The 143,601-nt window shown below is 41.3% G+C and overlaps 11 protein-coding genes across 17 annotated transcripts; 8 read left to right on the top strand and 3 right to left on the bottom strand.

Moving 5' to 3' along the window:
* Window positions 1–1,638: 1,638 nt before the first annotated feature.
* On the top strand, window positions 1,639–13,114 carry RB195_017996 (uncharacterized protein; the record flags this gene model as incomplete). The annotated part of the gene is made up of 16 exons (XM_064185222.1): window positions 1,639–1,740; window positions 2,083–2,156; window positions 6,216–6,267; window positions 8,064–8,234; window positions 8,291–8,386; window positions 8,936–9,070; window positions 9,788–9,877; window positions 9,989–10,126; window positions 10,195–10,328; window positions 10,383–10,534; window positions 11,482–11,535; window positions 12,244–12,345; window positions 12,625–12,681; window positions 12,820–12,861; window positions 12,915–12,994; window positions 13,064–13,114. 16 exons carry the CDS (start codon window positions 1,639–1,641, stop codon window positions 13,112–13,114), a joined length of 1,530 nt encoding a protein of 509 aa, XP_064041103.1.
* Window positions 13,115–14,414: 1,300 nt separating this feature from the next.
* Window positions 14,415–18,951, bottom strand: RB195_017995 (uncharacterized protein; the record flags this gene model as incomplete). Its single annotated transcript, XM_064185221.1, has 13 exons — window positions 14,415–14,512; window positions 14,575–14,725; window positions 14,780–14,901; window positions 14,957–15,011; window positions 15,100–15,234; window positions 16,098–16,221; window positions 16,459–16,538; window positions 16,598–16,704; window positions 16,765–16,915; window positions 17,351–17,483; window positions 17,600–17,698; window positions 17,759–17,868; window positions 18,802–18,951. 13 exons carry the CDS (start codon window positions 18,949–18,951, stop codon window positions 14,415–14,417), a joined length of 1,515 nt encoding a protein of 504 aa, XP_064041102.1.
* A 6,540-nt stretch (window positions 18,952–25,491) lies between these two features.
* On the top strand, window positions 25,492–32,247 carry RB195_017994 (uncharacterized protein; the record flags this gene model as incomplete). Of its 2 annotated transcripts, XM_064185220.1 has the most annotated exons (18): window positions 25,492–25,558; window positions 25,936–26,066; window positions 26,161–26,307; window positions 26,585–26,695; window positions 26,755–26,898; window positions 27,024–27,254; window positions 27,324–27,518; window positions 27,622–27,720; window positions 27,987–28,154; window positions 28,240–28,326; window positions 28,387–28,417; window positions 28,481–28,527; window positions 28,597–28,763; window positions 29,171–29,255; window positions 29,327–29,449; window positions 29,506–29,631; window positions 30,453–30,571; window positions 32,094–32,247. In XM_064185220.1, 18 exons carry the CDS (start codon window positions 25,492–25,494, stop codon window positions 32,245–32,247), a joined length of 2,232 nt encoding a protein of 743 aa, XP_064041101.1. The 2 variants fall into 2 exon arrangements, with proteins under 2 accessions (XP_064041101.1, XP_013296456.2); XM_013441002.2 differs by having other exon boundaries at window positions 28,387–28,527.
* A 682-nt stretch (window positions 32,248–32,929) lies between these two features.
* Window positions 32,930–33,219, top strand: RB195_017993 (uncharacterized protein; the record flags this gene model as incomplete). Its single annotated transcript, XM_064185219.1, has 2 exons — window positions 32,930–33,088; window positions 33,142–33,219. 2 exons carry the CDS (start codon window positions 32,930–32,932, stop codon window positions 33,217–33,219), a joined length of 237 nt encoding a protein of 78 aa, XP_064041100.1.
* A 4,680-nt stretch (window positions 33,220–37,899) lies between these two features.
* RB195_017992 (uncharacterized protein) lies at window positions 37,900–43,823 on the top strand (the record flags this gene model as incomplete). 2 transcript variants are annotated; one of them, XM_013441004.2, is made up of 18 exons in its annotated part: window positions 37,900–38,390; window positions 39,516–39,637; window positions 39,799–39,992; window positions 40,048–40,227; window positions 40,323–40,475; window positions 40,528–40,685; window positions 40,743–40,901; window positions 40,997–41,069; window positions 41,129–41,254; window positions 41,333–41,475; window positions 41,904–42,058; window positions 42,135–42,259; window positions 42,319–42,453; window positions 42,591–42,686; window positions 42,804–42,896; window positions 43,257–43,354; window positions 43,562–43,647; window positions 43,711–43,823. In XM_013441004.2, 18 exons carry the CDS (start codon window positions 37,900–37,902, stop codon window positions 43,821–43,823), a joined length of 2,700 nt encoding a protein of 899 aa, XP_013296458.2. The 2 variants fall into 2 exon arrangements, with proteins under 2 accessions (XP_013296458.2, XP_064041099.1); XM_064185218.1 differs by having other exon boundaries at window positions 37,945–38,390.
* An 8,253-nt stretch (window positions 43,824–52,076) lies between these two features.
* Window positions 52,077–53,850, top strand: RB195_017991 (uncharacterized protein; the record flags this gene model as incomplete). Its single annotated transcript, XM_064185217.1, has 3 exons — window positions 52,077–52,242; window positions 52,936–53,300; window positions 53,455–53,850. 3 exons carry the CDS (start codon window positions 52,077–52,079, stop codon window positions 53,848–53,850), a joined length of 927 nt encoding a protein of 308 aa, XP_064041098.1.
* A 4,721-nt stretch (window positions 53,851–58,571) lies between these two features.
* RB195_017990 (uncharacterized protein) lies at window positions 58,572–86,216 on the bottom strand (the record flags this gene model as incomplete). Of its 2 annotated transcripts, none has more annotated exons than XM_064185215.1 (19): window positions 58,572–58,655; window positions 58,770–58,884; window positions 58,935–59,052; window positions 60,181–60,353; window positions 60,416–60,509; window positions 61,879–61,978; window positions 64,065–64,202; window positions 64,260–64,365; window positions 66,591–66,727; window positions 66,787–66,976; window positions 68,512–68,660; window positions 68,874–68,956; window positions 69,567–69,610; window positions 69,847–69,971; window positions 74,099–74,206; window positions 74,290–74,417; window positions 80,936–81,008; window positions 81,719–81,834; window positions 86,186–86,216. In XM_064185215.1, the coding sequence occupies 19 exons, from the start codon at window positions 86,214–86,216 to the stop codon at window positions 58,572–58,574; spliced, it is 2,112 nt and encodes a 703-aa protein (XP_064041096.1). The 2 variants fall into 2 exon arrangements, with proteins under 2 accessions (XP_064041096.1, XP_064041097.1); XM_064185216.1 differs by lacking the exon at window positions 86,186–86,216 and adding an exon at window positions 82,331–82,400.
* An 11,401-nt stretch (window positions 86,217–97,617) lies between these two features.
* Window positions 97,618–97,941, bottom strand: RB195_017989 (uncharacterized protein; the record flags this gene model as incomplete). Its single annotated transcript, XM_064185214.1, has 1 exon — window positions 97,618–97,941. The coding sequence occupies one exon, from the start codon at window positions 97,939–97,941 to the stop codon at window positions 97,618–97,620; it is 324 nt and encodes a 107-aa protein (XP_064041095.1).
* Window positions 97,942–102,103: 4,162 nt separating this feature from the next.
* RB195_017988 (uncharacterized protein) lies at window positions 102,104–103,895 on the top strand (the record flags this gene model as incomplete). Its single annotated transcript, XM_064185213.1, has 6 exons — window positions 102,104–102,182; window positions 102,258–102,298; window positions 102,371–102,415; window positions 102,480–102,534; window positions 103,672–103,805; window positions 103,866–103,895. 6 exons carry the CDS (start codon window positions 102,104–102,106, stop codon window positions 103,893–103,895), a joined length of 384 nt encoding a protein of 127 aa, XP_064041094.1.
* Window positions 103,896–111,552: 7,657 nt separating this feature from the next.
* On the top strand, window positions 111,553–125,806 carry RB195_017987 (uncharacterized protein; the record flags this gene model as incomplete). 4 transcript variants are annotated; one of them, XM_064185211.1, is made up of 24 exons in its annotated part: window positions 111,553–111,592; window positions 112,510–112,614; window positions 112,670–112,852; window positions 117,145–117,201; window positions 117,258–117,331; window positions 117,400–117,489; window positions 117,557–117,626; window positions 117,858–117,967; window positions 118,025–118,128; window positions 118,355–118,529; window positions 118,601–118,725; window positions 120,209–120,299; window positions 120,401–120,474; window positions 120,574–120,649; window positions 120,843–120,952; window positions 121,034–121,133; window positions 121,284–121,364; window positions 122,611–122,676; window positions 123,676–123,788; window positions 124,375–124,470; window positions 124,965–124,977; window positions 125,037–125,067; window positions 125,148–125,305; window positions 125,651–125,806. In XM_064185211.1, 24 exons carry the CDS (start codon window positions 111,553–111,555, stop codon window positions 125,804–125,806), a joined length of 2,298 nt encoding a protein of 765 aa, XP_064041091.1. The 4 variants fall into 4 exon arrangements, with proteins under 4 accessions (XP_064041091.1, XP_064041090.1, XP_064041093.1 ...); XM_064185212.1 differs by lacking the exon at window positions 112,510–112,614; XM_064185210.1 differs by lacking the exons at window positions 125,037–125,067; window positions 125,148–125,305; window positions 125,651–125,806 and adding an exon at window positions 124,597–124,645 and having other exon boundaries at window positions 124,965–125,000.
* A 720-nt stretch (window positions 125,807–126,526) lies between these two features.
* On the top strand, window positions 126,527–127,324 carry RB195_017986 (uncharacterized protein; the record flags this gene model as incomplete). The annotated part of the gene is made up of 5 exons (XM_064185208.1): window positions 126,527–126,608; window positions 126,668–126,742; window positions 126,872–126,909; window positions 126,967–127,087; window positions 127,197–127,324. 5 exons carry the CDS (start codon window positions 126,527–126,529, stop codon window positions 127,322–127,324), a joined length of 444 nt encoding a protein of 147 aa, XP_064041089.1.
* Window positions 127,325–143,601: the final 16,277 nt, after the last annotated feature.

Raw genomic sequence — 143,601 nt, 5'->3', positions numbered from 1 at the left:
CAGTAAAATCGCTGCGTATCGAGGCCATTGTGTGTTCTTAATTCCCCGAAAGGCAGGTGTCATCCCACTTGCCATGTGCTATTCGAGATTCACCATTTTACCACGCTCCTTTGCAGAGCTCATTTTCTTTTTACGCGCTGACTGTTATTTTAGAGCAAGCCATACATGCAAATAGCGCATCGGAGAAACTTAGGTTTACTACCATTAACGTCATTTGGAAAATACTAATGCAAAGCACCAATATTTGAATCAGGTCCATACCGTGATCCATGAACCACCTATGATGATCCTAGAAAGAAAAAAAAATAGGGAAATGACGGAAAGATATTGGAAGTTTAGAAACAGCTCTGCATAAAACTGAATATATAATGTAACTCAGTAAAATTGGGAAATCTCTTTCAAGCTGAACAACCTTCATTGACGAAATTTCTTTTGCATTGAGTATTGAAGAGTTATGCACCTGATTAGGCGTTATTTTCAAACATTATTGTTTTTGGAGTACCTACAGTTTCTATTAGATTACATTTTTCGGCAGCTAAAGGATAATCCTGATTTCTATCACTAGAAATTATAATTAGGTTATTTTCTGTGCGTTTACAACGCATGCATACTGCTATACAATGCCAATATACCTGCATTAGGGACTCAGCAGCTTGAACGCTTACACATAGAGGAAGAAACCAAAAGGAGAGCAGATAGAGAACTAGTTCTGATCAGAAAAAAAAAACAAAAACGTATGAGAAGAGTTTGAAAACATAGATTATCTTGGAATCGTAGTACATTTCAGGCTTTAAGTGATTACAATCGATTTCGTTGCAGATGAAGGCAAATGCAATTGGAAGTACATGAAAGATAGTTTTAAGTACTTCCAAAACACCAAGTGAGTCTGAGGTCTGAGCGATTGACTGCAGTCTCCTTGGCTTCCTTAACCGTCACGGCCCCCTGCGGAGGGCGAGGTTCGATGAAAAACTGAGAATTAATTACTAATCTCATTCAAATTTAAGTGACCTTCACAATAGTTTATGTGGGAATGCGATATTCGATTTCATTCGCAGAAAAACTTCGTTCCATCAAGTCTCGACCTCACACCTTGCACAGAGGGACACGCCTAATTCCCTAAGGTGCACTTGCTACTTCTAAATTGAAATAGAAGATATTTGAAGGCAGCGTTCTGCAAAGCCAGACAAAGAATTCTCTCCGGCACAAGGTAGGGCTGCTTCGTTTTTCTGTCAGCAAGCACACGAAACACTCCGTACAACTCGCGGAATCCGAGGATTAGTTGCATCAAAGGTCTCACTTTACAAAACGATGCAACCTTTGCACTCACTGGTGTGAATAAATGAAAATTGCTCCCTTGGATCTTGTGCGCTAGTGAGAAGAACTCGATATAGAGAAGGCCGCTTCCACCTTTCGTTGTTCAAACAGAAACTTCAGCTTTTGTTTAGACAGATGTTAAGTGCATTTTTACAGGTATGGTTACTCTTCTAACAGCAACCTGCTTTTGAGTGATGAAAATATGTGAACTAGTAAACTTGGAAAGTGGAAGTAAACTTGACCTCTTTCTTCTATCCTTATCGTGTGTTTTGTTTCCTTTCAGACCCACTGCGAGTATCTCTCATTATTTCATGAGAGCACTACATGATTAGTCGTATAAATTACGGTCCACGGCTGGAATGCTTCTCAGTATCGTGTCTTCATGAAGTAAAACATCAACGCGACGACGACCGTCACTTTGAACAGGTAAGGATGTAGTCCTTGATTGTCTTGCTGAGTACGTACTAGAGATGTCGCTGAACTTGCAAAGCTTCAGGGTAATCAACAGTCAGGCCGAAACTGTTTTGTGGTGCAAGATCGCGTAGGCTTTTATTCACCGAGCGGGGGTTCTCAAACAGTTGTAGGTGATACGGACCGTATTTTTGCTAGAACATGGCTATAATTCCGAGGTTAGGGTTAGGGTTAGAAGTTTATCCTGCCAAATAGAAGTCTGCTACAAGGAATCGTAGAAGGCTCAATGGGGTGCTGCACTACGATTTCTAGTTTCTGAGATGGACGGTGTAAAAGTAGAGACAAACAACGTTTCAGGAGAACTGTGCGCAATCCTCGTATGGAAACACACTGATCAGCGAAAGTGGTGGATCTAGAAGTGATTTCGAGGAGTAAGCCATCTTAAGACTGTTTTTCCAGCGATGAGCAGGAATGCTTATGGGAATGCTTGGGGTCACAACAGCATTCACAGGATGGGGTCTCTACCTCTAGGCCTTTCTACAGTCGGCGTCAAGTTTTTTCAAATGGGCTAGCCGAAGATGTTCTTAGATGTGAACGTTAAATGGGCAGCGAACCCGTGCACGCCTTCGCCACGGGCTCGTCGCATTAGTCCGTCTTCGCCGCCTATAAGTCCAAATATACAGTGGTACACGCAAAAACTCGACACCAAACGCACCTTGGAAAAACAGCGTTTTGCGATGTCTCACTTACAACCATATCAAACTAACCAATCCACTTCACGTGGTTCCCCCCATTCTATAGGTGTAAATTGTTGTCTCGTTAGATAAACTGGCCCTTCAACTCCTGAAACCCCAATTTTCTGCCACTTTCTGGATTATAATTTGTGGGTATTGTTTGACATTTTCCCGTAGTACTTCTTTTTTTGTTGAGACTGACTACGCAGGAAAAAGTATGTTAGTCTTTAGACAGCAGTTTAGTGCATGTTAGGTTAAATTTTTTAGTAACCTTGAAATGGAGAAAAGAGAGGGTCGGCTTTTCACTTCGATGACGATATTTTTCAATTTTTCCAATGTTGGAGTAAAGTCCACTTCAAACAACGAGAATCAGAAGAGAAGTTCACTACGTCACAATCTTAACAAATCATCACAGTAAATGTATGCAAACTATAATGGAAGTTAATTATGACTCAAAAAAAAATGCTCAGAAGCTTATCTGTTACTGTAAAGAACCTATCAGCGAAAATTCTCATCGACGCTATATACCTTCGGAGAAAATGCAGAGCTCTGCTGCCCTCCTCAACGATGGTAAACACAAGCAGCGGTATCCTTTTGAGATAAGTCAACGAATGCCTGCAGAAATGACTTCCTTTGAGAAGTACAGGTCCTACGATATTTTTGCTGCGGTAGCGATAGTTAGATGTTGCAGGTCGAATAAGATATTGTCTGTACTAATCTGAGGAAAACACTTGAATAAGATTTCCTCTTCCTCTCTAAAACTGCTTGCAAGTAGAACATCTAATGGTAGAATATGATGAACGTTTCTCAACGCTTCACCTCGAGGGGGAAATATCTACCATGCTATACCATGCTATTTAATGATGAGCTTATTCTGTCACATAAAACTTCATAATAATAATATATCTACCAGACTGAACGTCCTGCTAACACCGGACTTAAAACTTTTTCTGGTGCAGGCTTCGCTTGCCTTGAGCTAATAATGCAAACTTAAAGCAGAAGCAGTTCACGCAAGTTTATGTCATAGAATTAAAATGACACTTTCTCAAGCGAAGATTATTTCGCTCTTTTATAGAAACAACGCACTGGTGGAAGATCTCATCTACGTTTTCCTTCTTGTAGTCATTTTGCTACAAGTGGGTAAATACTCTACATTTAGAGAATATTTAAACTTGATTTTACATCTATATTCCTCTGATACAGCTCAGAACCATATTTCGAAGTATTAGACAAAATTTTCGTTTTTCTACTAAACAACCTGAACCCCGTCGTCGTACAAATGGAGAAAAAGGTGCTATGTCAGATCACATAAACTCTGACTACTACTTACGCACCTGTCTATATGCATGTACTCAATCTGTGAAAAAGTAGTAGAAGTAAAAAAGTAAAAAGTAAAACATAGTGAAAGCGGATAGACATACGGAATCGTACATTACGTTGTATCCAGTTGTCACGGTCGTAAATAGATTGGCAATGTCTCCTTTACTCTATCACAAAACCGCTTCGGATTATGGGACCCTGTTGATGGGTAGTTACGCAATTGATTACAATTTTTGGCGTCGACGCACCAATCCGCTGCCATGGAATCACTCTCAGCGTATTCTGGTGCGGACGGTCCAATTCAACATCACGGGAGTCGGCCACGTCCCACGGCGCTGAAATGACGCACCCTCGCCAAAAACAGTGGAATGTAGTGAAAATAACCACTACATCGAATATGAACAGTTATGCTACTGCATATCTTCGCTCAACAATTCCAAGCGAATTTGCTAGAAGGAGAAACTCTGGGTCATTTCATTTCATGTTCGAGACTACTGTAAGCGTAGTGTTACGTAATAATGTACTCTCCCCACTCGTTCTGTCCATTCGCCTGTTTGTGACTTCATCGTGTTTATCATACTTTTCCTTCAGAAATTCTATACGCGCATGCAGACAACTCCCTGAATAGTATTTGGCAGTTCACCTAATGTAATGTATCGGCCTTATCTTTATCAGAATGATAGACTGAAGGCGAGCGAAGTGAGCACCACAAAAAGTCTTAAGTTCGGAGTTAGCCGAACGTTCAAGGTATATATATTTCGGAAACAAAACAATGCAGTTAGCTTTTCTGGACATCGAAGCCGCTTTTGACTCTCCTCATCGGGCTCAAGGTGGTGCGCGCCGATGGATTACCAGGGAAGTTTGTTTGCCTCTTCCATTACATGAACCAACGAACAACGGCTGCAGTTCGAACACGACCCGGTTGTACATCATCGTTTGAATTCGTGAGTGGAGTGAGACAAGGGGCAGTGGCAGGACCGTTCCTGTTCAACATTGCCATCGATGACCTGCGAAAAAAGTCGACCAGTGTCTTACTGACATCCTCAGCACTATCGAGTGCGCCGCAGGAGCGTTGTGAAACTTTTGCTGGCACCACTCGATGTCAGTCTGCGATGTCTCCACCTTAGTTCCAACTGTTGCCTTCGCCACCAAGTTTCGAGCGCGCACACAAATGCCCCTCAACTACACTCGTGATTCATGTCGACTCGACTATACACTTTAAAGGCAGCATACCATAATAATGCATACAGGAATCTGAGGTGGTGCGAATTTCAGGTGGAGCATCCGTATACGAGGTCGTAGATTAAGGAGACGGGGGTAGTTCCGCTCATCTCTCCCTGCATCGCTGCAAACAGCCGCCTCCAGAATGCTGTTTTGTACGACGCCATCTATTGCAACGCTTCACCCCTTGCGCCGCCTCCGCCCTGCGATTCGTCGAAAATTAGTTCGGAGTGCACCGACAGGCAGAGAGGGACGCTACGCGTGCAAGGGTGGCGCACTGCAATAGAAGGCATAGTACACAACAGCATTCAGGGGCCGGCTGCTTGCAGTGATTCAGGAAGGGATGAGCGGAACCACCTCGGTCTCCACGATCTACCCCGTATACGGATACTCCACCTGAAATCCGTACCACCCCAGATTCGTGGTATGTTGCCTTCAAAAAAAGCCTAGAAGTGGCGTAAACAAGAAAAATGTTCTGTTTTCTTGCTGCTACTTTGTGCTGTGTACAGAGTGGACACTAAAGTGTACGATACAACTGAGCTCCAAAAGGTTGGCAAAACTATTCACCAGAATTGGAATTTAATCGGAACTTCAGTCGGAACTCGAAAGTCGGAAATGCTCGCTCACTTCGACTCACTGGTGCCATATTTTTGGTACACAGGGATTGAAAAGCAGCCGGTCCGTTAAGCACATGTTATATACCATATAATCGATTGAGACCTCGTTCCAATGAAATGAGTGTCTAGCCTAAAAATATGGGTGTTTGAAAAAAAAGAGAAAATTTCATTGAGGATTTTCTTTTCCATGCAATAGTTGTGATAAGCACATACAGCCTGCAGAGTTTGGCTGAAGTTTCTTGGAGATTGTGGGCTAAAAATTGCGGGTTGGATCTGTTCTTCTCAGCTCATATCCATATATGCTGAGTTTTCGAAGTATGGAAGCAATGCGTTTTTCGTGGAACTTCTAACGTTTTGTTCTCACCGGATATAAATTGTAACAATATTACTAGTTAAAAAGTTACTAGTTGTTAAACACTTGATGTCTGGAATGGATTTAGATACAAGGGAGGAGTAGCGAAATCAGCTGAATACTTAAACTGTCTGAATCAACCAGACACAAAATGTCTTCCATTACCTATAGAAAACCTTTCGAAACCTTGACCATCTCACTTTAAGGTAATACATAGAGATGCAATATTTCCACATTTTGTTTCAGGAGCGACCAAAACAAAAGTACAACGGAGGAATATATGAGTACATTGAGATCGGTGAGTTGAAAAGCCCAGAGAAGTGAACTAGATGATATGAGCGCGTCGATTTGTGGAACAAAGAGCGAAGATGTGGCCGAGTGCCAAAACAGTGAATGGTTATGTTCTGCGATGGTAGTGTCGTTAATTGCAACCAGATGTGTTGATTATTAGAGAAGGCCTAGCGGCGGAAGTTCTCTCAATACTTGGCTACGAATCATCGCAATCCCATCATTGCTCTCACTCACTCCGCAAACAAATTTTCGAAAGATTTGCTATTATTGTATTGTTTCACCCCTCCTCGGCAAAATCAATCACATATCGGCAATGATCCATGAAGCACCCTTCAGCGCCAAGTTCACAACCGTTTAGTACCCCTAAGACAGTGAAGGAGCAAAGTTATAGAACAGGCCTCATGTATTTGTGCAGCATCATTCGAATTGCGATTTACGTATTGCAACATCCAGAAACTGCAGACTGATGTGAGAAACGAGTACAACATCTGATAGAATGAGTGTGATTCTAATGGATCAACAAATTTCACAGATGTACCGCAGCAAACCAAAACATTTCTCATCGACAGTTCAACACCATTAGTGTTACAAAGTGTAGGCATTGCCAGTAGAACAACTTTCAAAGTCGTTTAATAGTATTGTGAGGCAAATTTGAGGGGTTAGTACCCAGAAATATTTGGATCTCTTTTGAAAAAGCTTCTTATTGAAAATGCTGCTGAATGCGATCTCAGAGAGGCACGACAAGAAGACGTAGTCTAGCATACGTATACACACAAAACAAACGCGTGTAATATGTTTAACCCGTAGACCGCTAAAGTAGCAACTCATCTAGCATCTAACTAGAACTAAGTATGGATAGCGAAGCGCTCATGCTGGTGCCCTTTTTCAGACTCATTCGGAGTGATGGAGGTCCCATAACGGGGCCCTCCATCTCCTTTTAGAGTGCAATCGAATAAGCAATTACAGTATCATTCAGGTCATTTTAAGAAGAGTGTGCATAACATGCATGAGAATTTTAACACCACAAATTTGTAAAACTTTGCAATTCTTCAGGTCCACAATTGCTAGGAGGCGCTTGAAGAAGTTTTTAAACACACATAGAATGTACATATACGGGGTCCATGAGTATGAGCTGCGGAAGCAGCGCGACCCCGCATTCCCCAGATTTTTTTCTTCTCAATCTCTTGCGCTCGAAAGCAACACATACCAGATTAGAACCAACACGGCGAAGTTGAACGATATTCCTCCCAATCACTCACTCAACAGCTCTTTTCGCTACACTGAGTGTATTAGCCTTGTCTTGTACTTCAACAAGAGCTTCGTATATCTTCCCTTTTTCTGGAATCTTTTCATAGTAGCAGATTTCTAATGCTTGCAGCTGAAGTACTTATTTTCTGTTCCTTGGGAATGAATTCCCGAATCTTCACTTTTCATCTATCCGGGATTTGTGCATCAATCCTTCCTACTCTGGTGAATTTATTATAACTTCATAACTGCGACTCCAGAAGCGTTGGAGAAGTTGAAAACAGTTGCAAAAAAAGGAGCTGCAGCCGATGAAACTGCCCTGAGACGATTTATTTTTCGTTTATTTCATTGTTCTATTTTAAATTAAAATTGTTGCATCTGTTTCATTTTTGGATCTGCATAAAAAAACCACCAAAAGAATAACAGGAAACACCGCCAGTATCTCTTGCTACAGTATTCATTGTTTCCCCTGGAGCTCGCTTAACTAGGGTCTGAAAAAACGCTGAGGAGACGGCCAAATTTATTTTTATAAAAGGTGCAACTCATACTTAAATTTAGGAAGCTCCTAGAGAAGTCCGAATGCTACGACCGTTATACGCACAAGTTAGTCACGCAACGGAGTTAGCAGCTCTTTTGTCTCGATCGCGTATGAATTTGGTAAGCATGATCGTGGATGCACACTCTCTGCTCGATTCAATTGACGAGATGATGAAGCTGACCAAAGAGGAAGTGAGTGCGAGAATGTCGTAAGTCCCAGCTGCTTTCGTTCTATTCTTTGCACACAGATAATGACAACGCTCAAAACTATCGAGAACCGTATCATATCGGAGGATAACCATAATACAGATCATATGACAAATGTTTATGAAACTCTACAACCGGTAGGAGCTCGTTTCGATCGAGGGAAGCTTGAAGGCAGCATACCACGAAGTTGGCGATATTGCGATCTCTTCACGAAAACAGAGTAGTGTTAGGGATGTAGATCACGAATGTGAATTCGATCACCCCTAATTTCTCCTAACCGTCCTGAAAAACGACGTGGGAAGCACTGTTCGTGTTCGAATTTTTCTACGAGCCACTTTGCAGCACGACCCATCCGTAAACATCCTTCAGCAGCTTCATCTTTTTTTACTTGAATAGACTGTTAAGGGAACCTCATTTGCTTTCGTCTGCTCTTTCGCACGCGGCTCGGGCACCGCGGTGGCTCGACGTTGGAAAATCCGAACACGAGGGCCCGCTCGCACGCCGTTTTCCATGACGATTGGAGGGAATTGTGCGTCATCACGCTAATACTCGTGATCTTTGACCAAGACTGTACGTTTTCTTGGAGAGATCCTAACATCGTCAATTTTCGTATTATGCTGCCTTTAAAAAAGAACCCCTAAAGCTACTACACTGGTCCTCCCAAAACTTAGTTTCTGCTTACGCAGGTGCTTCAAAAATATGCAGCTCTACGAGAACTTCGTGCAAGTTTCACACCTATTATGAAAAAGGTGCCGAGAAATGATACGACTACAAATTGCCTCAGAACCAACGTTAAAACTGTCAAACAGATTACATCAAAGGTGGGCTGCGTAACATATTTCCATTTCAGGGAAAACTGATGTTGATTGTAGTGCAACGATGCGGTAACCCCTAGAGCATAGGTCTTATCATGAAAGCAGAACATCCTAAAGTTCGGTCACTAATGACTGGTATAAGTTTAAGACAAATTAAAAATTCATACTGTGTTGAACACAGTCTACTCACACTAAAGCGCGAGCTCTACCTTTCTTTATTTGTACGGAGAGCTCTTGTGCTCTTTTGCATGGGAAAACGCACTTACTGCAGTTTGCACAATTTCTCCGTATGACCTGCTTTTCCTGTGCGGAGCACTACGCTATGTAGTTGGAGCCGTCAGTCAATGATCCACTAAGACCGTTGTTGCGGGGACAATTCCCAGAACGTTTAGTTCTTGCGTGAAACCTGGTTGTGGGTTTTTTTTTCTGGGAACTTTTCGAACCTACACACACCAGCACAGTATTATTCGTCCAGTATTGTTTTATCGGAAGATTCTTCACAATGCTAAATTCGTCTTCGCTAATACACACGTTCATTTATTTGAGCGAAATAGTGAGTTTTTCGCATTCATTAACAGGCAGACTAATGTATTCGGTGGCGACTGTGTTCACGCGCACATGCGCACGCATATCTTAGATTTATCTCAATGTTCCTTTTTCTGGTTTACCTCAATATGTAAAATCTACGTCATTCAAACACGACTATCAAATGCACTTTTTCAGCTGAATGACCTCGATGTGCTTCGTAGCAGCCTAGAAAAACATACTAGATTGGATAAAACAGCAGTGGAAATGAGTGTTTTAGTTGCTGAGGTTGGAAGCTGCGAGTCTCCCACTTCTTTGGATTTCTTTTTTTTCCTCAGTTCAGTTTTGTTTCTCCTAATTATCTCAACTGCTCTGAAATAAGCTCTGAAAATAATTCAGATAGTGACAGCATTATCTTTACTTCGCAACTCGTTCGACACAATTGACAAATTTCTCTGTCGGTCCGAGGAATGGCAGAACTTGAGATCAACGATGGACCTTCAGACACATGGAATTGAGAAGTTTTTCGTGGATCAGGTTTAACTTCTTCCGCTCAGGAGTAGAAACTTCTTTGAAATAGAAAGAAAGATCTCATTTCATTTTAGTGCCCGCCACAATCTCTAAGCGACTACCTCAAAAGAAACTGTCCAACGAGCTCCATTTCACCGGCTTTCACCATCTCGAGTAGAAGTTTGAAGAACACTTCTACAGATCTGCGTTCTAATTCCAATGACATACGGTAGTTGATTACGCTGTGTTCGCCTTCACTGATAGGTCCAAGTGTGAGCTTCAGGTTAGAGCCATGGACGTCAGCCAGTGCACTGACAACAATAAGAACAAGTTGTGTGAGTTCGTCCGAGGTACTTAGTGCAAAGATCACCTCTGATATCATGCGGAGCTACGAAGCGAGGGACAGTGATAGTGGAGAAGTTTTCGTGGACAACGGTGAGCTTTCGGTCCCTGTGTACCAAAAATACGGCACCAGTGAGTCGAAGTGAGCGACCACTTCCGACTTTCGAGTTCCGACTGAAGTTCTGATTGGATTCGAGTTTCTCATGAGTAGTTTTGCCAACCTTTTTTAGCTCAGTTGTATCGCACACTTTAGCGTCCACTCTGTATACAGCACAAAGTAGCAGCAACAAAACAGAACATTTTTCTTGTTTACGCCACTTCTAGGCTTTTTTTGAAGGCAACATACCACGAATCTGGGGTGGTACGGATTTCAGGTAGAGTATTCGTATACTGGATCGTAGATTAAGGAGAGGGGGGGTGATTCCGTCCCGTGCATTCCGCGTGCACAAGGCTGGCGCGCTCCAGTCGAACTCCTTGTAGAAAATAGTGCGCCAGAACGCCCGAAACCGTATCCTCCGGGCCGTTTTTCACGGCAATTAGGAAGACATGGACGGAATCACCCTCCTGTCCATCATCTACAACCCCGTATACGAATACTCCACCTGAAATCCGTACCACCTCAGATTCGTGGGGTGATGCCTTTAAGGTGTCATATGAGCACCTCGTGTGTTTTTTCTTGGCTTATATTTTATACTGCTAAGATGCACTTTTCTGCGATTAGTTCAAGTATCAAATATTATTTAAATCATAATTCTTCCAGTTCTGTCTTCATTCAGTCGTCTAACCTAAAAATGCAGATAATTCAGAAATCGAAGGAGAAAAGCTTGAGAGTTTAACTTGTTGTAGTTGAGCCAAAACGACATCTGCCTGCTGCAGTTGGCCGCGCTCGATGCCGCGTGCTGCGATCCGGGTGGATTGGTCGCCTGCTGTGCTCATCTCTCCGGCCTGAGCGGAGCTAGCGATGCCCTCGACTCGACGCTTTTATGTTATAATTCATTTAAATTGAGTTATGTTTTTCTAGCAAAAAATCTTATTTCTAGCTCTTGACAAAAACCTGCAACTCCGCTCCCGGTCTTTGAAAAGAAGCGAAATTGGTGAGTTTAAACCATGACGGACGAGGTGTGGGTTTTCTTAACCACTGTGAGTGATAGTTCTTAGAAGTAGAAGCGAAGAAGAATTAGATATAGAATAAACCCACGATAGAGATTCGGATAGATCGCGTTATAGACAGCATACCGCGGAACGTTGGGAACCCACCACGAATGGATAGTACAATTCCAGCAGTAGATCTCGGTCGATGGCTAAGCGCATGATCACGCTCAACTCCTATCAGGATTCCAGAAAAAAGTGCATGAAATAGTCTTTTTTGCTCTCGTCTCGACAACGATGCGGCTTATTACGGGTAATAGGACAGGGACAAAACTTGATGGCTTTGGAAACTTCCGCTGCTCATTTGAGTTGGATAAGTTAGATCGCGGACGGTTGACGACTGTGTTCTCTTACATAATAAGTTGTATTGTTACGAGAGGAAGTCGCAAAGGGTTGCTGTGCACGCTTCTTTTTCTGGATTACCAGAAGGGTTGAAAGTAATCACGATCATAGTTTAACCATCTCGTGGAGTGCATTCCCTCAACTAACAATTCCTAGTGAGATCCTAACAACGTAACTTCACAGTGCGGTGTCCATGGTGGTCACTCGTTCAGTGTCTCATTATGAAGAACCTTAAAGCACTAATCACTTGGAATAAGTTGAGCAGGACTTTTTAGCTTATTCTTCCCATTTCACTTATTTTTCTTTTAAAGGAGATTCCAATGCTGAAACGCTCAGTGACTATTCTTCTTTTGAAGAAGCGGAACTTCTTCCAACAAATCCAGTAATACTCGAGAACAATGTTCATAGCGGAGGTAAACCGATGCTCTTTTCGCACTAACAAGCGGTTTATTTTTGTGTAAAAAGCGCAAGAACCGAATGCGTTCAGCGCGTGTGAGCGCTCTGCGTCTCCGATAAGGAGGGGTCGGGGGTTCGCAGAGGAGGGTGCATAGCAGGCAGGTGAAGATGAAGATGTGCTGCCGTAGTTACGTCGCGCTCACCTGATTGAACACATTCGGCGACTGTGGATTGAAACCTTCATCTCAAATTCCGTACATGTACCCATCGAACTTTCACTATTATTTCAATCTTAGAAGGGATCCCCAAATTATCCAATTCTTCTGAAGATGTACATACGGCTATAGAATGTGGTAGGTGTGTTATTCACCTCTACTTTTTTCCATAGATTTTAAAATTTTCTTAATTCTTTAATCAAAACCCTCTTCCTTCTTTGACCGATTGTATCGGCATTGAAGTAATGTTTATGAGAGAGTAGCTTATAATTATAGAGCATCCGAGAACTAAAAGCCACGGCTATGTTTCTGCTACAGGTGAGCTCTGATCTCACCGTTCTGTCTCGAAACTCTTAATGCTCAAATTTCAGTTCAGTCCATTAATACTACTTTGGATGAATTCTTAGATGTTTTATTAAACACTGCTGTTGCTCGCACTCCGTTTTCAAGTGTTGGTCACATATCTGGATTTGTTTATTTAGTTAATAGTTTATCCAAAGTCTGAATTTGGCTCCTTAAGGAATTTCTTAGCGATTGTGAAGATTCTCAAATCACATCCGAGGCAGCATAGGTGAACAGACGTGCAGTGCTCATTACGTAATTCTTCTGATTTACAATTATTCCGTAATCCTTTACGAAACCTAGAGCATGCATGCGCTCGAGGGATCGATCCATTAATGTTCTTGTGAATAAAAATCTTTTGATAACGTATCGTTTGCAAAAGAAGAAGTGACTTTCAAAACACACCGCTTAGATGTGAACAGACCTTGTAAGGTGTCGGATTATAGTTACAGGCAGCATACCCACGAATCTGACGTGGTGAGGGAAGCCGGGGGATGGGGAAGGTGGGGGTGGAGTTGCAGATTGTGGCTTCCGAGTTGTTCGGCTTACTTCTCCCTGATCCCTCCTCTCTTAAAAAACGATGTGGAAGACGCCGTTTTTACGTCGATTTCGGTTGCAACGCACCACCCCTGTGCGCACGCCTGCGGTCGAAGATTAATGAGTTCTCTTCACTGACCTATTCAAGTAAAACCAATGAATGCGTTGCTGAAGGGACCGGAATGTGTACATGAGTGAATTTCCTAACGTACCTCTTTGAAAATAAAGTGGTTCCTACTGCGTTCTTCACGTAGGGATGAGCCGTCCCGGACACTGCTCTCCCTCTCTCTTCCTGCCTATTCACTCACCACGTCAGATTCGTGGTATGCTGCCTTTAAGCTATTACTGTCGCTACTTATAATCGGTATTATCAGTAGTTGCATATATGTAGTTATTCAAAAGAAACATTGTGATAGTGTAGCACATGGCATAACTGGTCGGACAGTTTTGATTCATGGCCAAAATTACGTTACGTTTTTACGTTTTTGACCGATATGATATGGTCTGCTGACTGTGAGCGTGAATTCTCCGCCCACAGCCTTTTGTCAAAAATTCAATTTTTGATCGAACTGTATGAACGATGAAAAATAAAGCGCACCGCCTTGAACGGTTCCATTGGAGGTTTGTCCTCGGGTTCGACTTCAATTCAAAACCTTTCGAGGTTTACGGACACATATTGCCCAGTACAATGATTTACATCGGGCAGCCGTCGTGTCAAGTCACCGTTTTTCCTTCCAGGGGAGACCTGATTCCAATTTATCGGCTCTGGAGGGGTAAAGAGCTTAGCTGGCGCTGCGGTGGTTTCAATCTATTGGTGTAGTCAGAGCCGAACCTCTTACTGACTGTGTTATATACAAGCCCTACGGGATTTGTTCCGTATTCCTGCAATCAAAGACGTTGCTCGAGCACATTTCCATCTCTCAACTGTTCTGTGCCGCTTTAAAATTTGTTTCAATCTTGTCAGAACTAAAAAATTGTTATTGTGAAGTGTATCACTGAATGGCGAATTCAAATAGTTGTTCACAAGAACGCGTCAAACATTGGCCAGCCATGAGCTCGCGATCGCAGATCATCGTCGATTTCCTCTTTCCTGTAAAAACAGAAGCTATTATCTATTATCATGACGTGACACGCACATAACCGGATAAATACCTTCCACAAAGTCCGTAAATTCCCGTACGAAGAACAAGCAAATAGGTGCACTATGTGCGAAGGCTTCAACGCTAGATCGTTCAGTCCACGTCATTTGTTCCAATAGGAACTGCTCCGAAGGATCGCTACTTGGCACGGAGTAGTCATACATCTAAAGATCACCGTTCATGTGAAGAAGGTTGAAGAGTCGGTGTGATGTTCAAACTTTGATATAAGCTGCGATAGCCTCATCGCAACTTTTCTTCTGTTCTATGTTCAAATCCGGAAACCATTCCCGAGTTCGGACTGCACGAGTTCGTTTCGTTTCTTCGTATAATTCACGCATGCCTGTGATGGAGCAAAGTGGAGGGATCTCAAAAGCTACTGACGTTTCAAAGCCTACCTTTTCCAAGGAAGTATGTTGGGGGAAGCTTGTATTCTGGAAGGTCGTGCTTCTGCTAAAACAACGATTACGTTAGCGCAGAAGACGACGGCTGTTCACTCTGACTGGATTTTTAACTAGTGTTAATCAGGAATCATTCTGACCTGATTTGCCTGCAGCTTTTCAAGCCACTCTTGTAACAGTGGATATCGTGATGAGTGATGGACAATATTATTCCACATAGTTTCTTTGAAAGCAGGTGAAAGTCGACCGAGATTCAGGTTTGGAAGGGGAAGACCCTAAAACATGACGTCGCTAAGTTTCAAAATAAGTATATGTGCATTTATTGTAACTCTCGCAATAGTGTCAGCAAGTAGCAGAAATCCTGTGGATGGGGAAGGTATCAAGTAAAGCTCGAGTTGAAAGCTCGCCCTTCCGTGCAATCTAAAAGACCGATGAATGCGCACGACCGGATGAGTGCGGCGCTTCTGTTGTACCTCAACCTCATTCTCTGCCTGACATCCACTCCTTCCCTCATTCCTCTCCAGTCGAAAGTCTCGACAGCCGGTTAAGCATATTCCGCGCCGACTATGTTCATTTCTCTTCGCCCATCTACACAAAACACAATTATTTTCCTCTGCAAGATAAAGGAGCGAAGAACGCCTAGATTTCTTTTTCGAAACGTTTACTGCCATTCGGAATGGTAAAATGACTTGCGGAGACCAGCCGATGCGATTTGTTCTTTTGCGTACGGAATTTTCGGAAAATTATCAGACGTGCGCTAGATAGAAATCCAATTTCAAAGTGGAGTCGTGTAGGCACATCTAAACCGCTTTACCATTCATCAAATCACCCACAATTGATGATCCAACGTCACGTTTAACATTGGCTTTTTTTTTGTCCGGGGAAGAATGAGAGAACTTGCTGAATTTCTGCCGTTTCTGGAGAAATATTATATTTAATTTTATGATTAATTAACTTAGTATGTATGTGTTGATATTTAACATTTATTTCTTTTTTAGTATTTGATGTTTGGGAAATATCTTGTGAACTCTAGAAACCCCGTGGAATTGTTAGCAGACAGCTATGTCTGAGGACTTGTGGTGAGCAGCACAGTGTGGTTTCTCACCCCGCTTTTCTAGTTGGTTTTTGTTTTCCTCACCTGCAACCCTCGAACCATCATCGATGCGGCTTCAGTATAGTTAGTCGGGTAGTAGCCTCCTTCCAGCACAGCAACAATTCGATTTGGGCATATCTCATTGAGTAAGCGAACCATGTGACCATACCTGAAGAATCTGGCACTGCTCTTCTGGAAAAGTATAGTCGTGTCTTGACCCGGATGATCACAGTGCATCTTCGATTAGGACAGGGCGAGGCAAAGACAAAACGCATGCCAAGCTGAGAAGGTATGTGCGTTACCGCAACCCCGTCGTGATCTCTCAGTGCGACACACTCGGCGCCGACTTTCAATCGAATATACGCTGCGGGTTCCGGACAATATTAATGTGGTGAGCTGATCTTACCCATGGGCCTTCACTCCTTGCCCTTTTTCCCTTTGTAGATCATAGTAGCCGGAGTCAAAGCCAGCAGAGACGAGGACAAGCTGAAACATTTCTTTCCTTTAGGCAGAGGGCACATAACAATCTGGTAATATTTCGAAACCTGTGGTTTCCACGTCCGCAGCATAGGCAACAGAATGTGGTGGAAAGCGCTCACGAAATCACATTCGGTATTCATCGCTCCATTTAAGGGGAACATGAGAGTATTTTCTGTAGAGATTGTCACAAGATTTCGTAAGGCATTGAGAAATGACTGCTTTTTCTGCTCACTGTATTCCGTGTTGTAGTCAAACTCGGAGCTGTACGGCCAGAATGATCCGTGGTGAAAGGCATGGAATGAGGTGAAGTGAAATTGTGGATCTCCTCTCAAGCAGTAATGGGTCCCATTGCCCGCATGATAGTCAAAGTCCACCACAGCCACCTATAAACGAAAAGGTTTTGAGAATCTTCAGAAAAAAAGACAACATTCTAGAGAGCAACACATCTTTATTCGCGCGGAACTTTATTTCTTTTGCACAAATACAATGGTCCGGCGAAAATCATCTGATACATTTTGTTATTGGGTCCAAACGTCTTCCTTTCGAAGGACCTCTCTCTTAAATTGCTCGAAAGTTACTGGTAGCGTATCACTACAACGTATCACTGCATCATTTGACTGGGTTCGCGCCCAAGAGCAAGATGATCGAAGATCGCACAGACGTTACTCTAAGCTCGTAGAATCGCAGTGTAGGCAGAACTAGCGAATCCCCCAACTCTCATAACTACATACATTGCGGTCACTCAATTTTCGGCGTTTATCATTGACCTATCGCGGTCATGCATATGTTAAGCCGTCAAGGCGACTATATTGGCATACCTTTTTAATCCCAAGATGTTCGGTAGCGAATTTGGCCGCGATGGCAACATTGTTGAAAACACAGTACCCCTGTGGGGTTTTCGCGAAAGCGTGATGTCCAGGTGGACGAACAATCGCGAACGAGTTTCCGACTCTGTAACAGATTTCTTTGTGGGTATACATATGTATAAGAACTTAAATACTTCCAGAAGAAGTTTCGCAGCCCGATTGTCTCCTATTAGTCAACAAAATGCAATCTACAGTACCCACCTGCCCTCAATGTTCGCTTTTACTAGCTCTATCGTTCCACCAGCAGCAACACGAGCTACTTCGGCACTTTTTGAGCAGAGCCAGAGAATTTCTTTGTCTCTAAATACAACACTTTGCCAGGCACACACAAATCTGATAGAGGAAGGCCACTTTGCGTACTTGCAGTACTCCTCACACTCTTCATCAGTTTTGAGTTCCTCTAGTTCCCGAACGAGATCACCTGGGTGATTGAGCATGAGTTCAGCATCTGTGGCTTTTCGGGCCTCTACCTCAACTCAAACTTTATTAGTAATGGGGAACACTGAGTAAAACACTTCTGATAGACCTCCAAAGCAGAAATTCGGGGTCACAAATCTCCTCTCTTCCCTCGTTCTCTTTCTTAACTACGAATATTGTAAATGTATGCCTGTGTCTGTAACATTCTGTGCCAAATGGGCACCAAACCAGAATTTTACCACTATTCTCGAAACAGGAACCAAGAGTAGTGGTTCTTTTTGCTGGAAACGGATTTTTTTTTGATTGTGTACTACTTTCTTAAGCTGAACCAAGATTGTTATTGATCTTTATTCTGGCTAACGTTTCGGCGTCGTCGCCTTCTTCAGAGCCTGGAAAAATCAAAGACACGTGTAATCTACTCTCTCAAACGCCTCGTCATCCCACAAGATATGATTTAGCAAACAGATTATTTAAAACGTCAGTAAGGCAGACCAGCGCTCACCTTGATAGCCACGAAATCGTGATGTTAGCGGACCACCAGTTGTGAGAGTTGCGCCGCTAGTATTAACTAGTAACGATGCCCCCGCCTCTGACCCCGTAGGTCAAAACCCGCAAACTCCTGATATGGCGCCAGCTCGTTGGTCACAGCGATGCATTCTTCTTTACGATTTTAGGATTTTTTTTGGCACATGAGAAGTACACCCTTGATTCATACTGTATCATGTTTTACTATTTTCATAGCTACACGTAGTTCTTCAGAACTAAAACACCATAAAAGTCTTGTATATTATACACTTTGAAAAGAACATAAAGCCATATGAACAATCAATCTTCGGTAAGCCAGTTCAGTGGATCATGATTCCATGAAATGTGAGAAAGCGATGCAATAAATTAGTGTGCAATTATAATTTGCGCCTGGAAAGTTTTCCAGACTGAACTTCAACTTTTCTCGTCTACTTGGTTTCACAGAACCTAGCCCGTTTTACCTTCATGGCTCCTTTCAATAGTCCATCCTGTTGCAAGCGATTGTAGATGCGTAACATCCGTTCAGGGCGCTCTTGCATTGTGTCATCGTATCCGCATTTGTGCTCTAGCATACGCTCATCATAGACGAAGCCAAATGGAAGACCGCTCATCCTGAAATTCTGAGTGAACTTGTACATTCTGAGGGAGCTAGTACATGAACGCCTCAAATCTGTTTGTTTCGAGTTTTCGTACTAAGTTGCATTGAGTGATTTGCAATTCACTGTAAGAGTCCTCGACCAGAATGGATCGGTTTTCAGAGATGGGAACGGCGGCTTTGTTTGGACAACTTCATATACGGATATGAGGCTGCAAAACCAGATATTCCAGTTCCGTCTTCAATTCATTTCATTCTACTGCTATAATAAAAAGGAGCTCATCAAAGTTTTCGAATTATCCTCAGAATCAAATAGTTACCTAGAGGAGAGTAGTGGTATACTTTTTTGCTTGTTTCTCATTACCCCTATGTTCCACTTGCACTCGTTACTGAACGTATTTAGCCGAGCTGAACCAATGTGTCCGAGGAAAAAAAACTGTCGTCGCTCTTCGAAACAGCTCGAACGATGGCTCAAATTCGCTATTAGAGCATCATGCGCGCGTCGTGTCAGCTCGATTGAACGCGGTCGGTGGTGACTCTAGAAGGTCCAAGAGATACTGTTCTTGGAACCAGAGCGTAGTATCGGAATGAAGACTCCGTATCACTTCCACCAAAAACTTGAGGGTGATTCTACGGAGTGAGCGCGAATAATTATTAATCAACAGTCACCGTTCAGTACATGGACCCTTGAAAACCACAATCTTCTATTAACTTCCAAAATTGTCTGCGACATTGGCTATAGCTCATTCGTCATTCAAGAAAGAGAAGAGAAGCAAGAGGAATCGAAATCGAGATTTGCCAAATCTCGGTGAGGGAAGCAAAATGTAAGAGGAAACTGCAGTCATATTCTAAGGAAAGCATCACCTGGAACGTAGACACGAACCTATTCCCTCTGTAGGTCAAGAATCAGTCGAAATGGTCAAAAAAAATTCCCCGAATCATATTTTTACTGATCTCACCAAAAATGAAGAATCCAAAGTTACGTAATGCAGTTTGCTTACCCGATTTGTGAGTCGCAGAGGGTTAACACACAGATATGTAAGCAGAGCGTGGAAATAGTACGCGGGTGATTCGGATCTAACATAGAACACCTCGCGATTATACACTGATCTCTAATCTCCTGACTCTGTCGTTGTGGCGTGTGCTCTTGGACGACGTCGAACGTGTTCTTCCGGACCAACGCGATTCTCTTACAGAAGAAAACTTGGGGCTAAGAACGGCATTAATCCTCTGCCTGTCTGTCTGATCATCTACGAAATCTGATAGGCCAATTTTTGTCGCCCACTCATTCCCCCTTGCCCCCGCCGATGAACGAAGAACACCAGCCCCGTTTGCCGTTGAACACGTCAGCCACCTTCTGTGTTTTGCTCTTTTACAGAAGCAAACCCATTAATGTTTGCGAAAAATAGACCACTCTTGGAAAGGTTTCAATTCCTCCAGATTTTTCTGTATGGGGCCACAAAAATATTACGTTGAATGATAAATCGTGAGTTTTTTTTTTAAATTCTAAAATACATACAGAAATAGAAGGCGAGATATTCTTTTCTTTTTGAAAAATGGTTTCTGCTTTACAAAGAACTACGTTTTGATGTTTCAATTGTATTGATTTCATATTTTATTTTTAAATATACTCGATGAAATAGAATTGAATGTGAAACAAAACCGAGCATTTTGACCACTTTATTTTTTGCACCTAGTCGAAGTACTAAACCCGCAAAAAGGGATCGCTGATATGTGTTGTGTATGGAGAACATCGAACAGGGAAAGGACCGAAAACACATAAAAGAAGAGCATAACATTGAAGAATTTATTGAACGGTGGAGGATAATTGTTTGCCGGTAAGAACAGCGACGAGGGCGGTTTTGCCTACTAATCTGCTGTTATTTTTTCCAATTCGGAATAGAAAAAAAAAGATTTTTCCTGTTCAGTATGAGTTTCCGTCGGTGTGTTATTTCTACATTTGACCTTCAATAAACGCCAGAATGACAGTGATTTAGTATGCTTCTTGAAACCGCATACGAGATTTTTATCTTTGGTCTCGGCTAACCGTTAAGCAAACTTGGCTTTTTCAGAGCCTGAAAGGATGAGATGGGAAGCGATTTTTCCGGGCAGACACCCTGTCTACTTAACAAGAAAAATTCTAAGTCCACTTCGGATGGTATCTGATGTCTCTTAGAGGTCAAATTCCCCTTTTTCAAAGACGGAGAAAGCAGAGCGGGTGATACTTTCAAGTTTTCACCTTCATCATACTCTGAACAAATTCAAGGACCATTGACCCTATTATCAAGGTGGAATCAAATGCAAAGAGCAAAAAGAATTGAGAATGCTCTCTTCTGTTTCCGTCTGACACTGTGCAAAGGTCTGAAAGTACAGAAATCCAAAAAAAGATCAAAACACCAATGCTTTTGTAGAGCGATAATTCCTCTGTCAAATTGAGTGGGAAACTTTGCCAATCCCCTTTTATTTTTTGAACATGGATTTTTAAATTTAGAAAAACGCTCACAACCCATTTTCCAAGTCATTAGGATCCAAAAATTCTGGATAATTAGAGAACACGCGGAAGAAAAGAAAGTTATGAGCGCTTCTTAGGGTGAGACGAATCGTAATTTATTGGTGAATGATGTTCTCGATATTTACGAGTGAATCGAAACATTGCTTCTAATAGAATGCGGTGAGAATGCAGAGAGTGTCTTTGTCGAGTATGTCAGTTACTTATATTGAAATCTGTTGACAGCGCACATAAATAAGAACAAGTTTAGCATTGATGAGGTTTTGCAGTTGACTGAGTTCGACAGGAACACAACAAAATTAGCTGAAACGTCCGGTGGTTGCATACTATATAACTCAAGTTTGTTATGGATCTATGGGTCGGACAAAAACTATAGATCTCCCGCAAAATTCCACCTTAGACAAATACTTGTTCATATCTTATCAGCGCAGCCTGCAGCACCGCTGATAGACGATATTTTTGTGCTTCGTCCGAAGGTCAACAGGGAACGTTGGAAATTTTCAAAAACTACCTCTCATAGGCAACACACAAATATAAAAAACCATTTTTATTTCAACAAATATTACGTTAAGGAATAAGCTGCTTTTCAACTAAAATGCAGGTGAAAAAATGAAGGTATCCCGAAATCTCAAACGTTATTCGAAGAAGAAATCCTCACTACACGAAATTTCTTCATCCTAACATTCAACTTTAATTGATTCTTTTTCTTTTTCTGGACCATTAAAGTGGAGTGCGAAGTAGACACTCTGAAGCGTATTCGACACCTTTTGTTCCTTCATTTAATCCACAAGACAAGACCGCTGAAGTTGAGATTGGTGTTGTATTCAAATGAAAAGGGAACAGTGCTTAGGAAAAACAAGCTTGCCGTTTGTCTTCACCATTTTAAATTTGGATTTTTGACCTCAAAAACGACGTAGCGGTGGACTCAATTGTCAAAGGTTGGGGAAACATTTATTTTCTCTAGTTTTTTCCCCCCGGAAACAGACAGTCTACTATGACTTCACTACTGTTCTTTCCTAACAGCTTTCCCACATTAATCCTATTTCTCTGTCTCCTATTGATTTTTTCTTATTTTTTAAAGTCGTTTTCGTTCTTTTTTTGTCTTTTTCTTTTATTTCACGTCTCACCAATGTTATTTGATGCAAAACATAAATCTAATAAGCACCTCCAGCGGCCTTACCGTTCCAACCTGATTAATTGCAAAAAAAAGCAAATGCTGTGGAAAATGTTCCATTTGTCCAATTGACACTCCAACTGAACGATTTGAGGGAACAATAAATAATAGAATTCAGAAAAGAAGCTGAACAATGCAGTCTTGTAGAATAACGATTTCCCTTTCGAAAGATGTATGATATTTTTCTATTACTTTTGGTTTTTATTCATTTTTATGTTCATTTTTCACTACGAATAAGGAAGCACACACTTCTTCCTCAACTTAATAGCCAACTGGAGAGAGAACGTTAAGTTCATCTTCCTCCTAGTAATTTAAAATATTTCAAAAATTGTGAGGAAAAACAATGAAAAAGGCAAAGGCAACACAGGGGGGAGGTGGAGCAACCGTAACCGTGGTCACCCGTTCGAATGACAAGATAAAAAAAAAAACAAACTTGGGCTTCGTTATCTTTTGGGAGTAAAGAGTCCGTCTATAGGATAATTTCACTATTATTTAACGTATAGAAAAAAAAAACAAGAAAATAAAAACAGATTCATTTTGTCATTTAGATGGGTGTAGGGTATGAACTGAAGCTTTCGTCAGGATTCATAAAGGATATTTCGTATTTCTGCTACTATCCTTTAAGAAAACTATATCTTGAAGCTCACCTACTAAAGGAAGGAAACCAACATCGAAAATCCCCACTGCATTCCTAAAGCGGAGTACGGACTAGATTCAGCAGAGAAAATTGTTTTGTAGCCGAATAAAGTAAGGTGGTTTATCGAAAGTATTGTTAGGATAAAAGCGCATTGCATACTGCTCCTGTAATCTCAAGTCGTTGAATGGCCGTTAGCCATCCCTTTTAACCTGTGGCAAAGAATTGTTTGTGGTTTTTTCGTTCAAATATCTGTTTTAAATCGTAAGAAAAAAAACTGGACTAGCCAGCTAGGATCCTTCTCATGACTCTATTTGTCAAAAATGTTTTGAAACAAAATAACACAAAAATTAATATCAAATAAATTAAATAAAAATGAATTCGCCGTCAAAATAACCACAATCTCTTGTTATTTGGACCACTTCAGCGATTGATATCACCTTCTCAGAAAACCGTATTCAAAGATTCGATACACCGCTGAGAACGAGACTATTCCATAATTTTGTTCTATTTCTGGGCGATTACCCAAAGGGAAGCTTCAGAGTTTTCTGTCCTCCATGCGAATTCACACTTTAAACAGTAAACCACACTAGAATCGTTCTAGAAAAAGCTTCATTAGAAGCCAAAAGGCAATGTATCCTTCATTTTTATCTCACGAAAGTTGTTTTTGTTTTACTACTGATGGAATGATGTTTGAATTGGATTTTGGCGGAGGTATGCTGGATTATGTTTGAAAAATCCTGCAAAAACATCGCACGGTGGGTGGAACTAAATTTTCAGCAGTTCGAAATGTCCTGCTGCATCTCCACATTACTGAGAAGTACTTACAGAAAGTCTAAATCGCCTATTCTTTTCTCCTCCCTCCGTATTTCTCAGCTCGTGTAACGAACTACATTGGAATCGTATTCTAGTGCTGCGGCTTCAATAGTAGCGTAACTCGAATCTCTCCGAAGGTACAAAAAGCACAGAATTTTCCAGACAACCTTATGAATAGGTTGTCTGGGAAATTATTGAATCTTCCTATCTTTATCCTTAGATCTGGTACACCTTCAAGGATCAGACTGGCCCCTGAAGGTGTACCGGATCAGCGAAATATACATGTCTCAGTTGAAAAGCTCATCTAGGTGAGTTTTTATGATTTGCCTTCTGTAAACATAATTTGTTCGATGATTTTTTTTTACTTCTAGAATATTTCTTGCATTATTTTCTCCCTCTTGTTTTTTTATAGCAGTGAACCACCTCTCTCACTGTTCTCTTTAGTCGGTGTTTATCGTTTTAGCTAATGGTTGTGAATTAGTTACAAAATGTTTTTTCTTTCATTCCTCTGTTTTACTGATGTATTATTACTGAGATGAAGTGTAGTGAAGCAAAAACTCACTTCTGTCTTCAATTCGACATATTTAAGATTTTTAGGGGTGTTTCGAATACGTCCAAGGACGACTCACTTCGGAGAAGATGCGGATAAGTCGTTAGGCCAGAACATCCACCTGCCGGTTAAGTCAAGCAAGTCAAAGCAGTCAGATGTTCCACTCCTAAACGCGGTGCACTTCTTTTGCGCTGTCGATATTTTTTAACCTTAAAAAGAAAATTTAAGCACTGTATTACGTTTGCCCTTTTGCTGGTGTTTCTTTCTCCATCGGTCCTTGATACGTCTACATGTTATCTTCGGATACAAAGTTCATGTTCTACGCTTCACATTGTTTCACGTGACCCCTTCGAACGTTCGTATGTCTCTCCTGTTGACTCTCAAACTTGTAGCGCTTCAAAACAGGAATTCTTTGACTTGGGATGCATGACATAACACTTGTTCAGTCCCCTTCGTGGTTAACTAATCTAACTAAGTGGAAACAAATAAATGAACTACCAGCAACTTTAAAACATTTCTCGGTCTCTCCCTGCAATCTCAAGGAGAGAGTCATCCGAACGCGAGCGCAGCCGACTTAAAGGACTCCTTCAGAGCTCGGAGCTGCGTCCCGCAACGAACGTTGTGTTGACGGGCGGCCATGGTCTCACCGTTCGTTTGATGTTAATCAATCGATGGGCCGCCGTAATCGAGGTGAGATTAGTTGATTATTGATGAGGATTGGTCCAAGGTTTATTCTGGGTATTAGGGATTCCTTCGAGCATTTCTTATTTTGATTTCGTCACTGGGGTCCTCGATTTTTGGGTGAAACACCAAGTTCAGTGTACCATTTTCAGGATAGTCAGTGGATGTGGTTGCTGATCCATCGTTTATTTCATGGTATTGAATGGTGAGATGAATCTTGGCAGACCTGATCGATCTTTATGCGATGATTACATGTTCGGTATGTTCTAATCAAACTCATGTTGAATCCTAAAAATTCATCTTCGAGCCAAATTAAACGTATTTTTCTGTCTAGTTCCGGACAATTGTTTCATTTTCTTTGGTTTTGATTAGAGTGTTTCGAAGTCAATGAGGACTTCGATTTTGCAAGGAAAGGAAAAGGGGGTTTCTCCCAGTTGTGATTTTTCAAATTTGTTTCTTCATGGAAATGAACTGGATAAGTGAGATTTATGAATTTCCATAGCGAATAAGACGAATGGTTGGATGAGTTCTTACGAATTTAGTGTGTTTCTTAGGAAAACCTGGCATATTCATTCTTCTAGATGCTACTTTCATTTATTACTTATTTGTTTCTGTTACTTGAAATTATTTGTTCAGGTTGTATTCGGGATGATGACGAAAACGCTTGTGAGGGTGTAACAGATGAAATTGATGCTATTAATGACGAGACATTCGGAGATGATGTTCAGGGCTCAATTAACAGCGAGCTAGAAGATTATGCAGCTCAGGTGGGTCCCCATTCTTCCCATTTCTATTTCAACGTTCAATTTCACATGCACTACTCTAATTTATGTTTCATTTGTAATTCTATCTTTAATGCAGACGGCCTTTCTACGGCTTGACGATGGAGCCCCTTGGGATGCTCCGGGCTGCTCGAAAGCTCCGGCACCTGATGCTTCAAATGTCCCGATTCCCGACTTTGACATTTTTGGGAATTCGTCGTTTTCAACATTCGGTAGTGAAACAATGGTTGGTTCTTCTTTTTACAACATTGCTACTTTTAAATGTTTTCAACAAATTTATTGGTGAGAATGTGCGCACTGATAAATTGCTCTGTACTTTTTCGTTTGTTTTTGTTGTCTGCGACTCAGCTTGAAAAATTGCTGAGACGGTATTTCCTATTTATTCGTTTACATATGACTGAATGAAATGTGCTAAAGTTCTCTTTCTCACGAAGTCGAGGTTACAGGAGCACTTTTCAAACAAATCAGAAATCCATTTTCGTCTTAACAAATGACCTCTTTAGGCCAAGCTGGATTCGTTGTGGAACCAACGATCGCACAACCTTTACGAGCTTTGGGAGGAACAGAAAGGCGCTACCACTTCTCAAAAAACTGTAAACTCGACGCAACAAGCGGTGAGAGTAATATTCTGCATTCTAATATTCTCTTATTTTTCATTTTCTTTTCGTTTCAGAGCGATATTTCTTCGAATAGTTTCAATACCGCGTCGAATGCGTATTCCACACTGAGTCGGGTCCCACATACGGTTGTTTCTGCTTCGAGTCCTTTCGTACAACCACGTCCTTCTGTTTTGCCGCCAATGCCTCGGTGTTCCACGGTGTGTTCGTATTTCGTTTTGTTACAATGTGAAATCAACAATATTTCAATAGCTAAGAACTTTCATTTTACCTTACTTGTTTTCCATCGAACCTTGGACTTTTCACTTGTGACTATCCATTTCAGTTGGAGGATTTGGAACGAAAACATCTGCCAAATGTTCAATCTATCACTGGCATTTGTCCCGTTAATAATGTGAAATCCACCGTTGTGAACGCTACTGATCTGGAGCGTCGATTTCTTGAAGAAGCAACAGCTGTGTCGCCATCTATTAGGACTCAAGTATCTCACTGCATGCCACAACAAACGTCTTTTACTTCTTTGCCTTCACCCCAAGGTCAAACTCATCCTGGACTGGTAAGCCTGTTATCTTTGGCGACTGTTCAGTCACACATGGAACTAGTGATTCAAAACAAATCATTTCAGGCACCCAGTATCCCTCCTAATTTTGGAAATATTCCGCCGCCTATACCACTACCGCCATTTCTTCCCCCATTACATCCTTTAATGCTACCCCTTGTACCGATCTGGCTTGAACATCTCACTGGCCGAACACCATGTCTTCCGCCGGGTTGTCCGCCTATTCCACCTCTTCTTCGAGTCGTATTCGATACTGTGAAGGTATCTATGCTTAAAATTTCGGCTATCTTATGTTTCTGTTCAAACAGTATAACTGTTAAACGATTTTTGAGAAAGTTAGGCTACTTTCGCTGATTGCTTATAGGATCCTGTTCTAATTATGGAGATGCTTAGAGCGCCGCCTGGTGCCCCTCCTCCTCCACCCCTCCCTTTTCCGAGTCAAGGATTCGATCGTCGAACACCAGTAAGTGCATTTCTTGAATTTTTTGTTTCTCATTTTCTGTTCAAGAAACTTGCTCTTTGATTGATAACTTCTCTAAAATGTACATAAATCTTAATTATAATATGTAATATAGACCATCTTTTATGTAGTGACTCTTCTCATTGATTCAATCTGGAAACCGAATCATATGGGTTTTTGTTGACTCTTTGCCCTCTTTGAAATAATTACAAAGTCGAATTCTACGCTTCAATTTTGATGTATTCTCGTTTGCTATTGCTTATTTTTAGTGGCAGAGAAAAGCGCCGGGTATGCCATCTGGGCGCACTATAGAAGATCTTGCATTCGATCAGTTTGCTGGCTACATGTCCTGCAAGGAAAGGGAATGGCTTGTAAAGATTCAAATACTGCAATGTCAAGGAACAGGAGTGCCATATGAGGATGACTACTACTACACAGTGAGATTTTGTCCATTTTTAATGTGCTCACAATTATTCTTCGGGATGTTTCTACTCCTAAAGCATTTTATTCATGGAATTGCAGATGTGGAGGGAGAAGCAAATAGCACTAGGTTGGAAGCCGAAACAAATCGGTACGGTGCAAGAAGTGGCTGCAGACAAAGGGACGAAAGTATGGCTCCATGTAGTGTAATGAATTTTAGTAAAATATTGTAATAGGAAGTGTTTTCAGGACCACGAACAACGAAGACGACGTATTAATGGTTCTCGATATGACTCACCGAAGGAGCCAAAAGAAATCGTCCCTTTGAATGTTAAATTTGCAGGTTCACTTGGATTACCATCTAAGTCGTCTACAAACAACCCAAGACATGTATGTCTTTAAGGTCGTTCTGTTTCCACTTCGTTTCCTTACATGTTCGGCTCATCAGCAACGTTTCAGCTCATTAGCGTCGAACACGGTGTCGAGAATACGGAAGATGATGCTGCACAACGTGCCGGAAAACAAAGGAAACTTAGGACGCTACTGCTACGACTGGAATCTGCTCTCACTCTTCTGATTGAATGTCAGGATAGGCGTATGAAAATGCGTACTCCTGGACGAAACAAGTGAGTGACCGTACTCATCTGTGCTCCTTGTTTTACTTTTTTCGGGGTTGCCTTGCGGCGCTTTTCTTCTTTGGGATATACCACATCTTCGATTAACCATATGCTGTCTCACATGTCTTCAGTAGTCGCTAGTTTGAAAAGTAGCTGCTCCTTTTTGCATTCTAAAAATCACCTTTTAAGGGTAGCATGACACGAGATTGACGATGTGGGATATCTGTGGGACAATATAGAGTTCGGATTGCAGATCACGAGTATGAGCGTGATCACGTTCAAATGCCCCTAATGCCGCTTTCCACGAACTTTTTCGGGAATGATCAGGGGGAATTAGTCGTGACAGCACTCATTTTCGTAATCTAGAATCCAACGCAGTTAATTTCGTGATATGTTGCATCTAACTTTCTTTTCAGCGAAGCACTGGTATCGGAAATTTCTCTTCGCGTCGATACTGTGTTCAGGGAGCTTATGACAGAAGATCTAGTTAAGATTCTTCAAGTGCGTTGTCACATCCTCTCGTAGAGATTATTTTGTTTTCTTTTCATTTTTACTCTCACTTTCCATTTCAGCTTGGCAAAGGGCGTTCTGTTGTTGCACGCACTATTACTGTTGGGTGCCCGAAAGATGTTGTTCGCACAGTTATGGCATTGTTCTCGGTCATGAGTTCGTGTCCCAAAAAGTACCTTGAAGAAGTATGTTCATACTTTTCAATTGCTTATTGTTATAACATGATTTTGAAGCTTTGCAGATCGACAGTGACCTTGTTCCATCGATATTCGATGGTTTGATGACGCTGACTAGGGAACAGCTCATGACTCTTTCTTCAACGCTGTGTGTGGACTCTATTAAAGAAAATCTTTTGCAGAAAAACATGGTGAGATTTTTCCTCTTCTGTCGATTTTGGCATCGTGAGGTGCTCACAAATGTTCCCCGTTGCTATTTTCTGTAGCTTCAGAGCACCAAAAATATCCTTGCTACAGGCTCAGTGTTCGTGTGTATGGGGAGGGTTGTTAGCAGCGGGTGTGGTTATTTCTTTTTACAACCGAATGGATGTGTATCCGGGACATTTTTCTTTCTCCACAAAGATTATTTGTTCGCTTCTGAAAGTCGTAGTAAACACTTAGGTTCTAGAAGATCAGTATTTTCTCTTCAAATTAGCGCTATTTAGTTCGTTTTATTTGTAATAGAATCCCCGTTTCTCTGAAGTAATTGTTATAGTTATATAACAAAATATTCACAGGCTACACATCGTATAACACATCTAGAAGTTTCATACTGTCAACTTTTTGTTGCATCCTAAACTTTTGGAAGAGATTAACTTTTATAACACTTTTCCGTACTCTTTTCTTAGTTTTCCTTCAACAGTGAGATCGTTGGACAAATAAGATGTGTTCTTTCTAATGTACGTAGCCTTTGACACTAAACATATGCATGGATCAACAAAAACAAACTTTTTGATATCTGTGATAGTTTTCTTATTAAAGCGAATAGTATGTCAATAGCACATTTTTAAAACAGCAATAGCATAAACATCGTTACGCCCAAAGATCCAATTTTATGAAAATGTTTCTGGTTCACAGAAAGCGATGAAAAAAAACACTTTTTTTGTGCAACCAGCACGATACATTTATCTACCCCTAGAAGATCTCACGTGACAGCAACACATTTACTATCTTGAAGCTGTAGCTATTTCAGTTCTGTCGTGATGCTTTCCTGACGCTGTTGTTCGCTTGCGCCAAACGTAAAGCGATTTCGCAAAGCATTGTACGTTGGTTGTGCAATCCACCGGAAGAAATAGACTTCGTCAATGGATGGTACGTGTTTTTTTCGATCAGTTTATATTTGGTTGCTAATTTATTCTCATTTAATTGTTCTCCTTTTAAAATCTGTGGGGTTTTTCTTATTAACCACCTTCTTCTCATTCCCCATTCTCTCGTTAATTCCGTTCTGACTATTATTGACAACTAAACTGATTTCGAAACGTTGATACTCGGTAGTTCTTAGAGGGCATACAAGGGATGTTGGCACGAATTTTTGGAAAAAATTTATGAAGTATGGTTGTTAGTTCTTCTTTCTTTCTTAATCTACGCGATTTCCTGTTGAAAGGGCAATAATAGTATAATTTTTTAACGAAATAATTTTTCCTTTTTTCTTTTTTTTCGCGAAAGTTCTTCCTCAGTCTTTGGTACTGCTTAGAATCGAAATTTGCCATGAATAATGATCAGTTCTTGAAGAAGTTGTGTTTACAATGAAAATAATTGACCAACTATTGCTTGAAATCTCATGTTTGTTAGACGAATTTGTGTTCATAAGTTTTCATTGCATTTGTAGTTAGTTCTTCGCGATGGTAGATTTTTTTGCTTTGTAGCTTAATATAAATTGTTTTCTGTTTAGAAGAAAATGAAACGTTAGGGCACTATGTGTTTCAAATTTTACTGGACGACTGACAAGTCATAAGTTTCGTTCTCAGGAATGAGAAAGCTTCGGAAAAGTCAGGTCTCGGTTGTGGACAGAGAATAGAGCGGTTGCATTCTAATAGTCAATCTACAAGTTTCTCCTCTTCTTGTTCTTAGGACGAGCTTGCCATATGAAAGAACCTGCTCGTAGTCTCCATTTCCAGCCAATACATGCTTGGAGAATTTTGATCAGTAGATTGCATAATTCGACAGAAAAATCCAAGCAAATTGACAGCATCTGAAAGGAAACCCTAGCTCCAAGTTGCGTTGGCGCAGTCCCAATGTAGGTTATAAGTTTTGCGAAGGATGGTAGGTACATTCAGACTTATAAAGATATAATGATTAGTACTTTTCGTAGCAGTTACTGAGATGTATCGTTCTAACAAATATTATTCATTGTGTTTCACACAAAATCTTCGTATACATCCGCCTCATCGTCTCAGTCGAACTCGCTTACAGGAGAAAAAAATGCGCACTTGCTCCTGTATGTCCTTAGATCTACCGTCTTTCATTCATACGTCCGGTAGTCGGGACCTCTTCATTTTTGGACGGATGGCGAAGGGATCCTCATCACTTTCGCCGCACCCCATGAGCTAGACCCCCTTCACCTGTGGAGGGTCCGGCTCCTCCCAATGCACCTGTGCTTTCACTTGCGAGGAACAACATCCTGTTACTTCTGCAATATGTTTGACTTGCTGTATCTTCGATTTAAAATGTCAGAATTTCTACATATACCGGATAATTTTGGCTCAATCTTAAGTTCATCATCATTTTCATCTGCAAGCTTGAAATGAACTTGACATAGTTACCGATATTTTCTTTGCAATATATTTATACTTATATACGATATTTTTCTACAACCTGAAGTGTTTCCTTAAAGGTCATCCATGTTGTCGAGATGGCGCGAGCTTTTACCACGCTTGATGGACTCGGATGTGCAGATGTTGGCGGATTGGTTACTTCTTCTTTGCAGTGATGCCCACTTCAACTCACTCGCCAAATTACTTGCGAATTGTCTTCTTGCGTGTAAATAAGCTTACTAGAATATGTAGATGTTTCGATATGAATCAAACCGTATTTTGTGAGTTTGCCTGTCGGGGTGCAGTTTCCTTCACCTTTTGTGCCGTTTTTTATGCTACCATCTAATCATAACGCAGCGTTCACTAGTCCGCAACATTATGTGCGCAAAAACGAGTGAGGAGACTGTACATTTCCGTCTTTCCTGTCGAGCCGACTGCTTCGTTCTCATTTTGTAGGGTGCTCAATGTTTGAATGTTTCAAGTTCTAATAACTTTTGTAGTCTAAGTCATTACTAATACACTGATGGTATTGTCGCATTATTTGTTTGGAGTATTTTCCCAGATCGATTCAGATGTTGCCTGGCCTTTAAAGACGTTGTGGTTGGCCTTTGAAAGGTGCACTCACACTTATATCTCTTACAAACCGGTTAATTTTGTTTTTCTCTCACAAACTAGTGTTGACATCTTTTTGATGACATCACTGTGATTAAAATAGTATGGGCGCATGATTAGCGCTTTATTTTGTTCATGTGACTTGAAGTCGGATTAACCCATTTCTCTGGAAGTGTTATAAATATTGAAGCAGCTGTAGGTCGAGCACTTCTGATGGTTTCGTGGTACCTCGTCATCTTCGGTTTACGAATGTTTTGCATCTTTTCATGTTACCTCATGTTTTATCATATTTGTGAAGGTAGAAATGGCAGACGCAGTCCGAGGATTCTGGCAACAAATTGTTGCTACGAAACGGTTATATCTCAACCCACATGAACACTTCGGTCGTGCCAATATTTGTCGTGCTGCACTAGCCAGTTATGTGGGAATATATTTCCTCTTCAGATGGAATCAAAAAAGAAAGGTAGGTGTTTTCGACGGTTCACGCCGAATTCTGCGCAAAGCCCATGTTTTCAGGCTGCAAATCTCCGAGCTCTGCAGGCAGCAGAACGTAAAAATGTGCTAAATGATGCATTGGTCCGTTCAGCACATTAGACGGAATATTAGTGATAGCAAAAATGTTCGTTTTAAATTTAGTTGCGATGATCGAAGTAAACATTTCATAGAACAGTACTGTTTGCTCAGTTGTGTCACTAGTCATGCAGAGCTTTAGAATGATCCTGATTTTTTTTTTGTATCGACGTCTACTTGTGCGGTTTCCATCATCTGGGGAGAAAGTGCTGCGTTATAGTCGCAATTACTAGTCTTTTATTGAGAAGAGCACAATGAAGTAAATAGTGGTAGAAGTCTCAGCCGGAGAGAAAAGGTTGTGGGTAAACTATGTTACGCCAGTGAATTGCTGGACTCGACGATATCGGAGGGAGTAACTGTTGCTTTCTAGGTTTTTGAACTAACATTTTTTACTTCTCTTCCTTCGATTTGCATATCAGGTTCTTGTAGCGACATTTGTATTTTCCTTGATATCAGTTCACTTAACCGTCCAAAAGGTGTTATTCGAACTCTTTTCCAAACGTGAGCACTCGTTCTCACTTTTGTTTTAAAGTAGTTAGTCCTATTCAGTTCGTCCTCATCTTCCAGTTCGTGGGTTCCTGTATAAGGGATCACTGGGAGAAACTAGCCAACTGAAGACAGACAACAGCAGAAGCATACAAGTACAGTTCTAAGGACGTAGTCACTAACTTAGGCAGCAAGGTGCTCATTAAAAAAGGATGAAAAGAGTGTAAAAGTGAGCATTTTGCTTTCTAAACTACATTTTGTACCAACCATTTGATTGCCTTTTGCATTTGTATCTCTTACTTGATCTCTTATCTTTTGTTTCCTCATGTTCCATATTATTTCTTGTACGAAGGCAAGTTCCCATCAATATTTTGAATTACTACAGTGTGGATTTTCAAAGGAAGAGATTTGCATTTATAACATACACAAGCGAAACGGAACCATGAATGTACCATTGACGTCATCCGCGATAGTCGCCTTGGTCCAATTTCAAATGAGGATATCCCAGCAGAACAACTTCCTGCGCTCTCATGATTCTCCCTATGGAGGTGTAAGGGTCCTTGACGAGCTGCAAACAAACCCTAAGACCCATTCCGATCCCAAAAATCAAATAACCTTAACGAAATTCATTCGATTCTCTATCGAAGGTTAATTCGATGAGAACAAGTACGGGTGGGCACTATGCAGTTACCTGATCGGCGAAGGGCACTAGCCCCTTCGTGCGAGGGTCATAGGGCGACACCCATGGAGAAGGATTTAAGCATAGGAAGGAGGACGAAATATTCCTTTCTTATGTTCCTGTCTTCATTCTAAAACTTTAACCATAGGTTTATTGTGCTCAGATGTGAACTCATTTTATAGGGATTTACTGTGGAATGAAGGGAAAAGGAGAATGAAGTCGACAGAATTTAGCAATCTTGAAGAGACATCTGATGCCTCTATGAAATTAGGAATTTGTACATATCAGCGAGTTTTTTTCTAACTCGTAATATTCAAGTATTGAAGAGCTTCGGTAATCTAGAAGACGTGAAAAATGTTTAAACATAATGACTTTGAAAGCATTGTAACTTTCCCCAGTCAGAGAGTATACTTAAAGGCAGTATACCACGAGGGGTGGTACGGATTTCAGGTGGAGTATCCATTTGCGGGGTCGTAGATTATAAAGGTTCCGCTCATCTCTCACTGAATCACTGCAAGCAGCCGGTCCCTGAATGCTGTTTTGTACGATGCCTTCTACTGCAGCGCGCCACCCTTGCACGCGTAGCGTCCCTTTCTGCCTATCGGTGCAATCCGAATTGATGTTCGACAATTCTCAGGGCAGAGGCGGCGCAAGAGGTGGAGTGTTGCAATAGATGGCGTGGTACAAAACAGCATTCTGGAGGCGGCTGTTTGAAGTGATTCAGGGAGAGATGAGCGGAACTATCCCGTTCTCTATAATCTACGAGCCCATTTACGGATACCCCATCTGAAATCCACACCACCTCAGATCGGTGGTATGCTGCCTTTAAATCTCAGCAGGATATTTTTAGTACATTCTTGTTAATGCAGTAAGTAGTAGTGCATTTGTTCAATTCCAAGTGCGAAGACCTCGTTTCTATGTGCTACGCCTGCCTAGTAAGCTTATTAACACGCAAGAAGAGAATCCGCAGATAATTTAACGAATGAGTTGAAGTTGCATCTGCATGCTTCATTCCATGTCGGATCTAGCCGAGCTGTGCCTTTCGCTGATGGACTAGTCGCGAAGTACCCACCCGCGAAGGATGCGATTCACTGTAGGGCATTCCAGCGGCTGACGATGTTGATCGCTTCTCGGCATTTCGGCTAAAATCGAAGTTTAGTCTCTGTTCTTATCGAATTAACCTTCATCAGAGATTCGAATGAATCTTCTCAAAGTTATTTGATGTTTGGAACCGCGTGAGATTATTCCGTTCTCGGAATATAATGATGCACAATGTTCAGCGAACATGTTGTAGCCTCCTTGTCGGATCATGTGGCAAGGAGGCGGCCTATTTCTATTTCTTTCTGTAGGTAGCTGCAATTTCTGTGTGCTCTTCGCGTCATTTCCTAGTAAATTTTGCCCACTGAACCATCTACTGATTTCATTGGGTTTGATACACTATTATCTTGAGCCGCCCTACCTCACGTGCACAAAGGTTGTGGGCTGATCCACGACGAACTGCGAGCAAGACTTGCTCGCACTTCGTCGCAGATCAGCCCCAGTGTTGCACTGCTACACAGATCGGTCCACCTTCATATCGAGGATCATGAAAGCGCAGCAAGTTGTTCTGATTGGGTTATTCTCAAGGGGGTCCCTCCATGCTAGCGTGGAAACTCTTTCTTTGCCGATTCATATTGCATTCCCGCAAGATATTGCCAAGAAGTCGCATTCGTACTAAAACTAATATGAGAGGTGGCAAAACAGGTAAGAGAGAGGTCAGATAAGGGGTTAGATTGTGTACCAGACAGATACGAACTACAGTGTAACGAATGGTACAGAATGAAGCTTAGAAGGTGAATTGCTTATTTTTACGGCGTTGTTTTAGATCTACATAACTCCTAACTACCGCACTTTGTTGCAGTTCTTTTGGACACTACTTAGATTTGTATCGATGTATTGAGATAAAAGATCTAGGGATAAATTGCTAGTGGTTTAGATGGCTCAAGGCAGTGTTGAACCAGCGACCGCGCAGTGCAGCGGAACTTCTTAGCACTGCGCTACACCCACCCACGCTACATATCGAAATATGAATTATATTTATTCGAAGGAAGTTTCTAGGATTTCTAACGAGTTGGTATAGGATTTGTTCCGTGTTCTCTAACTGGTTAATTCGTGGTGCTGCTTATGTCCAATGTACTCTATCTCCCATTCTCCTGCATCAGTCGAAGACACACGCGTTTGACGTCGACTATGCGTGTCCTCACTCGAATAGGAATATGTATTGAAGCGAAACAACAATTTTTTCAAGAACTGGAAGGCAACGTATCACAATTTCGATGTGGTGCGGAAACGATAGCGAAAGCCTAGAGTTCCGTCTGTATATTACCGAAACCACCGTGATTCCGCAAATCATCGTGAACAACGGCGTGGAAAACGTCGTTCTTTCTCGCAAAATCAGTTGCAAAGCGCCACCCCTGAGCACGCGTCGGGTCCACGAGCGAGGCGTCGAGGTTTGATGAGGTCTCCTCCGCAGGTTATTCGAGTTAAACCAACGAATAGGCTGCTGACGGGATGGCATGCACAAGGCTACGGATTTCTAACTTGCCTCATGGGAGCTGAATCGATTCTCACGAATTTTTTTTTACGATGACTAGGGAAAAGTGAACAGAACCACGCCATTTTCCGCAACCTACAATCCGAATTCACGGCTTTCGCTTTGGTTTCCGCACCACGTCAAAACCGTGATACGCTGCCTTTAAAAACATCATCCCACGAATCTGAGGTGGTACCGATTTCAGGTGGAGTATTCGTATACGGGATCGTAAATTATAGAGAGGTGGGTGATTCCGTTCATTTCTTGCTAATTGGCGTTAAAAAAGGCCCGGGAGATGCGGCGTGTGTGCACCTGGCGCGCTTCGATCGAACTCGTAGGAAATAGCGCGCCGCAATGCTCGAAGCCGTGTCTTCCTGGTCGTTTTTTTACGGCAGTTAGGAAGAAATGGACAGAATCGCTACCCTCTCCTTAATCTACGATCTACCTATACGAATACTCCACCTGAAATCCGCACCACCTCAGATTCGTGGGGTGATGCCTTTAAGCACTGTATTTCAGTCGCCGACTGGATATATTAGGGTGTTTGGAAAGTATCTGCCGAAAACTTCGCAGTAGCGCGGGTTTTTTGAGATGTTCTGGAAGCTCCTCTTCTAAATATATTATGTAAGGACACTGCCGCTTGTATACAGATAACATATCCGGCTCCCTCTTCCTTGCCTATTTCATCCTATAATGGCCGAACATTCCACCCATATTCGACGCGTACTCCTTTACGAGTTCGAATCTGGCCACCCCACTGCTTAAGCCCATCGAAACCTAAGTCAAGTATTCGGAACTGAAGCCCTTTCTGAGCAGTCTGTGCGCCTGGTTCCAGCACTTTAAAGCCAGGAACAAGTAACTCGAAGATGAGCCTCGCTCTGATCAACTGACTGCAATATCGTTCGACGAACTGAAGAATCTGGCGGAGCAGCATCCATATGAAGGTGTGCGGTACATCTTTATATGGATGCTGCTCCGCACCCTCAAACGTGCGTGGTGCGCTGGCGATGAAATGCCGGATCCTTTTGTGAAAGGTGAAATCCATGACAAGAAGCTCATACTGAGCGTCTGGTGGAGAGTTCATGGAATCTACCGTTTCCAACTGCTGCCGGACAACACGACAGTTACTGCCGAAGTCTACTCCGCTCAACTGCAAAGACTAGCCGACAAGATCCACAAGGAGCACCTGAAGCTCGACAACGTTCGCCTGCTGCGCGATAACGCGCGCCCTCACATCGCGAAGAAGACCTCCCATAAAATTGTGGAGCTCGGATGGGAAGTTCTATCATACCCCTCATATAGTCCGGCCTTACCCCGAGCGACTACCACCTCTTCCGATCGCTTCAGCATCACCTGGAAGAGAAGCGCTACGATGATCGTGACCACCTCGAAAATGACCTTCCGGCTTTCTTCGCCTCCAAGTCGCCGAAGTTCTATGCCAAAGGAATCCGTGATCTTGTGAGACGTTGTCAGAAGGTTGTCGATGTTGATGGAAATTATTTCGTCAAATAATAAAATGTTGTTGCTGTATTTTGGCAGATATTTTATTATTATTTTAGGTCTGAATATTTCCGAACACCCTGATATTTCGTCGCTGCGCCCTGACGTCTACAAAATTCTCACTGATTGATTGACTATGATTTAGTGTCGTGGAAATAGTGAAGTATGATTGGAGTTAGTAATAATCACTGAATACAAAATGCACGCAAAGTTCTCTATACAATTTATCTCTGACCGGAGAAAAATCCAAAAACGAAGATTATGTCAAAAAATCAACGACTTTGAGGATGTTAGCATCAATTACATAATGTGTATAATGTTGTTACTGGATTATTTTAGGTCTGAATATTCCAAAAAGGTAAATTGTGTTAGAATTCATGTAGATATTTGCAACTGGCTTCAAGACCACCGAAACAGTTGACAGCAGCGCGTGAGGCCCAGTCGTCAGCGCCGCGATGACTGTCGTTACATACTTTAGAGAGTAGTTTGGGAAAAGGGGCTTCCAAGCTGAACCGAATGCCATCTACGTTTCTGGTCCCATGAGAAAGATAGGAGTTCCAGAACTACCGTAGCGTATCTACTGAATGTAAAGTGTGTAGCGCTAATCAATCCGCTTGGGATGCGCCATCCTGTCCAATTTCAACTCAGAATCGTTTGAGTTCTACCAACGCATTTATAGCCTGTGCATTGACCTGTGGAGGCGAGCCAATGTGGCAGCCATCGGCCGCGGACTACCAAGTGTGCTGACAATGAAATAAGAAAGTGAATTTAAATGAGCAGGCAGTCCAACAACAAAACATTGACGAATTGTGCTCACAAATGCGGTGAAATTAACTCCGCAATCACTCGCGTCATCCGCCTACTGTGTACCCGAAGGTCTGCAATTTCATGTCAATCTTCTCAATTTTAACGCGGTGCTACACACATTTCCATTTGCTACTTTCGATCTACTAACCTTGCAGGTGTTTTCTTCTGGGGATTCGTTGTTGCATATTTTATGTTCTAGTGATTTCCTGTGGAAGTACTTGACGACTTTGCACTTACGTTTTCGTCTGAGGAGGCTTTCCTTAGTTTCAGTTTTAGGGGAGACAGCAGAACTGCTCAAGTTCGTAGAAAAATGGTTGAAATGGATGTCAATAAGGAAAATGAAGAAGAACCCAGCTTCTCCGATCCCGAGGATTATGTTGATGACATCGCTGATGAAGGTAAGCGAATATCTTATTTTCCGAGGAAGAGATGTGGTTTTTCATCCATGCTTGATGTTTTGTGATCAGTTCAGTGAAATCATCACCTTGAAAGGATTTCTAAAGTGCACTAGTAAGGTGTAGTCATACTGTCTAGGTCTCTAGCTTAGTATCTTTTTAAGAGTTGGTGATGGACGTTTTGCGTCAGCAACCCTCCCGAGATGAGTACGAAGAGTCGTGTTTACTTATTTTTGGAATCCCTGTAGTTGGGCCGGAAAGAGTTGGAAAACTCCGCACAGTGCTAACGAAGGTGTTCACAAATGTAGAACCTGACCACAAGGCACATTTCCCACTCACTGAGGACGGAGGAAGCAAGGTTTGTTTCCTTTATCCTTATTTTCTGCTTGGTCATCATACCGCTCTATGTCCAGGGATGCGTTTTTATTGAGTTCCCGGACAAAATCAAAGCTGAATATGCGAAGGGAGTTCTTAATGGGTACAAGTTGGACAAAAATCATGTGTTCTCTGCCCTACTTTTCAACGAGGCTCGACACTTCCAAAGGCCACAGGAGAATTGGCAACCGCCCAAACCTACTCCGTACAATGATGTGGTGCGTCACGTCGTCATGTTTTATTTTGTTTAGAAAACAAGTGTGAAGTTGCCTCTAGCATTACTTTCTCAACTGAAAAATTGCATTTTATTAAGGGAGATTTGTGGTGGTGGATGCAACATCCGCGATGCCGAGACCAGTTTGCTGTGCAGTACGAAAAGGATGGTGTTCCAACGGTCGCATGCTACTGGCATATAAAGGGTCATGATCCCGAAATCGCTGGTGACCCTGGAAAAGCTGAACGTCCGGTAAGCAATCTTACTAATTTCGATCGATATAAGAGATTGTATATTGTCTCAGTCGTGGACGGACACTGTATTCAAATGGTCTCCTCATGGTTCGTATTTAACCACAATCCACAAGCGAGGTGTTGCTCTCTGGGGAGGACCGGAGTTTTCGCGAGTTCAACGTTTTGCACACGATAACGTGCAGTTCATCGATTTTTCACCTTGTGAAACGTTAGATGTTGCTTTCATCTCCCTTATTACACATTGTTCTACATTGTTATTCTCTAGTTATTTGGTGACCTATGCCGAAACTGCTGAAAAAAACCACTGGGGTGACGACGAAAACTGCTTGCGGATCTGGGATGTCGTCACAGGCGAAATGCTCAAGGGATTTTCTCTCTACGCTCTCACAAATCGAGATCAACTTCCGTGCTGGCCTTTCTTCCAGTAAGTTGAAAAATCGCATTGTGTCAAATATTGGTGGAAAAGTACTCCTTTTAAGCCGATAGTTGGCTCATACGTGTTTATTGAATTGCTTCTAGGTGGTCATTTGACGAGAAATATTTTGCCTGCCTTAAAGCTCCTGAGAAGGATAAACTAGAAAAGGAGAAGAAAGTGAGAGCTATCCACACCTTTTCTCCGTATTCCGTTCCTGACGGTGTTATCCTTTTCAGATCAATGGGATATCTGTGTTTGAAACTGAGACCTTCAAGTTGGTGGATCGCCGTCATATAATAGTTGAGAATATCAAGACTTTTTCATGGAGTCCTACTGCGAATATAATCTCGTATTATGCTGAGGTATTTTATTTTTATTTATATATTTATATTTTAATCCATTGTGCAATTGTTTTGAATTATATGTCCGTTTGGTTTTAGTGCACTGACTCACTTCCTGCTGAATTTGGTCTTGTGCAAATGCCAAACCAGCAGCGATTGAGATCTGGTCGCATCTATAACGTCGCTGATGCACAGATGTTCTGGCAGAAGAGTGGGCAGCGTCTTGCAGTTTATACGATGAGGTGAACTTTTTAGGTTTTGAAGAAGGTTGAAGCAGCTTTTTTAACGTTCTATCAGGAAGTGTTAGAACTGCTTCTATTTTTCTTTCTATTTGGACAGTGTTATCTGTTTAACTTGGTGAATATGTGCGACAACTACTGTTCTGGTTTTTTGAAAATTATTGTTGAAAATGTATCGCACACGACCGCAAATGCTTAAAAGACCTGCAAAAGCTATTTTTAATCCTGGAAGAGTGTGACCTTAGTGGGCCTGAACCTCCCATTCTCCCTGTGTCTATTTCCATTCTTTTGCTTTTAATCTTAGATGTTGTGGTACAGCAAGCTATCATATTTATAACAAAGATAGAAATTGCTTCAAAAACGTCAGATAAACTTGCCAGTTTTTGTACCATCTTTTTGTTTTTGCATGTACTCGTTTGAATTTGTTCCAGATACTCCAAGAAGCAGATGAAGGAAGGTGGTGAAGTTAAGTACGTTGGTGGATGTACGTATCACATAGAAATTTTCGAAATTGATAAGAAGGACGTTTCTCTAATGAATTTGCCTCTCCCTGAACCGTTCATAAATTTCGGTTGGCAACCTTATGGTAAGCAGTGGAGCCATAATTCATCCGATTTTGAGAGACGTTGTTCTATAAACACACTACTTTTGTTTTTTTTTAGGAGAAAAATTCTGCGTATTAACTGGAAATCAAGCGAAAGCAACCCCGTTGGTCTATAGAATTGAAGCGAACAGCCACGCGCCGAAATTGATGAGCAAGCTTGATGCTGGTGTTCAATTCAATGAGGTAATTTAGTAGTATTTTTGGGTCATCTTATATTTTTCCTTAAAAACCATACGATTTAGGTGTCCTGGGCTCCTGCCGGGGGATGGTTGGCTGTTTTAGCGAAACGATCTACTGGTGGAAACGTTATGTTCGTTGATACCACTCTTCAAGAGGCGAAGCGTACCAACGTTGTTGAGCATCCAGGTTTCAACAAGGTTACTGATACTTCCTTTCTTATCGACTGCTTTTATACTCCATCGTCGTTGCTGTGTTGCAGCAGTTCAAGTCACTAGCTCTATGAAGATCATCAAAAGATAGTTTTAATGTTGTCGTTACGATGTGTTGCTTTCAGTGTTACTGGGATCCGACAGGTCGTTACTTCGTTACGTGCTCCACTCTGGGCGGGCGAATGGGAGCTGATTTAGGTTTCCGACTATACACTTTCCAGGTTCGTCTAAATATTTCTCGAATTAATGTATGCACTCATCTGTCCAGTAGTTGTCAAGTTGTTCTTGATTTGGGGAAGTAATTCTGTAAACTTGCAGGTTTGATGTAGCCTTTTTAGGGACGTGAACTCTGTCGGAAAGGTCTAGAAAGGCTATCTCAATTTAAATGGCGCCCACGACCACCCGTAAAACTCAGCGATCAAAAGTTGAAGGTTTCTTCGTTTCTCCTTTTGTGTGGGCTGTTACCTTTTTATAGTGAACAGTAAGAGGTAAAGTAGATGTGAAGAGGCACACGTGGTAGAACGAATCTTGTAGAAGTTAGGTTAGTCTTAACTTCTGCTGTTGGCATTGAATAGGATCATATATTGCCAGCCCTTTTCCGTTTAGTTTCTTATTATGAGTTACGTTATAGGTGTTTGAGCTCTTCTTCATTTGCTTTCGTTATATTGTTGCAGAAGAATGAAGAAAGCTTTATTAAGAATAGTAATTTCTTTAAAATGGTAACCGTAATGGTTGTGTCAGCATGATTCTTACCACAGGTGTACTCGTCGAAGAAGAGTAGTTTTCTTCAGGAAATCAAGAACAACCTTAAGAAGACAGCGGTTCGATTCGAGCGTGAAGATAATGAGGAGAAGAACCGAGCGAGCCAAGAAGTTGTGGAAAAGAGACGGTACGTATTCAGTTTTGGTTATCATTATAAACAAGAGAATTATCGAAATGTATCAGCGCCTATGACAGAAATAACCGACGTTTTCACTACGAATTTCGAATTTAATGCTTGTGCGGATAGCATATCAGCTTCAAGAATTTTACATCTATCTATTTGTTGCGAATTTTTGAGCACAAACTTCTATTACAACAGATAAATCCGTTCCAGAAAGATAATGGCAGCGTTTGATGTAATCCGTCAGAAAAACCTCAAGAAAATTGCTGCTCAAAAAGACCTCAGGATTTCTCTTCGAGGTACTTATTGTTGTGAAATTTGAGATCCATAGTTATCTGCTAGTATTTTGTATTTCATTCTAGGTGGTGTGGACACGGACAACATGAAAGCGGACGAACTGGTTGAGGAACAAATTATGGTTGCTCTAGATACTCAGAAAACACTAGCACCCCTTGGAGAAGAAGAGCTGGATTAAATTGGACATCCCTTCCTCCATTTGTTTCTCCTCAAATGTCAGCGCGCAATTTTGTGGGAATTTCACGTCCGATGAGTTTCTCCTTGCTTCTCTTACTCTTCAGCAGCTTGGTGTATTCGTTATCAACTTTTAGGAGCTCACCGAACCTAGCCGAATTAGTCGGTCACTATGATTTTTGTATGCCTTACTGGCGCCGGTTTTATCTGTTTTGGTTTCGGTTACTTATGTTGACCACTATGTTTGGTTTCCTACTCAGTTTTCTTGTTGATGGTAGGAGACCCATAGTCTTCACGGCGGGCTTTTGGTTGTTCTTTAGAATTGTTTTCATAGCTCTTTTATCAACTAAAAGATGAATATTTTCTGTTTTTATTTTTTTCTGGCTTTCATAGTTCTCTCAGACCCTCAATGCATAGTCAACTCCCTTGAATGGCACTTTGTTCATATGCGTTGCAAGGTAAAGTGTGCGATGTGCATACAATTTCTCTGGATTATGTTACTAGAAAGAGCAGTAGGGTTCTAGTGTGAGAAACATGGCCATTCCACATTCTCACCCGAATAATTATTTTTGCAGCATTATGTGAGTAGTGGGTACGTGAATCATCACCAAGTCACTATTACTTATGACCTGTGAACATTCCCTAAGGCACTATATAATGAACACTTACGTTTTGATACATTTTCCCGATTGTTTGAACTAATATCGAGAATTCCATAGTTCTGGTACTTGAAATTTATATTATTTGAATGTACGATGTGGTTTCTGGCATCGATGCTTTGTTCTTCTTTCAGTTGTTCGGCAAATATTGGTGACGAGGAAACAGATGAGCCAACATGAAATTACGAACATCGCTATATTTTCGCATCACGAATATTCCCCTGTAAATTCCAACTAAGAGTGTTATTGAGATTATGATTGTACTTCTCTTGGCTGCTGTTAAGCCGTTCACCTTCGTCGCAACTTGTGATAGAAGGAACAAGTGAGATTTATCCCTCTCAGATTTCCTGTCACAAAACATCGCGCGAAATAAAGAAGAGACAAAAAGTGGTAACCGTCAACCATTATTTCAGTTATGGACAATTATGATGTTTTGTATTGATATTTTAGTTGAGTAGGTATTGAACTCCTTTTCTCGGTTTAGTCCGACAAAAAACGTAACGGTATATTATGTAGAACCAACAAGTAAGATAAAGGCAGTATCACAATTCTGACGCACTACTTAAGGTATCCTAATTAATGTATGCCCATTATAGTCAAAACAAAGAACGACACGAAACTAAGTGCGGCTGGCGTGTACGAATAATTGCGAATACAGTTGATAAAGAAGAAAATTCCAATGAGATCTACAGTTTCTGTCACCTGAACTAGGTGAAGAAACGCAACGACCAAAAATATCGTACATGCTCTCACTCGATTGTACTTTTTGTTCTCCATATGCAAGAGCATACATACACAAAATTGGTACACCACCTCGGCGAGAGGTTCGAGGGGAGCAAAATATTGGTAACCTGCAGAAATTAATTGAATTATTTCGTCCTCCCATCCTACTTCGCCAGAAATTTAGGTGACTGCAGGATGCGTTGGCTTAGTCGATTCGTTGCAAAAGCTCTGGCAAAAGCACTTGCTGATCAAGGCAGATCACTGTACGACCTAAACCGAACATAGGCCATACATAGGCAAACAAAACCATCGTTCGATGAGTTATATTCTGTAGTAAATCCCCAGCGAATATAGAATTATATTCGCTGGGGGTTTACTACATCTCCAGATTTTACGACTGAACAAATTTCATGCTGGAATAATATGTGCTTTTATGCAAACTTAATTTGCAGATTATGCAAAAAAAAAGTTGCCGAAGCGTCTTCATTAGTACAAGCAACTCCAGCACTTCTTCGTTACAAATGCTATCCTAATCCTAAGTCACATATTTTATAAGGCAGAAAATACAGTTATTATACTATTTATTTGTTGTTAACACCATTAACAGCTAATTTTAGTTTATAAAATAAAAGAATGGAAATTTGGAACAACTTCTAGAAAATGAAGAAATTAATTTTCCATTTCCACGTCACTGTCCTATCTCTGAAACTTTGTAATGTAATATTTTGTAGTGTATATAATTAAAAATATTTAGCTTAATCTAATATTTTGCAACGCATCTAATTGATTAATATTATTGATATTATCATTATATATAATAACGAGCTTCGTGTGTGTGTGTGTGTGTGTGTGTGTGTGTGTGTGTGTGTGTGTGTGTGTGTGTGTGTGTGTGTGTGTGTGTGTGTGTGTGTGTGTGTGTGTGTGTGTGTGTGTGTGTGTGTGTGTGTGTGTGTGTGTGTGTGTGTGTGTGTGTGTGTGTGTGTGTGTGTGTGTGTGTGTGTGTGTGTGTGTGTGTGTGTGTGTGTGTGTGTGTGTGTGTGTGTGTGTGTGTGTGTGTGTGTGTGTGTGTGTGTGTGTGTGTGTGTGTGTGTGTGTGTGTGTGTGTGTGTGTGTGTGTGTGTGTGTGTGTGTGTGTGTGTGTGTGTGTGTGTGTGTGTGTGTGTGTGTGTGTGTGTGTGTGTGTGTGTGTGTGTGTGTGTGTGTGTGTGTGTGTGTGTGTGTGTGTGTGTGTGTGTGTGTGTGTGTGTGTGTGTGTGTGTGTGTGTGTGTGTGTGTGTGTGTGTGTGTGTGTGTGTGTGTGTGTGTGTGTGTGTGTGTGTGTGTGTGTGTGTGTGTGTGTGTGTGTGTGTGTGTGTGTGTGTGTGTGTGTGTGTGTGTGTGTGTGTGTGTGTGTGTGTGTGTGTGTGTGTGTGTGTGCGTGTGTGTGTGTGTGTGTGTGTGTGTGTGTGTGTGTGTGTGTGTGTGTGTGTGTGTGTGTGTGTGTGTGTGTGTGTGTGTGTGTGTGTGTGTGTGTGTGTGTGTGTGTGTGTGTGTGTGTGTGTGTGTGTGTGTGTGTGTGTGTGTGTGTGTGTGTGTGTGTGTGTGTGTGTGTGTGTGTGTGTGTGTGTGTGTGTGTGTGTGTGTGTGTGTGTGTGTGTGTGTGTGTGTGTGTGTGTGTGTGTGTGTGTGTGTGTGTGTGTGTGTGTGTGTGTGTGTGTGTGTGTCTTTCTGTCTGTCACGAAATTCGAAAAAGGGGATGCGACGGGTCCACCCGGCGTCGGATAGGTGCGCTACGGTCATATAGCTATAAAATGGGTTGCGACAGGTCCTGCGGTGTCGGATTGGTGCGCCGGCGCCAGTTACCCATAGAAGGGGTGCGACGGGTCCACCGGCGGCAGATACCTGTGGAAGGGGGTGCGACGGGTCCACCGGCGCCAGTTAGCCATAATATGGGGTGCGACGGGTCCTCCGGCGGTAGATACCCGTAGAAGGGGTGCGACTGGTTCACCGGCGCCAAGATACCTGTGGAAGGGGGTGCGACGGGTCCACTGGCGCCTGATACTTGTAGAAGGGGTGCGACGGGTCCACTGGCGCCAGATAGCCATTATATGGAGTGCGACGGGTCCACCCGCGCCAAATAGCCATTATATGGGGTGCGACGGGTCCACCGGCGCCAGATACCTGTAGAAGGGGACCGTTTCAAAGCCGTGGCCACGGGCGCTTTGCTTTACACCCTGTATGACTCCTCCGTGTGTTCATTTCCTTCTTCGTTCGGCTCAAGTTGGTAGCATGCCGCTCTCAGAAAGTGGAAACACGCATGCAAACGGGTGCTTAAATAGTAGCGAGATGTTTATGTGGTCTGACGTGGAACGTTATCTTTATCAGTAAGATGATGTCCTTCACGTCATTTTATGCCGAAACATCATTCTTTGATAACTGTTTATAGAAAACAGGAGAAAAACCCATATTTCGCGTGATACTTTTAAATTTTGTCTATAATATATTGATAAGGAGTGTTTGAAGCTGAACTTCGAATGTACTCCAAATGTGGAACTGACGCGTTTAGAAAGAATACTATGAAACATTTCGCTTATAGTTATAATATAAAAAAAGGAAGAAAGATTGTTGGAGTCCAATTTCATAGAACTAAAACACTAGTATTAATTTTCGTTGATTAGTGAAGGCGAGCGAAGCAAACAATACAGAAAGTCTGAAGTCCGGCTTTAGCCGGACCCTCAGACTGGTTATTAATATTTTGTCATTATTATCATGCTATGTTCCATTCACCTACTGCTCCACTGCACACTCGTTTACGATCATCTCTCTTACGAAGCACCCCCTCTTTGGGAGGGTAAAAACACGATTTGGCACATCAGCGGGCCCCTGGAAGTCCTTGTAAGGCGGCACGCGCGTTCAAACGAAGTCTGAGTTTACCTTCTCGCTACGAATTTGTCAACCCAAGAGTTAACCAGACCTATTCCTTTATTTTATTGTTTATTTATATTTTTGGAAGCAGTCACCCATATGCGTTCGAGGCTTGCCATAGCAAGTATCACAAAACTCGCTAGTCTCGCGTCTTTTTTGCTTTTGTTTTCTATTTGAACATACGACACAGTCTTTTTCTTCCCTTTCCGTAATACGTGAAATAAAAAAAAAGAAGCAAAATGTGAAGATACAGTGCAGAAAACCGCAGTAACAACGAATTTTATTATTTTTATCTGGAGGTGCTGAAATAAACCAAACATACTCTTGCTGAAATAAGGCAAACATGCCGCTACGGCGGCAGTGGATTTAAAGTGCATATTTTCTATGTCGTACGTGCGACGGCAACAGGATTAGGAGCAGAAGGAGCCGTGATACTCGAATTTAATTAAAGGCATCACCCCACAAATTTGGCGTGGTATGGATTTTCGTTGGAGTGTACCTATATGGGGTAGCAGATTATGAATACTAGGGTGGTTCCGCTCATTTTTCCCTGCATAGCTGTAAAAAGACGGCTCCGGAATGCGGTTCTCTATGACATCTTCTACTGCAAAGCGCCGACCTTGCGCCCCGCACCCGCCTGCAATTTGTCGAAAATCCATTCCACTCCTCAACAGGCAATTCATTTCATCCGGTTCGTAGGGTGAAAGTAGAATTGAACAAGCCAAGGATAAAAATTCTTTGAGAATCCTGACTTTGAGTGCAGATCTTTGCGGGATGCATTCGTAGACGTTCGACGAAATCCCTGAACCATATTTGACCAGTAACAAGTTATGACGATTGAACGCCTGTTATAGACGGCGGCGTATCACGAACTTGAACATGTTGATGTCTTCGTAAGCAGTTATAGAATTCGGGGTGTAGATTGCGAGTATTAGCGTAGCCCCACCCATTTCCTCCTAATCGTCCTGTTCACGTTTTCATTCGTCAGACGCGAATTCCTACTACCGCTGTATAACCAAGCCTACCTAAAATATCTCGTTTGGGTAGTCGAACCATTCCATTGTGCAGATGTCGTGTTGCTCGCCATACTGTCGCACCGTACTTCGCGCAAGCGAAACATCGAAGTGGTGTGGAGCAAAGCTTTGAAGACAACATTCGAACAAATGGACGATGACATGTTCAACAGTTCTGAAACAGGTGGTTATTGTGAACGAGGCGGGACGAAGAAGAGGCAGAACCTCGAAGGAGAATAGAGCTCTTTTTTTGTAAAGAGTGGAAATGAGCGAAACTTGGCTATTGAGTATAACCGAAGATGCTGATTACAAATATATTAGATTGAAAATTGGTTGTGTCATGAGCGTTTTATTGAAAGCGAAAAATACAAATGGACGTTAAGTGTATTTCTGAAGCTTATATAACATTCCACCACGGATCTCCTTCATTAGAGGGAACGCAACCGGTTAGTCGCGAGGCTACGTGGCGCGTCCCCAGGTGGGGGATGAGGGGCTAATCACAGACTAAAAGCCACCTTGTACCTGCCAAGAGACGCAGATGGATGCAGGGGATGGACTCCCTGTTTCTGCTGTGCCAGGATCGGCTCATACTACTACCGTATCCCGCACGTCGGTCCGGCCAGAAGCCTGCAATCAAGTGACTGGGAGATGCAAAGGAGGCAGTTTGGAGTAGCCTTCAAAAAATAATCTCCAGCTATCCACTCCGGGACAGCGCGACGTTCTCTCAAAACTCTCCGGACTAGAGGTTTGCAACCTGCCCATGGGTTTCAACTTTTTATGTAAAATACAGTAATAGAAAAGAATTTCCTGATTTCGGAAGAAAGCCTTGTACGAAAGCGCCAGGAAAGACAGGGTTGCAGGAGTTATGTAAGCTACCGAAACGGAAAAGGACTAAGATGTACTTAAAACGCCCGGACGCTTGCATCGGATGCGGTCATTGAAGATCTGATAATCTGGCAAGCCAAGAACCGATACCAGCATGTCCAGTCCTATACACGCTAGTCAAAACTCGCAAACTCTCTGAAAATGGTCTCGCTTCGAACAATCAACGTGACGTTAAAGTGAGACCTATCATGAGTGGTATCGCGGTCCCCACAGATAGAATTTCCTGGCTGCTCAACATAATCCTAAATCAGCTGCTGTCCCTGTCCATGTGGACACCGACAGACCCTTCTATACAATGTCCTAAGCATTGGTTCTAACAACTTCTTAAAACATCTTCGCAGCACCTCGTTTGAGCGTGAATGTGTAATAGAGTCCTTCGACGTTTCATCACTCTATACGAACGTTTCAAACGATGTAGCGATGCAAAGTGTTCACAAACTGCTCACGCAGCGCCAGACTTCATTGAACAAGAATGGATTGAGCATTAGGCAGATAATCACAGATAATGACAAATGAATGCCTGAATTGCTCTATTTTCCGGTGGTCGGGACAGTACTACCGACAACTTAGAGGTCCCAGCTATGGGACAAAGGCTAGCACCCACTCTCGCCATTGTTTTCATGTCCAAGATCGAAAAGCCTATAATAGACCGCAAACCACTGCAACCATTGGTTACATGGATGATTGTTGCCTGGTCTGCTCAACACAAACAGAATTAGACACGCGCTTCAAGCTTCTCAACCAGCAGTGTCCGCACATTAAGTTCACAACGGAGAGACCGATAGACAACTGGCTGGCTTTCTTGGATGTGTGCATTTATTTGCAGAATGGGATATGGAAGACTGCGTGGCACCCAGTAGCAAAACACATCTTAATCCACCGCATTTCAGCGCATCTCAGCCAAATGAAAAGAACTGTTGTAGTTAACATGTACAGGACGGCGACAAGAGTGGCATCGAGTAGCCAGAAGAAGACATGGTCTGTAAATCTGGCTCGTAAAGTGGCTATATCCAATTGGTACTCATCTGGAGATGGTGCTATTCGACAAGCGAGACATCCCTCTCGAAGATAAAAAAAATCCACAAATTTTATAAAATTCTATAAATCTGGCTCATAAAGTGGCTATATCCAACCTATAGCGCTTTATGAGCCAGATATATATATATATATATATATATATTGATCTTCGAGTCTACCTCACATATCTGATAATGTGAGCAGAGCGGTACGGACCTGTCTTCGAAAGAGGGTTTGAAGAATGAAGTGAGGGTTGTGGAAATACCTCCATGGAACCTCAAGGGTCAACTGGTACGGGTGCGTGTAAAGGGGGTCCCGGCGGAATTTTGAGCATGCCCCAGTCATGCCTCGTCAGAGCAATTAGTGATGGTGCGTGTCCTATAGAGATTCACTTTCGTTAGCACCTAAATAGCTGACTCTGCTTACCTACCGCTAATCATACGCTGCATCACCGGCTAGGGTATAATTCACTATCCACTAAGTTGTTTTGGAGAATCAGACACATTCACTACAATTTTGTCACGTGAGGTGATCTCAATTTAGTAATCGTACCAGAAGCAAGAGAAAACCTCACGTGAAATATGAGATAAGGATGTATCTAATAGCTTCAAATTACGTGCATAAAAATTTTCGTTAGAACGGAACATTTCAGGTTTCAAAAGTAACGGTAATGAGAATTATCGTTATCCTGTAACTCCCAAGCTTTTTTTGTAGCCTAATACATTTCTGGACAGAGGGACCTTCTGTATCTTCTTGGAACTTCTTGGAACTTACAGGAAGAAAAAGAGTTCAAATTTCGTAAGATTTCTAGACTTTCTGAAGCTGATGTAAAGACAAACTCACTCCCTTTCTTTATTAGAACACTATTCAAAATCCCATGTACTTCTATCTAACACTATTATTCTTTGACTTATTCGGTAATTTCGACAGCTCATACCACTCTTCTTTGCATATTTTCTTGTAACTCGGCAGTTTTCTGCGTTTCAGTGGCTAGAAGAACATCTAAGTCGGTTGTCTGCGTCTTCATGAACGACTGGAGCGTGACCTCTTCGAGGTATGCTCGCGTATCCGCCGGCATATCCACTGGGCACGTTATGTCTCGGAGGCATTCGCGGAGAATCCGCCGGGACCCTCTTTACCGTTCTCCAACTGATACGTAATCGTGCGCATGATTGGCCCTGCACAACTCCCAGCTGCGTGGCTTGTCCTCACGGCAGAAAGGGTGATTGCATGGTATCAGGGGTGATATATCGTATCACGTGCAGGTTGTGCGGTGACGATTATATAGGATAAAAGGGAGGTCCACTGTGTATTAGGGTCAACGAGCATTTAGATGGACTCGCAAAATCTAAACTCTCTACCCCGCTCGGAGCAGACCGTAGAATATGTCATCCAAACTCCGAAGTAGAGGTAGAAGTTAGTATACTATCCTACAGGTCCGAGATCACTGCATGCAGAACACTAGAGGGATTTTGGATCACCGCCAAAAGTCCAAAAATGAACATGATGGACGAGTGCATTGGGATCACAAACAAACTATCCCCATATCAGGACCTATGCAGGTTTTGATCTGCGAGGCGGGCCGTGGGGTCCTTACAAAAAATCCTTGTGACTCATATTTGTGGTACGTGGTGGTCTGTTGCGTAACCAGATCTAATGAATGAGGTAAGCACTAGCTGATGTGCTGCTGTTTTAGTTCATCTATTGGTGACGTAGTTGTTTCTTGTTTTGTTTGTTTTAGTTTTCTGTAAGGTGATGTGGCGCTTGAGATTCACAGATAGCTTTGATTTTTTTCCAGGCTCTGACGAAGGTGATAACGCCGAAACGTTAGCTGTTGTTTAATAAGGGAAGATCAATACCAAACTTGGCTACAGCTCAAGAAAGTCAATTAAAAACTACGTTTCAACATGTCAAGATTCAAAGACAGTCGAACATGGACAAGGCAGAAAGTTCAAGTACGACGTCATCGGAGATGAGACGAGGCGACGCCACCCACTGAACGCCGTGTATGACACGGGAGAGGAACTGTTCTTAGGAACATGCGGCAGTAGAGGGGTTTGCGGAGTTGGTGTCTTCGTCAACACGAATACGGCAGTAAACATCGACTCTTTCGAACAAATTACAACCCGAATCGTACGTTTACGGAGGAGAAGATGTGGTTCAACACCAGCTTTGAAAATCTTCGTCGTTTACGCCCCAACATCAAGCTACGAAGAAGAAGTCAAAGATTTCTATATGAACCTGAAAAAGTTCTACAGAGAAGATCATACCTTCTGCAAGGTCATAATTGGTGATTTTAACGGCAAAATTGGCCCTAGAAGAACGCCTATAGAACTTCACATCGGAACCCACAGCCTTCAATGGAGTGAGCAGGAGAGTGGCTTTCTGAGTTCATCATGACGACTAGACTATCTATGGGAACTCGCAATTCCAGAAGCCCTCCTCTCTACGCTGGACGTGGAAGTCACCCGATGGAAGGTATCATAATGAAATTGACCACATCATTGTCAGTAAAAGGTTTTGCTTGACGGATTTCGCTGTTGACCCAAGTTTTATACGGGATCGGACCATCGCCTTCTTCGAGAAAGATTTTCTTTCACATGGAGAAGAGAAAAGGCCACAAACTCCAAAAACCATTATCGACTGGGAGCTCTTCGTTTTGCTTGTCGGCTTTTGGGAAGATGCCGTCATGGACAACATTGACGACGATTATGAACGGCTTGTAGAACATCTTCGTCACTATACGAAGAAAGCGAAGAGTTTGAAAACCACTAAGGGGCGCCTGTCTTTGACAACTCTGGAGCTGATACGTCAGCGTGGAACTGCATGAGCTGCAAGCAAGAAAGAGTTCACGGTCGAGCTTGCAAGGCTTTGCAGAGAGGCGATAGAGAAAGACCTCAAAAAGAGGAGAGCAGAAGTGTTGGCTGAAGCTGCAGATGCAAGACAGGGCATTCGCTACACCCGTCGGAACTTTGCTAATCGAAAAACAACAATGACTGTTCTCCACAGCCCAGATGGAACAACTACAGCATCGAGAAGAGGGATGGAAAAGGTAATTCTATACTATCTGAGGGAAGATGGATACGTCATCCCAAAATTCCTCCCCTCCGAAGTCTGAAATGCCATCATGTCGGTGAAAAATCGTAGTTCATCCGGTCTCGACAGAATCCAGCCAGAACCTTAGAAGTACCTACCGTCAGTCCTCATCAACACACTGGCGAGGCTTTTCACTCGTTATCTGTTGGAATGCAAGGTTTCTAAGGAACGGAAAACTAGCAAGACCGTGCTCTTGTATAAGAACTGAGACCCACAAGACATCGGCAACTATTGTCCAATCTGCTTACCGTCTGTTATCTACAAACTCTTCACAAGAGTAATCCTGAACAACATAGAAAAAACATTAAATGCAGGACAGCCATGCGAGCAAGCAAGGTTTCGAAAAGGGTTCAGTACGATTGACCATAATAGTTGATTGCTTCAAAACTCATAGAAGTATCACAAGAGTACAAGATGCAGCTGTGTCTCACTTTCATCGATTTAAAGAAAACCGTTGATACAGTTGAGACCAAAGCGGTCATGGATGCCTTGGACAACCAAGGCGTCCCTACTCCATAGATAAAGATACTTTGTTAGCTCTAAAGCAAATTCACGACCAAAGTCCTCATTCTACGATGTCATAACCGACGTGAAGAGAGGGGTTCGTCAGGGTGACACAATTTCACCCAAAATTTTCACTGCCACTCTCGAGAACGCGATATACATAGCTGGAGCATTTGGATATGTTCGTTCCGCTGAGCGTGAATGGGGTATGAAAAACCCATCTTTTCCTCATAAATATATAAATATTTTACACGTTTCATCAAATTCGGCCAGCATCCGTGGCGAGGATTGGAAGGAACGGGATAACAGGGGAGTGAAAGTTGATGCCCGGCATTTACACCATCTTCGTTTCGCTGATGACATCTTTCTTGTAACATCAAGCATCAATCAGGTGCTTGATATTACAAGATGTTTGATGAAACGTGTAAAAAGATCGGACTTCAGCTGAACCTAGACAAGACGATATTTAGGAGGAACGGAAGGGTTTCTGATACCCCATTCACGCTCAACGGAACGAACATATCCAAATGCTCCAGCTATGTGTATCTAGGTCGGGAAATCGACATGATGAACGACCTGACCTCCGAGCTGGGCAGAAGAAAACGAGCGGTTTTGGGAGCATTCAAGAGCATCGAGAAAGAAGTAAAGAGGACTAAGAATATTCATCCCCGTGCTCATCTATTCGGAACCACCGTTCATTCTGCTTTGACCTACGCTTCAGAAGCGTGAGCGTTTCGCAATTAAGAGGAAAATGTGAAAAGCGTCATAGAACGCGGAATTGAAAGGGTTCTCGTTTTTTTTTTCAAATCTCAGCAATTAGGTGGAGAAAATGGAGAAACCTAAAGGTTCGACCTTACTTGAATCCTGGTATAACGTTCGATGCGTTATGTGTACCATTCAAGGAAAGACGAATACTTGGTTCGAGCTTCTAAACCAGCACCCACAAAAACGGTTTGCACAGGGGAAGCCCAAAAAGAATAGGATGTCTTGTCTTAACGTAAAAATGCATTGGTGCAACGGTGAACAGAAGACACGATGGTTTCGAAAACCTAGTAATGAAAACATTAATCCATTCCCCGTTCTCCCCTTTGGAATATCGAGAAATCAATTATTAGAGACATGGTTAGAACGGTCGTGACATCTTATGCCCAGGAACGGATCAATGCGGTTAACATAGCACAACGGATCGCAAATACAAAAGGTTACATTACTAATGTACTATGTAGGTCAGGTCTTATCGGACAGCGAGACTTGAGCAGAGCGTTACAGACCTTTCGTCTAGGAAGGCGACGCATAGTCTCTTATAGTCCAGCTAGTTTGCTGCAAAACACAGAAACAATACATTGTTGACACAGAGCGATCACTTTGTTTTTGTATTAAAGAACACCTAAATGGAATGGAACATTTGAACGCAGAATGCCACGATCCCATACGAACACGAAATTGACGCTGGCAGAACTTTGGAGGCCTTTTGAATGAACGCTTAATGGTCCAAAAATGAATTAAAAGGAAGGGTGCATAGCCGTGACCAGCTTAAAGGCAGCATACCACAAATCTGGGGTGGTACAGATCTCAGGTGGATTATCCGTATATGGGGTCGTAGATTATAAATACCAGGGTGGTTCCGCTCATCTGTCCCTGAATCACTACAAGCAGCCGGCCCCTGAATGCTGTTTTGTACGATGCCTTCTGTTGCAGCGTGCTACCCTTGCACGCGTAGCGTCCCTTACTGCCTATCGGTGCACTCCGAATTGATGTTCGACGAATCGCAGGGCGGAGGCGGCGCAAGGGATGGAGCGTTGCTATAGATGGCGTCGTACAAAACAGTATTCTGGAGGTGGTTGTTTGCAAAGATGTAGGGAGAGATGAGCAGAAGTACCTCGTCTCTATAATCTACGACTCCACGAATACTCCATCTGAAATCCGCACCACCTCAGATCCGTGGTATACTGCCTTTAAGCTGGTTCAAAAATAAAAAAGAACGGTCTAGCATGACATCTCTTTTACCGAGACTTTTCTGGTTTTGATCTACAGGTCCTTGGGGTTGCATTAATTGGTAAGGCGTTCTACTGCGTTCAATACTCAGAACGTTGGCTCTTTTTTTTGGTTGTGACGTCAATTGTTCTGGATGAGGTATTTATATTTTGCAATTTAATCGATTAAAATTTATGTAGTCGGCAAATTGTAGACTTCTCTCATCATTTTTTTTTTTAAAAAAAAAAGTTTGTCTTCGCAGTCCACTATTAGGAATTTTGAACTCGGAAGCAAATCACACACACCAATCAACCAAATTGTCGCGGATTGAGAAGAAATTCATTTTCTCTGGTTGTTTCGAAAAGAAAAAAAGTATATCGCAATTAATTAGCAATACACCCTGTATCGTTATTCTCTCCGTCGTTTCTGTCAATATTATCACATCAGTCATTAGTTTTTCGGTGCCTCTCTTGATTTTTTCCATGTTTTTTTTTGTGTTTTTTTTTCATATTTACAAAGTGTACTTTGTTCTTTTCTAAACGTTTCCTGCCTTATTCAATACGCTCCATGCACACTACAAATTCCACAAACTGTATCACTTCGGTTAACTCAGAAAACCTGGTGTCAAAAATATTCCATTTTGTCCACTTGACAGCCCATTTTAATAATAAGAAAAAAAAACGAAAACAAATATATTATCGGAATCTCAAAATAGAGGTATTTTGCAGACTGAAACTACTCTATCGAGTAGCACTTATATTTTTTGAGATCTTTTTCTTCATAAGCATTTTTTTACATTAAACAAAACGCTCACGATTTATTCCTCGGCTCATTAATAGTTAGCTCGCCGATGATATCCTTCGGGTAATGACGAATTTTATCGTCTTTTTTGCTATTATTCTGTAAATTTACCAAAACATTTATGAAATACGACAAATACCTGACTGTGAGGTAATTTCAAAGTGCTATTTGTGACTGTTAAAGCGTCCTTGACAACGGCTTCAGGCAGTTGTCGATATAGTTAGATTTAGATCTACTTTTGCTACTTTGACAGTGAAAGCTTGACGGCTGGAGTCTTACGTATGTATGTACGCAACAATTTTTGCATATGATTTTCGAATTTTCAAGATTTTTGGATGTCTTCTGTGATTTGATAACTGAACTCTGATTTTTTTAAAACTACGCGTTGTTCTCCCTTATTACTAATTCTAAATAATGTTGTTATCAGAAGCAGGCGACGACGACAGCCCGCAGTGGTTGAGGTGTTCTCCTCCGTAACCCCTTTTGCGATTGGTTGACTACATGTTTAAGTGTCTCCGAACGTCTCAGATTTGTTAGGTGGAACTTCGGCTCTAGGAACGTAGTGACAAAGGTGTCATCGAGCAGTTAACTCGGATCAAAACGAAGTGAGCTGTACTGCAATTGCGTATAGGGTTGAAAGTAGCGGGGTGATCTTTAGCCTGACAGCAACCGCCTATGCAATTGTAGGAGAGGTGAAGCCATTTTGAGTCGAGCAAAGCAAAGAGTTTGAGGCAAGTATCTTTATTAGTGAGGAGTGCTCAGTGAAGAGCATTATATACAACGTGATCTTAATCAATGTTATAATATCTGAACGAGAGAACGCGTATTGATGGCGAGAACAAAGACTATCCACCATCAAACTCCAAGTTACAATTAGGTATGCAAATCTAAAAACAACAAGAAGAACAACAAGTAGAGACATTTGGCAATATTATACCAGTATTTGTGGGGGCAGACGAGCACCTGCGCACAAGGCGACCGAGGCAAGGTAAGCGAGGCGTGTCTCAACTGAGAGGAGAATGCGGCGAGTAAGCAGCGTGCGAAGATCGACGATGGTACAGAGCGAGACTCCAACGAAGAGAGGTTTTCCGGCGACGAACTCATGAGCGCAGCACATTGTGGAATGTTGGCGAAGTTGACTTATTATACAGCTACGTACAGTGTCATGTCTACGCACTAGTGAAGCTTCCACATTGTTAGGTCCACCTCTGGCAACTGATTGCATGGTGTTAATTGAGGACCTGGCAGTAGGAAGGCATCCTAAATAGTTTAAAAATTGAAATCACGTCAGACAGTTTCGAAAGAATTCCAGGCCTCTCCATAAAAAAACAACCTGAAGCGGTTCCAAAAACAATTTCTGAAGCGCAAAGTCACCTGAGATACCAATTCAAAGTGGTCTCCATTGTCACATATTATCCGTGAAAGAGAGGATCGACGAATTTCAGCCAACTGAGCTGGAGTGAAAACTCCCGGATTTTCGTAGTAGAACCTGAATGACATCATAAGATAAGTTTTTGAGAACCATGGACGAGAACTCACCTATCGCCATCTCGAAGTCGTTTGAACTGTTCGCCAATCACACAACTGAGGGTGGTGCCAACCAGGCCACCAACAACAGGGTCTTCGAGCATGGAGCCGACATAAAAGTCGACATCGTCTGCATTTTCAATTAAGAACAAAGTTGATGGATTCTATTTGTGAAATATCAGGTTGAGGAGTAGTATATAGCCGTTTTCGAACTCAAAAATACACGTACCGAATAAAAAGTTTTGGCAAAGCATTGCACATCTTTGATAAAGAATTACTTGTTCTACAAGATGGTATTTTTCTAATTTCTCGATCCCATCAATTTTTGTGTCTTCCTACTTCAATCAGTTGATTAAAACAGAACATTTTTGACAGCACTTATTTATGAATTTAATCAGAACTATAAGGCTGCTGCAGCTGAGCTTGGTGGAGTTAGAAAATTCGAAGTCACTTAAGAAATTGGAATTTCGGCCTAAAAGATGAACCAAACGCCGGTCGGTCAACTATCCTCGACAGTGGAAAAAACTCATTTCGGCCCAGTTTTTTTTTTTCGAAAGAAAAAGAACTGCCGGTAATCGGTCGAAAAACACACTCTCCATTGTTGTTCCTGCTATCGTTCTCAGCGTTTTTCAAACATTCACTATGATCACTGAGACGTCATACTATTTGCCATTTTTTTTGCTTCTTTTTTTAAAGGCATCACTCCAGGAATCTGAGGTGGTACGGATTTCAGAGACCACGGAGAGGGGGGTGATTCCGTCCATCTCTTCCTAATTGCCGTAAAAAACGGCCAGGAAGATGCGGCGCCGCACAAGACTGGCGCGCTCCAGTCGAACTCCCTGTAGAAAATAGTGTGCCAAAACGAATGAAGCAGTATATTCCGGGCCGTTTTTTACGGCAATTAGGAAGAAACGGACGGAATCACCCCCTTCTCTATAGTCTCCCATCCCGTATACGAATACTCCACCTGAAATCTGTACCACCTCAGATTCGTGGAGTGATGCCTTTAAATGCAAAAAACAGAGGATGTCGACAATGTTCGATTTTTTACATCTTACTCTTCATTCTAATGATATGAAAAGATATTAATCGATGGCATCAGAAACAAATTGTGATGGAAGCATCATGTAGAGCAGGAAATTCTCTATCAAATGGCTTACAACATTTCGCTTATACTTTTTGTTTCCATAGGCATTTTCAAATTTAGAGAAAAAGTCACTGATTTTTCCTCGACCTGATAGAAGGAAGTGATTCATACCGGTGGTGTTGTAATTCCGGCCTAATCCAACTCGTAGATTGTGATCTAAAATCATATCGGAGAAATCTTCAAAGCTTTCAGCCCGCGGCAGTCCACAGAAAGTCCTCATGGTGTTGTAGGAAGGAATGGCATGATCACGACCTCTTTGAATGTTGAGGGATCCGAGGTCAGTGCTGAATTGAAGTTGGATTGAACACAGGATGAGTAGTGGAGTATTACTGCATAGTAGCTTCACCTGCCGAACATCTTCTCTGTGATAGCTGGAGTCATGCGGTGCGGTCGTTTAACGGCTGTGCTCATGAAACCTCGAATAATTGGGTCGATGCCACCTGCAAATATGTTGGGTGCACATCAGTCGAAGCTTCTTTTGTAAAAGCGTAACCGTTTCGTATAAGGCTGCTACGAAATAAATGCAAAAATAGGTGTACAACTGATTCTAAGGCATTTAATATAGAGTCGTTGCAAAAAGAGTTCATTCGGAGTGGCAGCATTAATTCTCCGAGGCTCCGTATGAACACAGCGAAACTTCTTCATAGAAGGTCAGGTGCTTAGGGCAAGCGGAGCACCAGCGCCCTCCTTCGCCGCAGAATCACTACGGCCAAACACATTCAGCGCCTACCGTATATGCCAGAAAGGACAATTTGTAATAGTTGGAACTGTAAAAATAGCAATTATTCTGGAAAACGTTCTTCTAGGAATTTTTGTATTGAGCCTATATGGTAACCTTTTACTCTGTCGTCATCATTTTCGTAATTCCCTTTGATAAAGGCATTCGACGAGATTTCTCAGAGTATTGAAAATAATCGACCCATTTTTATTTCATGAGCAGTTACGAAATTTGTCATTTCAAAATTTGAGAACTGTGTTTTTCCACGACGATTCCAACGTAACAGCCTACGCCTAATTCCCTAATAGACCAGGATTTTTCGAAAGGCCGTAGAGAATTTTTTTGAAAAAGTGTGCTTGTTTGCAGCTTCTTTTCCAATGAAAAAAAGACAAACTCTGCATAAAAGTGCTTACCAAACGAAATTTGCTCATTTCTCCTTTGGTAATTAGCTACCCTTCTTGAAAGATTAGAAAATAAGAGTGGTAAAGCAGGCGTTGATCAATCCTTTTGGCAGGCATCGATGCGCTTGACTTCAATATACATTCTCGAGTATACTACAAATGAAATGACTTGTAGCGCCAATCGATGAATCAGTGTGTTTATCCTTTTAAACGAATCTGGAACCAACTTATCGACCCTGAAGGTACGAGAGGTTTGGATGATATCAGCGATCTGGAATCCCCTTATATGGCCTTATAGACGCACTAGATCCTCTTACCACTGCGTTACACCATCCTTTCAAATAATTACTTCTCAAGGACTTTTATGTATAATATATGTTGTGTAAGAATGACTAATATCCTGGATGACAACATGAATTTTTTCTGAATTGGAAGTGTGAACCTCTCACACGTTTCACATGAAATTCCCAGCTCTTTAAATTCAGAAACAGAAGGTTTGGCAGTAACACGAATAATAAGGAAAGGAATGCTCGTAAGTATACGAGAACAACGTGAAGGTCAATGGTTTGTGTTCTCATTGCCTAATTCAATCACAGATCCACGCTTAACGAACCACTCCCACCCGATTACATTCCTTCTTGCAGAAGAAAAAAAGCTACTGCACGTAAAGAAGAGTGCTTCTAGAATTACCTTCAAAGAGGATTTTACTGGACTTGAACACGCCGTCACCGAAAAAGAAACCGCCATGAGTGATGTTTTCGCCGGAGAAGTCGATTCGCTTGTAGAACTCCTGGAAAACATGGATTATTGACGCTCTCCTTTCGGACTCGTTTCGCACTCTCGCTTTTGTCTCCAAAAAAATAGAATCCTGAAATCAAGGAGTAGGAACTATAGATACGGATTTCCCCCAATTTTCAACAGAACGAGATTTGTATGAGTAACATCGTGAACTGAAAATTAACATCGAATTGATGGCATATGCACGGAAGGAATGTCAAACGGTGACTTTGCTGCACTTCACTTCATTTCCAGAAATCCATAAGAACGATGAGAAAAAGTTTAAAAACAATTATTTTGAATCTGCTCGCAGCGTAGTATAAACGATTTATAAAAAGCTACTGAGACACTCGTTTGTGTTTGTCACACTTAAAGTTTCCAGGATGTCATCCTAAGTAAAAAGGAAGAAATTCCGAGACATTTCCAGTTCCACCGCTTCTGTTTTGCAAAATCTTTCCATTAGAATCTTCCAATTGTCGAATGTTACAGTGACGAGAATCAAGAATGTGAGTAACAGCGTAACAAATTACACATTGATGTGCAACGAACGGTTTGAGCTAACTGAACCAAGTTAGAAAGTTTTCCAAAATACTTTGGAGAAGGATTGAAAAACATCCATTCATCTGGAAAGATTTTTGGTGTGTGTTGTTGGCTTTAATCAAACATTTTCTTTTTCTTAGTATATTTTGCACTTTAGTATTCAGAGAATCTACCCTGACTGTGCCAAACGGCGATATAGTCGGAGTGTCTTGGATAAGGCCAACATGATGCGTTTTGATAGAAGCAGATCAGGGAGAAGAAATTGTGACGAAAGAGGAGTATGGCGCATCGCGACGTTTCGGTTGAACACAACTGGTTTGCAGGGGCTGTTAGTAATTGAGTTGTGTAAAAATTGTCAGAATAGTAACGGTCAGCTAAATTTGGAGCTTTGGAACACTACCCCAAACAGGATGTTCTTAGCGAGGGAAGGATACATCACAGTTATTTATGTAGATATATAGTACATATTTAGCTAACAATCTCAGTATCATCAGTTCTATTCGACAAAAGGATCTCAACGTCTAACTCGATTAGAAAAGTAAAAAAAAATGACGCATATTTGAAACTTGAAAGAAGTTCTTGAGACTTTCTGGATCTCTTCTTTTTTCCTGTGCAGGGCTGAGGATATATAATCTTCATTTACGCAGGTAGTTTTGCCGGATTGTTAGGATAAACAGAGCAAAGCTCAGTTTCAACTTAAAGTTCAATTCAAGGCCGGAAGCTCAGGAAGATCTCAGGTTGAAAAAGAAAAGAATTTATGAGTTAGATGTAAAATGGTTGCACATAGTTGTTTGGAAGAAAGTTTGTTTCACTCTCTTTTGATCAAACCTCCGATTTGCTTCCATTCTACAAAAGCCCAGGAACTGGTCTTTCTTCCAGTGAGTCTTTCTTTCATACCAAGGCAACAGCAAAAATTAAAAAAAAGGACGATCTTACGGTATTTTGTTATAATCTACGAGATTTAATGAAGTTACAGGACTGCAGATCATTTTTCTCATTAATTTGGCCACAAAGAATTAGAAATTCTCTGCAAGGTAGCTTTTTTCTTCAAAATAGCCGAATAAATGAGTCCTGGGGTGAATGATATGGCAAAAAGGCATTGATGCACACTGATGTGGACCTCGGCTCTCTGCATGCATGCACTGCACTCAAAATGTAGAGAAAAAATTAATGTTTCTCTACATTTTGAGTGTTTTTGTCTTCATAATACCTTACGAGTTTCCATCGATGACCATGTACATATGCACATACCTGAGACAGGTGGATGGTCAACACACTACAAGAAGTGGTCGTTCGTCGTAGTGTAGTTGCGTGAGAACGATTTCGCATCGAGAAAAAATTTGCTGGCACTGGATTCACCACAACAATTTTTCTTACTGGTTTCATGTCTAGTTGTTGGACCATAACAAACAGCAACAATTCTCAGTGATGTTTGGTAAAACTCTCAAAAAAGTGGAAAGGAAGATAAGGCAACTATCTCGCCAATAATTTAATTCGATTTTTTGGGACTAAACGTGTGACTAAAATCTGTAATTTGAAGGGATTGTGTCTTCAACTACCTCAATCATGCCATGACCAAAACGGAAGGCAGATGTAGTGAATTCGTTGGCGATCGTAGCATCAACACTGCTATCGTAACCATTGTAGTCACCAATCACTTTCGAATGAGCGGCGCCGAGCAATTTCGGCAGGTATTCCTTAAAGGATTCGTTATTCATTAAGAGGAATACTTTCTGCATTAGCTGAGTTTTTACCTTGAAGAGTATGTTTTGAATGATTCCTCCAACAATTTTCCTCGTCTCCTGGAACACACGATCTCCACTCCATGACCGATTCATGTCCTGAAGTTGCCGAGCAATTCTGGAATGAGTGAAACTCGTCGTTGACGAAACTCCTTTACTTCTTTGTGCCAAAGGTTTATGAGGTTCCCCTTCTATGCGTAGCAGGTATCGAACGACTTTTTCTGGTGCTAAACGCAATGCAATGCTTACGTTTAACGCGATGTTCTCGTTTTGTCACGATTTTCTCCCGCCGAGAGTCTTGTTCGACTCTCGTTGACTCGCCGAGTTATGCCATTTTCATATGAGGTGTTACGAACAAACTGAGAAATACGATATAAGCATACAACGTGTTTAAAGGTGGTGTGCAGAGAAATCTTCAATGTCTGATCAGGTGTTCAATGTCAGATGGGATCTCAGTACTCAGTTAACGTACAAGAATCAGAGACCTCAAATGCAGCAGGGTCACAAATTTACACACACAACGTCACTCTTTGCATCTACATGAAAGACGGAATCAAACATAGCAAGATTAGATCAATTATCATTAGTTCACCTCGTGCGACTTTTCTCCGTCAATCTTACGAGCGTAAATTGTTACCTCGTTTGGCAAATTCATGCTCTTGATACCTCTGATTTCTGGATTTCGTAGAATTTTTGCGTTCTCACAGTAATATTTGCAGGCTACATCCTATACTCGATTTGTTATATAACTGAAGAAACATAATATTAAAAACTCCCTAGGTGGTGCATTCAAACTCAGATGAAAAAATGCATGAGCATCGACAATTTCAAAATCGATATATTCGGTAATGTATCATCACTTTGTTCACAAAATATGCATCTAGGAAAAAAAAGCAACGAAAGCGAACCTCTACACCTTTCATTTATGCGAGCTTTAAGTTGGACAAAATCGGTGGAAATACTTCATATTTTTAGCTAAAAAAGTACATTTGTGAGGCAGTCGGGTAAAATGGAATTATCTTTTTCTGCGTACGTTTTCGTAAGAATATGCTAAAAAGCTTTGAAATAAGTTTTGCAATTGTGCTGAATTCGCTGCTGAATGTGAAGCGAGCGATGGATTTCGTTCCCTCGCGTTCTGATCACTTTCGAAAATGCGTTCCTTACATTACGTAATGGACATCGACGCATTCCGCATTCCAAATCAAGCGTTCAAAGAACATTTCGTGACGGAGAATAACTTCATGGGAAACTTCTTATCGTTGAGAAAATCTGAGGAAAGATGTTTTTCGAAGATGAGCTTAAAATTATCAAAGAATTACTTTTGTACTATACACTTCATGCCACATATTTTTAACCGTAGGCAAATTCTCCTTGTTTATCTAGTTAGTTACATACAGAAGGACGTACTTTTGACGTAGAAAAATGTAACCACAGTGGCTGAATTAAAACAGGCAAGCAAATCTACAAATAGTGAAAAGAGAAAGAAAATAATATCACTCGGGTCTTTCTTTCTTCTTTTTTTTGTCTCCCCGGTTCATTCCGGTAAGGGAATCTGTAGACCTTCGATCGTCTGCGAACCTTATATGGCGAGTATAATTATACCAGCGAACGATGCATAGCAAGTAGCTGTTGTCTGCATCCTGTTACTGAAGAAGGGGGTTCCCAGGTCAAGGTAATGTTCAATTTTTAAACCAATGTAATTTGCGATGCGTCTAACCATACTTAGATGGGGCGTCCTAGACATTCTAGATATAGGCAATGAGTATAGGGGGCGAAATTAAAATGTGGGAGTTCGCAAAAATAGTGACATTAAACGCGGTAATTTCCTGATTTTACTTCTTCATTCTACATCTCAATTTCGAATTTAGGAGAATAGGACAACTTTTCAAAAGAAACTCCGTCTTATTGCTGACGACGCGTTGTCACACCGGAAATGTCTTGTGACTTTATAATCTATCTTCTTCTTCTCTCCTTGTGTCAACTTACTTACAAATTACTCGAAATAAGTGGCAGATGTTCGGGAACCTCTCTGCTGCTTTTCTTACGAGGTTTTTCTTCGGTTCTATAGAGAACTACAATGAACAATTTCTTTTAAAAATCCGAATCGTTGCATGAATCGCGCACCTTTTGAACACTACTAGGAAAACCTGCGCAATTTTCCGAACTAGCATGCTTAAATGACTTCCAATGGAAGAATACTTTCGTAATTTCAGGCAATTTACTGCACATTATGGTTCTAGGCGAAAGAGATAGTACTCTACTTATGAGCAAGAAGAGAAAATTCAGCCTGTTCGGCAAGAAGGAGGAAGGAAAAAGATCTCTGCCCAAAAAACACACGCTCACCTATTGTGCTCTCGTGCAAAAAGTATGTGAAGACTGCTGAGGCCGACGAACAGGTTGGCACGTATATCACCGGCTGTGAACGAGGCCGTGCACTTATCCTTGTGAGGGCATTTCGACTGATCAAAAGGAAGAACAATCTGGAATTTCTCCTCCTTCTTATCCTGGTGCTGAATCTCAAAAAAGAGAGAGAGCAAACCTGATTGTTGAAGCGATTCATCTTCAGCAGCCCAGTCCTGCCTTCTCTGAACTTGTGCAAATCCTTCGGCGACGATCCATAGATCATGGACCCGTCAATGTAAGCTGTATTCTCGTTGAGTTGCTCACGAGGAGTCACGTGACAAATCGGCGCTGATCGCGATACTTTGAGGCATTGCTTCTGTTTGAACCTGCAATAACTCCCAGTGTTTGTGGAGAAAATCAAACCATGATAATATTTCCTACAGGAAGAAAATAACAAGATTCATAGAACTTAGCCTCACTGTGTCCAAAAATCTAAAATAGGATTCGAAAAGACGAATAATGTAAATAAACAGGTACGAAATGGATAATAAGTAAAGGTAGGCATACACTAAAAAGCTGTAAGAAAATCACGACTTTCACTTAAGTGGAAGAAATTTTCTCTTATGCTCTTTTTGACCTATCTATTGGTTAAAGAGGGCTACTCTAGTTCTTTTATACTGCAGAAATTACGTTAACTCCTGGTTCGGTCTTATTATTTATTTTTCGTTCTGTCACATTAAGTCTTAGGAGACCAGGACTCTGGATAAAGGAAAAGGATAAAGTTTCTGGCGTTAATCAGTCCGCTTGGGATGCGCCCCCACGTTCACTTCAATTCAGAATGAGGTTTGAGGTTTACGAACGTGAAACTGGCCTGTACAATGACTTGCGGTGGCTAGCCGATGTGTCAAGTCAGTGCTTTTATCCTCCCAAACAAGTCTGCTACTAATTTATCGACCCCGGAGGGGTGAAAGGCTTGGTGAGCACTGGAGCGTTTTCGAACCTCCGATCGATCGTACAGGAAGCGGAACCTCTAACCGCTACACCAAATGTTTTATGAAAGACAATGCTAGTGAGAATGAAATTTACCTTTGTTTCTCATTGGAAAAAAAGTGATACGAAAATGTCTAGTTAAAAAAGATTCCTCTCTTCCACCTCCCTTCTGTGTAGATACCAATTATCACACGTAATTATACGTTTTTAATATTAGCCAATAATAAACTTAATGAACGAAATACACAATGAATTTCAACAGAATCGTTGGATTAGCTAGTTTAACCGTAAAAATGTGATTTCTTTATAACTCATATTCTGCAAAGTGTAGGTTAAAATATTTTAGGTGTCCTTCTCCTGAATTTGTTTTTTTTTATGTTAGCAGAATTTATAATTGCATTAGTATCGGATTTTCGCAAGGGCGGAACTTTTGAGGAAGAACGAAGCTTGGTCGTGGTATTACCCATTATGCTTTTGCTTTTTTATTATTATGCTTTTTGCTTTTTTTTAACGCGCATACTGCTGGGCTCTTAGGAAACCTAATGCAGCTCTTCGATGTTGTGAAGTGAAAATAGGCGGATATCTCGAAAATGACACAAAAAAGGATGGACAAGGCCACATCTTCCCTATGAACCGATTTCAGAAAGGTTTTCTTGATTCAAAAGAATTAAATCAAGCATTCGAATTTACCATGAATATCAGTTTTATGAAGAGAAAAAACAGTAGTTTCATACTTCATCCGCTGAAGCTGTGATTGAGTTGGTTATTGTCTTATCTCTGGATCAGATGATCAGATGCCGACTTGGCGGAGTTCTCTGCTAAGAGGACAGATCAAACAACATATTGTTTCCTCCTTTCTTGTCTTACTCTTCTTTCCTTTCCCTTTTCAAAGTTGTGGTGTATATATTTTCCTCCAATTAAAATGACTCACGCCGAGTTCGGGTCTTTAGGTGTTATTTGTATCGGCATACACTTCGACCTCACTGGAGCACAAGAAGTACACTGAGCAGATGGCTGAAGAGTTGTTTTTGCCATATCATGCGACATGAATTGTCCCCATTGCATCATCAAATTGTTGAACTGAAAAGTAAGCTCGTTTTTTAGACTTTTTAAATTTCGTGCTCACATCGCCAAGCAGTTTTACAGCTACAGCAAGGTTTCGAGATTCTTTCGTTCAGGGAAGTGTAGAAAGCGAAATTTCGCATTGTAAACCCGCAAAAGAGTCGTAAAGAACGAGAACATAAAGTTCTTTTCAAGGTTCGCAACGCACTTCTCCGTCGTTTTCTCACGCACCTTGTCGTGGACGACCGTTTGTGCCGAGGACAGCATGACGCGATTCGATTCGCGAGCAGTTGGGCGAGATGGAATGATGGAGGCTGAACAGATGATTTAGACGAAGAAAGAGGGAGAACGCGTACACAGATACTTTGAAGTGAATGCGGGTGTAAATTTATTGAGGGAAGCGTTTTTCTTAAAGCTTGATTTTACAAAACTCTCCAATCGTAAGCTCAGTGGAGGTTTCAATTTTATGAATATTCTTAAATCACTCCGATTTCGTAGAACGTTGCATTAAAAGAATTCACCAGAAATGTTGAAGGTAACGAATATAATATCGAACGATTTATTGAACGATTCCATCTGTTTAGTATCGATGTCATTAGACACTGTATTTAGGATGCTGGCATAGGAGTTCATCGCAACCTCTTTGGTGGCATTTTTCAAAAATTAATTGAATATGTTTCTCGTATTCGCAACCATTCGGAATTTTCTTGAACTGATTCCTATAGTAAGTCACATCAATGCGAACGAGCAATTAAGAGACGAATTCTCTAGTAGTGGAACCCTTTCGAATTCTTCCCTAAAGTAGTGGAATTTCCCTGTCATAAATAGAAATAAAATTTAAGGAAACGAAATTATCTCACGGAAAAACAGATACGCTAATGCGGGAAAGAATGTGTACGTGGGAAAAAACGAACGCGAACTTACAAATCGGTTCGCTCTTGCCATCGTCGTACTGCGGCGGGAAATGCCTGAAATATACGTTCCGAGGATTTATTTGAAGGATTTCGCGAACTAATAAAGGATTCCTTTTAGATTCCGAAAATTTGTTGGATGAAGGTGATTTTATGGTGGCTTCACTTTCTTATCTCCATTCCGACAGACTTGAGACACGTTTTCTACTTACTACTCTCATCTCCAGTGCTCATGATTTTCGGGATGCGAAAGTACCAACGGACATCGACGTCCACGTGTACGCGAGACTGACCTGATGTACTGACGGAACGCTGCACCTTGCATCGGTTTCTGCAAGTTGTTGCACGTTCCATCCAGGGTACGGAACATCAAGTGATAGCACAGATTCCTGTTGCAGTCGACACCATGAGGTTGTAGCTGGAATTGCAGGATATTGAAGAAGAAACTGCATTTTGCGATAAAAGTCTACTTTTCCCGCATACAATCCCGAGCATGTTTTTTTTGCTCCATCTTCGTTCCAGAGGATGGAACGAAATCTCTTCGGTTTGTTTTCTTGTTTGGCAAAAAATAGGCGAGAGCTGATGTGCTTTTTGCTTTTTTGATCTTTCTCTGTCAGATCTGCACCTCCTGCATATTTTCGTTGAACTGTTTACCAAAGTTTGTTCGACGAAATTTTCATCACGGCTTAGAAGAAGTTAGGATAAAACATGCACCATTCAAAAACAGTACAGCACAGCGTTGCCACAAATAACGTTCTCTCTCTTAAAGCCTCATAGGAGACAATATTCGGTAATTACTCATTGATACAATTTATTATTTAATTGTAATATTTGCAATAGAAGGTACATATGGTTCAGGGAAATTGGTTGCATTCTGTGTGGGAAGCGATAGAGTCTTTAAAGATATGTTGCTAACCTCAAAAATACCATCCTTGAAATTTTCCTCATTTTGTGAGAATTCGGTACTATTATCCGAGAAACGTTGTTTATCATGTTGATTGATGGCTCTAATTACTTCCTCGAATTACTGGATGACGGTAGACTTTGAAATTTTTCTCTACCCGCGTCTCACTTTGCTTTTTCCGGTGATTTTTGGATACAAGAAACGGAGTTAGGAAATTTCTTTCGAATCCGATAAAGGATAAGATAGCGCTTTCAAATTTGATGAATGGACTGAATTGACGGGAAAATCGATAATTTCGATCCCTTCATCTATGACACTAATTTATGTTCCCTCGGATGTATCACGGCACGGATGATCTACTCACCAGGCTGAACAAGTGCACGATCACGTGATGCATTAGTGCTCATTAGCGATCGCTGAATCTAACGGAACGGGCATCAGCTGTATCCTAATTGATAATCCGCGCTTAAAACATAGATTCCATATTGTTAAGCTTTCAGGAACACGCGGTCATCCTACTTCTCGAAGTGGTGCTATCGGTGTGTTCTTCAAGTTTTTTTTGCAGGAAAAAGTCTAGATCAGTTTGACAGGTGTGTTTTTCTGGTCTCCACCGACTTTTACAGGTCTTCGATTTGATTGCTTCTATCCAATGAAAGGAGATGGTACAACAAGGAAGAATCACTTCGGAGGTTAGAAAATCCTTCTACCACGTAACCGTGACCCATCAGAACTACTCATCTGCATATTAGGATCAGCTAGCACAAATATGTTGAATGTCCCAAAAGAAGCAGTTGTTACTACATCCCATCTATTTTCTTAAATTCCACTCGTCCAGTACATTGTCGCAAACTATGTATGTGTGCAAGTTTTCCTAGAGCGTATAGCAGCGCATTATGGTGTAGTGAATGCGAGCAGAAAAGTCCAGCTTAAATTTGACGAAAATATTGAAGGAAACTCCCGAATTGGTTTTGATAAATACAGAAGAATGGATGTGCTAAAGAACGAAAACTTTCCGCCTGTGTGTGTTATGTTTCTAGCTAGTATTCTCACATAAACGACCACTTATCCCGAGGATTTGAGAAGCGGCTATCGAGATTCAACAAAAATACGCAAAACGAGCGGAGAAGAGAGCGCAGAAGAAAGAAGACTAGCGAAGAACAGGAACTGCAGAAGTACGAAGATTTCACCACAAGCAAGCAACTGATCGAACAAAAGTGACATAAAGGCATCTTAATGCGCCTGAACCGCAGGTAGTGATATCTTCATGAAAATATCCATTCTGAAAGAATGGAGATGTCAGTTACCTCTTACTCAGCCTGCTTCTTGTTGAATTCCCATCATTTTAGCGCTGAATACGATTTCATTTTACGAAGTATGCGCAAAACTTTGCCTCCTATAAGAATTCCTAACAAAGATGTTTCTATCGGTACGAGAGGTGAGGGACTGTCATCAGAGATGCGAATCTGCCTTACAGGAAGAAACACGAGCTGGTCCACATGAAAGAGATCCTAAACAAAAAGCGCGCTGCAAGCATGCAGATGAAATCTTACCTATGCGATCGCATGAGATCGAGTTCGATACGAGAATAGTGAATATTTGTGAAGTAAAAGGATGTCGGAAGACAATTCGACGTCAATGCTTCAGAATGACCTGCTTACCGCCGAGTTCGACTTACGTACTTTCTGAGAGAAATCCTCCGATTTAATTTTGATCGAAAAGATGAAAACGCCTGACTTAAAGGCAGCGAAATTGACGATGTACAGTCGGGTCAAAACATCATGAATCATGAGTGCAGTTGCGGTGCATTTGCGTACGCGCTCGAAACGGCGCGGTGGAGGCAGCAGTTGGAACAGAGTTAGGACTGTCGCAAAGTGCAGCGAGCGGTGCTGCCAGCAAGGGTTTCACTACGTTCCACCGAAGCGCCTCGAGAGAGGCTGCGTACGCAATTGCGTACGTGCTTCGTGTTGTTTTAACCCTACTATATATGGACAAATATAAAGTTTGGGATGTAGACTACGAGTGTGAGAGTCGCCCCGCTCAACTCCCCTGTTGGTTCCGAAGGTGGAAAACGGTATTTGTTCCTATGAGGTACGTAAAAACGCGTCACAATTCGCGTCACATCACGAGCGGTTGGTCCAAAATCAAGTGGGTTTCCTCAGTAGCCTACTCAAGTAAAACCAATGTGGTGCCCTCAGCGTATACAACGGTGGTGCATTCTAAGGGCACCTCGTAGGAACGAGAGCAGTTTGCTGTTTTTTCCACTACGATAGGGTGAATTGAGCGGAGCAACGCTCAACTCGTTACCTATACTCCGGCCTCTATGTTTGCACACAGAGACCCAACATCGTCAATTTTATGACACGCTGCCTTTAAAGAACTTAGTTTTACGGCCTTGAATAGGTCACAATTCGCAAAACGTATCCGTGGTTCGATCGCTCGAGAAAGTTCACCTCAGCAAACGTTCGTTTCTGCCCTTCGCACTGAGTAGTGGAGGCAGCGAAGGGGAGGAAATCAGTCCCATTATCGCAAGGAGCGCTAATGAAAGATTGGTGTACCCTTGCCACCGAAGACACTCAAACTTACTTCTTTGCCGCTATGAGCACATGTTCTGTACAATTCCAGCCCAACAGAGACGCGATGTTACACAAATACCCCTGGAACACCGAGAAGACTCGAGTCTTCAGGTCAGCATCTTTGCATCGAGGAGGCTTTCAAATCACCGATGGAAAAGTACAACAGATTTTCCACCTATTTTCCTCCCCACATATCGCATAACAGAGGAAACTTCAAAGAAATGGAACTTGATGTGAACGTACGAAAATCCGCAGAAGAAATACCGCCTCCGAAAGCGATTCAAAGAGAAGTGGCAGTGAAAGTGGCCGCAGATCTGAAGAAGTTCGCAGAAGCATCTAAGTGCGAAGCAATGACCCCGAGCGCGACTGAAGGAGGGTTAGGAAGGGACAAGACCACATTGTAGATCAACCAAATGCAACGAAGAATTTTTTATCGACGCCAAAAGAGAGAACTGAGAGAAAGAGAGAACATCAAAAAATGAGCTGAGAAGTGACAAGTTTAAGCTAGGAACAAATTTTCTCTGTTCCCTTATTTGTCTTTCCATTGAGGAAGAGACCTCCTCAATGGAGAGACAAATAAGGGAACAGAGAAGAGTAGGCTAGAATGCAGCAGCGATGACGATATCACGTACAGTAAGCGCACAACGCTCTGAACCGGATGACTGTAACGCGTCTGCCGCAACGCACGTTTTCTCTCTGCTTCACGCATACCCTTCCTCTTGCATCTTCCCTCTCCAGTAGAAGCAGTTAAACACTACGGTGCCAACTGCAGCTGTGTGCAATCTGAGCGAAGTTAGCCATGATCCCTCTTCGATTCCAACTGCTACCTCAACCGCGCCACTTAGAGCGCATCTGCATCGGGCCTTAGGCCGTTCTGACTCCATTACACATTGGCGTTTTTCTTTATAAAAGTGTCAGTAAGCTGATAAGGTTCATTCAACTTGGGCAAATAGTAGCAGAACCAGTAACTTCTACATTAGTTAACTGATTGCGCCAAACCTGTGTGTAATTGCTAGTTGACTTCAATGCTATCACTGTTCGATTTGTAATTCAAGTGATGGAAGGAACCTGCGGAACACATCCGGACGGCACACTCTTCGTAATCTCGTCGAGAGAAAGCATAGTTCTTCCAAAATTGTCCTCGACACTATTGATTAGATCTGACGCATACATCAACTGAAAGGTTTTCAATTTGGAATGGGAACATTTTCCAGGAACTCGCCAATAGTATCAGAAGGTCAAGATCGGTTATATGTTACCTCTGCAGCATGAGCCATGTTGTTTCGGACCGCCTCGCAACTGTCGACGCTTTGAATATCAAGCCGCTGCAGTGGTACAGGGTGCGTTACGGTGAAACTTTCCGAGGTGCTCTGCATTGTTGTTAGCGCTGTAACAGTGAAGAGTAACAGAGTTCGAAGGGAAAACTGACTGTGGTGATGGCAATCAAATGATTTTTTTTTCTAATTTCATTTTTTCATCATTTTATTTTTTGTTTTTTGTCCTTGCTTTTATTTCTTATTTTTTTTATGTTTTATGTTTAATCACCTGAGACCTACAATAAAAATGAAATGTTGAAAGAAGAGGATAGAATCTGACAAAGTGCTCAGCGTCAATCAATCCTTTTAAGACGCTGCGAGGTCTTCAACATTCATTTAGAGTAGCAGAATTTTATCAAAACCAGCGCGTTCTATGCAGTGATCTACGGATTTTGATGGGTTGAGTCAGTGCCCTCGTCCTCTCACTCCGGAGTTAAATCTGGAACGAATTTATGCTGTGGTAAAAGTTGTAGGATTGACCAGGGCGGACCGCGTAAGCGTAGTAGTGACCTCTTCCACTGTCGTACATACGTCCTCTTCTGCGGTGCATCGATCGAAGACAGCTTCGTAATAAGTTAATAATAATAATAAATTAGTTAATAAAAATAATAGTAATAATAAGAGAGGGCTTGCAGTGTGTTCCGACGGAAATGTGCAACTGTATTCATATGTAAAATGGAAGTAATCGACTTGAAGGTCTGATGAATTTCAAAAAACTCAAACACGGTTATCTTTGAATGAATTCCGACTGCTACACATGAAGTGACACTAAGGAAACGATATAAAAAGGAAAAAGTACAATGCAACTTCGAGAGATGACATCATCTGGATGGCGACGTTCCCGTCCAAGCACTCCTGTAATCGATCAAAGCTGTCTGTACACTTTTGAAGCATGCCAGTGGAACTCAAGGAAGTGGTCATGATGTTTGTATGGGCGGTGTACTGATTGCGCGAGTTTTATATGTCGATCTTAATTTCAAAATTCAGTTTCGTCGTTATTACAAAAAATATCCTTGAAATAAAAAATCAGGGAACCGAAAGCGCTTATGGTATTAATTCCTTGATACTATTCGAAACTAAATCTGAGCTACTGTCCCTCTTTAACAAAGTGATTTCAGAAGATTTTAAATGTTGTATTTATATTGTACATATATTTTCGACCGGGTGGGATTAAACCGTAGAAAAGGAAGGAGCGTGTGTTTATGTGAGTTAGTTAGAGAGTGTGTTGCGGTAGATGCGACGCGGTTAGACAGTTGAACACATTCCGCGTCGAATATAACCCATTGCAGAATATTTTACACGTATCGTGATGTGTAATTCTGAGCGAAAATCCGGGAATTTGGATGAATTATGAAAAATTTCAGTTCTGTTTTGAAGTTTGTCTTCCACGAACAAATAAAACGTACATGCTGGAAGAACCTATCGGTAACAACCTCTTCCAGCAGTAATCGCGTTCGTAAACTCGAATAGTGCAGAGTTTTCATCGATTCAGCGCAAGAACAAGTGTTGCCCGTGCACTTCGTTCTTTCCGATGAGAAGATTTCAGTTCTTTCAAATCAAATCTAAGTAAACAAGTTTGTTCTCTTCAAAACTTTTAGCAGCTAATGATGAATGAGTTTTGACAGAATTTGCAGGATTTTCAAAGTCCTCTTTCTTCGTGAAAATTTCATTACTGCCGAAATTTGAAGTTTGCAAGAAATTTTTTTGTAAACACTTGAGTAATATCACATATATATGTTTTCAACAAGAAATTTTACAAAATGGTTTCCAAAACTTCCATTTTTCTCCGAATTTCTGATGAAATAAAACTCATCTCTTTTTAAATTGCATATACCAACATACATTTTTCTTCTTACATTTTGTAAACAAGTCGCAATTACTTGCATTTTAAACAAACTTTGTACGCACGGAAGTCTATTTACATTCTCGAAAACTCCGTAATCAGCCACTTCTTGAACAGAAGTCAAAAAAAAACAGCATGACCTTTTCGCTATGTGCAACATGCAAAAAGCTACAACATTCTGATGACTGAATCCTCAAAAGCCACGGATCTTCAAATTTTTCTCATTCGTTTTTCTTCAGTAAACAAATAACAAATTCTCAAGTATTAAAGTACGTACCCATATGCATGCTATTTTTTTTTGTGATTCCTACATGCTTGCTATACGATTTATTTAGTTGGAAAATTAATGAAGACGAGATTTTCTTCTCAAATTTGAGAAATGCCCTCTATTTTGACGTAACTGATTTGTTGTGGAGCAACTTGCTATGAATTCGTTAAAACTACATACGCACGTTCGAAAACTTTTCGAGAGACACTCAAATGTTCGTTGGCGGCTGAAATGTTGATAACTTTAAACTGTTGTTGATTCTTTTCTTGCTGACCTTGGTTAAAGCCAACGGATTTTTCGAGTTTCAGTTTTATTCTGCCAATGACCGACTTAATGAAAAAAAATGGCGTGAGTCGTAAAAGGCGAAGATGAACTTCACCGATATTGTCGATAGTGGCGAAGTGAAAATCGGCAAACGAAAGAAAAACTTGTAAGATTTGATTCATTGCGGAGAAACTTTATGGTTTTCAGTTCTTCGTTTAAATAAATCTGTGTGATTTTTAGCACATCATATTAGATATTTTGAAGACGGCTTTTTCCAAATCAGTGAGAGAAACGACATTCATGTATGTGCAACCATTCCTAACCAAACTCTCAATGTCGAGCTTTTAAACTCTTCCATGTGCCTATGATAACAAATAAAGGAAAGTAAGAGAAAGTATCGGCCATAAAATTAGGATTCACAGCAACCGAAGGTAGTTCGTAAGAAAAATACGGACTTTGTCAGTTCAGGAGAATAGCGCTATCAACAGTTTCATAAAATGCACGATACTTTCTCAAGGAACAAAAGTGCCTTCGCTTTAAAATCTCGGTAAACAGCTCACAAAAAACAGTGGTTGCCTGATGTTGTTTGACTTTCTGTGGTTCCTCAAAATAGTTAATGTTGATCACATGAGGCTTCCACGCTTAGCTTCAAAGGGATTTTTGGTGGTTTTGACCATCATTAAGATTATTGCCTTGGGATTCCAAATTTCGCATTTCAAAGGTATTAATTAGAGTGCAAAGATATGCAACTGTAGCGACGATTTCAAACTAATTATCAAGTGGCTTCGTTTTCTCACTCGTCTCATGAACGTCTTGGTGTTTAGTAGTCTTCGAGGAATCTTTGTCGTTGGCACTGTAACTATGTTGCTTAGAAAAAAACACTCGGATGTCCGCCAACCTGCGCGCAGCTGACCCCGCTGGTCGTTCACGCCATGCAGTATCTTATAGTTTATGGATCACTTGGTTTTCGCGCAATGTCTTGACTGGTCATGTCGTCAAGGCTGCGAAAATTCGTACGTTGCTTAGTTCGTAAACGTCGGTTGTTGCGATCATTTTAACTTCTTCATATATTAAAATGGTGATGTTGAAGGAGAAATAAACAGAGGAGTCTTTTCCTAAAATCATTCCATTGCCCTAGCGAGAGCACAGTGCTCTTCAAGCATGATAATTCCGCATCCCCGAACCTTACCTAACGGTGATGCATCGCTGAGTGCCTTCACGAGGTCAATACAGTCTTGTTTGTATGTTTGTTGTTGTGTTTTTCACATGCTAGTTAAAAGCTACTCTTATCGCGTGGCGTTGATCAGGACTCTTTAATGGGGCACCGGCAATTATCGGCGGGAAAAGTAGTTCTGGAACAATGAGAGACGATCGAGAGGAAAACATAACAGCGTTGGCAGCGATCAGTTTTCAGGATAGGATGATTTTGTAACGGACTCTGACATAGATGCGCAGTATGTGCTCTATTATAGCTCGTTTTCGTTCCTCTACAGCGAAGTGGGTAGTGAAAGCATGGTCTCAACAAAAACCCCAGGATGACAAGGGAGCGTGCGCGCCGGCCGCACGTAATTGTCCACACACGGAGGGCTTTCGTGGATGGGCAGACCGGCCAGTTCACGCCGTCAAAGCGCCACTATTCCCCTTTCGTTTTTACGACTTTCCAGGCAATCTTTCACGGGCTGTTAAGCGCTTCTTGTTAAACCAGACACAAACCATGTAGCCATGCGTGTACACTTTGCAGATCCATGACGCGCTGACAATGCTTTTTCTGGTTATCCCGAGTGACTTTTCCAGTGATTTAAGTGTTGACAGAATGCAGAGCGATGCAAGAAACTTAGAAACACAATTGCTTGGATTCGGGGACAAAACAAATGAATACTGTTTGCACGGAACTACTTCCGCCGTTCTTCCTTTCTTCCTTTATAGCTGTGAAATAGTTTTCATTTTCGAATTTGACGCCATTTCTGAAAACAATGCGCAATCAGCCGGTTCCTAGCGAAATGACCTTGTAACAAGCCAAATACTTAGAATTGTTATCATTCTTCATCAATTCAAGGTCTCCATGCTCATGTCTTTCTTTTCATGCATTCCTGTAACACAGAAGATAAAGGAGTAACGTTCTCGAAGGGAATAAATTGGTCCTGGCTTGATTACTGTCTTACTGGAAACATCATTATTGCTTTCGTAAACCAAACCTTTCTGAACCAGAGCAAAAGACGAGAAGGGCAGTGGGTCAGAAAATCCGCAGGGGTTTGGTGCAGCAGGAAAAGTCATAGGATCTCCCTTAAAAAGAGAGGTTTGCGACTGCATCTCCGTTAAGCAGAGGGTATGAGACGATCCAAACAACAGGTAGTTAGCTCCTTAGTGTGTGAGGAAACACTTGTCGAGTTTTTCCCACCTCCCGTTCACTGATGATGGGGTGCCCGGCCGGTGAACCACCTCAATATGGTTTATGACATTAAAAAGTATTGCCAGAAATGGTTTTAACATAAGAACAGAACTGGTCTCTGGAAGTGAATCGTTAGACTTAAACAGTTTTCTGCGTTTATTCGTTTCTTTTTTTCGATCAACAAAGATATCAAACAGCGACAACAAAGCAGTGGAGACTGCCGTTCCCCACCTGCATTTTCTCGGTATGTAGAGCGATGGTGGGAATGCTAGTCTTACTGCGCTAAATGGATGCAGTCAGTGCAGTTGACCTTGAGTCCATGAAGTGGGCGCAACTTAAACTCGTCCCAGTACATTCAGCGTCTGGCAGCTTCAGTTGGAGACGCTATGAGAGTGGATGTCCTGCCATCTGTCTGTCTGTCATTTGTCTTCTGTCATTCGTCACCTTGTCTCATTCTGATCGTATTCTTCGACGAAACCGTCAGGGTTATCGCCAATTGGAGTATGGTCGAGCACGGTCAACGGGAACAGCGGGAAGAATAGGAAAAAGAACTAGCCCTTGCACAAAGCACTTTCATCGTGAGAAATTTCGCACGCTTCAGGGGATCCTACCAACTGCGTAAAAAACAACAAAAACACTCGCAGGGACAGAAGAGAGGGACATACGAAGCACTCATGGCTTATTCGTAAGGTAATCTTAATGAGCTAAAACTCGCGCTAAGCTAAGCCCTGTACTCAGCTCAAAGATAATTCAATTGTTCAGTCAGAAGTTGCTAAGTAGAACTTCCAGACTTTTAACAATTCTTTTCTTTGTGGGATTTTTTTTTGTGAAGAAAGTCCTGGACTGCTGGTTAAAAAAATAGAAAAATTTTTCAATGAAGAGAAAATTGAATGAGTTTCTGGTAATTCAACCAATTCAATAGGTCCTAATAAACGACACATTAAAAAATAAATTAGCAAATTGATAATACGCTTGGTTGCACTTTGCAAGTTAAAATCCTTGAAATTAGTGGATTTTTCCAATGAGAACGCCAAGTGAGACCCTTTCGTAGAAAAAATCAAAACTTTTCAACGAGAGAATAGTACGGTGAATCAGTCACACAAACGAACGCCTACTAGGTAAAACTAAAAGTGAGAAGAATTTTTGCAGCTGCTTAGCGAATTCGGACTCGGATAGCATGACCAGAGCGTAATGATGGAATCAAGGAGAAATCTTAGACAAAAAATATAAGAGAAATAGTAAATGCAACAAATTATAAGAAAATATAAAATAAAAATAGAAACACAACATGATAATTAAGCTAAGTAGAAAGATAGCATGGTAGACGAGCACAAAGAGATAATATGAGGGTTTGGAAGTTTTGCTGTGTTAAATTTAGACCGTTCGTTCATAAAACGACAAAAGTTTTAAAAATTCTGCATTAGTTTGTTTCTTTAAACTGATTTTTGTTTGGTTTATATTAAGGTATCCTTGAAGAGCTCGATTAGATGAGATATTCCCGCTTCAGTAAAATTTCCTTATGGAATTTGACATCTCGATTCTATTTTATGAACCCATTGGAACGACTGAGAGTGATTCTGCAATCTGATAGTTCATTTTACTAGGAAATTTCCTTCTTTTAACTCAAATTAATTTAAATTGCTTCCTTAGTTTATTTAAAACTTTTGGTTCCCTTCCACTAGATTTCGTCATTGAATAGGTCACATTTACCGAATGTGTGGACAAATAAATTACAGGAAAAATCCATACATGTTGTCAAGATCCACAAAACTTTAAGAATGACGTTACACATCAACTATTTAGTGTACAATTGTGTGGAACTCACGTGCCGTGACCATGGGGAGATTGCAGGTTCCGCAAGCTAACATGCAATTTGCGGCCATCCATTCCTGATTTGCCTGGAGATGGAACCATGGTTTACAAGCGAAAAAAATCGTACTTGAAGTTGGAGCAGAAAAAGAAAAATCTCTATATTCCCATAGACTTGCAGCAGTTCTATCAAATAGCAGATTTTGGAATCTTTTTTCAAAGTACGCAACATCTCGCCTTTTTCAAAAGAACAGAGGTGAGTAGCAGAACAAGAAACCTTCTATTTAGCTGAGATTTAGAGAAAAATTCGACCGGAAATGACGAAAAATGTGGATATTTTATGTTGAAAAATTGTTCTAAAACAAATGAGCATTTATTGTGCATCTGAACCGCTCAAGGATCAAAGGCCATTCAATCTTTTGTCTTTGGCCATGGAAACAAGTACTAGTTTTTTTAGACTATTCTTGAACTGTAAGGACCAGGTAAACGTTTTTCCTGCACTAGAAAATATTCTCAGAGATTTTGCAGGAGTAAAAGTTCCATTTCAAGCGCTGGTGAAACACAACAGCCACAAAATCCTTCGAGAATTACATAAATCACAGTTTTGTTCCGAAAGTGGCTCTACCAGTCGTCGTTGCATAGTGCAGGTATTGTGCGCTGGAACTGTCGGTTACATTTCTCGTCTCATCAGCGAGAACTACATACCAACGGAATGATAGTTTCCCTTTTTTGCCTCCTTTATCACTCCGCGCAACCAACAAGCAGATTCGCATGGACGATCGAACGGCAAGAGACTCACCTGGCATTCTCCAATGGATGCCCAAAAGCGACACCACTCATGCTCGTCGCAGCACCCGTTCGTCAGACATTTGAATTTTGAAGTGATCGGGGGAGAAAGCGTTTGCGAGAACACCCCTAAAAAGTGCTCGTTTTTCTCAGTGAAGTGTCCTTGTCCTTATGACCATGTGATGCGATGTAGCTCAATGATTTCCCTTTGTTTCTATCACTCCATTCAAATATACAACGTGCGCGCGTTAGCGGTGATTACACAGCCATCGTCACCCATTCTCCTTACGTGTACGCATGTATGTGACGCCGAGGACGTTACAGCGACAAAACTCGCTTGAGCTCTTCTGTTCTCGGTTCGTCTTTAGCAGTTTCAAGACGTACACACCCGCCTACTCTAACAAAGCATCATTCCGCGGCTCAAAAAATAGACACAGAGAGATCACTGGGTCTCTTGGGCAATCAGTACAGATTAATGGCTCCTACTTCTGGATCTGGAAAGGAACCGACCGGTTCTTGAATGAATGGGTCTGTGAAATTGTTCTTGTCATTGGTCGCTGTGTTCAAGTGAGAAGTGAGCAAGAATGCAGTTTTCTTAGCAAATAACAGAGAATAGGGCATGAACTTTTCAAAACATCTTTTCCGGTCTTTTCGTTCAATTTCAACATAACATCAAATAGAAACGAACTGGACATTGACACCTGGAAAAAGTGAAATGAAATGAATGTTTGCCAGAACAGAAGTAAGCTAGAAAAATGTTAGGTCGGGAACAGGCTCTGGAACTTACTGATTCCCGACAGCAGATTGAATCTCTATCAAAGTACGCTTTTTTATGATACAAATAAAATTCGAACGAATAAAGAATCCAAAAATTGGGGGTGAAACATGATCTTTCGCGCAACTACACAAAATTCTTAACAAACTGGACTTCTTTTTTTCCTTTGACTGCCCATCTCGTAATGTAATCCGACATTGCCCAACTTCAAGAAATAAACACGTTCCACTCGCTGGTGGAGTATCGCCGATGTAACTCCAAACCCTGGTGACCGTTCTTTATGACGCGTTCATATTTTCCCAGAAAAATTGAGTACTATGGAGAACAGTAGTGAAGGAAGACATCCTTTTTTAGCTTTTATGAATGTTTGCATGCTACAATGACGAAGGAAATTTATACAGCAGTGTGTTCCACAACGAAACTTGTCATGATCCTGATAGTTTCATAAGGTTTCTTTAGTGGAATTTTTCGATTCTTTTGGAGTTTTTTTTTAAGGAGGAGAGGGATTACCCAGAAGAGACGTTTTTATTCTCTACTTATTCATATCCAGTGATTGTTTTCTTCCCCAGTACTCGTGGCAGGTATCAAACCATCACCTATTATTATTATTAGAAGAAGAAGAAGAAGAAACTACGGATTTGAACTGTGCCGTCCGCCACGAGATGAGATAGAATTTGTCTATGCGTTTTGTCCTTGAAATGGAAGCTTGAGGGGTGGAATTAAGTACTTCGCTTTTTCTTTTTTGCGGCAGCCCGATATACAAGAGTTCTCCAAAAGTACTTCAAAAAGAACATTCTGACGCTGATTTTTTTAACGGGGAAAAAAGCAGAAAACTTCGATCGAAGACGGACGACCACTGCACTTTCACGGCGCAAAAGTTCTTTTGCCCTCCGTTTCTTCTGCGTAACATTCGGCGACAACGACGGTGCATTGCCTCGTCGATTGTGGCGGATTAATGTGGAAGCCGCGCGGATTTTAGCCGTAGATATCGAGCAACAGGAACCGTTGCGTGTAGAGCGATTGTGCCATGGAGAAACTACAGAAAAAAGGGTAAGCAGGATTCTGTTGAACTGACTGGATAACTAGCACATCTGTCATTGAATGACATCCAAAAAACTATCATCACTCTTCCCTCGCTTCCTCATAATAAACTGCTCTACATGTGGGTACGAGAAGATCAAGTTTTTTGGCACAGAACAAGAAGTTTGTTCGGGTTTCATGCACATACTCGTGGCTTTTTTAGCCCTCATTGCGGCCGCTTTTTGGTTCATTTTGCAGGTGTGGTGTTCGTTTCTTTCACACCTGTTGGCTGCAAAGAGAAACCAGCTTCAGTCAACGACCCTGGAGCCTTATGTGACACTGGTTAAGAAGCATACTATGCGGCTTATAATCGCACATAAACCTCTTACCTCACCACACTAGCTCATCTATTGCTACCAAAGGGTCTTGAGAAGCAGGAAGTTCCAAGTTTGATGTGTACATTTAGTGAAATCTGAACGCAGATCTGAACCCCCAAGTGCATGAGAAGGACATCCTCTCGGCGAAAGAAAAAAGTCAGTTTTTTATGTTGTTTAGGACCACTAGACGGAGGAAGAATCCAGGACTGCCCTTCTCACAGATGACCATATCTATCACAATGGCCCCTGGGTACCCGTTTTCTCTTTTTATTTCTCTTTTTATTTCCCTTTCCCCGTCTCTTTCACCAACATGTCTCTTCCATTTGAAACAGTGCTTTACAAACGTTACGTTACAGAGCTAATCCGGCTGCTAAGATAGAAGAAGTGGATTCACAGAGAATTAGAAGACGACAATTATTTGTTCGACCTATGCAGATTCTAATTGGACTGAAGGGTGAAGGGAACGGTTTTGTTTCGACCGGGAAAATTAGGACATCAAATAATAAAAATAAAATAGAATACTTGACCTTCCATCTTTTGTTTGTCTTTGAAAAGTAAATCAAACTGTCCGGAATCATTGAAGCAAAATTCTAATGCAGCTCGCTAACCCAACCGTTATGAAAGGATTTTTAAGAAATTATTGCAAAAGTGCAACAGTTAGAAACTACAGAAGATCCTGAGAAGGATCACGTTGTGGAATTTGGAGGAAAAGAGAGTTGATTTTATTCAAATCCGAGAAAAACTTGGTGCGTAGCCAAATTCTCCTCCGATCTGATCTCGGCAGTTACGAGACTCGAGACTGGACAATGAAGAAAGAAACTTGCTAGATGCGGCTATGTTGCGCTATCGAATAGCGACGTTTTCGTGGGAGATGCAATTAGATCGTTTTGCACCCTCTTTTTAGCGTCAATTGATGGGCTATCGGCTGGTGACAATGTTTGATGCCATGATATCCGCACAATCTTTCCTGCTTTCGCATTAAGGCTTGTTTTTGTTGAAACATTAGCGTGAGATTAATGTTGAACACAGGTATTCTATCGATCAAAAGGGAGAAGAAACAGAATTCCGAAATTTCAAGAAGTGGATTATTGCCTGGCATAGTTCTGAAGTCTTCTTCAGAACTATGCCAGAAGCACACCTTTGGCCTACCTCTCAGGATCACCGGTGAGAAAACTGCGGCTCTAAAAGTTTCAAATCTGTCTGAATTTGAAAAGTTCTTGTTGAGCTTAAAATTTGACTTTTAGGATTTCTAACTTCGTGGACAGTCTTGCCAACTTCTACCTCTAAAATCAAGAAGTAGGGCACTGTAAAGTAAAAGCCTGAAATAGTCCAGAAATGAGTATAAACTACTGGAAGCTGAAATAAAGGTGTTAGCATTTTTTTCCCGCTTTGAAACAACCTAAGATCGATGAACACCCTCTGGTTAGCTATTTAGTTTTTCTTTTCAGCAGTTGCAAATTAATTCCAGAAATGTCTAATCGCAAATAGTCTTGTTTTAAGCTTTGAAAAATCTTTCAATAAAGAGAAATAGTCTAGAAGTTTCTTTTTTCTTTGTTGTTTTCACAAAGAAAAATTTTTTCATAAGAGTGACCGGAAGCGCCTCTACAGAAAACCAACAAAATTTTACATTCTGTTGTCCAGGCTAAGAAAATACTGCTTTTTGGAGTGACCGGGCGTGATTGGGAGGAGATCTCTAGTCGTATTTCTGGAGTTTCTCAAAGGGAAGTTCTGGGTACTACTGTGGAATAAAATAAAATGCAAAAACCCTAAAGTGCTTCACTTATGATTTTTTTGAAAAGTGTATAGAAGTTGATTTGAAAGAGATTGATTGGTATTTCTCTAGGAAAAAAAATGCGCCACGTTTTTCTAAGAGAAAGAATGGAGTCCTGTGAGTGTAAACACAATGATGTATAACACGAATCACAAAGGTTCACAAGACGTTTTCGGTTGTGTTTTGGAATGCTTGGAAAGATGTACAGCATAAACTAATTTGTATGCAAATATTATGGAGAGAACGAGGAGGGCGAAGTGGACATTAAAACTGGCTGGAGACGATAGTACCTCTCAATAGCCTAGCAATGCAAACACGCAGCAAGCATTGCAGCAAAACTCGGGCGTAGGAATTTGTACGAAGTGAGGTTGTGCCACTAAAAACGAAGCAGGACGAACTTCCCTACAGTTTCAAGGAGGTATGGAGATGCTTTGAGATGCTCAAGAAAAGATCAGATCCGAAAGAGAAATAAACGAGGAAATGAGAGTAGCAGCCGGGTTTCGAACAAGGATAGAAAGCAGTACTGAGCGTAATTACCTGGTAGCAGTAAGAGTAAGATAGTAGGCATAGCACTAGCGAATCAAGCTCGGACGTGGGAACTAGCGAAGGGTGTGAGAATGAGCGAAGGCGGAGCGGCAGCGCACGCCCCTTACGACAACGGCGACGAAAGACGATGTTACTGTGCGCCCGCTCACGACATGAACTCGCTCCACTTACACCAACAACATAAACCCCTAAAAGTATGAAGCATCACTCGAGAAGAAGCCCTGTTTCAACCATCTCGAACTTGAAAGTACCAAAGAAGTGAGGCCGCGAGGAGAAGCAGAGGTGTCGTTCCAAAAAACGAATGGAGGATTACGAAGAGCTTCCGAAAAACAGGAGATGGGGACTAGGGCTAAAAAAGCCGCTCGAATTCATGGATGCGTTTAGAAATGGAGAGATCTCACTGGCCGAAGAAATGTGGCAACACTTCAAGTGCTCTTACTTTCCAGAAACTACAGAATAATGATCCCATAAAAAAGAAAGCCTAGTCCAATACTTTTTTTATTTCACTCAAGTCAATGTATCATCAACGATTCTATTTGCAAGACCCAAGGTTAGTTTCTTGAATATCATTTGGAAAATGTGAGAATTCACAAAGGAAAGTTAAGAAACAATTAGACGAAAAGTGACTGAACTACAAATGAAACATGAACCCGTTCTTTTTGTTTTCAGGAAGAGGTCAAAGTTACGAGGGCAATTTCAAGGAAACAGTGATGTAGCTGCTTTATTGTCAGGGAGTCATATCAGGTTTTACGAAATGGTTCTGGGTAGAACAAGCTGAATAGGATGACAATTTATGTACCTGTGCAGGAACGCCATCTTCCAAAATTGGGGTTTCGACACGTACAGTATGGTCGTACAGTATGCACTAATTCAGGTGATTTTACAAAAGCTAGGTTTTATTATTTTTCTTGTGAGGATTTTTTATCAAAATAAATTTCTATTTTTACTCCTTTCAGACTCTTTTATTCATTCATTAATTTCCTGTAACTATGTCACTAATTTAGTTTTGATATGAGCAAGAATTCTTTTAAAATAATGTAAGTTCCACGCAAATCCTGTTTCCGAACTAAGGTGAATTTTTAGTAGACAATATGTTGTTGATCGGATAACAAAATCAATTTATCCGATGCTATATTTCCGATAGCAAAATAATAAAATGCCCTAGAAGTAAAAAGAAAAAAACTAAACATCCTTTTTTTCGGTCAATCTGGCTCTCTAGCACGCAACCGAAACAATTTCCTAGGAAGTGTTGGAAGTTACAAGTGTAGTTTCTAATTGTAAAAAAAAATGTGACTAAATCTCTCGCGGTCTAAAATTTCCTTCTAAACCTAGATGAATTTCCTCTGTGCCTTTGAAATCTGGAATTGACTTAGAAGTCACGAGTCCGTGAATAATAGACATTAAAAAAGGACTGATTCAACTACAGGGTCGTTTCTGCAAAGTTTTTAGATGGCTTGAAGAACTGAAACACACCTTTCCCAATATAGAAAATAACATGGAGATTTTTGCATCTGGATGACATTTTCAGAAGATTTTCATTCGTTTGCATTGGCGCTTATGAAAAAACTAACAGAAACATCTGCTGAATCTGGAACTCTGCCGGCGAACACCCCATTGGCAGTAACTGATATCGCTTCTCCAGATGAATTTTGAGCGTTCTTCTGAATTTCAAACTCATTTTTGCCGGATTTGTGCTGTGATCTGAAATTTTGCTTGAGTCATCTGGGCCTTTCAGCTTGCAGCCCAAATCTATCAAATCAATCAGAAATCATATTGCGTTTTTTGAGCTTTGGTACCACTTTTGGCATGTTAGATATCATTTCATCTTAGAATTTCTTACGCCACCATATCACTGCTTTTGATTTTTACCTTCTTTCCTCTTGAGTTGCTGTCTGAACATTTTCTTGCAAATGCTTCCAATAGAACGGTATTTATGTATTTATTAAAATATACCAAAATGTGTGTGATGCATAGAAGAAGGGAGATGCAGAATGTTTCTCCGCGTAAGATTTCTAGAGCAAGCCTGTCAAGTTTTTAGTAAGCCAAAGCTTAAGCGCCACTCTTGACTACACTTTTTAGAAGCCCCTGCTTCGAGTATTTGGCAGACTTGACGCAATTTTGAGCAGCTTTCCTAAATTAGAAGTCGCGAAAGTGCTGAGGTTCGTTGTTTGTGTATGTGTTATGTTTACCGCAGCGTTCGTTCGGGAAAAAGTACTCCTCATGCAAAATAAGTTCTTTAGTGACAGTTGTAACTCACTTTCTTCGAAGCCTTCGTTCGTGGTGGCCGAAAAGTACGCGCTGTGCTGTGCGCGTTTTATGCAGTCCGTTGTGACAAAACGAAGTTAATGACTTCGTTGCAATTCGTCAAAAAACAGCAGCAGAGCAGAGCTCGACGAACCATAAAGCACGCAAAATAACTACGTAACATTAAGATGGGCTTTCTTCTAAAATGATCGCATTTGAAACATTATGATCCTCTCCTGCAAAACAGAAGCGACACATTTTTATGGGCCTCTTTCGAATTGAACTACTCGAACTCTGCTAAACATTACTGCAAGGTAATGTTGTCCACAAAACTCTTATCCAGTAACGATCCCTGGTGCGAAAGAATGGATCAGTCATTGGTGGTGTTCTGAGCACGAAATGCACCGAAACAGCTGCTTGATTGGTTTTCATGATAGATAGTGAGAATGAAGACAAGAAGGCGTCGAAGAAGGTGGAACGCCCGGACGTGTGGAAATCACCAGGATTGTCATCTGTAATGGAGTGCCGTCGGAAAAACTCCGGATATCCCCTTGCCAGTGTCAGCAAGTATGCGAAAAGTCAGGATTCACTTATTCCATCATCATGGTATTGTTATATCTCTTCCTTCATTTTCTATATTGGCTGCTCAATAAATTTGCGATAAACCCATGTTCCCTCTCTTTCTCCTCATTCCATTACTGTTGTGCTGGTTTTAAAAAAAAGAAACGGAGAAGATAAGCGATAGTAACGACAAATAAAAAATAATAAATAATAGGCAATGACCGTGAAATTGAGCGAGAATGAGTTACCAACTAATAAATATAGACCGTTATTTGAAGCAATAATTTTACCCCTCTATAAAAAATTAAGAAGAATTCGAGAGTTGACTGTTTTCTTGAACTAGTGTGTGCTTTCCAAATCGGACTAATACGTATACCTATGCGCAAAGGAATGATCAAAAAAAAAAATAAAATTAAAAATAAAATTAGAATGTGATCAAATAGAGAACTTCACTATTACTTATATTACTAATAATGGTTCCTTGCATGAAAACGCAGCACTTCAATTTTTACGAGAAATTCCGGATGGAATGGTTCCATCCATAGCATCTAGTTCAGTGTGTACCTGTTCTTCTTTTCCTTGTAACTTTTCCCCTTTCAACTGAAAGATACTTAGAAGAAAACTAGTTGAACTAAACTGAATCGCACTACTTAAGTATGATTTTTTAAATGATGTAGTGGAATAATATAATACTTTTGCACAAAAAAATAATAATTTAGATAGCTTTTTAAAAAAAAACAATGTAATATTTTTTTAGCAAACCGTTCTAGTCAGGTTCACAGTTATAGACTTAGCATGCTAGTATGCTTCATAATTTGATATTTAGTCTCGCATATCTGTAGACGATTCTTAAGTATTTTTACTGTTGTGTTCAGTCAGGCGTAAAACATTTTTCTCAAAAATAATTGTTGATTTTGATCAAAATCCACAGAAGTGCGAGAGAACTTCAGGAGAAGAGAAAACGGAAATTAGCGGTTTCTACGGAATATTCTTCTTACAAAACTAGAGAGTTCATTCATCTCCACAATTCTTTCTTGTCTGCTCATTTTTATCATTTATTTAATTTACACTGACGATTGGATACAGTAGATTGATGAACATGTACCATCTCTTAATTTCCATATATTAACAACAGCTGGTTTCATCATCACCGAGGATTCAGTTACAGCTGGAAATTACAACACTATGTACAAACATGTAAACAAATAAACAAAGCAAATCACAAACATTTATCATTACTTACTCATTACTGTCATTTATTTACAAGAAACAATCTCAGTCACACAACTTCTGTATTCGCTAAAAAAAAATGAAAGGAGTGACGATCCAACCTCGGAAGAACATACAACACGCCCCTTGTTTTGGATATCATGTGCATATTTAGCAAGTCAAACTGCAAAAAACACACGACCTTGGAATTTGATGGTGAGAATTTTTATACGCTAAAGGCTAAATGCTAAAAGATTAACTGTTTAAATAAGTACAAGATTTTGAGGTATCCTTGATATTTACGAAATGCTGTTTTTCTACATTTTCACGTAAAGTGAATTCGTGCGTTTATTCCGTGGATATTCTAAAGTGAAGATAAAAAGTCTCGAAACTTCTAGAGCATTACAGCCCTTAATAGAAGCTCTGGATATCAGAAGTCGTGCAAGATTTTTTTCTGCGAGTCGAACTTGAAGATGTTTGCATGAATTTTCAGACAAAGATAAAAGGGATAAAAAACATAGAACATCTGGCGTTAATCAATCCGCTTGGGACGCGACAATACGAGTTTTCAGACATGCCAAGGTGTTCACTCAATATCATTGTGAGAACCAAAAAGAACTCTTGTCATCCTCAGTATAGTTGTGCCAGTAGCTGGATGAAGAATTCTGTTGGCAGACGTGCTCGGCTCGCTCCCTTCCGCACTGCCACACCCTGTTGAGGTCAGGTTATTCCAGACACCTCCAAATATAGAAAAGTGCATGAGAATGAGCATTTGTTGTGTTTCAAAGGGAAGTCCGCTGATTCTTTTTGACGAATCACATCGGTCGACATGGCTTTCCATGGAAATTCCATGATTACCGGTGTAAGGTGAACTCGTAACGCCTTTAATTACTCAGGATCTTGGAATTTCAGTTTACCGAATTCGAACGTGCACGTGTGAGTAACCAACCAGAATATGATACGTCTTTTTTAGATTTGTAGAGTGCGGGTTTTCAGTGAAAGAATCACGAATCAGGAACTAGAAGAACGTTTGTGCAGAATTTCGCACCTAATTTGAGGCTACGATTGAAAACCTGCGAGAAAATCCGCTTCGCCGTTCCTAAATTTTCTAGTGATCGCTGATATGCCTACTCGAACTTAATTAATCCACAAAATCCTTTTTTTAGTGATAAATAAACGAAGGTTTCTTCTCGAGAAGACTATTTTTACGAAAGGATTCTTCCTCACGAAGTGCTCAGCTGCGTGAAGGAAACTCGGAGCATTGTATAGAACTCTGCGGATTCGCATGCGTTATTCTTTTTTAGTTCGTCTGCACTCGTTTTACCTCTCACTTTATATCTCTCTGAGCTAAAATAGGGGCAAAAAATTTTTGCAAGTAACAAAATTGCTGTTTGCTAAAAATTTCAATTCGGGGTCTTACTCAAGGTGTAATTTCTACACCCTACCTTCGTGTTTTCAAATTTTTTCTCCGTCTGAAAGCGAAGATGAACTTAGTATACGATCCAGTCGATATTAATTAGGTAAGCACTGCAATGACTCTTTTCTTTATTCCTGATCTCGTCTGGTCAGTTTTCTGTCCCTCGTTTAGTGTTTCACCTCATCGAGTACGTTCTTGTTTCTCGTCATCTCGAATATCAACTTTCTACATGTAATTAGCCTCGTTCGATAAGAAAATTCCGTTTTCTTCTTGACACGCTTTTTCTTACTCGCTCAACTTCACATATGTGCTTACTGTGTTAATTATTCAACAAACAAATCCGACTACGCTTTTAGAACCTTTTAATGCACAGCATTTTTCACACAAAAATCTTGATTCCTCGCCCTCAGGTTGAAGAAAGATAAATAAAAGTGCACGTTTTTATACAGCAAATTAGCCGGTTTCTTGAGCTGATTGAAATTAAAAAAGTGGAAACTAAGGAAACCTGATTGAATGAAAAGAGATTGGAAAATGTTCTGGAAAGTTTTATTCAATCAGATGAGTTCATGCTCACCTTAGCTAACGGAAGGTCACAAAACTCCAACAACAATTCAGCAGCAGATTCGCGCCAACAAATTCCAAAATTACGTTTTTTTAAGCCGCGTCGTAATTATTCGAGATCTGCGATTTCCATGATAAGTTCTGTTAGACCGTGACTAATGTGACAAAAAGCTACCATACGATAAAATATTTTCCAAAAAATCTAGCGTAGTGGCGATAGGTTCCGTTGACTCAGCGAGGTCAATGGCTCGATACAGCGCAAGTCCAACTAGTAGATTCATGTCTTCCGGAGTCGATTTACTGGTTCCAGAGTTTTCTGCCTAAAATTCCTATTCTTGGCCCAAAAGTGTGTCGTTTTGCTTACGATTTGAACATTCTCTTCTCAACGTGTCGACGTTAGCGCAACCTGAGCAAAGACAATTCCTAAGTATCACAGGCAAACCCCTTGTGTTCTACCCACAGTGTTTGTGAACCGATGCTAGATACTCACTCCGAGTAGCGAGTATCACCCGTGCGAAGGATAGTTATCAGATTCGGTCCGGGACCGCACGTATTCCACATCTCTCCTGAGAAAAATGTATGCTAGCACTACTATTCCAAGAAATAAAATTGGTTTAGAACACAATCACTTCGTCTTATTTTCAGTGGATAATTTATGAGTTTAACTTAGAATTGAATTTTGCAAAAAAAAAGAAACAACTAAGATTCTCTGGATATAATTTTTTACGTGACCCCTAAATTATCCTTTTGCTATGAAGCCTGGATAAAAGATGTTCTTTTTAATGTGTTGATCGTAGCTTCAAAATTCTTAATACTGAACCTTATGGCAGTGGTACAAAATTTCTGGGGTGGGTCGTTGAAGAGAAGTGAGAGAGTGAAGTGTGAAGAGGTAGCAACCATGAAGAAGTAGTCTTGAGAGGGCGGCACAAGAACTGTAATGAATAGATTAAATTAGAGTGCGTAAACATGTGTGATAAAGAAATAAGCACAAAGAAAATAATCTTTGAACCAAGCGAAGCCATGCATGAAGTCATTCAGCAGTCGTCTTTTTTCTACGAAAGAAGGAAAATTTGCTGGAACATCGACGAAAACCGCTCAGCAACAATTTCGTATGCAATTCGTGCTGAAAACTACAAGATTGGGTGTGCGTTCAAAAGGTTATTTTACAACAAACTGAGAACTAATATCTATTCGAACCAGATAAACAGCTGTTCTAGTGATGAAACTACAACGGAAACAAATTACAATTTGTTATTACTCTTGGAACGGGTGTAGCGCATCCAGTAAGAGCTTCACGTCGAAGATTTTGATCCCTCCGGTGACAACAAATTGATACCAGACCTATTCAGGAGTGTAAAAACAGTGACTGGCCTCAGTAAGTCATTCCTGCAAGTCCTTGTGTAAGCTGTAAACGCGTTCACTGCACTCAAACGTTTTTGAACTGCGCTCGCACGAGTAGGGACATCCCTAAGGGATTCATCACTTTCATTGAGCACTTCATCCTTCATCACTTCTTTCCTAGTTCTGAGACAGACGCAGGTGTAATATATCTGGTCTTGAAAAGTCCGGGATACCTTGCTTCATAAAGGGGACTTGACAATATTATTCCTTACTGCGGACAAGTGTTCGGGAGTCTCATTGAAAAGAGGGAGGAGTTGAAAGGAGGATGTATTCAAACTGATAACTTGAATAAATGCCGCTTTCACGTTTTGCATGAACGAAAATAGCTACTCTGTCGAGTTCAATCTTCTAGTTCAATGCGAAATGTATAGCGATGTGACTGTGCGGCCGTTAACGCCATCAACACTGACCATAAACGAGAAAACAAGTTTGTCTACTAAGTATGCAATTTGAACAGTCATTCATGACAATACTTTTCTTTGATGCAAACCGTACAAGAGGAGCCGCTTACTCAGGCTGAGCTCATAAATTTATTCGAACCCATTAGGTGGAGTAGCCCTGCATTCCTTGCTAAAGTTTCTATACTGGTGAAGTGAAAGTGAACGAACCCTTTGGGGAAGGGGGGAGGGTTGTAGGGAATTCCTGTTGAGTTTTTGGAGTTTTGATAGCTGCGAGAGCAAATGCGAACTTTTTACTAATCTGATCATGAACCTCTAGATCAATACACGTGTAAAAGTTACGAAAAAATAATTGAAATTATTGAAGCCTAACTTCCTTAGACTCATTTCGACTGAATATGTTTAGAAAAGTTTCTCGAGTGCAAAAGGGTTCTCCGTGATTGCAAACAACTGTGCTCGCAGCTGCGCCTGTGATTAAATGTGCAACATTTTTTTTTGTAACTTTATCAAAAAAAAAACAAGCAAAAAATCCACAACATCCTCTTGTTTGACCGCATTTATTTTGAGAAACTATTTGTGTTCAACCAAAATTCCGGAAGGCATCACCCCACAAATCTGAGGTGGTACGGATTTCAGGCGGAGTATTCGTATACGGGATCGTAGATTATGGAGAGGTGGGTGATTCCGTCCATTTCTTGCTAATTGGCGTAAAAAAACGGCCCGGAAAATGCGGCGTGTGCACACGGCTGGCGCGCTCCAATCGAATTCGTTGTGGAAAATAGCGCGCCGGAACGCTCGAAGCCGTGTCTTCCAGGCCGTTTTTCACGGCAATTAGGAAGAAATAGACGGATCAGTCCCTCTCCTTAACCTACGACCCCGTATACGAATACTCCACCTGAAATCCGTACCACCTCAGATTCGTGGAGTGATGCCTTTAAAGGCAACAATTTAAAGTTGATTAATCACCAAACACTAGCTCCCATTTCTAGTTTTCTCTGTCTTACAAAAAATCAAGTTTTCTCCATTTTCTTATTCTTATCTTATTTTACTTTACTTTTAATATTCTTTTTTGCAATACAGGTAAACAGAAGTTGTTTAAGTTAGGACACATATCCAAAGAACAGGCGGAACTAAGAACAACTAAATTAAGAAAGAACAAAAACACCAAAGGTGAATGAGATTTTAGAAACGAACACAGTAAGAGAACCGGTTTGATTCCAAATGCCCGAAAAAGCACACTGAAATTTTCTTCGGAGTGATTTTTTTGCATCGGTTTCAAATCTTCTCTGTTTCTTTTTGTTTCCTTTTCCGTTATTTTTTTTCAGATAGAGTGGATATGTTTTATGGATTTTTAAAATGTTCATGCTCACTATGGTCGTTGTCTGGGGAATGAGATGAGAAAAAACTGAAAAAGCCCTATGAAACGGACTGTCAAACTTTGTTGTCAGTTCAAACGTTCTCGTGTCTTGAAACCTCGGCATACTTCTATTTTATTGTCTTCCATTTGCGCGCTGTCGATGCCTGTCAAAATACTGGCTACATAATATTCTATATAACATTTACAATATTAATTTGCTGTAATTATACTGGCTCTCGAAACAGAAATATCGGCAAGAAAGACGTCACAGACGTTGCGGATTCTTCAAAGAAACCCCTCAATGAGTATCAGGAATGAATGATTGTCAATAACGACTGAGTTCTTACCACTTTCAGCGCTCTGTGACTGCTTGATAGTGGGTGTGTAGATCAAATCATCTCTGTCGTCATCTCTGATCGACATACAGGAATACTCCTCGCCGATACAATGAACAATCTTACCCTTTTCATTACCAGAAAAGGTTTATTTGACGACGCTGGGCCAAAACTAAGTTCGGAGCAGTAGCAATTGTGTGCTAACAGCTACTGCACATCCGGTCGAAGAATATGGCCTCCGTTTTCTCTACCTTGAACGATTACGGAAACATTGACCAGGGTTGTGCGGCAGTTGACGAAATAAACGTAGGATTGCTCCAGTTAGCTTCAGCTTCAGTTAACATGTATTTAGACGGTGAAAAAGCTGATAAATCAGACCAATAAGGATTTTCCCTAAAAACCTCGTAGGCGCGGTGGTAGAAAATAGTTGTTGTCAGTTTTATTGAACTTGTATATGGCGTTTTGAAATAATCTGGGCTCGCAGAATGCCTGTGGAGATGCTGTTAACAATTATTTTGCTGCGCATCGTTAGTTACGGCCCAGCGTCGTCAAAAAAAAACCTTTTTTGGTAGTGAGAAAGGACAAGATACTCACTTATCTCTGCTACTTTCTTTAGTTTGTTATTTTTTTCTACGGTACTTCAGACTAACAGCTCACATCTGTTGGCATCAAGAGCGTTCCAGCTCTTGCCACACATTGGCAAGAAAATATCTCGGTTGCGCTGAGTAGGAGGTGATCTCGAAGGTCAAGATAAACATCTACACCTTCCTGTGGAAATAACCGTATACGAAAGAAAAAGCCGGTTTGAACGATTGAACTGAAAATACAAATCTGAAGAGTTCCGATGTAATACACCACCGCAGAACCTAACAGCGTCTTGAGGTCGGTGGAGGGGAAATGCTGACGAGAGCGATGCGGTCGTGTCAGAAGAAGAAAGCCGAGCGTAGAGGAATCTGACTCCCGGAAAAGAAAGATGGTAACAGTAAGAAATAAATCTTATTTAAAGCTGCGAGAAAAACAGTAATTTCATATCTATTCAAATTTATATCCATTTGGTTAATCTGTTCCTTAAAATCTGCATCTGGATGTTCCTAAACAGCGCTCAAAAAGCATCGCTGGAGGAAATATCATGAGGATTATATTTTGTTTTATATTTATATTATATTTATATTTATTTTATTTTATATATTTTATTTTCCATTATATTTTGTAAAGATTCGGTACGGTAAGCAACAATGCACTCCTTCAATGCTCATCGAACTGTTGTGATAGCAGATACCAAAGGCCAGCACTTTTAACCTTTGGAAGCTGTTCTGGACACTCGAAGCTTAAGGTAAAGATCCTCCGTGAGTTATTTCTTATCTTGAGAATCAAGGCTTCTTAATTCACCAATGATAGAATCATTGACGTTAACAGAGCTGCCCGATTATAGAGCGGTTGTGGAATCCCTCTCAGAAGATAGTATCCAAAATATTCCACATCTCTTTCAAGAAAAGGGAAAAATCAGTGCACGAATTTCGACGGAACCTATGAAAAGATTAGTCTTTAATTGAAGAAAAAGAAACGTTGCCAAAGTTGGCAAATGTACATACCACTAATTATGAAACGGACAGCCGAGGGAAGAGAAGCCGCCTACTTCAACCTTTTCCACGAAAAGTCTTAGAGGAAAGTATGATCTGTATTCCAGCGGGATATGCAGGGCTTCTCAGAACGTAACGGGGACGAATGAAAACGCAATTACCGGCGCTTTCGGAACGAATCGAAAGTCGCCCACAGAGCCTACAAAGCAATTAATAAAGTCGTGAGGAACAGAAGAGGGTCAGAACAAATCGCCTGAGGGCTTTCATCTAGCGCAGGTGATCTCGTGCAACAGATAGTCATCGCTCCGCTCCGACGGGGGTATCAGCAACCAATTCAGCAAAAGGTGGAAAGCCATACGTTCAGCCTGAGCGGGTACTCTCCTTTAAACATCGGAATCCCATCTGAACGCATGGAAAATTCTGGATTTTAACTGGAAACGGAGATAGCGGTTGCTCTTTGTCGCATAGAACTCCATTAATATCATCAGGTTCTCGCATGACTGAAGTTTGTGGCAAGCCGCAGAGTTCGCCGGTGCCAGGGTGCTCGTCAGCCGTTACCTGTTGGTAAAGATGTGAACACGCATCCCTTCTACGATCTCTGGAAGCACCCTGAGGAAGTATGATCCTAGATTCGTACATCCGATTCACAGTCCCTTCCTTCGCCCAAAGGTCCATCGTGTGCATCCGGTTGAACTGTGGCTGTGGACTAAAGCTGCAGTATGAAGCATATAGCTATATTCTTAGTAAAGTGGCACACTTGCGAGTTTTTGAGAAAGTGGCCACCATACCGTCCAAATAAAGTTGTGGCGATAAAAGTCGATGAAGACGACCAGAGTCCAGGAGAAGAAAACAAAGTAGGGTCGTACATCCGATTCACGGTCGGTCTCAACGGTAATTCCAGGAATGAAAAAATTGGTTAGGTTGTAGCTATAATCTGTCATTTTGCCAATGCTGAATTTCGTTCATGATACACATCCACTGATAGCGATCACAGCGTATGCCGTAATTCTCTTACTTCTTTGACATTGAAAAAATCAGATTTGAAAAAGTTTTGTGACGTATCGTATCATAGAAAGGTGATTTTTGATTCTCTGCAGTACTTCCACATCATGAAACACGACGTTCTTTTCTTCAGAAAAAAATGGAAAGTACCGGGCTCGAATTTTTTTTTATTTTATTAAGGCATCACCTCAGGAATCTGGGGTGGTATGGATTTCCGATGGCTAAATACTATACGGGATAGATTGTAGAAACGGGAGGATAACGCTCATTTCTTCCTAGTTGCCGTAGAAAACGGACCGGAACATGCGGCGCGTGCACAAGCTTGAATAGAAAAAAAATAGAACACGTCGTAGAAGACAGCGTACGGGAACTCTCGAACCCTTTAAACGCAAAAAAATGTCCGCATGTAAGCGGACACTCTAACAAAAAGATGGAATAACGCTCATTTCTTCCTTTGTAAAAAAAAACGGCGCAAAATGGCGCAATAACCTTAGCCTGGAATATTGCCAGACCACTCAGGAGTAATATTTTTATGGAAAGTAGTCTGTATCTGTGAAACGGTGATAATATCTTTAAATCCCAAACAAGGTATTTTGAAGCCAGCTCATGACAGAATTGAAGTTGCACGGAAACGTCAGGAAGAAGGCAGAGGTCGAGTTACGGCAACGAGAGCGGCTCTGCTCATCTTTCCCTAACCGTCGTACCAAAACTCCTTCCTTTCCTACGAAATCAGTTGCAATGCGCCATCCTTGTGCACCCGTCGCGTCCACGAGCGAACGGTTGAAGTGTTAATGAGGTCCCCTCACCAGCCTACTCAAGTAATGAATAGGCCAGAGCGCGTACAAGAGTGCACGTTCTAACGTAACTCTTAGGGACTTGGACTGTTTCCCACGCCATGATTGGCGACTATGAAGAGATATTGAGCGTTTCTTCCTCAAATACACATGACAGACTAAAGGAAAAAGCCATCGAGAAAAGAGATCAGCTCACACACGACTCTCAGATGTTCCGCTGAAGCCGGAAGCAGGTTAGAGCGCCTTCGTTGGAAAAACACCTTTGTTACTTGATACCACTCCACTCTAGTTTTTCTCTAATTGTTGAATGTTGCCTTCTTCTGGAGGTTCATTGTTGAAGTTTTCTTGCCCGTGTGAGGAAAGCTTTATAGGGCGAGAGAAAGGCGAGTTGAGAGTACGCAAAACGATTCAACTCACCTTTCTCCTAAAAATTGTTCCTGGGCCTAGGTGCGCTTTATTCGTTCGATCATTTCTTTATTTTTTTAAAAGTGAATTGCTTAAACTGTGACAAACCTAAAACGATAAGCATCTGTAGTTTTTCCTCTTCAAGTAAACTAGATGTTGTTCCAAGTTCCGTGGGGATACATAAATACAAGAAGATAAGTTGAAAGCATGTTCCGTGGTCTTGGAGTGTGTTAGAATCAGTTACGAAGATAATATTTGGTAAGTAAACAACTCATAATATTTACAATCGTCAAAGCCAAATTCCAAAATAACTAATAAAACATGGCATTGATTTTTAGTGAGCTGTACCCGAGTAAGTAATTTTTTTGGGTGACGTTTCAGCAAAATTCATAGCCTTGAACAAACGATTAAAGATTCACAGTTCAAATGACCAAATCTCGTCACAAATCGCCTCTAGTGATTTGTGAAGCATTGGCTTGAAAATTCGAAAACGTCTTAAATTCGTACGCTAAGGTTTGGTTTTTTTTTAAAGATTACCTACAGCGATACCATCTCTACAACACCATGTTGTATTATTTGTTCCACTGAAAGGCCAGGAGACTGCTTGAGATCCGATGTAATCTATCTGATTTGTTGCACGAGCAGTGGAGATTAGTATGTTGGTGAAAGATCACTGCCACTACATGCTCGCAAAGAGCACGAGAATGAGAAGAAAAGGGCGAAAAGAAAGAGAAAGGGCACTTTTAAGCCCCCATAGAACACAAAAACACGGCAGAGGCGATTTTGGAATTAGGATCCTAACCCTAGCGAACGAATCTAAAACCTTGGCACGAAAATCGCTAGAGGTGTTTTGGATCTAAGCCAAAAACCCTAGAATGAACCGTGAGGGTGAATCACCTTATCTCGTACGGTTCTTCTAATCCCAATGAAACATTCGAATCACTCGCTCTTATGATCGTTCATTCGCGGTCCATGCCTGTCGTCTCCGATCCAAGGTGAGCATTCAGTGTGGTCGCTACGTTGGTGGTGTAAAAATAAACATAGAGCTTATCTGTTTAGTTGTGGGGAGATTTGGTCGTCTAAACTGTGAACTGAATCGGCCATTTTAGGCTCCGAAGAAGAAGATTCCGAAACATTACCCAAAAAAATTATTTAAAGGCATCACCCCATGAATCTGAGGTGGTACTGATTTCAGGTGGATTATTGGTATACGGGATCGCAGATCAAGGAGAGGGTGGTGATTCCGTCTATTTTTTCCTAATTACCGTAAAAAAACGGCCCGGAAGATACGGCTTGGAGCGTTCCGGCGCGCTATTTTCTACAACGAGTTCGATTGGAGCGCGACGGCGGTATGCACACACCGCATCTTCCGGGCCGTTTTTTTACGCCAATTGGCAAGAAATGGACGGAATCACCCACCTCTCCACAATCTACGATCCTGTACACGAATACTCCACCAGAAACCCGTACCACCTCAGATTCGTGGGGTGATGCCTTTAACAACCTCGTGTACAGCTCATTGGAAATCAATACCACGTCTTACTACGCCGAGAATCATTGAAAGTCGAACTTTTCGAATGTGATAAAATATTTGCGAGCCTCCTTGAAAGTAGAATGAAAGCAAACCACTAAGAGCCTCTACTTATGGGTTCTTAGTCAGTTCGTTAATGTGACCATGATAAGGTCATGAGCAGAAGTTTTTTAGATCTTGCTAGTTGTGGGCTCCCTCGGCAAAATCCCTTGGAGCAGTTCCCAAAGCAGGGGAATACTGAAGATTAGGACCCTGTCATTTGTTGACTACCATCAGATACAGCATTCCATCAATGTGTGTTGTGAATCCTAGACTTCTAAGCTATTCTTGACTCTCCTAACCGAAATCATCTTCTCAAAATTTCTGCATCGATGAAACGCTAAAAATACTCTTTCTCCTATTTAAAGGATAAAGGATAAAGTTTCTGGCGTTAATCAATCCGCTTGGGATGCGCCCCCACATTCACTTCAATTCAGAATCGTTTGAGGTTTACGAACGTGTATCTGGCCTATACAATGACTTGCGGTGGCTAGCCGATGTGTCAAGTCAGTGCTTTTATCCTCCCAGACAAGTTTGCTACCAATTTATCGACCCCGGAGGGATGAAAGGCTTGGTGAGCACTGGGGCGGTGAGATTTGAACCTCCGATCGATCGTGCAGGAAGCGGAACCTCTAACTGCTACATCACACCCGCCCCTTTCTCCTAATTAACAACATAAAACCAAGAATAAGTATTACAATTTTGACTCCACCCGGATGCTCTTCATCGTTATGGGTGAAGAGGCAAGACCGGCATTGCCAGGACTCTTCTTGTCCAACCAAGTTATCGATAGCATCGTCTGAAGAACAGTTGAGCAGTATCTGCTCGTAACGTCCCACTACCACCTTACTCTGATTAATAGGCAGCAAGCAAAATTCGTAAAATATGGAACAGCGGCAAATCGACTAATTTTGTGCTGAAGAAAACGCTAAGTACAACTATCTTCAAACACTGTCTCTACGAAATTCAGAATCACTGCCCTCGGCAGTTTCATAAGCTTGATAGTTAGTTCAACTAAGTCAAATGATGTGAGATCTCCACCTTTTCGAAGCTTCAAATTTTTGCACGCAAAGCAATGCATCTGCACTTCCTGAATGCCACTAGAAACCGAAAAGCGAAAATAAACGGAAGTGACGAATATGTCGCTGTAACTGGTAAGCCCGTTCAATTTTAATATAAACAACTTCTAGTTTACATATCAGATTGATCAGTTCACATATTTATGTCAGGGCAGCAACAGCTCCTAAAACCTTGCATCTCACTCTCTAAGGTGAGCAATCTTTTTCGAAATCTCTTGAAGTGGATTAACTTTCTCCAAGGATAAATCCACCTATCTTTCAAGTTCCCTTTCAAGCTTTGGTTGAGGCAAGCAGGCCAAAAGAACATGGTGAGATCTTCACATCTGTTAATGCTCTGAAAGAAATGAACTTTCTAAAAAAAACTGTTTTCAGATAAAACAAAGTTGGCTGAGATGTCGGACCTCACATCGACACCGCGTACTATTCAGTAAACAATCGATAACATTGGAATAGTTGCTGGAAATCGTCTTCGCAGTACGAGATTCATGTTTTAAGCCATATGTAGAGCTCCAAAGTGGTGCTAGTTATGGTTTGTCTCAAAATTGTCGTGAAGCGTCTTTGTCTTCCCAACAGGTATACAAGAGGTATCTGCCTGGCGAGGCCTTCGTTTAAAGGCAACATACCACGAATCTGGTGTGGTACGGATTTCAGGTGGAGTATCCGTTTACGGGGTCGTAGATTAGGGACACCGGGTTGGTTCCGCTCATCTCTCCCTGAATCACCGCAAGCAGCCGACCCGTGGATGCTGTTTTGTCTTCCATTGCAACGCGCCACCCTTGCACGCGTAGCGTTCCTTACCGCCTATCGGGGCAGTCTGAATTAATTTTCGACGAATCGCAGAGCGGAGGTGGAGCAAGGGGTGGGGCGTTGCAATAGATGGCGTCGTACAAAACAGCATTCTCGAGGCGGCTGTTTGCAGTGATGCAAGGAGAGATGAGCGAAACTCCCCCCTCCATAATCTACGACCCCGTATACGGACACTCCACCTAAAATCCGCACCACCTCAGATTCGTGGAATGCTGTCTTTAACTCCGCTTTTGAGACTGAAACCAGGCTATGAGCAGAATGGACGCGTTGTCACAACACAAAACGAAAGATGCCAGGTTACACAGAAGCTCGCTAGAGGTGTTTCTCGTAGCTTGATCGCATCACGCCACACGATGCGGGAATTCAAACGGCAATACGGAGCTCCTGTTGCGAGCTTTTCGCGATGAACGCGAAGTACGGGTGTAGGGCGCAACTTTTTGTCGTGCGAGAGTTCATTTTTTTCATTTCGTGAATTTACCCGACATCCATATGTAAAAGAGTGGTCCCTTGTGTAGTGCTGCGTTTGAAGAAAATTTGTGAAACCGTCTTGACAAGCATTGTGTCTCAGAGCGAGAAATTCTGGACAGGTATTTCTTGTCGTTACTTCGATCACTTACGTCATCACGTCAGAACGCAGCAGTCTTCTTACGAGAACGAATGTGTAGCAAATATTAATGTTCCGAACTTTTTCAGATGTATGATTATTGGATGAAAAAAAACTGACGTTAGCGACATTGAGCTGTTTCGAACGTTGCAGAGGACGGGGCTGCTCAGCTGCATCAAACCTTGGATCGCCGAACGACACGTAATCAAAATCAAATTCTCTGGATGGAGTTTAGAAAGTACTTAGGGTTTAGAAGGCAAGACGCATTACCACATCAACAGAGCGCAGTAAGTCTCATCTGCTTCTTTTTGGCTTTTCAACTTTATTTTTATCACTGCCTTTTCCAGAGAAGTACCAGAGCTGGTCAACGGTGGTAGATGAGCACTGTTTTTCGTATACCACGTATATATATACATATATATATATATATATATATATATATATATATATATATATATATATATATATATATATATATATATATATATATATATATATATATATATTTTTTTTTTTATGTAGTTCCTGCTCCACGAATTCATGGTGATAAAAATTAGGGAAGTCGGGGTGAAAGTGTTCGATGAGCAGCTCTAAATGTTTAGCCCAGAAAGTGGTGTGGATAGGTTTGCCTAATTTTTCTGGATAGATTTTGGATGGATTCTGCTTGTGTAGATTTCAAACCACTCTAAAACTATTCCTCACAATGGACAGATACACACCCTTTCACAGACTTTTGTTAGAACAAATTCTGATCTCAGAAGACTCAGCAGTCTTACGAAAAACGATCAAAATGCGTTGCACCCTATTTGATTCAACGGGAGTGTAATGGTACGACGCTGAAAATTTTGAGGAGTTCTTTTTGGGATCACTCGCCTTTGTTGTACGATGTTCCAAGTTCCTCCGCCAAATGGCGAAGAGGTAGAGAGTATTTGAAACTTTGTATGTCAAAGATCCATGTTATATGCACCGTGATGTTACCGAACGTGGCGTTTTAAAGGGTAAATCCTATAGGAATACCCATAAATAAACAAGCTGCGGGGCAACTGCAGACAACTTTTAGTCACCGTCTTCCAGCGACTGTCTGAAGGATGTGGACAGGTGGTTGCGTAGCTAGGACTCAACAAGAACCGGGAGAGTGCTCGGAAAGCTGGCGCAGCGCCAAATAAACGAGAGGACAAATTCCTCCTTTTCTGAAAATTCCGAAAATTAGCCGTAGCGGTTACAACGAAGCGGGTTACAAACTGGTATGTCCACTACATTCAGAGAAAAAAATGTGCAGGCCATTACTTTTCGAATACTTCTGGTGTGTTTTGGGTAAAAGCGTCGGTTCTCGCAAGCGGCAGCTCGAACTTTTTCAGGTTAAAATTCATTAACGCGTGAGTGGCAAACTTCACCTTTTTGGACCTAATGGAATTTCTTTGTGCAGAATCGTAGGACGTTGAATGAGTGTGAATCGCAGAAGCCAACACACAATCAAAGTATGCAACCCTCCACGAACTGCTCTATTCCAGAACTGGTGTTTGCAAACACTAGTTTGTTGTAATATTTTAGATAATTATACTGGTAAGGAATTTTCACAAAAATGTTTTAATTGCACAACAACTTTGGAAGTAGCTTCAGGAACATGTCTATTTCACTGGAATAAACAAGGTAATATACTTCAAAGACTAATTGAAACTAGTTCTCAAATGCACTCTGTAATCTGTTCGTGAAGGGTTTAAAAATTTTCGAATTGTAAAATTAGGACTGCGAAATCTTCTCTTCTGTCTTTAACGAACTGGTCTCTACGTTCCTGCGGTTTCAGTGGTTATAAATTTTGCAGCTGGTAAAATTTCAAATGAGTAGGCAGCAGAGAAAGGGGAGAACTTTATTGTAAATTCACTTGGGAGAGAGATGTCCCTTCAGACAACTTTTCGTAACATTCCACAGTAATTTAGCTGATGGAATTATTTTACCAGTAGTTTCTTAACCTCCTTCAGATATCGGATCTACCTACGACTTGATTTTACTACGTTTTATTTTGTTTTGTATCTAATTTTTTATTCTCTTTCTTCTACTGACTCCAGTATTTGGGGTGATATCCTTACTCTTCTATTTCTCTTATTTTTATTTGCACTTTTCACATATTTCACTGCATTTATCTTTTATTTGTGTCCCGAATTCCTCCCGTTGTTTCTTGGATCATTCACGATATAACTCAATTATTCAGCTACTTTTGAATAATAATGTACTTGTTCGCCTGGGAGTGAGTTCTCCCAACATTTCAATTTCTGTTGTTTTGCTTAGCTGGGTGGTGTTCCCTGATGTAAGCATGAACTTACGTAGCTAACTGGCTGACCACGTAGACAAACTAGTAGCTAGCTCAGTAGTAACTAACTAGGTAACTCTACTACTTCCCACAAACCGACACTAGGAATGATGGCGTAAATATGTGTGTGAAATTGTTTCCGCCTTTCCCGCACATCCTTTTTCATCCATAAAACATCAGCGGGTCTCCACTCTTGGAAATGGGCGACGGCGAGCCAAAGTGGATTAAGTTGAATTTCTACTTGCGCTCGATAAATGATGCTAGATGGGCGAATCCGAGAAAACCTCAGTTATTACTTTCTAGAATGGAAACTTTTCTCCCAAGCTCTAATTACTAAAATTCTCACGAAAACTTCCCGATAGTGTCAGGGATATCCTCAGGTCGTAGGAAGTGGCAATGCTATTCCTGTTTCCAGATGTGTGTACATTTTGCGCTTCTCCAAATCAAACAAGGCCTAGCTATTCGTCCGTGGCTAGGAATGGTTTCTGTTGAATAGTTTCTATTTTTGTTCCACGACTTTACAGATTCAAGGAAATGGAAAAGTGTTACAAACAGTGTAGTAGAAGAAAACTTCAATGGACTCTACAAGCATGCACCAGTACCGAGTTCGAATTAGTTCGTAAATATTGAAATCGTGTGGTTGTTTATAATCGTGCCTACGGCAGAAATTGTACATTTCTTAGTGAATCTACTGAAGGATCCCTAAAAATTTAGGAATTTAAATTAATAAAATTTATTTGAGATTTATTTTTCACTTTCTTTCTTTTTTCTTGAATCGTTCTTTGATGACTAGAGGCAAGATCTATATTAGCGAATGAGTTCAAAAGCGACTGACGCCTGATTTTCCAGCATAGCGAAGTGACTAAGAAATCTTTCCTTAATGCTCTTTGCTCATTCACATGCTCCGTGGTTGTTAAGTTAGCTTCCGCTCGCCCGTTAATCTCTTTTTGGTTAGCTGGGATTATTCGGAAAACTTGAAAATTGAAATTCGAGCTTTGGAAAAATTCTGTAGACCAGTACCCTTAGGTTTGCAATAAAAATCCCAGTATTCCTTAATTGTCTCTAAGTCTCAGGTTTCCACTCGCTAGGCGAACACAGTTCTGGTTTTGGCAGCTCCGTTTTTCTGACATCAGGACTTGTGTGTCATCGCCGTTGGCTGTGGCTTTGATATCTAGAAGAAAAGTGTGATGTTGCTCCTCGTCGGCCGCCTGGCCACATCGACGTTCCCCGGGAAAGCTGGGACCCGCTGCATCCTTAGCGAGTCATTTCCCAACAGATCATCTCACCTGTCGTTCTTCTCTTGATGGCGTCTTGATGAACACAGATGCACTGCCACTTGCACTTCTCACCGGTTTCTCGCAGCAGCAGCCGCAACCGGCTGCATTCGAGCATTAAATCGAACAAACGGTCGAGTTTCAAGCGCCTCAACAACTCCCACACTCTTGATAACGAGAGTCGTCAGTTACTTGGGAGAAACAGCCGGGAATCCCGGCTCGTTTCAGTGAAACGGATTGCCGAAAAAACACCACGGGTCTCGGCTGTCTCTCACGGCAGATTACGCAACCTGGCGTCGCGGCCCGCTGACGGTCACGCCTTTCGTCTCTGCACGATGCACACAACATAACTTGTCATTCTTCATCATTTTTCCAGAAGAAGGTGATGTTTACCGTTGATCCTCCATTGTTTGCAGGAAAATACTGTTGTACCGAGGCAAAACAATGATGATTCTCTCGAAGAGCTGTTTTCTGGAACTGTATTGTGACACAAGCATCCAGGGACCTACTTAAACAAACCCTTTCGTAAAGTACATTCTATTGTGACAATGAAAGGAACAATGACAGTCCCTAACTTCGTGTAGAAACTTTTTGTGAGTAATCAGCAGCAGTTAGGAAACTGGGTTTACGTGTTCCGAAATCACTGATTCACACAAACCCAGAAATCTGATTTTATGGGAAATACGTTTTTTTCTTCTCATAATGTTCTTCTCATAATGGAGACAAGTACAGCAACGTAAGCTGTAAGTAGAAGTCTTGGAAAAGACTTCTTGAGAACGGTTTATTTGCTACCACACGGAGATGTATAATTCATCAATTCATAAGTATTAGTGGAAATCAGTTCTATTATCAAGAAAAAAAACATCAGCTGCACCTGACTATTTTATGCGTTCTGATTTCAACGAAGTTTCTAGTTGCAGGTTTCCTAAAATGTTTGCTTTGTTTCCGCCCAAATGTGGAAGTTTGAAGAAGTGCGTTGTCATCTAATTTTCTGTTACTGATTTTCAGTAGTGTTTAATGGCAGTGATAACCTTTCCTTCAGAGAGTTTTGTATTCTTCATCCAGCTCCAGTTTATAACTAGCAATGTAGTCCAATAATTTGGAGATAAGTCACTCAAAAAGTAATCCTTTTTACTACAGTCGTTTATTGAAATGTAGAGATGCTATCCGACATAGATAATGCCGCAAAAATCTAAGGTGCTTGACACCTTCGTGAATTTCTTTTCGAATATTCAGGTTAGACTGCATCAGAATCATGAAGCTTATAACTTGGTGCTCTACCTACGCCCCCACAATGATCAGACTTTAGGATGAGGCATGGTGAGGGTATCCGTTAACGCTAGCAAGATGTCACACCCACTTATATACACAAACAAACATGCATGCGTCTATCTACACTTATGTATATATATTATTTATATTTGGATAGTTTATTTTACCACCATCCGGTCCTGAAGAAAGGATTTCAGTGACAACTGTGAGAATTCACAAAATGTTCACGATAACTTTACATTTAGAAGAAACGAAAAGGTAAACTTTGAAGAATGCAATTGAAACTGAAGAACCATAAAGTAAATTTTTTCTGACACTAAGGTGTCACTTTTTGCCTTTGCTTTATTTTAGCAGGGGCATACTATCAAAATGCCCTTTAGGAGTTATAAGCTAGAAGATTTGGGTTTGATACAAGAAAATAAACAAAGGAAACTATGGTTGCTTATGGCAGCACAGCAGATAGCAAAGAAACCAGGACGCTCACGTGTAATGACCTCCGCTAATAGGACAGGCAAATTCCAAACAAGCGCACAATGCCGCATCGATGAGTTTTCATCGTAATTCAAGCATTACTGAAGTAGTTCACCTTTAAAGTGCAGTCACTTCCTCAATTCACTTGGCAGTAACGTCACTGTCGTTTTTTTAAGAGCTGTGGTTTCAACTTTTATTTCCTTTTTCAGAAAAATTAACAAGAAGCGAAAGTATACTTCTCTCAAAAGAACAACCTATTGCTACCCTCAGAAGAGTTATTCGAGCACTGGGTAGTTTTGAGAATATTTGGCATTTTCGTTTTTGTCGACATTAAAAATACCTCTAATCTTTAGATCTCAAGAACGTCGCATTCCATTCAGAGTGAAATTCTTTCCTATTCTTGAACATTTCTATGTCAAGTGCAGAAATCTTAGGTTTACCAGAAAAATAACCGAAAAGATCTCTAAGATCGTTATCCGAACACCAAACTGTCAACGCACTGAACATGCAAAGCAATTCAACTCCAATTCGACGCGACCTTCCAGTCCAACTCTTTCCGCAACGGAATTATCGGACGTGAAGGGATAGCTAAGAGGTTCAAGACCTCTTGCAGCTTTTGTCGCTCATCAAATTCTCAGAATCGGCAATTTTTCTCGTGGATTTGTTCTCGAGGCGTCAAATGCTATTGGTTAATTCCCTAGAATACCCTCAAAACCATACGAAGCTCCAGCGGAGTGGGCAGAGAGCATTGAAAGTTTTCTAGAAACCTTTCGATATCCAAACCTTTTAGAAGGATTTCTCAGCAAGTTCCCTAGGTAATTATCCAGTATTAATCAAAAATTACTCTAAAAAATCTAAAGACTGACTCCAATTAGTTTTGCTAAAACTCTCTTCTGTCTCACCAAAAAGAGTTAAACTCAACCTTAAGGAATCAAGTGAATTGTGAGTGCATTTATTTTCAACCACTGCTTGAGAGCTCACTTCTCAATCTGTTATGCAGTGCTTAATAGTGGATATCGTGACTTTCGGACACGTCACTGGAATTAAGGATGTCGAATATCTTTGTCCCATTAGCTATCTTTTTATTTTATTGATAATTTACGGATAGACAAGTTTATCGCATTTTTTCTAACCTATCATCTATCATCTAACTTCAAAAATCACTTACCACAGTGCATAAAAATGATTTTTCTCTACTTCCGATGCATAAGGCTTTCCTGAAAAATGCTGAGCTCCTGCGGGTCCGTTTGCTCTGGTGTACTTGAAAATTTGGAAGAGAAACATTCCCCCACTGGTGTGTTCAGTAACTGTTAGCATTTTCCTCTCAATCAGTGTTGGGCATCATTCACTGATGCCAATCTCCCCCGGCACGCAGGGGTCGACGACTTTTCATCGAGATTGACGGCTTCTGTGCGTGACTTCGTTGAATTTGCATCCAGATGAAATCAATAAATTTCCATACGAACCAGATCAGAACAGCACTGAAGCGTCAATTACACCTGTTACACTTAACGTAATGATATTTAAACAAACATTTCTTTGACGGGAAAGTCACTGGCTCATTCGGCTTCGAACTCTATTTGAGCTCTCTGGAATTCGTCAAATCATCGTCATCTGTGTGTTTTACTGTCCTGGAACTGCGTAGCATTTTGTGCAACTTCACAAAAATTTCAGATCGTAGAAACTTATTCTATGAATTGTGAACTGTAGATGTTTTATGTTTGACAGTAATCAAGTTATTGGCTTTAGTCATTGGAAAATCCCTTACTACCATCCATCATCCTTCAGATTTCTTAGAGCACACAAAAAACAAAGGAAAAGAAAACTACTGACATCTTTTTCAGCAATGAAAGAAAATGGTTGGATTTCTGTAGATGCTTCGATCAGAGAACGTGAACAAAGAAGCGTGGAAAAAAGTCCCCTCATATTTGCAGAAACCTCTGATGAGGAGGCAACTTTCGCTCATTTTCCTGATCATTTCAGCTCGTCTCCAACAAGCTCAAAGATTTCCCGTCCTCTAGGCAGAGATTAAATAAAGCAGATATATTTCCAGTGAGAAGCGCGATTTGTTTGTCGATACAGTATAAAAAGCGGCAAAACTATGCTCGGCATGGGGAGTGCTCCCACGTGACCTGTTGTCCCACCCTAGAAATGCAACTCGCGGGAGAAAGTTCAGAGAAGACTTTCGCGTTCTACATTCTCGACTCTAGGACCGCCAGCGTTGCGCAATTATGTCGCGTCTCCACTGGTGACCACGTATTGTGTGGTTCGTAGGTTTAATGAGGCGACGAGGGCCATGGGTGTATGCCCTTCTGCGACAGTTTCGAAGAGACTTTAAGAAGTTCGGTTCGAAAAACTGGACGCGTGACTCGAATGCCTGTTAGCGTTTGACCTCCTCTCCTCTTCTTCAGCCCCATCTCTGTCAATGCGACTTTTGTCACTTTCGCCTATGCGGTTCTGACTGCTGCCAACAAAGCTTCCTGCTTTCACAGTGTTTTCTGCGTTGCTGTCGCTTCCGCCATTGTGAAATGGCGTCTGCGAAATCCTCTTAGCGAAAGCAACCGTCAAAGCATTGCATCGCAGCAGCCAAACCCATATCTGTGTATGTGTGTGCGTGAACATTTCCTATCCACCCTCATCTCGTTCTTTTCCTTGTCACACCAGATCCCGCATATTTCCGTGTTTACTGTTATCCACTACTGTTTCAGCATGCGAGCATTGCTTGCTGTTATACTTCTCCTTCCAGCAGGTGAGCGCTTCTTCTTCGTATTACTCAATATTTTTTTGAGAAATAAACTTCGAACCCTTTTTACATCAGCTGTTTTCTACTCAAGCCTGATACATCGTCCAACATTTGCTTGCGGAGACGACCATATCAAAATATGTGAGATGAACCTCTCCGCGAGCATTCTATCGCATCCTGAATCCTGATGTGAACTGAGCAAATAAGAATGGAATTTTGTCCTCCCTGTGCTCCCATTCAGATGTAATTTTTATTTTGTGAGCAAACATTTGTGATTTGATGAAGGTGTCAAGGCGAGTAACAGCGCCACGGCATGCATTTGCGCTTACCAGTTTTCTCGTCTAAGTACACAGATCAATTCTTTCGAACTTTTCTTGGGATAAAGAAGATGGACTACGTTTCTGCAAGTTCTGTGTACTCTTGGAAATCACAGAGAGCACCTCTGCTGAAGACTTAAATCTAGTTCCTATTGTTCAAAGCTGTTCATAGTGCTAAGAGTTACAGCTCCGGGTCACTTTTGGTTCCGGTACGCACCCGTGTTTTTCAAAAAGCCTAGTTTTCCCCTTATCCTTTTCAACTTGTCTTATTAACGAGTTCTTATTAAAGTAAGAGCAGCAGCGTTGTGGAAGGAATGATACTATGGATTTCTTTTCGTGGAGATGACAAGAGAATTTTATGAACTGAGTAGTAGCACATGCATCCAGAAGTACTTTTGCAGTATTTCCTATTGCCATTGCAATTTACAGTTACTTTTGCGACGATCATAAACAACAAAGATCGGGGTAGATTTTTTTTGACCGTACCTTCAATTTTCACCCTTGTTTTTTCAGGAACTCTATTTGGATGTTTAATTTTAGAGTAGTGAAAAAGCAGTAGAAATGGAATTGCAGCAAAAGATACTTAAGCTAACAGAATTTTTTTAGAGCAAGCCGAAGGGCGTATTGAAGTTACGTTTAATGAAGTATCCAACCCGCATAATTGTTTTTTTCTGTTCTCATCATCTATCCGGCGCGCCTGGGATATAGCCAGTATGTCCGAAACGAAGGCGGGTGACTATCAGTGAATGATTCGAAGATGTTTCAGGTGGCGGCCAGCAACAGTTCCGAAACTGTGTCGGACCAGGAGGGACCTGTTGCGATACGCACCGATTCTGCGCATTCTGGGCACGTAACAATGAATGCGTGAAGAACCCGGGATGGATGCGGCCGAACTGCCAACTTTCATGCCGTGTTTGCAATCCAAACACAGTGACAACACAGACGCTCGGTAAGCTTCAGTAGTTCATCTAGGGGAGCATGTATGATGGACGTGGCAGGTGTTCTACCGCATGACCGCGACGCACCTTATGTTTTTGAAATTCAGAATACCAAGCAGGTGGGTGCAAGTGGAGGAAGGGCGTGCATGTTGCCACAGAGGCGTCGCGTTGTTGAACATTGTCGACGAAAAACATTTGATATACGAAAGTTTATTCGACCATACGTAATTTCAGCACACATATGAATCGTTTAGTTCTGGAAAATTTATTAGAAAGTTAGTTGCACTTCGGGCACGTGCAAGAAATAAGCGTGGGTATCATATATTGATAATATGGAAGTGAAATGTCAAGCCGCTTCTCGTGTTTTTTCGACCTCTAAGAGGCTTCATTAGCCAAGAAATAAATGGACATTCACATCAGCGCATCTTCAGATACGAGTCGACCTGCTGCCGTCCACATAAAGCAAAAATGTCTTCTTTCAATAGAATGTGAAGCTGTTATGTTTGTTTTCATCTTTTCTTGCGCTGCTTACGATCATAAATCTTCCCTGCTTTTCCCTTGTGTGCACCGCATTTTCTTTTTCTGAAAACTCAATTACTAAGGACCTCCACGATTATCTCTGTAAACCTTTTTGGATGTCAGCTAAGTTAACCCTAATATCATGGACAACTTGGCAATCACTGAAAACTTTCCCACGTCAAAATTAATTCAGGGAGATTTTCTGAAAGATTCCAAGGCAATTCAATTTCTGTTGCTTGTGTTCTCGAATGCTACTGAAGAATCTACTGACGACCTGATTTTGTTGAACCTACCAGAAGAGAGATGACAGAACCTCTATTTTATTCTTTGAAAATGATTTTAATTCTAATTTCAAAAATTTCAGGCTTTTATTTTATGAAAACTAATCCTATCTACATTCTCTTGAGTAGAAACTTTGTAACATTGTTATTGTAATTTTACAGAGGAAAAAACATTCTAACTTAAGTCTTATTTCACTCATCATTTTATTAAAGTTTAAAGTTTCTGGCATTAATCAATCCGCTTGGGATGCGCCCCCACGTTCACTTCAATTCAGAATGAGGTTTGAGGTTTACGAACGTGAAACTGGCCTATACAATGACTTGCGGTGGCTAGCCGATGTGTCAAGTCAGTGCTTTTATCCTCCCAGACAAGTCTGGTACCAATTTATCGACCCCGAAGAGATGAAAGACTTGGTGAGCACTAGGGTGGATTCGAACCTCCGATCGATCGTGCAAGAAGCGGAACCTCTAACCGCTACACCACACCCGACCTTCATCATTTATAATCTGCGATAAAAACAAAGTTCTGATATTTTTTCTTGTACTATTCAAATCTGAAAAACCGAACTGTTCATCAGGCAAACGAGTAGAGTAGAAATAAGAAGACGGAAAGAACAGAATAAGACATTCGGTAAAAGATTGCTCCAGCAAAAAACATCTCGCAAGCATTTTGTCTGTTCAATGCTATTGTTCTACGCGGCGACAGTGCAGTGCTGTTGTTCCAGATGCTGAAAAGGGATCTTGCACTATCACTTGTATTAAATAAAGTCACATTCATTCCACTGAACTGCATTCCGGAACTCTCATTTAACACTTTCAATTCGAAGTATCTAGGAAAACTCGCATAATCCACTGTATTGTGGCCTATTGTAATATGGCGAAAAACTTGTGGTTCAAGAAAGCGACGCACCTCTCACTTGAAACGATCACTCGAAACACGCTCTGTCCTCTTTCTCTCTTTTTCCGCAGCTTTACAAACTAAGAAATGAGTGTTTTAGATGTGGAAATGACTTGGCGATGACTGGAGATTGTGCGAAAAACTTGCAATTCCTAACAAAAGCAGTAAATTCTTAAGCGCTCAACAGTGAGGTCTCATGAATGTATTGATATCACCAACTGTTAGGCGTAAAACAACCAGGTTCAGGACTGGTCGACTTCAGAAGTGTAAGTTTAGAATAGAAGAAAAAGTACTGCCTCATGATTATCAGTTCTAATGGGAACAACTTAGCAACGTTTTATCAGAATACTTTTCCAAATGTTCTCTTTTGCTAAGTAAGGAGAAAAGGATAAAGCGATCAATCAGTCCCTCATCGGTCTTCTGGCTAAGATAAAAGTTCAGTTCAGTTTGCTAAATAGTCAGTATTTTGTACACTTGTACTCGCTACTGAAGGCTTCAACTGCTGAGCACTAGTGACCTGCCTCTCTTACAAACTCGATTTACTCTCTCAGTCTTAGTGTTTATGGGCTCACGAGGCTGCAGCAGTGCGCGTCTGCGTCGTGTACGCGCCGTTTTTGTCCGGATGAATACGATCAGCGGCAGCCATGCGTCTCTCTCGGCTTTTTCCCCAGTAGTTGCCGATACGTTCAGAGATGGGCAGCAAAAGTGATCTTAGCATTTCGTTGTGCATAACATCTCTCAACACCCACTGCCCCACCTATCCTCGATCCATTGTGACCAACTTAGAAGTTGCTAAGAAGTGAAAATGAATCTGCTCAAATCCATAGGTGGCGCTGTAGCGGCGTAAGGGCGATCCAAGAGAAGCGTAATGGAATGGGTATGTACCAGCTACGAGACTTAGAGATTTTACTTTAAAACTTACTGGAACTCTAACATTTTACTATCATACCATTAGAATCGCTCTCCCGTGATTTTTTGTTCTGGTGACTCTACAAAAACAACTCTTAGTTCCTCATTGAGTGATTTTTTGTTTTTCAAAATTAACTAGTTTCTTTTCCCATCGGCAAAAAACCGTGCGCAAAACTTTTCACTACGTTATTCAAAGTGTTATGAGGGAAGAAAAACAAGATCTATTCTTTTGTTAACCACTTCAATAGTAAACTCGAGTCGTATAAAGTCCCCTCCTCCTAAAAATGAAAGTGGCTAAAGTGCAAAGGGAAGGTTTTGCAAAGCGGCAGCGGATAAATTCGCTTGAGATGGTTTCCATCTATCACTGCATATTTCATCATCTTTTTTGCGTACTACCTTTTCTTTGCGACGGGGTGTCAGCGCCTCGTGCATCAGTATTGGAGGTCCACAATAGGACGTGCGAAAGGACTAGGAATCTTATGCTGGAACTCCTAAAGGCAGCGTATCACAAAAGCGACGAGGTGCGGAAACCCCAGTTAGAACAAAGAGTTCGGGTTTAGATTACGGATACGAGCGTGGCCCCGCTCATCTTCTCCATGTCGTCGTAAAAAACGGCATGGAAAACGCATTTTTTCCGCGAAAATACTTTTGCGCATGAGTGAGCGAAGAATATCGAGGTTTCCTCATCAGCCTACCCAGGTTAAACCAATGAATAGACTGCGTTCCAACGTACCTTGTAGGAACTAAAGCGGTTCTTACGCACATGTAGGAGGAATTGAGCGGGGACACTCTCGTTTCCGCGTTCTACTATCCGAATTCCATCTTCTTCCTGGAGTTTCCGCACCACGTCAATTTCGTTATACGCTGCCTTTGAGACCATTATTTGGCGTTCGAAACTATTATGAAGCGCTAACATACGCCGCATATTCATTAGTTTTAGCGGCTTTCTCTTGAAAATCAAGTCGTTGAGCACTTTCAGCTCTAGTGTTAGTAGTCGAAATCAAACAGCTGTTAACTATCCTTATTACTCCGAAAAAACTGTTGCTCCCTGCATTCCAGCAAAAATCCAACAAAAAGCTCTTTCAAACATTGCTGCGTTCCAACGAGCTGCCCACCGATTTGTAGTACTCCGGACTTCTTCGCGGCGGAACCATCTCTTATCGCACCCGTCACGTTAGTAGACAATCACTGGATGCATTGCAATAAGGCTCTCAAATTCATCAACGAATGATTGAAAATAGCGTCATCTCATATGGAAACGTCCGCTTACGCAGTGATGCGTTATGACGCATCGACGGACGAAAACCCACAATAACCAGAGATTTCGTGGGAGCTGGTCAGTTAGCTGAAGGACTGCCACACACAGCCACATAAACTCAAATGGAGTTTTCACATTACGTTTCAGATCTACTTAGTTAAGTTTATCAGCAATCGTAGATACGGTAAATTAGCAAAAAAGTACTTCACATCTCTTTAACTTCTTAAGCGCGTTATGTCGAGGTCACCAACGACAGGCGCAGAAGTAGATGCGCACAAGTTTTATGCTCTCGTAAACTTGTCTCTTCACTTCAAACTTCAATGAAAGACATTTTCAATTATAAATGACGACAGTTCAGTTTTGACTTAATTTCAATATAGGATTATGCTTTTGATATGCACTAACGATCGAAACTTCACGAAATGCCCATTTTTACAGCTCCTCCAATGCGCCTTTTTTCCCTGGGGAAATGCACTCAAGTAGTGCCAGTAGAAGGTGAGAAATTCTTGATGACCTTGGTATTCGCTGGAGATCATCTGATCAGCTTCCAGTTGAGACGCGACAGGTGTTCTCCGTCGCGCAAATGCGAGCACGTCAGCAGCAGATGGGATGTGCAGAAGTGCAAGTGAGTCAAACACTATGAGCAGCATACGGTTTGTGAGGGTCTCACGCCACATTCTACAATGTTCTCAGATACCCGCCAGTTGCAGTGTAAATGAATGTTTTCATAAAAGCTTCCGAAGTATTGACGGAACCTGCAACAACCTGGCTAATCCTATAGTGGTTAGTAGTTTGTTTTTTGAAGGACTTTTCAGTAATCTCAAGTTGACGGACATCTGTCACTGTTTAGGGAGCAGCATTCACCCCGTTTACTCGGCTTCTTCCAAGCGCTTATGACGATGGAATCAATGCCTTGATTGGTACGCCTTTTCGTTTCACGGTTCATTAAAATTTTCTCACCTGTTTGCGGGTTTTCTTAAGTTCGCTCTCAAGATGCACAAATATCAGAGATTCCACTAATTTCTAAGGAAACCATGTGACAGAACTCCTATCTAACAGAAGCGCCCACTTTAATGTTCTTTTCTATTCTCGAGCTCAATTATCCTAGCATGCTAGATTCTCAGCACTGTGTCAATGACTTATCAGTTTAGGCGCGACCACCCGGGCTAGGCCGAACCCCCGTGAAGTCTCGATGTTCCTTCTCTCCACAAGGCGCGCTATCGGCAGCAAATCCAACAGCATGCTAATGCAATTCGGACAGGTTTACTTTGTTATAAGGGTTTGTTACATGGGGAGACCCGGGAATCCTACATTGCAGCTCATTTCACATGACATCACCAAGAATGCACTGTCCAATGTTTGTAGTTGTTCATCAAAAGGACCACGCTGTGCCAATGTTCCACGTCCGCCCACGGACCCCTCGTCAGTAATATCTTCAAATAATCTCGGGGCACAATATCTCGGGAGCCTGAGCAGTTGTTCATGTGGTCGTGATTGAGGTAGGACTCTCGCTAGCTCCAGTTAAACTTCAAATATGAGTGAGGGTCCAACTTGGAGCGCAGTCACTTGCGCTACTGCCTCAGGCTTTAATTCGTTTTCTCGTCGTGTGTCACAGAAACCAAATCCAATAAACGAAGCTTATCTGCAGAAGAGGTAGCTGTGTGACGTTCACTCGTTCGATCCACGTCTGTGGAACGGGTACCTTCGGTCGACCAAGGGAGCAGTACAACGAAAACACAGCTTTCATCGATGGAAGTTCTGTCTACTCTTCAGAATCTGTCACCTTACGCAGTCTTCGAGCTGGCGCTATGCTCAGAACACATGTGAGATTATTTTTGCTCTAAGTGATAGAAATTAGAAAGATCTTGGCACGTGAGAAGGTGGACGATTCTAGGTGGTGAATGGGCGAACGTTCCCACCAAATAATCGAAGGGATTCCATGACTGTGGGAGATGACCGTGCCACCATCTTTATTGGCCTCGCAGCTATGCATACCACATTCCTTCGTCTCCACAACGGGTAAATTTTACATTGGATCATCCAATAAATAAAAAGGCGTTCTATATTCGTTCTATTTTTCTGTTTCTGTTGATGTACTGTTTAGTAACATCTAATGGTGTGCATTGCTGATAATTTCAGATGCTGGGTTCTCATCAGTACTAAATAATGTTGAAAAAATTATAGAGACGAGGTAGCAGATTTACCGTTCACAGTGAAAACTCGGAGTACTTCCTACATTTCCAGAAAACAAGTTTCTTCTTCAGAAACATCTAGCTAGAATCAAAATTTTCCAAAAATGTGATTTTTCTGAATTAACTCACTGCTACGTTTCGAAAAAATCTGCGGAGAAGTATAGTTGGCGCCGAATGTGCTTAACCCAATGAACGCACCTGGTGCAATACACTTTATTTTTCTGCGCAGCACATATTCCCTCTTCTGCACCAACAGAAAGCACACTCTTTTGAATAAACAGCAATTGGATCATGTTAGAGGTAAGAGGAAAGCTTAGGTACCGGAATATTTAGTATCGTTTTTTCACTCGGAATTTTAAATGAAAAAATTTTCATTCATTAACCAGGAAACCAACCAATATATCTACCAAATGACTCAATAACACTTTCTCATCTATCAGTAAGAGAGCAAACCCACGCTCGTAGAATTCAGGAGTCAAAGAAGAAGTTCGCTTTTGACATCGTTTGAGGAATGGTACTTCTTGCCCACCAGAAAGTTAGACATGGACAAAAACGGTGATAGTCAGTTGGACTAATGTCGAAACTACATGGTAGATGAAGTAGAACCTCCCAGTCTGATTGGATAATTTTTTTTATATTTTTTAAAAACAGGCTTTGAAACGTGTCATTTTTTTTGGCAGGCGTGAGTGAGCAACCCATCGAGATCGAGTGTTCATGTGTAACAGAGCTCGTGGAGCCGTTTGCACAACTAAAGTTCACTTCAGTACAAATCTGGTGGGGCCCACGCTCGTCCAGTTCATCCAGAGTCTCCTGTTTGATCACAGTCACCAGCGTTCCAAGAGATGTGCCTTCAAAGACTTTGTTCTCTTCCCGAATCCTCTTTGAAACATCGCTGAGAATCGCGAAAGGTTATGATGCCCTCGCCAAATCCAATATTAATTCGGTAGACGCGTTTTGTTGCCTTCAGTCCGACCTTGAAGTGACACAGTAGGCACATGCGAATTTGTTCACTGAATCGAAGCGTGATCTTAATTAAAAATCTAGAAAGTACGAAGTAACAATAATCAACACAAAACGCTTTCAAAATGCTAATTTTTCTTGGTAACCATTTTGCTATAAAAGGCGATCCAAAAAGCGACACTAAGTATTTTGGCACCTAATACATGTCAATGAGAGAAAAAAGGGGGTTGCGCTTGAAAACATTCGGTGAAAAACATGCATGTCTTCGACAGATGCAGTAATGGTATTAAGCATTGTTTTAGCCCTAGACTAAAAGACCAAGACGTTTCGTCTCCATTTCCTTTTTTTAGTATCGCCGCCGATCTCCAAAATATGAACCGCCATTGGAATCAAGATCGCGTCTTCCAGGAAACTCGAAAAATTGTTGGATCTGTCATGCAGGTGTAGTAGAGTTCTGGAATGTAAAACGTATTTTCCCATTTGTAAAAATTCCCGCAGATATAGAATTGTGGCTATTGAGAAAAATAAAGAAGTTTCTTAAGGCTATCACATATCAGGAGTTCCTTCCAGCACTTCTTGGACCATTCCATGCTCGTCTCGTACCACCTTACGTGAAGTAAGTCGTGTGAAAATTCCTGAAGAACTTTGTCGCAATGCGCACGGAGTTTGTTTCAACGGAACCGAGGCACCACTTTTCTAAGGGAATCGTTTTCAGATACAATCCGTCGGTGAATCCAGGAATTTTGAATGAGTTTGCTGCATCCGCCTACAGACTTCACGGAATGATCCAAGTTAGTGACCACAATTTCATTCCGGTTTACGTTAAATCAAGAGTATGATCCAACAAAAAGGAATACTTTGACTTTTTCAAACACGGGTATAATTATTTCGAGATTAGGAGGGGAGGAACTCAGATCTGAGAAAAAAATTGAGAATGACAAATTTTGCTGGGGAAGGATGAAAACGTATTTTTCTGCATTGTAGGAAGGATATCCTCTGATCGGTCCCAACTTCGAGGACAGAGGACAAATCTCGTTCCTCAGCGGTGTGGGTAGAATCGAACAAGTGCTAACCGCAATTGACGCACTCTATAGGTAAACATAACACACTATGGATTGTTGACATAAAATAAAGTCGTCATCTCCTACAATTAACGGCATATTGAGTTTTTCCAGAGGACTTATTGCGACACCGGCACGCAGTCCTCAACGAATCACCACCTCGGTAACTGAGCGTTTATTCGGCGGAATGGATATGGCTACACTTAACATCCAGGTATTGTACCTTTGCAGCCACTTTTGTTTCGTCAAAATTATTTTCTTTCTGATCTTTTTGGTCTAACTTTATTTTTTCTGCAGTAAATGCTCGCAAATATCATGTACTTTCCATCAAAATTGTCTTCGACGAATGTAGCGAGCATTTTAGCGAGGTCGCGACCATGGCCTACGCCCCTACAACGACTACCGTAAGCTCTGTCAGCTTCAGCCAATTACAAGCTTTCATCAGGTTCGTGTAGCGGTTTTCGTCCCCTAGCGATCAGCCTGCAACACTATAAGCCGATAGCCACCGCCATACGCTTTTACTCTGAAAATGTGATTTAGAGTAGGTAGTTCTCCACTGACAATTCATTCTCTTCTACCCTGTGGTCATATTCTGTTCCTTGTGAACACGCAGAGGAATCCAAGGCGGACCAGAATTTGAAGGCATCACCTCACGAATCTGAAGTGGAGCAGATTTCAGGTGGAGTATTCTTATAAGGAATAGTAGATTATGGAGAGGGAGGTGATTCCCTCTATTTCATGCTAATTGCCGTAAAAAACGGCTCGGAAGATACGGCGCCGTAAAAGGCTGGCGCGCTCCAGTCGAACTCCTTGTAGAAAATAGTGCGCCAGAACGCCCGAAGTCGTATCTTCCGTGCCGATTTTTACGGCAATTAGGAAAAAATGGACAGAATCACCCCCTCTGAATAATCTACGATCCCGTATACGAATACTCCACCTGGAATCCGCACCACCTCAGATTCGTGGAGTGATGCCTTTAATATCGCTGCGAATACTATACACAGAGTATTTTAATCACTAATAAAACTTCGCGGATTTGAGACATCTACAAGATTTAAGCGTTGTCAAATATGCAAAAGAGAGTTAGTTTGCAAATTGCTCAACTACTTAATTCTTCTTTTCCATTTTTTATTTTTTCATTTCATTTTCTATTTTTTTAACTAATACGGAGCAGTACCCAATACCACAAATTCACTGTTATTTAGGAACGAGGTGTGTTTTTGGATAGTGTATATCGGTCGTTCTCAGCTCGAAATGTTTATCAGTAGCTACTCGCCATTTTATGTAATAATGTATTGTATCCAAATATACATCCATAAGTAGCGCAGTATGACGTCAATACACATGTTTTCTTAACCTTATTGCAGTTCATTCATTCTCTTTTATTGTTCGAAATTTGATCGTATGCTCGAAACAGAAGTGTGTTAGTACCATAACGTTCTAGTAAGCTCACCAGAATCGATTCTGCAATTTTTGCTCTAACACTAAATTAGCAAATTTGCAGCAATTCATATGTTAAAATCAAGCCATCCTTAGCAAGAATAATTGCTATCTTTCGATGACCAGCCACATTACTTGTAGCATATGATCAATAGAATCGAATACTTTGTCAAATTCGGATTTACTGAGACTTGCCAACCAAGAATGCATCTTTTTTATTTCCCTTTTTATTTTTTATACGTTCGTTTCAGTGGCCAGAAGTAACTGATAAGGCAGTCCGCGAGCGAGTCGCACAGCTTTATAGGACGCCAGATGATGTGAGTGTCATATTTTTCGCGTTCACCATCAGTTGACTTACTTAAAAACATCACCCCACAAATTTTTAAGTGGTACGGATTTCCGGCGCAGTATTCGTAAACGGGATGGTAGATTCTGGAGAGGGGGGTGATTCCGTCCATTTCTTCCTAATTGTCGTAAAAAAACGGCCCGGAAGATACGGTTTCGGACGTTCCGGCGAGCAATGTTCTACAAGAAGTTCGACTGGAGCGTGCCAGCCCCATGCGGCGCCGCATCTTGCGAGCCGTTTTTTACGGCAATTAGGAAGAAATGAACGGAATCACCCCCTTCTCCATAATCTACTATCCCGTATACGAATAACTCACCTGAAATCTCTACCACCTCAGATTCGTGGGGTGATGCCTTTAAACGTCGGGAGGGGGGGAATAAGACTTAACGCGGCTATCCGCACTGCGCTGGGATGCGTGACCTCAAATATATTCGAGCTCATGCTGTCCGACCTCTAGCCTGAGCTCGCATGGAATCTGTATTTCCGTCGCTATCAATAACTACAGCTGAGCATTTGAGAAAGGAGAATGCGCCAATTAGAGCTGATTCCTACTAACATTCCTCCATAAACTGCCACGTATGTGGAATGTGGGGTTAGCTGGATTTAAGAAATCTCGCACTCGAAATATTCCTTCTGTTTTCGTCTGACAAAAAACAATTGAGACAAAGGATGAATCAACCAAACTTTTCATTCCTCTGTGGTTGATAACTTGCTCGACTTGTCTAGGAGGATAAAAGCACTGACCTCATACGTGGGCTAACCCCGCAAGTTATTGTAGTGGCTAGACTCAGGTTCATAAACCTCAACGGACGAATTTCAATCAAACACGTTGGCGCATCTCAAGCGGACTGATATACCAGAACCCTTATCTTTCATCTTTGTTCACTAATAACTACTTTTCATTGACAAAAGAGAGGAAATCCTATAATTGAAAGAATTAGCTGCACAGAACTGCAAAATTGTGTTGCAGATCGATCTTTACGTCGGTGGAACGTTGGAGGAGCCCATCGAAGGAAGCCTTGTTGGACCCACATTTGCCTGTATCATTGCTGAGCAGTTCGTGCGACTTCGCGATGGAGACCGGTAAAAAGCATTGGGTGGAAACAACACAGAGTGCATTTAATGCTGTTTTGGCTAAGGAAAATGTAATGCCTTATTATTGGCTAACGGTTCGGCGGGTTCGCCATCTTCAGATCCCGAAACGATGAACCCAAACATAGTTTCCGATCAGAGTGTAAATCCACACTTCCATTTGTAACTCGATGCCTAGAGTAGACTCAGGACTTCCTTTTTTTTGTCGGAAAGGGCTTCTGATCGGACAAATTACGTTCGATTCCACCCTTCCCTTCTGAAGAAGGCGATCTCGTCGAAACGTTAGCCAATAGTGAAGGACAATAACAACCTCGTGATCGGTTCAGCCAAGTACTGGTACAGTACACAACCAGAACTGTTGAAACTGACTGATTCTCAAGATCTTCATAAACCTAGTAATGCTGATCTACGCCAGTTATGAACAAAGGGCGTACCTTATGTAGAAAGAAAAATTACGGTGGATGCATTGCGCTCACCCAGATTTACACATTCGCTCTCAACGATACTTTCAATTTTTGAAGAGACTAATTTTTGAAGAATTATCAAAGGGCACGATGATACTATTGAAAACTTCCAGATTTTACTTCGAAAACAAGGAGGTGTTCACTCCTGCACAGATTGCCGCCTTGAAAGCTGTCACACTGTCATGGGTGTTGTGCGAAACAGGCGACAGGTAGGTACAGTTCCGAACAATTTTTTCGAGCCTTTGATCAGGCATCCGTACGAAAAAAAAACATTTAAAATAGATCAAACATTGACTCATCTTTCACATTGAACACTACATTTCGTCCTATTAAAGAACTGTTAACTGGATTATAAATGATGTCGGGGTTGTTTATTCTCTTTTGGTTAGGCCAACGAGTTTCACATCAGTTCAGATACTCTGAGGTTTTTGAGCATCCCTTGCAGTCTCACGGAAGTCAGCCGATGTCCATCTGAGTGCGCATGTGCAACAAAATCCCTTATGTTTGTTCTACACTCGCGATAATTGGGCGAGATCACTAAAATACACTATTAAATAAATGAACTGTTAAAATAATATTGATTGAGAACGGCTAAATAAATGCTTTATTAAACAACTAGATATTACAGATTATTAGCCGGCATTAGTGGTGCGAATGAACCTCAGATCCCTCCGTAGGGAGTTAGTACACGTGTAAATTACAGCATGACGAGGATTGTGCCAAACGCTTTCACGATTGACCGAGGAGGAAGAGCTGTACCTTGCTCATCCTTGAGAAGTTTGGATTTATCCCCATGGAGAGAATAGGTCGGTTAAGCACACTACACATAGTTGTATCATTTAAAATGGTATCTAAAATAACCGCAATCGAAACTTGAATTCTTCAGAGGCATACTATAATGCGAAGATTCACAGTGCTCAATTACGAGGAAACGTTTGCTCAGTCGACTTCTCATCACTCAGCTCAGTGCCAATATTCGTTCCATATCCTCACATACGTAGTCACATGACAAGCTTTACAGTTACTGTTACATCTACTATACCGGTCTTATTCTCTGCATATGCAATAAATGGATGTATTCAGATGTAAGAGAGAAATATTTAGAAGCATTCTATTGATTAGGTTTAGTCGGAACTTTATGCTTTTTCTTATGGCCTTCAGCAAAAAGTTACCATCGACAACTTGCAACTCTATAATGTGATTATGTGATAAATGATATGATTATTAGATAAATACTTCTCTCCTGCGGAGGATGAGCCGACAGCATCCAAATCCAAAGAAGAGGATGGCATTTTTTTACAGAGGACACTGCTATGACAAACTTTCATGGCTACACGGGAAAAGGGTTGATAAAATTGTAGTTTCCACCTGCCACTTCGTTTTGTGCAGATAGCCCCAACTTTCAACGTGACGAACTTTTTTAACTGTAACGCGAAAGGTTCGTATGGAGACGAATGGAACCTAAAAAGCAGGGAGAACAGAAAGACAGCAGAAGATGTGAACTTCCGGCCTGCACCGGTAGAGCAGAAGCCAGGGATTCAGTGACAGTTGCCGAATTTCGAATTCAATAGGAACGTTGGCTGCACTGCACCGAAGAAGTCGACGAGTGCTCTTTAAAAATAGAAACACACTCTCCAATTTGCTTTTTGGACCTCAGAAGTTCTTCGACTTCGGGAAGGTGGCGGTATCCTCAAGATACTAAACGCTGTTGCTTCTCAAATTGATTAAAAAAGGGAAGTAGTGAGGGTTCTGCTTGACAAAAGATGGTCGTGGAAAGGAATTTCCGTCCTTTAAAGTAACACATGTTGATCACTAACCGAATTTCGAGTACAAACAGTGGCCACGTAAGAGAATTAAGTGGCTAAATTTTAAGCCATTAAAAGCAGGGGGACTGAGGTTTTAATGAAAATCCAGTGTATGCATTTCTTCTAAGATGTTTTCGTGCGAAAAAACAGAACAGTGACGTCGAGAAATCATTTTGATCTTTCCTTCATATATGATGTCCTGATTAAACCAATTGTCACTGTTACTATAGGATAGGGAATTGAAGCTGTTTTGCAATTTGGCTCAAACAATCGAGGATCCCAATTTGCCTCAGCGAGAAGCCGCCGACCTAAATAAGTGGCCGAAAAACTTTGGTCCCGAGACCTTTGTTCTGTGTTTGCTCAGGCGATGTTCAGCAGTTCCATTGGACTGATTTGAGCAGATGAGCAAAGCGAAGGCCAGATAAATGTTGGATTTCCCCTCTCCTCGAAACTTCCCAGCATGATCCTCATCGTTACGGCTTGCAGTTTCCTTCTCGTGGTCTCTCAAGCACAGGCTCAAAGTTGCAGCACTGCCCCTTTCCGTGAGTTTTACGTGTCATCCGTTTAGGAGAGGACAATTATATAAAAAAACACTTTACAGCTGCTCTGAATAATGCTTGTCCAACAGATTTCACTCTAATATCAAGCGGATGTTGCCCTAATGCAAATCTTGTCTGTAAGTTGTTGTAGAGATTCATAAGAAAAACTTTAAAATCCAAAAAAATAAGATTAAAAATTTGAAAAACTTCAACTCAGTTTCATACTCAAAAAGGGTCTTTTTATCTAAAGTGTTCCTGTGTTTTAGCGACAACTACGGCTGCGTCTAGTACCTGTGTGGATAAGGTAGGTTCGCAACGATTCACTTTTGAGGATGCTCTATAAGTCCATAGAACCATTTAGTTGAATCCCAACACCAGAAAGTCGGACTGTCCAGGAATGAAGAGCTACTGCAACAACTCCGCCTACAAAACTCTTATGGCTGATCAATGTCCCCTTACCTGCGGATTATGCACTAATAATGGTAATGATGGTGGTTACTTGCATAGTATTATGATCCTCTTGCATTCAGATTTTGTAACAAAAATAGAACAACTCTTATGTTTTGAAAAAAGCGATCAACATCAATCCAGGTTGTGCGGACGTATTGAACTCACGAGGAGTAAATGAATGCCCTGGAATGTACTCCTACTGCTTCAACTCGCTCTATGTTTCGTTGATGAAGACGCAATGCCCTAAGACGTGTGGATACTGTTCGTAAAATAAAAAAGCGGTAAAATGTGTAGGACAGAATGATCATGTAGTTGAAACTCCAAATTTACGGACAACAACTTTGCAACAACCTCACCTATTTTAAAACCCTGTGACTCCTGCGTAGGGCGGGTGTTGCGCAGTAAGGTACCGCAGGTAAGCGGTCCGAGTGTTACTGGACGATCGCTCGATGGCTCGCTCCAGCGTCAACCAAGCCTTTCATTCCTCCGAAGTTGATAACTTGTTATAGGACTAATCTGGGAGCATAAAAGCACTGACATCGGCTACAGGTCATTGTTTAGGCCAACAAGCCTCAAAAAACTCTCAAAACCTCAACGATTACGAATTGCAGTCAAACGCGTTGGCGCATCCCAAACAGATAAATACGCAAGGGACTTTGTCCTTTTATGGTTATCAATAACAATTTTGTATTGGTAAAAGTACCTGACAATGACTGCTATAACTTTTAAAAAATTAATTGTACAAAACTGCAACATTGTGTTGCAGATCGATCTTTATGACTCCTGTCTTATAGCAAATTGTTTATTATTTATATTTGGGAGAAGTAGAGGTGTTTAGATAAAAATAAGCTAAAGAATGGTTCTTTGTCAATTTTTAACGGGATTTTTAACGTGATTGAAAATTACTGACCTACCCAGAGTTTCTGCCCGCTGTTCCACTATGTAGTTCATTTGTCTTCTTTCCACAAAAACTGGAAAAGTGTTTCACAGTCCAACCACAGTATGGACATGAGGTTTTTGCCTTTTTTTTTAGCATACTTTGTTAGTAACTACGGATTTAGAAAATCCAACATATGCTTATAGTCCATGTTCCTTTCAGGAAAAAACAACAAGTTCCAAAATTTGGCAAATTTTCAGAAGAGATTCATGTGAAGGGTAGTAAATTAACAGAATGTTCGCACTGTACGATGGTCGTGGTAACAGAGGTCTAGACATACTCCGACATCGCGATCCTCACATTCAACACATCTCAGCTCGTCATGTGAGTTGGCAACAAACAGCACAAGTACGACCGTATCGGACGTCTGTGGTGAACCGGTATTTCCCAGAAAGTCAAACACGTATCCAACTTCAAAGTCGCATGACACCAACAATTCGATGACTTCGACACATCCTACAACAAATAGTTTTCTTGCAAACTTTATAAGAAACTTCCGAGTTACTAACGCTGATCGTTAATGAAGTTAAGATATGTTACTGGGGATGTTGAAAATTTGAAATTTTGAAACCGTGAGAAATAATGGAATGCTTGTAATAGCGCGTGTATGTCGAATATGCGAATATCGTTTTACTTTTCAAACAATATATCCAAGTAAAAAGTCATATATCCTTAGCGCGCAGTTACCTGCGGCTCAACATTGCTAGTGTGTAGCCAAAGGTATTTTTTTTTATTTTTAGAGTGTTTCAGTGGTAGGTTTTGAAGAGTTCCACGTATACCTAATCGATAGGGCTCGCGGAGATGAATCTGCTGATTTCCATATATTAAAATATTGATCAAATCGAGGCAAGTTATGAAAAAAAACGAAAAATTCGCGTCTTTCTTTTCTTCTGCCGAAGAGATGGTGATTTTAGTCTGTCAAGAATTCACTTCTTCTTTCATTGAACCATCCTAATGTCTGTGCCCACAAATACATAGTTCCGTTCTACGAAACTGGTTTCCGTAGCATTTGTAGAAGAAATTTGCTTAATCTTACTATACTCAGGGGACCTGTTGTTATGAAGTAATAAAATTGGTAAACATGCTCTGCCTTAGGCACGAGGAAAATGGTCAGAAGAGATGAATTGACATCGTCATTGATTCTTAAATCTGTTCATTCTTAAATCTTTAGCAGTAAGGCAATTCTTTGGAGTTGCACTAACCATTTATTTACGTCAATTTGTAATTCTCAGTTGACAGTCCACTCTGGCTGTAAGTGAAGTATGTAGAAGAGAGTGCACTTTAAAGCACTTCTCTCTATGTATATAGCATCTATGTATATAGCAGAGTCAAGACGTCATGAAGCATGGTGCAATTGCGTAGGTGGCTGCTCTCGAAGCGGTGCGGTGAAGCGTAGCGTTTGCGATCGAGGGAGTGCAATTGCTGGCATCATTCTCAGCTCCAGTTCGCGATGGTCTCATCTCTTTTCCAACCCTTTTGTGGAACTCAGCTTCGACAGCACGAGCATTAAAGACCAACTACAGCAGTCGTACTCTGGTTCTGGATATAAAAACTTACCGCATCAACGGGCTCTCGCGAAAACCATGGTGATGCAGTTTTGAAACAGGCTTTTGGTGTTAGGTCTTATCATCGCTCTGGACGGAGCTGCACTGATAAATCAGTTAACTCGTCATAATTAGGACAGCAGAATTCTACCTGAAAACACCATCGACATGATTTGTGGAGATAAAAGTACCGAAAACAATTCTTTCATGTTGTTCTGCAAAATTTCCATAAAATTTTTCTGACTAGAAATATGTCTTGTTCTTAATAAATCTTTTCGTTATCTTTACATCTGCAGGTAGTAACCCGATGGGGTGTAAATTACTAATTAATTAAAGTCATGAACATTTAACTATGACTCCAGCTAACGGCCTTTTCAATTCTCGGAAACACCTCCCGATTCCACAGAGATGTTAAGTGAGAGAGACCTAAAATCCGCACTGGGTGTAAACAATTCGAAGAATTCCATCAATTGTTCACCTAACGAATACTAAAACGTTGAACTTTGTGAAGAAGTCTGACGATAGACGCGGTTGCCTTTATGATGCGCGTTTTTTAATCCACTAAACACAGGCGTTTACGACTTTTGTCAAATGGACGCCGTCGAAACATTTTGTTCGTTTCGTCCCACCTGATTTTAGCTTCCTGGTAAATGCGACAACATTAGAGTCGTTCGATCATAGGCGTAAGGAACGCCGATACCTCTTTCCCACCTTTTTCTCTTTTTTTCACTGAATATTTCGCTCGGGTGTCTTTTTTACTTCTACTCAGATGAACTGAAGGTGTATAAGTCGGTTAGAATGCAACGTAATGAGAACCTATGATCTCGAATTCCCCCTAATTATTCGGAGAAACGGTGCGGCCCATTGCACCGAATCTGCCTACGATGCACCAAATCACCTGACCACATCAACAAGTCAAAAACCTTCTTAACCTACAGGTTGGTCTCAAGCTAATTGACTTACGCCGTCTCACTCACTGTCGACCTAGGATAAAAAAGAAATTAAATGGTCCAAAGTTCATGATTTCTTTTCGAGAACATTTCAACTACACTCGCTCTTTTATAACTATGGAAGAATATTGCTTGCGAAGTCACATGTTAATTTTTTTTTTGAAAATTCTGAAGATTCTTGCTTTTTATCATCAGTGTTGGTAAATCCATCAATATTTTGAGCAAATATTGGTAAGTCCAGAAGCATCTGCCCTAGAAGGGACCGCGTCTGCCCTAAAAGTGACAGTTTTTCGAGTTACTTGACTTTACAGCAAAGCAGCGTGGAGCTTCTAGGCTCGCTATCATTTGCTCGGAATTTCGGTACGTTTCCTCGTACGGTACGGCCGAAAATAAAAGTTTTCTAAGGAATAAGGATATGATTTCGTAGACGGTATCCTTCTACAATTATAGTATAGAGTGAACGTGCAGTCGAAACGTCCTCAATACTTTTCTAAATCAAGAACTTTAGAGCAGTTATTTTCTGTTTAGTCCCAGGGGCAACACTGCGTGAGGAGGAATGAGAAGACTGCCGACCTCATCTGTACTTTATCGTAAACCTATAGAAGTGAGTTTTTCTGACGTTCTCATGAAGTTAATCTTGGCGTTAAGAGCACTATCACACCTTGTGAAAGATATGTGTAACATGAGAAGAAGACTTAAAAGTACACCTTCAGGTTTACCCACAAAAAAAAGAAATTCAAAATGACTTTCATCTCATAGAGTGAGCACGGTCACATCATCATCGGATGAAACTTCCTCAGCACCGATTAGTACGCCTGAAGAAGAGAACTCGAACGGGGACGAAATTTATAACAACAGTAATTACTTGATGCCTTTGCACAGCAAGAAGACTGAGTTCTTCTCGAACCAAATCCAAAACTCAAGTAGATGTAGTGGAGGAAAAACATCGCTTATAATTTGCTGGTCTCCTGTATCTGAGGTGACGCGATCAAAAGTTTTGAATTCCGGCCTAATAATGGCGATAAGCAGTGGGACCTCCTTCTTCACTCGAAATTCATTTCCACTTCTTACCTACCAACACACTTAAAGGCATCACCAGGGTCAAGCGTATAGTTGGGAAAAATCCCTCCTAAAAACGACCCCCCCCCCCCCCCCCTCGCAGACCCTCCCAAAAACGACCCCCTCATCTCGTTCCTACCAGTATAGCTGCCCACACAGCAATCAAAATTTGGGTGTAATAAAAAAAATTAAAAAAACAAATAAACGCCTAATAAATTAAAATAATACGATGTAATAAACAAATAATAAATTATTTTAAAAAAATAGTAATGCTACATGTAAAACAAAATACATATTGTAGTGCTGCGATATTAACGGAATAAATAATAACTAGAAATTATATGTTCATGTTAATTATATGTTCAAGATGCCGCGTGACGTGTGCCAGATGGAAGAAGATCAAGAAAAATAAAAGTTTTAAACAATAAACAAAAGTTCGATCCCCGCCGGAATCTAGATTTTTGCAAAACCGAAAAAAAATCACGGAGGAGAACATTTCACCGGCAATTTTTTGAAATTGTATTTATTTAGAGCACTGTTTGCCACATACAAGTGTTACATAGAGATTATTTTAGCGATTAAAACCAGGTCTTAATTGGAAATTACTGCTGGACAGGACGGATTTTGTTACCTTGAAATAAACATGAATAACTCACTAACGAAGAGACATAAGAAGATAAAACTGGCTGCGTTGTGTAGAGGAAGATTTGCGCTGCAAAATGTTTGAAAAATCTTTTGCAGGGACTCTCTGGTTTTTTTGAAACCTAGTTGAGAAAAAGTTGAGAAATTTGGCATTTTTCTCAACTTTTTCCCAACTAGCTTTTTTAGAGACGAAAACTACCTTTAAAAAAGTAAAAGCAAATTATGATAGCAAAAATCTTCCTCTACAATAAACTTCAAACCGAATTCGTTTTTATAAACCATGAGCAGAGTTATGGAAATTTGTTTAAAGTCACACAGATTTTGACGCGTGGCCGAAAATCTGAGATTTCGCTCTTTTTCCCGTTGCGAGGATACGGTAACGCCGCTGAAAAATTCGACTCCATATTTGGATAGAGCATCAAGGAAAACCCTTGACTGCAAATTTTGGCCTCTGTAGGTGTTCTGATTCTCTCAAAAGCTAGTTGAGAAAAACTCGAAAATTTGAGGCAAAAATTGGGATTTTTCTCAACTAGGTTTCAAAAAGACTAGGAAAGCTAGAGCCACCAAACTTTGTAGAAATATAGAAGAAATCTCTCTCTACAGATCGCAGCCAGCTTTATTGCATAAAATTCACTTTGAGCGTAGATATTCAGAAACTCGTGGAGCCCACTTTGTACTAATTTTAACCCTAATTACGCCTGTAGATGTCTTTTTTTCGCTCAGTAGCAGCATCAGAATTGCTTTTTCGACTGAAAGTAAGAAGTTCGTCACTGTAGGATGAGAAATGTGCTCTTTAAATTCTTTTACGCCAAATGCAAAAATAGCACTTTTGCAGGGATTGATCCCTGACCGTCACAATAAAAACGGCGCGGCATCTCGTTGAGCCATCCAGACTCAACAAATTAGCAGCATCAGCCCTATTTCAACAGAGCGTGTAAAGGCCAATTAACAGATGTCCTTATCGAAGTCTTTGTAATCGCGCATAAATAAGTCTGCGCTACACTTACCAACTTGAGCCAGCGTACTTGCTTTTCATTGCAGCTATGCTTCTACTTTTAGTTAGTGCTTTTACACTTCTGTTAGCTTCTGAAGATAACGTTTGTCATCCGTTCCTAAGCGAATTTTCGACGCTGCGTTCCCGTACAACTGCGGATCTTCAATATATTGAATTGGCTGTGACGAAGAGTGCCGAAGCACTGTGCAAGCTATGAAGATTGCCTTTTATGGTCTCTTAGTACTCAATACGAAGTCACCTCTGGTTAGTTTCATTTCTTTCATATAAATTAGTAACAGACAATTTTGTTGTATAGACTGTAATTTTGTAATTTTGTTTTTTAGAACTGTAATTTTGCAGTGCTTAGACTTGATGGTTTTGACAACAAGTCGATTTTCTGAAAGAACAAAAACTTTCAGGTAGTTAATTGCATCTAAAATAATTTATTTCCTATTTTATCACATCACAACATTATCACTTTATTTATTATGCATCCACTCCACTCAAGATTTCAATTGTTTTGATTTGTGCCAGCGAAGCGACTCCGACGTCATCAAGCATCAGTTAGAGCAGCAAAAAATGCTAAGTCGTCCATTTTCAAGATTGGCTCAAAAAGCGCAGTAGTTTCATTACCAGAATTATGAAGAATAAATTTTTTAAAAATCATTTTTTGGTTTGTGTACCCTCTTTTTATCCTAACCTTTTATGCTACAATAGTCTTCCTCAACTGCAACCGCGAGTCTTCTTCAATCGTTTATTCGAATACTAAAAGAAATTACTTATACTATATCATTTATTTTTATATTAAACAATTTTTATATTAAAACACAAGTACTGAATATGCATCATTGACGTTTTTTCTTCTTTGAGACAACTCTTCCATTTTTCAGTCGCAGACATCGGGACCTGAAAAAAAGCCTTAGAATACGTTTCAGTTGTGAATATCTTCTGATATGCGATAAAAACATGTCATTCACTGCTGATCATCCTTCAATTTTCAGCACTACGTCTGAAAAGAAGCAGTTTTCACTCCTGTTTTTCTGCTGAATGTCGCATACCTAAACACTAAATTACACTAAATTTTGTACGCCTTAATATGTGTTTATTTGAAATCGACAACCCCGTCTTTCTTTTCTAGTTACTCGTTGCATTTTTTCTGATTTTCCGACCCCTACTTAAATTTTTCTTAATTTTCCGACACCCCTCTTACGACCCCCTGTTGAGAAATTCTCAACAGACGCTTGAACCTGGGCATCACCCAACGAATCTGAGGTGGTACGGATTTCAGGTGGAGTATTCGTATAAGGGATCGTAGATTAAAGAGAGGGTGGTGGTTCCGTCTATTTTTTCCTAATTACCGTAAAAAAAAACGGCTCGGAAGATACGGCTTCGAGCGTTCCGGCGCGCTATTATATATTTTCTACAAGGAGTTCGATTGGAGCGCGCCAGTCGTGTGCACGCGCAGCATCTTCAGTGCCGTTTTTTACGCCAATTAGCAAGAAATGGACGGAATCACCCACCTCTCCATAATCTACGAACCCGTACACGAATACTCCGCCTGAAATCCGTACCACCTCAGATTTGTGGGGTGATGCCTTTAAATGACCTCAGAAACGTTCATAATCAATCGAATCATGTGAGTTTTCATTTGTTCGACAGTGGTGAAGGAGAGAGTTCTTTTTCCATAACTTTAAGGTTTCTGGATAAATAGAAGGCTTTGCATCGATTGTTCAGGAGATGTATCTTCCTTAATACCAACCACCTTGTAGCTTGAGATTGTAATTGTACACTTCTCCTTTAGAAAAAAGCTTCCTCAGATCAAAATGGATATAAGTGTCTTGGATTTGATAGTAACATGCGGTGCCGAACATCTTTAAACGGACTAACGCGACGCGAGCACGGCGAATTTAGACACGGAGGGCTATTAGCGAATCTGCGACGTCGATATACGTGCGCTTCAGATATCCAGACCATCAACGCACGCTTTCGCTGCTGCTGCGTCACGTTAGATCAATTGAATCCGTTCGGCTGCGTTATGCGCAAGTTTTCAAGATGATTAGTGAAGGTTTGGCGGGGCCACGTTCGTACTCATAATCTACGCCTCCGAACTGCATGTTTTCCTACAGAGAGCAAACATCATCAGTGTTGCGATACGCTGGATTCAAGCTAGCGATAGCCCACCTAAAATTCAGCCACTTTCGCTCCACGCCAGTTCGAGAGCAGCCGTCAACGCAAATGGACCAAGCTTGAGGTCGTTTTGACGTGACTATATTACGGTTTCATCTGTATCTTTACCATCTGTAAAATACAGCCCTTCTATGAATCACTTCCAAGCAGCATTTTCTAATGGAAATACATTTTTCGGAGGCGAAAGAGGGCGTTTCCCGCATCCCTCAAATGACATTCGGCAAAAACGACAGAAACCAGATATGGAAGGCAAGATTGAGGTCAACATCTTTTCGAATAAATTCGGCTCTTATGTTTTGTATAGTAGCCTGTTTTAGGGAAGTAAAAAGAACACGTGTGCACGAATTGCGTTCTTCCTGCATTTATTTAACGTGAGGATTTTCTTATGTTTTCTTTTCTCTTTAAATGTTATATCACGGCTTTCCTTCCACTTTTTTTTTACAAAAAAGGAGCAAAACAAGCAAGATAAATCACATTTATAGTTGGGTCAAAACAACATAAAGCACGGACAGTTGCACTCGAAGCGGCGCGGTAGAGCGTAGCGGTTGCGATGGTTTAAGGATCCTCGCTACTGCCACCCATCTTTGCAGTTCGCCATGGTCCCGCTTCGATTTCAACTGCTGTCTCCACCGCACCGCTTTGAGCGCGCAGCCGCTTACGCAACTGACAAGCCACTAAAACAGATTTCGGCACAGATTTTGTCCCTGCGGCCGCGTCGCGGCAGGCCACATTGGAGCAGAGCAGCCTCGACGCAGGTCTTTGCTGTTTACTATCCGCAATGGTAAGGACATGTAAAGCTTTGTCCTTGCTTCATTTTCTGTCGATCCTTCAATGTCGTTCTTCTCAACAGTCCTGCATCACTTTTGGTACGCTATTACTCCTCTTCAAATCTGTTGCTACGTTGCTTATATGAAAGAGATGTGTTTCTTCTACAAACTCCCGTTCTTTTCTCTTCACGTATGCACTCAGCTTCTCTCGTCTCTTCAGAGTCGTTCTTTAGGTAAATATAGCTTTACTTTCGATACATTACTGCTCTTTATTCAAGGTTGTTTCTACGTTGCCGACATTTAATATAACAGGTATGTTTCTTAGCAGCTCAGCTGTCAGTATCGTGAAGGGACCACTCGAGCGAATGGAGGTCGGGGTGATTTCACCCCGATATAGCTTTGAGCACTTGAAAAAAAGGAATAGCATATCGGGAGTAAAGAGAGACTAAGCAAGGAAAAACTCTGAAGAAACGAGAGAAGATAAAAACGTAAGGCCATGAAAAAAACAAAAGGAGCTTACACGAAGACCTTACAGGAAACATACCTCTTAAATATGGGCAACTTAGAAATAAACATGAATAAAGAGCAGTGGGGGCGGGTGTGGCGCAGTCGGTTAGAGGTCCGTTGTAGCCACACGGTCGAGGGTTCGAAACCGCCCTAGTGCAAACCAAGCCTTTCATCCCTCCGGGGGCGATAAATTGGTACCAGACTTGTCCGGGAGGGTAAAAACGCTGACTTGATCATCGGCTGGCCCCCGCAAGTCATTGTATAGGCCACGTTCACACGCGTTCCAAAAACCTCAACGATTACGAATTTCAGTAAAACGCGTTGGCGCATCCTAAGTGGATTGATACGCCAGTGACTTTATTCTTTTAAAGAGCAGTCAGGTATCGAAAGTAAAACTATATTTACCTAAAGAACGACTCTGAAGAGACGACAGAAGCTGAATGCATACGTGAAGAGAAGAGAACGGGAGTTTGTAGAAGAAAGGCATCTCTTTCATATAAGCAACGTAGCAACAGATTTGAAAAGGAGTAATAGCGTACCAAAAGTGATGCAGGACTGTTGAGAAGAACGACATTGAAGAACGACAGAAAATGAAGCAAGGACAAAGCTTTGCATGTCCTCACCATTGCGGATAGTAAACAGTAAAAGCCTGCGCCGAGGCTGCTCTGCTCCAATGTGGCCTGCCGCGACGCGGCCGCAAAGACAGACACCTGCGCCGATGTCTGTTTTATTGGCTTGTACGCAACTGTCCGTGCTTCATGTCGTTTTGACCCGACTACACATTCGAAACAAACCTTGTGCAACTGCGGATGGACTGCCTTGTGGGACTTTGCTAGCTTCAATCTGTCTGCAGAGACGATTAAAGGCCCCGAGGCGTCTCTTCGAGAGCAATAGCTTACACAATTGAGCCAGACTACAGGTTGTTTTTTTCGGACTGTTCAGAAATAGATCTACTTTGAAATTCCTCAGCTCTCAAAGAGCTAGTTTTGTTCAATGCCCTTAGTTCTTATGTTTTGCAGTGCGCAACTATTTGTTGCGAGAAGAGTCAAATTATGTCATTCTCGAGCCAAACACAGTATTAGATTACATTTTTCCCCACTAAAACCGGCTCTAGGTATATGAAGTTGACAACTGGGTAAAAAGAAGGTAATTTCTGGAGTTCATTTCCTGAGTGTCTTCTCACTGGTTTTCTTTTCTTTCCTTTTCATTTGTTTTTTTTTCACTTCTCCCATTATGTTCATACCTTTTCTGAGCACTTAGTTGATGTTACCACACAGACCACCCAAAATTCTGCGATTCACGCGGTTGCGCTGTAATTGCTGACCGACCTACCGTCTGCGTGGTGGGACCTTCTGCGAACAGAGCCGTCTGGCCGAAGGCTATGTACAACCGATGCTCCAACGATATGTCGCAGTCACGTGGAGGTGTTGAGAACCTCCTCGGACGCTATTGTGCTCTAACTCGGACTTGAACGTATTGTATTGTCGATTCATGCGCATGAGAGTAGTCATGTAATCAACAAATCAATAAACAAGTGAGGACTTTATGCTCGAAAGTGCAGTTGGCTGAACCGATTCTCTAGACGTCCCTATTATTATTTACTCGCCGACCTGCAGTAGGGTAACCTACTGCATTTACAGCAGGGTCAATACGACATGAAACACGTACGCAATTGCGTACGCGGCTTCTTTCGAGGCGCTTCGGTGGAACGTAGTGGCTAGGAGCGTGGTGAAATCCTTGCTGGCACCACCCATCGCTGCAGTTGGCGACGGGCCCACCTCGGTTCCAACTGCTGCCTCCACAGAGCCGTTTCGAGCGCGTACGCAAATGCACATCAACTACACTCGTGTTTCATGTCGTATTGACCCGACTATATGTTTTGGATTATTGTCCACTTTGATCAATTGCTCTTTAAGCCTTCTGTCTCCGCACGGACCATGGCCCACTGGCCTACACTTCACCTCGGAGTTCTTCGTAAGTTAGTTGATCTTTGCTCGAAAACGATTCTGTCAACAACTTTAGTTTTGAATGACAGCTTAGAGATGGATTTGGCGGAGAGCTGGAAGCAGCGCTTGCTACGTGCTCGGGGCTGCGGCGATGTGCTGATCAAGTGTTTGGGTAGTTGCGATAACAAGGCGAGGACATCGCGGCCTCTGAGAATGCGAAAACAATTATTGCAGCTCATTTTCCACTGTCTGTTGCCTTGCAATCCGGTCGAAAAGTTCTATGGTGCAGTGTAATGCAAACAGTTACATGCAACCTCAAAAGATTTGTCTTTTTTTTTTCGTGACGTGAGTCCTATAGGCGCAAAGAGTTGCATGGTTGAGTAAATTGTAATGCTCATGAAGTTCCTGGTTCTTGGATTTTCGTAGACAATGTTGTGTGTTGTAATTTTAAACCATGGCCGGAATACTATCTACCCCTGGGAAGAATCTAACGTCAGAACGCGACAACGGAACGCAACGTGGTGGTCGCGGATTTTCGATATCCTTGAGGTATTGGCTACCGGCCGAGTGCAGTGTAGCCGTTAGAGGTTCCGCTTCCTTCCCGATTGATCAGAGGTTCGAATCCGCCCCAGTGCTCACCAAGCCTTTCATCCCTCCCTCACACTTTATCCACTCTATTGGTTACCGATGGGACAGAACACATGACCCACAGGAGACTCCCAGGCAAATTGATCCCGAGAGGCCTCGGAAGTGCATAAGCCATTGCGACCGCTGCGCTAATCCCGTTAGTTGTGGCGGCGATCGCCTTCCGCTGCGAACAGACACACCTAAAAACGGGACTCGGAGGACACAACACTTTTCTGCGTCCACCTCTTCAATCTGCAACGCTCGGCGCAGCGTAACCGCCATCAGCCGTCTACAGTCCCTCGTAGAACTGCAAATAATGCTCTACATGCCAGACGATGGCCACTTTGATGATGGCACAGCTTCCTCTACGTGTCTGCCGTGCTCTCACGTGTCTGCACACCAACCGAGCGACCTCTCGCATTTGCGGCGGTCTTCTCTTCGCTTGTTTCCTTTGGAATTCCTGGTCTTCTGTATTGCTTCTTCCGTTTTCCTTCGTTTTTTTCTATCAGCCTCCCACGGGAGGAAAAAGAGAGAATTATTCTTTTCACGAAAGGAGAAGTAAGGCATTTTCTGCTGTTATTGGTTTTTTTTATTCAGAATTCTACTCTTGTCTTTCTCTTTAACTATACAATCAGGAATGTTGAATGCATTGGTAGATCTATGTCTTCGACTTTCATTTTTATCCCATCTCGTATAGTTTTGCTTGCCGATTTTTTTCCGCAAGCTTGGTCAAAGGCGTCGCGGACCTAGACGTGATTGTACCCAATGAAATTGTTTTTGAGAAAATCCAATGCATTTAATGTTGTTTTTCGCACTTTATTGTTGCTTAGTTTATACACTGAGATATCTGGGAAAGGATACTTCTTATTTTCCCTCTATTTCCTGTCTAGGTTCCAAAGCCCTTTCGAACTCCTTAGGATTGAGCTTCTTGAAGCAGCGGAAGCTTGGGCATTTTTTTAGTATATGCTTAATTTGGGTTGTATGAATATCGGTTGTTTTTACAGTAGCAAATATTTGTCGTATATATTAACATACTCCATCTTTCTTTGTTTTAGTCAACTTTTTTAGCTCTGCGTAACTAAACCCTGAATCAAAGCGTGCTGATAACACGCCTTTAAATCATCATAATCCTGTGCCATGCATGGTGTGCGAATGGGAACACGAGGATTTCTTTCCTTTTGGGGAAGTCCATCACTGTTTTCCGGAGGATTCTAGTGTTTCAGCCTCGCTGCGTCCCGGCCTCGTCGAAATTTCCATGCTGCAAAAACCGGCTTCTAATTAACGTCGGAACGGTTTCCAGTTGCGGTTTCCGAATAGGCATGAACTAAAGTAGAGTCATGTGAGTTGCGAGAATCCCACTGCCTGCCGTTGTGGTTCTTCGTTTTTCTGTGCTTCTCTCATAAAATATTTGGAACAGAACTCGAAGAGTATCGCATCCGCGGCTGTACATTCATCAATCGATTTCTTTTGACTCATCCCCGTGTATGTTTACCAGTATTAGCAGTTCCGGTAATCAATGGAGTTGTAGACTAGCGAGAAGAGCTTGAGAACAAACAATCGGGCGCTACCTGGATGGATCGGAACGAAAAGAGAACAGTTGAGTGGCGTGAACATCTTCACTTCCAGCCGCTAACCTCATTTTACGTAACTGCAACACGGATCAGCTGTACGCTGCACGGTTTTCGCCAAAATTGATTAGCGGTCCAGACGTCGTTCTCTGTCGTCAACCTGTGTCCATCTTTCACGACGTTCTGCGTTCACTTTGCATAACTACTCACGTAACGCTTCGTTAATGCTAGGTCATCTCTAATGTACAGTTGTTTTATTTTTTGACGAGTTTATCCCACTTCTTATTCGCCTTTCTCCCTAAGTTTTATTTTCTTGCTTTTTATGTTCATAAGGAATGGAAGATTTGCTGTTTGGGAGTTTAAACCATTTTTTGAAGGTATGTCACCCTTTTCTTGCAGTAGCCCTTCATGATTCATTGTCTTTCCAATTCGTGAAATTGCTTTTGTTCATTTCTTAGACGTTTTGTCATCGTTGTTTTTCTACGTCGATGGGTAACATCTTCAATAATCACGTGGGCGTGCTAAAAAAAATCCTTATGTCAAGTTTGCGCCATAAAACATTCATTCTTCCGTATCTACTGAATACGTTGGTGCTGATTCACACCTTCCTTCTACGCATTACGTTTCAGTTAGATTGACTTATTCAGGTTTCAAAGATTTTCTCTAATGCGAGATGAAGCTCGAGGTTTCCTCTCATCTCTCTATTAACTTTCTTTCTGAAAATAGTTTATTTGACGAAATCTTGCCAAATAGCCAATATCTAACTGCCGGATTTATATCGAAGGATGCACATTCTTGTCAAAAAAAATCTTTTTTAGTGGAAAAAGCATCTGCAACACTTGTTGGAGAAGAGTTATCCGCTAGATTCTTCAAAACTTGAGAAATAATGATGTTCTCGAAGTACAACTTTGGAGGCTCATTAGCTGAAGACCGACTTGCACCAATGGTCGTTACGTTTGCATTGAAGCGCCTTTTTAAGATGTTTTTTTTCTTTGTCTGTGAAGCAAGTGGGAGACTTAGCAAAGAGAATTTTTTTTTTGGTAATTTCTTTCATAGCTCGTTCTAGCTCCTAATTAATACTGGAGGAGCTTTGGTACTCGGCTACCCCACTGTGGGCCTATTTTGCAAGTCACGCTACTATTTTCCCGAACAGCTCGTCTTTTTCCAATACATGATAACTGCATGGCAGCGAAATTTCCTTGTAATTCTGTGTTTTTGATTTATTTTTGATTTATGCAGCTCATGCATATTCTCGTTCTTTCTTTTTCCAGTTCTGTCAGAAAGTTTCCTTCCAATGTTGTGCGGAAACTGTTGCAATTTCTTCGAGCTTTCTGTTTCTTCTTCGAAAATTCCTACAATTTGCACTTTTGATCTTCTTTTCGGTGTTCATCACCCTCGTTCTTAGAAGCTGCTTCAGAGGAGTTTGCAGTGTTTCCTCTGTAAATGTATTCAGTATCAATGAAAAGCTTCCTTAACCCTTTCTTTTTTGAGTCGCATGGATTTTTCCAGTCTGCGTTTTTTCCTTTGAGTATAATCAGATCCACTAATTTCGCTTTTTTCTCGTCCACCGAGAAATCGTACCGTATAATATAATAAATCGTATGTATAATACCGACCATAGTTAACTGCGTTAAAGCTGGTGTGAAAGTTATTCACATCGACAGCCTAGAATGACTGTCATTCTGTTCCTATGTTCATTTCATATTGGAACTTCTGTCGAGAATCAGGACTTTTTTGTGGCGAAAAAAGCATTGCGGAACTGTAAACTATCAGAGCGGATGAACCAACACAACCTTTGCTGTACATGACCGTGATATCGATAACGAGTTATATGTGAATATCACGTGACGGTTTCCACGGGATTTTGAGATCCACTTATTGAAGTTATTCAAGCACCAACACGGCAAGGATTCCACCTGACCACTTTGAGGTTGGTGGAACTCTGGTTCAGTTCTGTTGCCCAATTAAAGGTAGCGCAAGTCCCACCTCGAGCGCTACCGTTAATGCAATTGCACCACAGGTCATGTCGTTTTGACCCGGCTATCATAATTATCGCTTACACATGCTGTGTTATATATGAGAACGTTTTGATTGAACTGTGATTATCAGAAATAATTGACTGTTCTGGAATCTGCTTTCTTGAGTCCTAAATCCACCAACTCTAGTGGACGACAATTGCTCTCTCCAAACATGGTAAAAACACTCACAAAGATGTATTTTCTGGGAGGGGGGGGGGGGTTGCAGTTTTTGCGCAAGTCGCTTCCATTAGACCTCGTCCAGAAAACGTACGTGCTTTTGAGAAGTTAACGTCAGCTTTCGTCTTGCAGCATTGAAAATCAGAAAATAGTAGAGGACATAACAACTTCCTGCCTGAGTCTGGCCGTAATTTGGTGGTGCGATCAATTCGACCTCACCGTTTATGAGGCAGTGGGTTTATAGCAAACTGAAGCATGACGCTCGAAAACAGTTTTCTCTAACCATCCTGGTAACTCGAATTGACATCGGTCGGTGTCTCTGAACACGAAACCACGTTGAGTACAATACCAATACATGCGATTTAGGTTTCGTGGTTTGGCTACGAGTACGATTATTGAAAAAACGTCGTTCTGTGACTCATCAATGCTATGAATGTGGCGGTTCGCGTTCACCTATTCATTCGTTGTTGATTCTGTTGTTTTGTCTAAGCATTTTTTTTTGCGATCATACGTCTTATATTATTTTATATTGTTTTTTTAGCTGTTTAATTAACAGCTTTATTGTTTGCGGGAACATTTATAACACATATCTAAGTGAATACGGAAAAAGCAACCCGTAAACA

This window comes from Necator americanus, chromosome II (genome assembly GCF_031761385.1).
Source record: "Necator americanus strain Aroian chromosome II, whole genome shotgun sequence".
Lineage (NCBI taxonomy): Eukaryota > Metazoa > Nematoda > Chromadorea > Rhabditida > Ancylostomatidae > Necator > Necator americanus.
This window is presented reverse-complemented; position numbering and strand designations above follow the sequence as displayed.